Here is a 144,179-nt window from a genome sequence, read left to right on the forward strand (position 1 = left end):
ACTCGGATGAGATGAGCGAGGCTTAGGTGGGAACGGCTGCGGTCCCCCACTGGCGGCGAGGAATATCTGTTGCGATGGGTATTCTGGCAGGACTACACACTTTAGGGTGTAGTCAGATGTGTGGAGGTTTGACGGAGGTTGGGTAATGTGTGTGTTGTATATTGTATATTGTATTTGTGTAATCAGTAATTGGCCTCGTTTAAATGTTTTGAAAACTATGGTGATCCATACGGGGATGGTGAGCAGTTATTGAGCAGGTATGAGATGGACACGCATGGGATAGCTGGGTTGAGTCACCACGAGATGTCTAGAAGTCTTCCGTTGTGTCTTTAAACATTTATTTACTTCAGTTGGTGTCGCATTTTTGGAATAGTTGTATTTTGATTTGACAGTTTTGGTTTGGACATGTATTGCTTTAAATTTATTTAAAAAAGTACGTTTCTTTATTGTCTATTTCATATACATGTCCTCGGGTGACCGAGATAGCAGCATTCACATGCATTAGGTGGTCCTGGTAAGGCACTTGGTGTATGAGGGGTGTTACAGTACTCGACTAAGTGGGGCGTACTCGACCGAGTGGGGCGTACTCGACCGAGTAAATGAGGTACTCGACCGATTATACTTTATGTGCATTTTTTATCAGCTACTAGAGTTGGAGTACTCAGCCGAGTAGTCAGTATACTCGACCGAATGGCTTGTACTCGACCGAGTACCTCTTTGGTGGATGTGATATTTGTTTTGAGTCGTAGACTATGTGCTTACGTTTGTCTTAGGTCTAAAAGCATTATTTTACATATGTGTTGGTCTTGATACGTAAGTTACCGGATCCTATGACGTAGTGAGCACCAACTTATGATGGGTGTGAGTTTGGTGTATGTGGGAGGACATGTGGTTATACGTAGTTGTGGTGGATAGTGGAATGAGGAAGTGAAATTGATGAGCTTACTAAGGCAAGAGCACATTTTGCGAGGTATGGTGAGTGTTATAGTCGTGAGCTTGAGTAATGTCGTGATAAGTATATATAGTCAAGGGGTAATGTACTTCTGAGGAATGTGAGAATAAAATGTTTAAAATGAGGGAGATGAATTTTGGTAATTTGAGATATGTAGGGGTCTAATGGAGGGAGATGGGCATGACTATGTTAGTGGTGGATATGTGTACTGGGAAGTCGTGATAAAGGAATGAAATGGAATGGTTTTTAGTGAGCTTAGGTTGTTGGATGCCGCAAAGTGGATTTGTATGTAGTGGTGGTGTTTGGGAATTCGGATTACTAGGAAGTGAGCCTAGTGTATAATTCTTTAGGAAGTAACGGGATGAGGTGAATCTTGATTTGTAGAGATGTTAAAGGAAGATGTAGTCAATTAAAGAGAAACCATTTAGTGGGCCTGTTGGTGGTGAATATGAGTGAGTAGCATGACAAGAGAGATTGTTGATAAGAAATGAATGAGGAGTTATTTATATAGACTAATGGAATTAGACTTTTTTCTTGGGAATTAATGAGAAGGTAACGGAATGATTAAAGAGCTAGGTAGTAGGAGTAATGAGTTTAGTGGATTATGGGCATTGTTAAGTGCAATGGGACAAGAAGGATGGGAGTAAGTCGAGTGAAAGTTTGAAAAAGTTATGGGGCAGGGAAATAATGAATCATGGATATTTATGATGCTATCATGAGGGTGTGAGTTAAGGGTTATATAGGAATTTCAGGACGACATGTTAGTCATGAGTTTTGAAGAATTAAGGGAATAAGAAGTTGGTAGAGTATTTGCATGGTATGAGACTTTGGTGGTGAGCTAGGTGATGATACAATCGAGGACATAATTGGATTGAATGTTAAGGTAATTTTGTTGATGGATTTGATGTTTGTTATTTTGGATGGTAACTGAAGATAGGAAAGGAACTTTTATATTTGGAGGTGATTATGAGAGAGCAGTGATACGGAAGATGGTGGTGTCGTGGTGTTGTCACAAGTGGTTAAGGATGATGGTGGTTAAGGAAGATGGTGGTGTCGTGGTGTTGTCACTGGCCGTTTTAAAGAGGTTGATTTTATGTAGGCTGGATTAATATGTTTGGGTGCGAGGGAGTATAAGATGTGGATATAGGAGGCGTTTGCTAGTATGCCATGATATGCACACGTCCAGACGTGGCATATGCATTGAGTATGACGAGTCGGTACCAAAAGACTCCAGGTGAAACACACTGGATTTCTGTTAAAAACATCCTCAAGTACCTACGGAGGACTAAGGATTGGGTATTGACTTATGGAGGAGATACTAAGCTATGCGCAATCGGTTACGCAGAGGCTAGCTTCCAAACGGACCGAGATGATTAGAAATCTCATTCTAGATTCGTTCTTACTCTTAATAGTCTTTGCGGTCGGTGGAATAGTTCCAATCAGGAAGTTGTAGCAGATTCTACTACCGAGCCATAGAAATATGATAAGCAAGGAGGGCACGTTTTCTCCATGAGAATTAAACGTGTACCTGAGTTATAGTAGTTGATTATGAATTCGATACGTTATTTTTTTCATATACTATAATTTCATCGTTTTATATATAATATTTTTTTTTTCATGTGGATTGTACTGACAACATTGAACGCCACAAAGTGAACTGAATTACATTATATTTGTTTTGGTCCGTAATCGCCAATGTGAGCTGATAACTCCATCTATTATATTGTGCAGTCGATTGATGGTGGGTTCAACGAGCCATAAGTTAAACGGTTGACTAATCGATCACAGATACGAGATTATGACGATACCTCGTAGGACAACTTTTTGTGACAACGTAATGGAGTCCTAAATGTTTTATAAGATTCGGTGCCAGGTCGTGGATAGGACATCCATTGTGTTCCTAGAGTCGATTCTTTTGACTATCAACTGTCTCTTGAGATTAAGGCAGTTTTTGGGTGACTTTGGTTTCTTTCTCATGGTCTACCGTAACTGGGGCTAAGTAGATTTTTTCTGGGTCATTTCATATTGTGCTTACGTCTGCAGGATTCGAGTTGAGGAAAATATCCATCTCTTATCAGGTATAGTTATTTCTCAGGGCCACTCGAGGAGTTGTAACTGAAATGCATGGCCGTGCTCGAATGTTGATTCGTTTATCAGTTAAGTTACTCTCTAGTCGGGAAAACCACTCTTGATACTGATCGCTTATAAAATACGACCTTTGTGAATTCGGATTTGCAAATTGTTTTACATTGAGTCGGAGAAATTTTATAGGATATGAGAATCGGTTATCGCACATACACTTGTGAGGACAAGTGGGAGTTTGTTGGAGCTGGTGTCCTCGACAAATTAGTGTGATAACATTTGTAAATCTCTTAAAGGTTCACAAGGGTATACTTCGTATATTTAATCAGTTGATTAACGTTTACCTAATAACGGTTGGCTTGCTAGAAAGTTTGACGTTATTATCATACAGATGGCGGTGATCAACTGGTCCCTAAAGGTCACACCTATAGGACGTATTTGAGAAATGTGGTTATAGAAATATAATTACATTGATGCCCAAAATGACTAAAAAGTTAGTCAATGTGTTGATGAGATAATTATTTAATGAAAATTAAATAATATTAAGTTGAGACGAATTAACTGTCAATTCGTAAATTAAATATAATAAGTTATATTTAATTAAATATATATAAGGTTAGTTTGGACGAATTTATCTGTTAATTCGTAATTAAATATAATCAGTTGTATTTAATATTAACAAGTTGAATGTGTCATAGTGGTAATAGTGAGGGTACACAAGCTAAGAGGTCATGGGTTCGATCCTCACTAGATGACAATTTAACACACTTTATATATTTTTGGAAAGACCAAAAATAAGGAAATTTTATTCCTTATTTCGGTCAACATTGGCCGAAAATTAGGAGAGTAATATCTTTCCTAATTAATTTGGTTATTCGGTCTATATAAGAGAAAGGTAGAGAATTATTTCTAACCTAATGCTTTTTCTTGACCTTGCCTCCTCTTTCTCATCACAAGAACACAAAGACAATTAAATTTTACAGAAAATTTTAGATTGATTTCTAGCATAATCAAAGGGCATATCTCAGATCGTCTTGCGTGCAACTAATAGGCGAATATCAATTTTGATATTGTTCTTGGGCCATATTTGCTAGGACCAAAGGTTATTTCTGAATCCTTTACTCTTGTTTATGTATTTTATTTTATGATCATTGATCATCTTTATTAAATCGTTATAATCATTCTAGTTTAAGGGAAGTATAAAGATTTATTTCCCACATTATTTACATGTTAGAATTATTATTTTAGAATTATCGTGTTAAAAGAAATATGAACAATTGAAAACAAAGCGAAAAACAATAGGACGAAAAAAAGACGAAGGAAGAAGAAAGGAAGCAGGAACTGCGACAGCCTCACGAAGAGGCGCAGCAGTTGCTGCGTCCCTTCGAAGAGGCGCAGCAGTTGCTGCATACTTTCTCAACGGTTGTCTTCTGATAATCCGTAAAAAGGGTTTGAAATAAGGTTTTATAAATCAGTTTTAAGAATACTTTCGACATAAATCTTACAATAACGATACAAAAAAAAAGAACAACAAATAATAGAAGGATTTACACCCTCAGACTTACATGTTTGACGAGACGAGATGAACTAAGTTAACGTTTAGTGATGCTCGACTCGAATGTACGACGAAAGTGCCCTCTAGGAGGAAAACGAACAAGATTGATTAAGTTGATTGATTGTGGAGTTGGTCAAATTGGCCGGTCATGCAAAACGAGGCTGGTACTCAGAAGGATCCGAGCTTACGTGGTCGAAAGATCAAGCACGTAGACGCCAAAAAGTAAGAACGTGGTCTAGAATGGAAACGGAGAAGAGAAGGGCGGACACTCGTGTGAGAAATATGTCAGACCGAAGGTCTCTATTTATACTAATCACACGGAGGACGTAGGGTTTTTTCGGAGAAACTTTGGAAGTGAATCTCGAAAAGATATGAAAAGATACGAAAAATACGCAAAAAAGGACTGGGAAGAGGCGCAGCAGGCACTGCGTCTCTTGGAAGAGGCGCAGCACTTGCTGCGTCCTTTCCCAAGTGGTTTCCTCCTGCGGAAGAAAGATTTCCGTGTTTTGGTTATGGAATAACGGATTAATCTTGTTTTCCTAATATTTGTGTGAATATTACGGGAAATTCTTTACCAAAGATTAAAAGATTGCAAAATATGGAATAGAAATATCCGGAACATTCCAGACCATCCTGACTCGGTTTTAGAAAATGAAGACGGTTTTTTTGACCCGGACTCCAAATGTACTCTAATTACTGCCAAAACGACCGTACCGGCACGTATATGACAATTAAGAGGTAGACACAAGTGTTTGAGCGATCACTTGACGATAAACTTACGAACTATCACAAATCATTCGGCGTACCAAACATGCGGCCCAATCATCACTGGGTGGTTTGCGGGAGGTGCAGAAATGAGGTATCTACACTGTTGAGGCATCATCAACCTCCATATATGTGGAATCATGTCCACTCTCACTTTCACTTGCTTAGTTTTCCTCACTTTCCTCTTCCTCTTCTTGGACTTCTTCTTCTTGAACCTCTTCTTTTTCTCCTCCTTCTTGGTCACCACCCTCTTAAACAACCATCTCCTCTCCACCCGGTCTACCACCACTAGAAATGCTAGGAAAGAATACTTCCATATCCGCCCAACTAGGCAAAGGACAAGACGGATCAAGAAGTCCTTGCCTAGCTAGATGTAGAAGGGGCGGATATTGGGCCTTGTAAGCATCCACTTTATCATTGTAAGCTTGCTTATGCATTTTCCTCATGAGTAGAGTCAAGTAATAATTTCCCACTTCGACATCTTTGGGTTTGAACTCGTGGTATTCAAATGGGTAAGGAGGGGTGATAATAGAGGAGGAGGGCTCGGCAATTTCGCCCCTTTGTTGTTGAATGATATACTCGGTCTCTTCGGAGAGTGGGAGTAGGTAGTTCGGTCGGTGAACATTCAATCGACAAAATTTGGAAGGCAAGGTGAAGGATCTAGCTTCATTTGTTAACCACCCATATTTGTTGTCAAGAGTGTCGTCCTTGACCCACTTAAACTTGTGAATCATGGTGTCCATATCAACAAGATGGCCTCCTTTAACCGGCACATAAATGTTGTTGTTGTTGAAATTCCGGTTAAAATCCTTAGCCAAATGGGTAACTAGTCCTCCATTGACAATAAAGACGGTGCCTTCTTTGCCACAATAGACATTAAGCCATCGTTCAACAAAAAGTCTTAGAGCATTGTATGGCTTGGTAAATTCCCTCCCAATGTTCAAGGTCGACTCAAGAAGAATACAATCGAGCTTGGTAAGATGATTTGTTCCATTTCTAGCTATCAAAGTATTCCCAATGACCTTATGCCATACTCTAATGCCCGGATGGTGGACTAAGAGAGCACGACAATCATGAAAGCGTATGAATTTCTTTCCGGAAATTGCCATCCAAAGAGGAGCGGGGTCATACTTGATAGGAGTCTTTGTATATTTCGGGTTATCACTAAGGCCTAATATCTTACCCAATTCGCCATAAGTTATGTGTCTATCAACATTTTCAAGACGAAACTCGATGTTGGTTCGAGTCTCCACCCTTGTGACTTTCAAAGAACTTAAAAATTCAAAGTTGAGGGAGGGGTATGTCAATTCTTTCATTGTAAACAATTTACCCAATCCAATTGGTCGAGCCCTCTTTGAGGTTTAGTTTTCTGTACTTGTCGTTAGGAGCACCTAGACTAAAACAATATTTATAGCTTCACAAACAACTCTACTATTATTAAAGAGGCAAGTAAAGCTCGGATCCCAAGGGACGAGTATTGAAGTGAGATTTTCAATTGCAACTAGCGGTGTCTAGGGGTGTCACAATATGGGGTTTGAATAGAAGATCACTAAACTAAATAGCAATGAAAGTAAACAAGCAAGATGATTAAAAAGGGGTGTAAACAATTGATAAAAGGCACTAGGGTGTCATGGGGTCATAGGGGATTCACGGGAATTGATCATACAAACATATTCTCAAATTATAAGCAAGTAATTATTATTGTGATGGATTGAGTTGGATTATGTCTTACAATCCTAGGAAAGTTTGGGTCCCGGAGCCGAATCGATTAGATTGTACAACACCTACAAGTCGACTTAATCTTCCCTACTCAACTATATGCATGGTCTAACGAGACTCGAGTTGGTTTATGTCTTACAAGTGTCATTGAAAATATAGGTGATGGGTAAAAAATGCAAGGATTCATAGGCTCGCATTTCATCAAACATAACATGTGCATAAGTTGAGATCACAAGAAGCAAGCAAATAAACTATGAAAACATATTAATTTAAGCATGCATCATCCCCCATGTTGGTTTCCCTTAATTACCCATTAACCCTATCTAAGGAAACTACTCACTCATTATCATGTTGAACATGCTAGCAAGGTTGTCAATCATACCAACAAAGTAAAACATGATGAATAAATGAAGATAATTAACAATAATTAAAAAGGGATTCAGACAATTATACCTACTAATGATTCCTATAATAAAGCAAAGAATAATAGAAGTACTTGATGATTGATTAGAAGGTTGTCAATCTCCCAATAATAACCCAAATAATCATCAATTACCCAAAATGAAAGATGAACAAAAGAGAGATTAAGGAAATGAGATTTTTATTAAGACTGGATTAAAAGTTGATTACAAGATTAAAGAGAGATTAGATTGACATAAACTACACTAAAGATTGATAAGAAGAACATGATTATCTAATTAGACTAATGGGGTATTTATAGTGGGGATTAGGTACACAAATTAGGGTTTACTAAGGGCTTAAATGACGATTAAGTCCTTGAGGAATCGCTCCTCTCAAGAAAAATATGTGAGTCTCCTTTTTGCTAGTCTTTCCGAGGTATGCGCATCCTTCATAGAACAAGTAGAAGACGGATTAGCTGTCACACAATCCGAGCGTCCAGGGCACGGGACGGGCGGATTGTTGGTCTTTTAGACGAGCGGATTTGCTTGGTGGACGGGCGGATTGTGTTGGTTTTGGACGAGCGTCCCTCTGAGGAAGACGCTCGGATTTCTGGTCTTGGACGGGCGGATTGTGGGCAATCCGCTCGGATTGTTGATCAGCTTCTTCCCTTCTTTTTTTCTTCCTTCTTCTTCATAATATCCTTGAGGATTTCATTGGAGATGCAAGGATCTTTTCTCATCATTGCCTAACTACTACAATATGTACAAAGGCCTTCTAGTCTTGTCTTCTCTTTGATGCTTGGTCGTTGAATTCAATCAATTTAGCTCCATTTTGCCATGAAAATGCAAGGTTTGCACTCCTTTCCTACCAAGGGATCAAAACCTCAAAGAATATACAAAACAAAGGACTAAAGACAATAAATGACCCAAATATGCACTAAAAAACATGGGAACAAGGCTAATTCGGAGACTAAATATGCTCAAATAATGGTCACATCAAATATCCCCAAACCGAACCTTTGCTCGTCCCGAGTAAATAGGTGACAAAGACCAGGACCGTTATTTAAACTAACCTAATAGCATAGCCGATATGAGACAATTAGCGGGTCTCACTCCACCCATTCAACTCACAACAAGACAACCATGAGGTAGGATGCCTTCTTACAAGGCAAGGTGGGTCTTGCCTATATGGCGACACATCCAAGAATTAAAGCACACAAAATCATGTAATGGATGCATCTACAAAAGAATAGCCACTTTCCTCATCTAAGTGGCGGAAATTATCTACAAGGGAAGCAATTCAAGGGTACACAATCCTTCATAGATGCAATTTCTTCAAACTACTAAGCCTAGAAGGATACCAATAAATCACCTCCAAGTTGTGTCAAGCTAAGGTACCTTTGTCCTCAATCGTTAAATGCTTTCGTCAAGAGTAGACTCCCTATGGTGTTAGAAACACTGGAGGATCGCGGAATTTCCCCCTCTTGCCTAGACAAGAAGAAGGGTCGTCCCCTCTCTACCATGCACAAAAATGGATACGATGGATAAAGGGATCGATAGAATTTGAGTTTCATTTGGGAGTTTGCTTTTGTTTTTGTTTTTCCCCCCAATTTCTTGTGGCATATAACATTTGAGAACACTTTCTTTTGCCATTTCTTTTGATGTTTGGCATTTCAATACTTGACAACTTTCAACTTTTTGCATTTTTCTTTTGAACATTTTCAAAGTCACCTCATATGTAGTGAGGGTGCCTTATATTTGAAGCATAGGAGTCTATTTTTGCTCCTCTTTTCATTTGATGCAATTGCAAACTTTCTTTCACTTTTCATTTCATTTCTTGAACTCAAATCAAATTCTTTTTGTGCCCATTCCCTTTGATGACAAAAATGTGGTAGAACATGGATGAATGATGGTTGCATAGTTTCAAGGGTCACCTTGGAATAAAAGGTACCCAAGGAGTTATCACACCACAAGGTACTCTTGACTAGGCCTTAATCCATGGGTCAAAGGATACTAGCATGACACATCCTAGGGTGTTTTACAAGTATTCTAACAAGCAAAGTCTTAAGAAGAAAAAGCATCTACTAGGGCCTATATACACTTGTCAAGCTTCCCAAGTAGACGGTTTCGCAAAATTTTCTAACATGCAAACTACATGCCATGATGCACCTAACATATCTACATCCTAATGCATATGATTCTACCAACTAATATGCCAAATAATCTAAATGCAAGTTCTAAATTCACATTGTTTATACCGCATCAATCAAAATAAAGCCACATAGTCATTAACATAAAGAGGAAAAAGGAGATTGGAAATATCATACCATGCGGTCTTCAATATCCTCATGTATCGGATGTGGCGTATTCGATCAATGTGAACAAGGATAGACAAACATAATATATACAAGTCTACACTACAAAGGAAATGAACTTGTTTTTGGATTTTCAATTTTTTTGATTTTTTCGAAATTTTTTATTTTTTTTGGATTTTTGAATAAAAGTTAAGTTAGAATTTCCCATCCCCACACTAATATGGGCATTGTCCTCAATGGCCAATATGATAGGAAATTATGCAAGTATGATGCATGATTTCTATACTAAATGCAAGCTATAATAATCTACACTACATGATGCATGGGTTTTTGTTTATGACGGAGAGCGTAAATTAGATTACCTCCCGTTGCGTATGCACGTACTTCCCCAAACCGAGATAGACATTATTTCTAATGTCTTAAATTTTGGGGTAGTTCATGCACACAAGATACAATGCATGAAACTATATATTGTCATTTTGGATTTTTCAAATGGGAACAATAAAAAGAACATCTCAATGGGGCCGAGGTGTTAGTCCTCGTGTTGCTAGGACTCTCCAAACTAGTCAAAGTCAAATATTGTACAAGTTAACAAAACATTAAATTCTTTCATGAAAATTGAAAATAAAGAGAGGGGATAAGGAAACTTCACTTAAGCTTGAGATGGGTGCCTCACGCCCGCTCCATCTAGCTATGAAGAGATCTTCTAGAGATCGCCATCATCTCCCTCTAGGTCACTATCCCATATTTTCTTGGATGCATCACTTGTATTAGGGTCCATGAACTCATCTTCTTCGCTACCAAGCTCCACCGTATCCCCACCGCAAGATTTGTTGCTCCCTTCATCTTGTTGCCCATTTGCCCCTTCATTTGCTCTTTCCGAATTTGGGAAGAGTATATCCATTTGTGCCCAAGAGGGAAGTGCTCCCTCATCACTAATCTTCCCTCGTTGAATCATATCGTGGAATTGAGGGTAAAGTGCATAATAGTTATCCACGGTAGCTTCATATTGTCGGAAGTGCAAATCTTTGAGAATTCCAGTTACAAAGTCATCACGGGGGATGATAAAGGGGTTAGAGTGGTTGTATGGTTGATATGCAAAAGGGTAGGGAGGTATCTTGATTTTCTCATCTTGTGGTTGTTGCTTTTGTTGTTGTTGGGGATTTGGTGGTGGTGGTGCTTGCCTTGCTTGGGTTGGGTTGGCGGGGATGAGGTAGGATGGGATCGGTGATAGAGGTCCCCTTCTTGGTGAGATTCTTGGTAGACCGGTTATTGGTAAGTAGATTGGATCACTCCCCTTTGTTATCCACTTGATCCTTTTATCAACCCCCTCAAGGGTTATCCAATGATGATGCACAAGAAGGAGGTCTTCATTTATCCTTGTATTCCTAGAAAGAGGAGTGTACTCATTGTTCTCATTAAATTTTGGATTGAAATGCTTTGCAATCTTTGTAATGAGCCCTCTATTAACGATGTGTTTCATCCATCATCATCACCGATTCTAAACTTGGCCCACTTCTCAAGTAGCACAAGAGGTGCATTAAAGTGGTACCCACCCCTTCCTTGGATATCGAGGTAAGACTCCATGAACACAAGATCGAGTTCGTTCATAATTTCCGGGTCTCGGCGAGCAAGGAGGGTGCCGGAAAGGAACAGGTAAGTGAGTCTCAAAATAGGATTTTGACTATGGAAAGCTAGACACTCCTTGATGTACATGAAATCTCGGCCGGTCATGGCCCTCCATAGGGGTGCAACACTATATCTCTTCGGTTTTGATGTCCGGGTAGGCGAGACATCGAGACCAAGCACATTAGCAAATTCCACTAGAGTCATCATTCTTGAAACACTTTCCAACCTAAATTCTATGCATATTGTTCTATTCAAGGTTGTGATTTTCAAGAAGCTTAAAAATTCAAGAACAAGGGATCGGTAGGTTTGCTCGTGCATGTGAAATAGGGTAGAGAGAACAAACAACTCAAAAAGGGCTTCCATTTGATGGTAAATCCCAAGCTTCCTTAAAGTTCTATGACATAAAAACTTAGTAGGGAGAATGTTCTTACGAAGAAGTCGGTGAAAAACGAGCCTTTGCACATCATTTACGAATTCAACATTCGAGAAGTCATCAAGCTTGGTAAGATGCATAATTTCTTCATGCTCCCTCCTTAGAGTGTTGATGTGAGAGGTAGAAGAGCTTCCTCTTACTCTTGGTCTTCTTCTATCCCTAAATGAAGATCCCTTTGGTCCCATTCTTTGATTGTGGTGTTGGAATTTTTGATTTGTTGAAGTATGAAGATGCTCTTTGTGGATTGAATCTTGCTTTTGAAACCCTAAAAATTGGGGCTTTTTGATTTTGTGGAATAAAAGAGTGTTTCGGATATGCTTTGGAGTCATAAGAAGGTGGGTTTTTATAATTCAAGTAGAAGGAAGGGTGATATGTCGCAAATTGTGTGGTGGGGAGAATTAAAATTGGAAATATCGGGAGTGAATGCCGCAGGGAGACGAGCAGACTCGGGCTCGGGACGCTCGGATTCTCTCATTCTGGGACGAGCGGATTCCTGGGAAGACGCTCGGATTCTCTTACAGCGGATTTTTGGAACATTTGAAGCAGCCAAGACGAGTGGATCGAGCACAGGACGAGCGTCTTTTCTGAAGCCAGACGAGCATCTTTTCTCAAAGACGAGCAGATTCTGTTACAGGAACTTTTCTTAAAATGTTGCAGCAAAAAGACGAGCGGATTGATCATCAGACTCTCGGATTCCTGCTGGACGAGCGGATTCTCAAAAATACGCGTGTCTTTTTACAAACCTAGCGGATTTCCTTCTTAGACGCTCGGATTCCTTGCTGCGGATTCCCTTTGATTTCCTTGACTCCGATAAAAGCTTCCCCACACCTGAAAACTAGTTCCTTCCTTCATCAAAAATCATTAGTGACCCTCCCTCACTTACTCTCATGGACAGAATTTATGTTTATGATAAAAGGAATGCAATAAAGTTATAAATACAAGTTAGAGGGGTTAGTATATTTACAAGTGGTTGTTTAGGGAGGACACCACCAAACTCTCCCTTTGATGATTCCTTCAAGGATGAGGAGGCCCGAGGTAGGTGACCTCGACCTCTCCAATAAATGCTCCCTCATAATATGGCTTCAATCTTTGACCATTGACCTTGAATTTGCTTCCATCTTCCCCCTTGATTTCAAAATCCCCATATTTTCCAACCTCGGTGATCACATAGGGACCCATCCATCTAGAGTTCAACTTTCCCGGAAAGAGTCAATAGCTGGAATTGAATAGAAGAACTTTATCCCCTTTGTGCAAGGCTTTTTGCTTGATCCTCTTGTCATGGAGCAATTTCGTCCTTTCCTTGTAGATCTTGGCATTCTCATAATATTGTAGTCAGAATTCTTCCAACTCTTGAATTTGAATCATCCTCTTTTGACCACTTAGATTGAGATCAAGGTTAAGGGCTCGGATTGCCCAAAAAGCTTTGTACCCTAATTCGATTGGCAAGTGGCATGCTTTTCCATAAGCAAGCTTGTAAGGAGAGGCTCCTATGGGAGTCTTATAGGCCGTCTTATAAGCCCAAAGAGCATCATCAAGCTTTGTGCTCCAATCATTTCGGGTCTTGTTCACCACTTTCTCAAGAATTTGCTTGATCTCTCTATTCGAAACATCAACTTGACCACTTGTTTAAGGATGATATCCTAAGCCGGTTCTATGTTGAACACCATACTTGGTCAAAAGGGATGCGAGCTTTTTTTCATGAAAATGCGTTCCTCCATCACTTATGATTTCTCTAGGGACTCCGAATCTTGGGAAGATTATTTTCTTAAAGAGTTTGGTGACCGTCTTTGCATCATCGTTTGCGGTGGCAATTACCTCCACCCACTTTGAGATGTAGTCTACGGCCACAAGGATATACTTATTCCCATTGGATGTCACAAACGGCCCTTGGTAGTCGATCCCCCAAACATCGAAGATCTCCACCTCTAGTATGCCCCTTTGTGGCATTTCATTCTTCTAAGATATATTCCCCGTCCTTTGACAAGCATCACAATGAATGATAAATCCCCTTGTATCTTGGAACATCGTAGGCCAATAGAAGCCCGATTGAAGAATTTTTGCAATGGTTCTCCTTGCTTAATGGTGCCCACCGTAAGGTGATGAGTGGCATCCTTCCAAGATTCCTTGGACTTCCCATTGAGGGATGCACCTCCGGTAGAGCCCATCACTACACTCTTTGTAGAGATTTGGGTCATCCCAAAAGTACCTTTTTACTTCGAATAAGAACCTCTTCCTTTGGTTATAGTTCAAATTTGGAGGGAGTACTCTTCCAACGATATAGTTGGCATAATCGGCAAACCATGGGGTGATGTGCCTTTCAAGTTGTGCTTGAATGGCCATCAAGATATCGTCGGGAAATGAGTCATTGATTGGCGTTTCTCCTTGTTCATCATGAAACCGGATCCTTGACAAGTGATCCGCTACTACATTTTCGGCTCCTTTCTTGTCTCTTATTTCCAAGTTGAATTCTTGAAGAAGCAAAATCCATCTCAACAACCTTGGTTTTGCCTCCTTCTTTATCAAGAGGTGTCAGAGAGCATGGTGGTCCGAAAAGACAATCACCTTGGATCCAAGTAAGTAGGAACGGAATTTGTCCAAAGCATAGACAATGGCACGAAGCTCTTTCTCAGTGGTATCATAGTTCACTTGGGAGGGATCAAGAGTCTTGCTTATATAGTTGATGGCATGAATAGCTCTTCCTACCCGTTGGCCAAGAACCGCTCCAACGGCGTAGTTACTAGCATCACACATAATCTCGAACGGTAGTTCCCAATTTGGAGGTTGAATGATCGGTGCCGAGATTAGTGCTTCCTTGATTCTATTAAAGGCTTCAACACACTCATCAGTGAAATGGAATTGGGCATCTTTAACTAAGAGTTGAGTGAGGGGCTTCGCTATTTTTAAAAAAGCTTTTATGAAACGGCGATAGAAACCCGCGTGACCGAGAAAACTTCTCACCCCTCTAACATTCACGGGAGGTGGGAGTTTCTCTATCACCTCAACCTTAGCTTTATCGACCTCGATGCCCTTTTCCGAGATTAAATGACCCAAAACAATTCCTTCATTGACCATTAAGTGACACTTTTCCCAATTTAAAACAAGACTAACATCTTCACATTTTTGCAATACAAGAGAAAGATTATGCAAACATGAGTCAAAGTCTTTTCCATAAACGCTAAAATCATCCATAAAAACTTCCATTATGGTCTCTAGGTAATCGGAGAAGACACTCATCATGCATCTTTGGAAAGTGGCGGGGGCATTACATAAGCTAAAAGGCATCCTCCTATATGCAAAAGTACCATAAGGGCATGTGAAGGTGGTCTTATGTTGGTCATCCGGATGTATGGGGATTTGAAAGAATCCCGAATACCCGTCAAGGTAACAAAAGAATTTGTTGGAGGCTAACCTCTCAAGCATTTGGTCAATGAATGGTAGGGGGAAATGATCCTTTCTTATTTCGGAATTCAATTTTCGATAGTCAATGCACATACGCCAACCGGTGATCTTCCTTGTGGTTATTAGCCCATTCTTTTCGTTTCTCACCACCGTGGTATCTCCTTTCTTAGGTACCACTTGAACGGGGCTAACCCACAAAGAGTCCGATATGGGATATATGATTCCCGCATCAAGTAATTTCATAACCTCTCCCTTGACAATTTCTTGCATGTGGGGGTTTAATCTCCTTTGAGATTTGATGGTAGGTCTATGGTCCTCCTCTAGATGAATTATATGCATACAAAAGTTGGGACTTATCCCCTTAAGGTCATCTAGACTATACCTATAGCCTTTTCATGTTGCTTTAACACATCAAGCAATTTTCCCAATTGGCTTTCATCAAGTCTATCATTAATAATCACGGGTTTAGTCTTTGATTCATCAAGGTAAGAATATTTCAAATTTGGGGGAAGGGGTTTTAAAGTAGGGATTTGTACCTCACTTTCCTCCTTTGAAGGTTCATTGAGAATTTGCTCCATTTCCATTAGACACTCCATTCTCATAGCATGTTCAACTTGTTCTTCGGGTTCATCAATCTCGTCATACTCGAATTCCATGACGAATTCCTCTTGGTCTTGGGCTTGTAATATGTCTTCTAGGATTGATTGCTCATGCTCTATAGGTTGATATGCTTCCACAAGGATGTTATGCACTAATTCGGATTGCTTATGAGTTAGTTCTTTGTTAGCTAGAGCGGCATCAAAAAGATCTACCTCCAATTCCCAATACATATTTTTAGCCTCACTTGCTTCCAAGGCTTCCAATGCTTGCATGGGGTCTTTGAAGAAAGGTATACTTAAGTGGTCCTCTACAAAGCAATCTATAAGATCCATCTTGCAAAATATCAAACAACTTGAAAATAATTAGAACAAACCTTGAGGAGTTTTACTTCCCCAAGGCAAAGAAAGACACAACTAATAACAATCTAAGAAAATCTAAATCAAGTTAACACCGTCCCCGGCAACGGCGCCATTTTTGGTCGAGCCCTCTTTGAGGTTTAGTTTTCGGTACTTGTCGTTAGGAGCACCTAGACCAAAACAATATTTATAGCTTCACAAACAACTCTACTATTAGTAAAGAGGCAAGTAAAGGTCGGATCCCAAGGGACGGTTATTGAAGTGAGATTTTCAATTGTAACTAGCGGTGTCTAGGGGTGTCACAATTTGGGGTTTGAATAGAAGATCACTAAACTAAATAGCAATGAAAGTAAACAAGCAAGATGCTTAAAAAGGGGTGTAAACAATTGATAAAAGGCACTAGGATGTCATGGGGTCATAGGGGATTCATGGGAATTGATCATACAAACATATTCTCAAATTATAAGCAAGCAATTATTGTTGTGATGGATCGAGTTGGTTTATGTCTTACAATCCTACGAAAGTTTGGGTCCTGAAGCCGAATCGATTAGATTGTACACCACCTACAAGTCGACTTAATCTTACCTACTCAACTATATGCATGGTCTAACGAGACTCGAGTTGGTTTATGTCTTACAAGTCTCATTGAAAAGATAGGTGATGGGTAAAAAATGCAAGGATTCATAGGCTCGCATTTCATCAAACATAATATGTGCATAAGTTGAGATCACAACAAGCAAGCAAATAAACTATGAAAATATATTAATTTAAGCATGAATCATCCCCCATGTTGGTTTCCCTTAATTACCCATTAACCCTAGCTAAGGAAACTATTCACTCTTTATCATGTTGAACATGCTAGCAAGGTTGTCAATCATACCAACAAATTAAAACATGATGAATAAATGAAGATAATTAACAATAATTAAAAAGGATTAAGACAATTATACCTACTAATGATTCCAATAATAAAGCAAAGAATAATAGAGTACTTGATGATTGATTGGAAGGTTGTCAATCTCCCAATAATAACCCAAATAATCTTCAATTACCCAAAATGAAAGATGAACAAAAGAGAGATTAAGGAAATGAGATTTTTATTAAGACTTGATTAAAAGTTTATTACAAGATTAAAGAGACATTAGATTGATATAAACTACACTAAAGATTGATAAGAAGAACATGATTACCTAATTAGACTAATGGGTTATTTATAGTGGGGATTAGGTACACAAATTAGGGTTTACTAAGGGCTTAAATGACGATTAAGTCCTTGCGGAATCGCTCCTCTCCGAAAAATATGCGAGTCTCCTTTTTGCTAGTCTTTCCCGAGGTATGCGCATCCTTCATAGAACAAGTAGAAGACGGATTAGCTGTCACACAATCTGAGCGTCCAGGGCACGGGACGAGCGGATTGTGGGTCTTTTGGACGAGCGGATTTGCTTGGTGGACGGGCGGATTGTGGTTGTTTTGGACGAGCATCCCTCTGAGGAAGACGCTCGGATTCCTGGTCTTGGACGGGCGGATTGTGGGCAATCCGCTCGGATTGTTGATCAGCTTCTTCCTTTCTTCTTTTCTTACTTCTTCTTCATAAAATCCTTGAGGATTTCATTGGAGATGCAAGGATCTTTTCTCATCATTGCCCAACTACTACAATATGTACAAAGGCCTTCTATTCTTTTCTTCTCTTTGGTGCTTGGTCATTGAATTCAATCAATTTAGCTCCATTTTGCCATGAAAATGCAAGGTTTTCACTCCTTTCCTACCAAGGGATCAAAACCTCAAAGAATATACAAAACAAAGGTCTAAAGACAATAAATGACCCAAATATGCACTAAAAAGCATCGGAACAAGGCTAATTCGGGGACTAAATATGCTCAAATAATGGTCACATCACCCATAGACTCAAAGAAGGTTTTGGTTTGTTCAAGGACACCCAACTTTGACAATGCATCTTCACAAATAAACTTAGTAGGCATGATGGTTTTCTTAGCAAAGAGAATGAATTTCTCCCTATGAGAGTCGGAAGTGAAAATTACCTCCGGATAATTGGATAATTGTTCAATGACCGGAGTTGTTGATGTTGTAGCTTCCATAGGGGGGTCTCGTTGTTGAACCTCCAACCTTGCCTCATGGACTACCAATGCCTTTGACAATTTTTTTGCTTGAAGAGCTAGTTGCCTTTTGGAAAGTGTCTTCTTTGGGGGTGCCTTGTTACCTCCTTTAGTTCTTGCCATTCTCCTTTGCTTGATTACACCAATGAAAGATTGAAATCTTCAATTTTTAGTGATACCCAAATCGATTTAGGATGAATGAATGTTGCTTTGTATCCTAAAAGTCGACTCAAAGGTTGAAGATTTTGGTGTTTGAATCACTTGTTGTTGCAAAAGGAGTGATTAATTTTTTTGTTGTGAGGAAGTTTGGATTTGATTTGGTTGAGAAAATTTGATTTTGTTGATGGAGAGGATGAGGATTTTTGGGTAGTGGGTAGTGTTTGTATGAGAATGAATGGGAGAAAAAGGGTTTAAATCAACCGTTATATTTGAAAGTGCAGCGGAGGACGAGCGGACCAGGTGTCGGGATGCTCGGATTCTTTAATGTTTGGCTCAGGAAAAGACGCCACAGGACGAGCGTCTTGCTTCTAAGACGAGCGGATTCCTTGGGTAGGGACGAGCGTCTTTCTGGGTGGACGCTTGGATTCCTTTACAGAGAAAATCCCAGATTTTTGCTATTGAATAAACGAGCGTCTTTTGTAAAGGACGACCGTCCAGAATGAGAGGAGCGGATTCTCAGCTGAGGCGCTCGAATTCTTTTACAGACCAGTTTTTTGTATTCAGCAGCTCTACCAGATGAGCGTCTGGTGACTTTGGACGCTGGGGTTCTTCAGGACGAGCGGATTGTCAATTTGGATGCTCGGATTCCTCCTTGACCACACGGATTCAAGTCCTTCCGTGGGTACTTCGTAACCCGTGACATTTTCATTCTTCAATTCTCGTGTTCTTCATTGTAGGGGAACTACAAAGGCATGAATAGCTTAGGCAATTGCTATCCCCACCCTAAGGTAAAGCACTACACATTAATAAAATCATAAGTCCCTCCCTCACTTCTCACAAAATGATGAATATCTTGATCAAGGCACAAAAATATAAATCCAAAAATGACAAAAATGCAATGTAATAATTGAAATGCAAGTTAGACAGTTAGAATATTTACAAATGGTGGTTTAGGGAGGACTCCACCAAACTCTCATCTAATGTGAGATGTCAAGGGGGCATGTTCAAGGTGTTGTTGATGTTACTCAACACCTTGAAGAAGTAGTCGAAAGCTTGCTCATTATCATGATAAAGGTCCTCAATAGATTTTTGCACTTGTTGTTCTGCATGATGGTCTTGGTTCATAGTATTACCAATATAGGGATCGAATATCCCTTCGAACTCATCATCCCAAAGACCGCAAACTTCGTCTACTTGATCATTAAAAATTTCTTGAGTTGATAGAGACAACTCTCCTTCTTTCTTGTCTTGGCCAATGAGGCCATCTTCCTCACTTGTCATGGGTGAGCTTTTCAAGCTCTCATTGTTGCTATTTCCTTGTTCTTATGATGGAGCATCATCCACTTTCTTTTTCCATTTAAATTCCAGCTTCTTCCTATCATCCTTCCGGCTATAGTGATCAACCATAAAACATGGCTCATGCAATCGGGGAGTTCTCATGGTCTTGTCAAGATTGAAAGTGATGGTTTTATCTCCCACTTCAAGGGTGAGTTCTCCATGCTTCACATCGATCACCGCTCCCGCGGTGTGCAAGAAAGGTCTTCCTAAGATAATAGGAATGTTGGAGTCTTCTTCCATGTCAACAATAATGAAATCCACCGGGATGAAGAATTTTTCAATTCTCACGGGAACATCTTCCCATACCCCTAAAGGTGTCTTTGTTGATCTATCCGCCCTTTGAAGCGTGATGTTGGTACATTTGAGTTCTCCCTCTCCTAGCCTCTTGCTAACCGAATATGGCATGACACTAACACTTGCCCCAAGGTCACATAGAGATTTGTTGATTGTAGTGTCACCAATAGTGCATGGAATGGAGAAACTTCCCGGATCCTTGAGTTTTGGAGGTGAACTCCCTTGAAGGATGGCACTACTCACCTTAGTGAAGGCAATAGTCTCAAGCTTCCGGATTGATTTCTTCTTCGTAAGGATGTCCTTCATGTACTTTGCATAGGCCGGAACGTGATTGATCAATTCCGTGAAAGAAATCGAGACTTCTAAATTCTTCACAATTTCCATGAATTTTTCCAGTTGGTCATCAAACTTAGGCTTAGCTTGATGACTCGGGAATGGAAGTTTAATCACAATGGGCTCCTTTTCTTTGGCCTTTTCTTCACTTTTCTTAGAAACTTCTTGATTGGTGGGTTCTTCTTCCCTAGATTTTTGCACAACTCTTTCCTTGTCACTAGCTTCCACAACTTCATCCTCAACTTGCTTCTTTGGTCTTTCATATCTCGTACCACTCCTCAAGTGAATGGCACTAACCGTTTAATGTCTTGGGGTATTACTTTGAGGTGGTAATTTCCTCTTTTGTCTTTGAGAGCTTGAAGATGATAGTTGGGTCATTTGAGTTTCCAACATTTTTGTGTGGCCTAGGATGTTGTTGATGGTGATGTCTTTTGCTTGGCTATCTTTTTGCATTTGAAGGACCGCTTTTTGAACATCAAAACCTTGGTCATTTTGTTGATTGTATGGAGTTTGATTTTGATAACCTTAGTTTTGGTTTTAAAAGGGTCTTTGATTTTGGTTTCTCATGGGAGGTGGGGTGTATGTTGGTTGAGGGTTTTGAACATTTTGACTTTTGTATGAGAGATTTGGGTGGAATTTGGTGTTTTCATTGTAATAGTTGGAATAAGGGGTACCACTTTTGTATGCTTGAAAAGCATTCACTAGCTCATTTGTTCCTCTACATTCACTTTGGTCATGTCCCAAAGTTCCACAATTCTCACATATCCCACTTGGGATTGACGAAGATGACACCATGGCACTAACATGATGCTTCGGTGATTTTGAGGCTTCTTCAAGCTTAGCCATAGCCTTCTCAAACTTCAAGTTGATGGTATCAATATGAGCACTAAGTTGAGCACCCAATTGAGTAATAGAGTCCACTTCAAGTTTTCCTCCTCTAGTAGCCTTGCGAGGTCTACTAAATTGGGAATTATGGACCGCCATTTCCTCAATCTTGTTCCAAGTTTGATTATCGTTAACTTCGGTGAACATACCATTCGATCCCATGTTGAGAATGTTTCTTGAGTCTTCATAAAGACCATTCCAAAATTGTTGTACCAAGAACCACTCGCTAAGTCCATGATGAGGACATGAGCGACAAATTCCTTTGAATCGCTCCCAAGCTTCATACAAACATTCTTCGTCCCTTTGCTTAAAACCTGTAATTTGAGCTCTTAGCATGTTAGTCTTTTCCGGAGGGTAGAATTTTTTGTAGAAAGCTAGAGCCAACTTCTTCCAAGAGTCAATTCCAAGAGTAGCCTTACCAAGGCTTTTCAACCATTGTTTCGCGGTGACAATTAGAGAAAAAGGAAATAAGACCCATCGAATTTGGTCTTGAGTTACTCCGGTTTGTGAAATCGCATCACAATAGTCACAAAAAGTTTCCATGTGGGAATGAGGGTCTTCACTAGGCATCCCCCCAAATTGGCTTCTTTCGACTAATTGGATAAATGCGGATTTTGAATGAAATTTCCGGTTAAGTGTTGTGGTGTGGGAGTTCCATTGGGTAGTTTCTCCTCGGTTGGTACGGAATGTGATGAAAACTTAGGCATTGTGGGTTGATTGTGTGATTGATTTTGTGTTGGGTTCTCCTCACCTTCTCTTGCAAAAGGGTTGATGAACTCAATAGTGTTTGGTTGAATATCTACAACCTCGCCAATACCTCTCAAAGTATTTATACCAAGTCCTCTATTGGTTGTCAAAGTCTTTTCAATTTCGTGATCAATAGGTAACAAGTTACCTTGTGATCTTCTAGACATGCAAAATATAAAACAACTCGAAAACAATTAGAACAAACCTTGAGGAGCTTTAATTCCCCAAGGCAAAGAAAGACACAACTAATAACAATCAAAGAAAATCAAATCAAGTTAACACCATCCTCGGCAACGACACCATTTTTGGTCGGTCCGCTTTGAGCTTAGATTTCGGTTACTTGTCGTTAGGAGCACCTAGACCAAAACAATATTTATAACTTCACAAACAACTCTACTATTAGTAAAGAGGCAAGTAAAGGTCGGATCCCAAGGGACGGGTATTGATGTAGGATTTTCGATTGCAAGTAGTGGTGTCTAGGGGTGTCACAATTTGGGTTGAGATAAGAACATTACAAAACTAAATAGCAATAAAAGTAAACAAGCAAGATGACTAAAATGAGATGTAAACAATTGATTAAAAGCATTAAGGTGTCATGGGTTCATAGGGGATTCATGGGAATTGATCATACAAACATATTCTCAAATTATAAGCAAGCAATTATTGTTGTGATAGGATCAAGTTGGTTTATATCTTACAATCCTAGGAAGGTTTGGGTCCCAGAGCCGAATCGATTATATTGTACAACACCTACAAGTCGACTTAATCCTCCCTACTCAACTATATACATGGTCTAATGAGACTCGAGTTGGTTTATGTCTTACAAGTCTCATTGAAAAGCTAAGTGATGGGTAAAAAATACAAGGATTCATAGGCTCGCATTTCATCAAACATAACATGTGCATAAGTTGAGATCACAACAAGCAAGCAAATAAATTATGAAAACATATTAAATTAAGCATGAATCATCCCCCATGTTGGTTTCCCCCAATTACCCATTAACCGTAGTTAAGGAAACTACTCACTCATTATCAAGTTTAACATGTTAACAAGGTTGTCAATCATATTAACAAAGCAAAACATGATGAATAAATGAAGATGATTAACAATAATTAAAAATGGATTAAGAGAATTATACCTAATGATGATTCCAAAAAAATAATGCAAAGAATAATAGAAGTACTTGATGATTGATGGAATGTTGTCAATCTCCCAATAAACCCAAATAATCTTCAATTACCCAAAATAAAAGATGAACAAAAGAGAAATTATGGAAATGAGATTTGTATTAATATTTGATTAGAAGTTGATTAAAAGATTAAAGAGAGATTAGAATAATATAAACTACACTAAAGATTGATAAAAAGAACATGATAATCTAATTAGACTAATGGGGTATTTATAGTGGGGATTAGATGCACAAATTAGGGTTACTAAGGGCTTACATGACGATTAAGTCCTTGAGGAATCGCTCCTCTCAAGAAAAGATGCGGGTCTCCTTTTAGCTAGTCTTCCAAAAATATACGCATCTCGAATGAAGGAAGAAGAGGACGTGTCTCTCTAGAGTATAATCCGATCGTCCAAGGGTCGGGCCGGGCGGATTGGGGAGCTTCTGGACGAGCGGCCTGGTGGTTTGGACGAGCGTCCTGGGGAGCTGCTGGACAGGCGTCCCGATGGGTGGGACGAGCGGATCTTGGCTCAGCTTCCTTTTCTTCTTTTCTTCTTCCAACAATCCTCCGGGATTTTGTCGGGGATGTAAGGATCCTCTCCATCATTGCCCATCTACTACATTATGTATAAAGGCCTTCTACTCTTGTCTTCTCTTTAATGCTTGGTCATTATATTCGATCAATTTAGCTCTATTTTGCCATGAAAATGCAAGGTTTGCACTCCTCTCCTACCAAGGAAACAAAACCTCAAAGAATATGCAAAACAAAGGACTAAGGATAGTAAATGACCCAAATATGCACTAAAAGCCATAGGAACGAGGCTAATTCGGGGACTAAGTATGCTCAAATATTGATCACATCACAATTCAAGGTGGGAATTTCAAATTTGGTCATTATATTCGATCAATTTAGCTCTATCACAATTGGCTTTCATCAAGTCTATCATTAATAATCACGGGTTTAGTCTTTGATTCATCAAGGTAAGCATATTTCAAATTTGGGGGAAGGGGTTTTAAAGTAGGGATTTGTACCTCACTTTCCTCCTTTGAAGGTTCATTGAGAATTTGCTCCATTTCCATTAGACACTCCATTCTCATAGCATGTTCAACTTGTTCTTCGGGTTCATCAATCTCGTCATACTCGAATTCCATGACGAATTCCTCTTGGTCTTGGGCTTGTAAGATGTCTTCTAGGATTGATTGCTCATGCTCTATAGGTTGATATGCTTCCACAAGGATGTTATGCACTAATTCGGATTGCTTATGAGTTAGTTCTTTGTTAGCTAGAGCGGCATCAAAAAGATCTACCTCCAATTCCCAATACATATTTTTAGCCTCACTTGCTTCCAAGGCTTCCAATGCTTGCATGGGGTCTTTGAAGAAAGGTATACTTAAGTGGTCCTCTACAAAGCAATCTATAAGATCCATCTTGCAAAATATCAAACAACTTGAAAATAATTAGAACAAAGCTTGAGGAGTTTTACTTCCCCAAGGCAAAGAAAGACACAACTAATAACAATCTAAGAAAATCTAAATCAAGTTAACATCGTCCCCGGCAACGGCGCCATTTTTGGTCGAGCCCTCTTTGAGGTTTAGTTTTCGGTACTTGTCGTTAGGAGCACCTAGACCAAAACAATATTTATAGCTTCACAAACAACTCTACTATTAGTAAAGAGGCAAGTAAAGGTCGGATCCCAAGGGACGGTTATTGAAGTGAGATTTTCAATTGTAACTAGCGGTGTCTAGGGGTGTCACAATTTGGGGGTTGAATAGAAGATCACTAAACTAAATAGCAATGAAAGTAAACAAGCAAGATGATTAAAAAGGGGTGTAAACAATTGATAAAAGGCACTAGGGTGTCATGGGGTCATAAGGGATTCATGGGAATTGATCATACAAACATATTCTCAAATTATAAGCAAGCAATTATTGTTGTGATGGATCGAGTTGGTTTATGTCTTACAATCCTACGAAAGTTTGGGTCCTGAAGCCGAATCGATTAGATTGTACACCACATACAAGTCGACTTAATCTTACCTACTCAACTATATGCATGGTCTAACGAGACTCGAGTTTGTTTATGTCTTACAAGTCTCATTGAAAAGATAGGTGATGGGTAAAAAATGCAAGAATTCATAGGCTCGCATTTCATCAAACATAATATGTGCATAAGTTGAGATCACAACAAGCAAGCAAATAAACTATGAAAATATATTAATTTAAGCATGAATCATCCCCCATGTTGGTTTCCCTTAATTACCCATTAACCCTAGCTAAGGAAACTACTCACTCTTTATCATGTTGAACATGCTAGCAAGGTTGTCAATCATACCAACAAATTAAAACATGATGAATAAATGAAGATAATTAACAATAATTAAAAAGGATTAAGACAATTATACCTACTAATGATTCCAATAATAAAGCAAAGAATAATAGAGTACTTGATGATTGATTGGAAGGTTGTCAATCTCCCAATAATAACCCAAATAATCTTCAATTACCCAAAATGAAAGATGAACAAAAGAGAGATTAAGGAAATGAGATTTTTATTAAGACTTGATTAAAAGTTTATTACAAGATTAAAGAGACATTAGATTGATATAAACTACACTAAAGATTGATAAGAAGAACATGATTACCTAATTAGACTAATGGGGTATTTATAGTGGGGATTAGGTACACAAATTAGGGTTTACTAAGGGCTTAAATGACGATTAAGTCCTTGCGGAATCGCTCCTCTCCGAAAAATATGCGAGTCTCCTTTTTGCTAGTCTTTCCCGAGGTATGCGCATCCTTCATAGAACAAGTAGAAGACGGATTAGCTGTCACACAATCTGAGCGTCCAGGGCACGGGACGAGCGGATTGTGGGTCTTTTGGACGAGCGGATTTGCTTGGTGGACGGGCGGATTGTGGTTGTTTTGGACGAGCATCCCTCTGAGGAAGACGCTCGGATTCTTGGTCTTGGACGGGCGGATTGTGGGCAATCCGCTCGGATTGTTGATCAGCTTCTTCCCTTCTTCTTTTCTTACTTCTTCTTCATAAAATCCTTGAGGATTTCATTGGAGATGCAAGGATCTTTTCTCATCATTGCCCAACTACTACAATATGTACAAAGGCCTTCTAGTCTTTTCTTCTCTTTGGTGCTTGGTCATTGAATTCAATCAATTTAGCTCCATTTTGCCATGAAAATGCAAGGTTTTCACTCCTTTCCTACCAAGGGATCAAAACCTCAAAGAATATACAAAACAAAGGTCTAAAGACAATAAATGACCCAAATATGCACTAAAAAGCATCAGAACAAGGCTAATTCGGGGACTAAATATGATCAAATAATGGTCACATCACCCATAGACTCAAAGAAGGTTTTGGTTTGTTCAAGGACACCCAACTTTGACAATGCATCTTCACAAATAAACTTAGTAGGCATGATGGTTTTCTTAGCAAAGAGAATGAATTTCTCCCTATGAGAGTCGGAAGTGAAAATTACCGCCGGATAATTGGATAATTGTTCAATGACCGGAGTTGTTGATGTTGTAGCTTCTATAGGGGGATCTCGTTGTTGAGCCTCCAACCTTGCCTCATGGACTACCAAAGCCTTTGACAATTGTTTTGCTTGAAGAGTTAGTTGCCTTTTGGAAAGTGTCTTCTTTTGGGGTGCCTCGTTGCCTCCTTTGGTTCTTGCCATTCTCCTTTGCTTGATTACACCAATGAAAGATTGAAATCTTCAATTTTTAGTAATGCCCAAATCGATTTAGGATGAATGAATGTTGCTATGTATCCTAAAAATCGACTCAAAACTTGAAGATTTTGGTGTTTGAATCACTTGTTGTTGCAAAAGGAGTGATTAATTTTTGTTGTGAGGAAGTTTGGATTTGATATGGTTGAGTTTAGTTGAGGAAATTTGATTTTGTTGATGGAGAGGATGAGGGTTTTTGGGTTTTTGGGTAGTGTTTGTAGGTTGAAGAAATGAGAATGAAAGGGACAAGAGGATTTAAATACCCGTTATATTTGAAAATGCAGTGGAATACGAGCGGACTAGGTGTCGGGACGCTAGGATTCTTCAAAATTTTGGTCAGGTAAAGACGCCACAGGACGAGCGTCTTTCTGGAAACACGAGCGGATTCTTTGTGGAGGTACGAGCGTCTTTATAGGTGGACGCTCGGATTCCTTTACAGAGAAAATCCCAGGATTTTGCAGCAAAAAGACGAGCGTCTTTCTTGAAGGACGACCGTCCAGAATGAGACGAGCGGATTCTCAGCTGAGACGCTCGGATTCACAGCCAGACCAGTTTTTTAATTTCTGCAGCTCTACCAGATGAGCGTATGGTGACTTGGACGCTCGGGTTTCTTCAGGACGAGCGGATTGTCCATTTGGCCGCTCGGATTGTTCCTTGACCACATGGATTCAGGTCCATCCGTGGGTACTTCGTAATCCGTGTCATTTCCATTCTTCAATTCTCGTGTTCTTCATTATAGGGGCACTACAAAGGCATAAATAGCCTAGGCAATTGCTATCCCCACACTAAGCCAAATCACTACACATCAATAAAATCATAAGTCCCTCCCTCACTTCTTTCAAAATGATGAATATCTTGATCAAGGCACAAAAATATAAATCCAGAAATGACAAAGATGCAATGTGAAAATTGAAATGCAAGTTAGGGAGTTAGAATATTTACAAATGGTGGTTTAGGGAGGACTCCACCAAACTCTCATCCAATGTGAGATGTCAAGGGGGCATGTTCAAGGTGTTGTTGATGTTACTCAACACCTTGAAGAAGTAGTCGAAAGCTTGCTCATTATCATGATAAAGGTCCTCAATAGATTTTTGCACTTGTTGTTCTCCATGACGGTCTTGGTTCATAGCATTACCAATATAGGGATTGAATATCCTTTCAAACTCATCATCCCAAAGACCGCAAACTTCGTTTACTTGATCATTAAAAATTTCTTGAGTTGATAGAGACAACTCTCCTTCTTTCTTGTCTTAGCCAATGAGGCCATCTTCTTCACTTGTCATGGGTGAGCTTTTCAAGCTCTCATTGTTGTTATTTCCTTGTACTTTTGATGAAGCATCATCAACTTTCTTTTTCCATTGAAATTCCAACTTCTTCCTATCATCCTTCCGGCTATAGTGATCAACCATAAAACATGGCTCATGCAATCGGGGAGCTCTCATGGTCTTGTCAAGATTGAAAGTGATTGTTTCATCTCCCACTTCAAGGGTAAGCTCTCCATGTTTCACATCGATCACCGCTCCCGCGGTGTGCAAGAAAGGTCTTCCTAAGATAATAGGAATGTTGGTGTCTTCTTCCATGTCAACAATAACGAAATCCACCGGGATGAAGAATTTTCCAATTCTCACGGGAACATCTTCCCATACCCCTAAAGGTGTCTTTGTTGATCTATCCGCCATTTGTAGCGTGATGTTGGTACATTTGAGTTCTCCCATTCATAGCCTCTTGCTAACTGAATATGGCATGACACTAACACTTGCCCCAAGGTCACATAAAGCTTTGTTGATTGTAGTGTCACCAATAGTGCATGGAATGGAGAAACTTCCCGGATCCTTGAGTTTTGGAGGTGAACTCCCTTGAAGGATGGCACTACTCACCTTAGTGAAGGCAATAGTCTCAAGCTTCCGGATTGATTTCTTCTTCGTAATGAAGTCCTTCATGTACTTTGCATAGGCCGGAACGTGATTGATCAATTCCGTGAAAGGAATAGAGACTTCTAAATTCTTTACAATTTCCATGAATTTTCCAAGTTGGTCATCAAACTTAGGCTTAGCATGACGACTCGGGAATGGAAGTCTAATCACAATGGGCTCCTTCTTTTTGGCCTTTTCTTCACTTTTATTTGAAACTTCTTGATTGGTGGGTTCTTCTTCCTTAGAGTTTTTCACAACTCTTTCCTTGTCCCTAGCTTCGACAACATCATCCTCAACTTGCTTCTTTGGCCCTTCATATCTCATACCACTCCTCAAGTGAATGGCACTAAACGTTTTATGTCTTGGGGGATTACTTTGAGGTGGTAATTGCCCCTTTTGTCTTTGAGAACTTGAAGATGCTAGTTGGGTCATTTGAGTTTCCAACCTTTTTGTGTGGGCTAGGATGTTGTTGATGGTAATGTCTTTTGCTTGGCTATCTTTTTGCATTTGAGTGAAAAATTCTTGTTGATTCTTTTGCATTTGGAGGACCGCTTTTTGAACATCAAAACCTTGGTCATTTTGTTGATTTTATGTATGGAGTTTGATTTTGATAACCTTGGTTTTGGTTTTAAAAGGGTCTTTGATTTTGGTTTTTCATGGGAGGTGGGGTGTATGTTGGTTGAGGGTTTTGAACATTTTGGCTTTTGTATGAGAAATTTGGGTGGAATTTGGTGTTTTCATTATAATAGTTGGAATAAGGGGTACCACTTTTGTATGCTTGAAAAGCATTCACTTGCTCATTTGTCCCCCTACATTCACTTTGGTCATGTCCCAAAGTTCCACAATTCTCACATATCCCACTTGGGATTGATGAAGATGCTACCATGGAATTAACATGATGCTTTTGTGATTTTGAGGCTTCTTCAAGCTTAGCCATAGCCTTCTCAAACTTCAAGTTCATGGTATCAATATGAGCACTAAGTTGAGCACCCAATTGAGTAATAGAGTCCACTTCATACTTTCCTCCTCTAGTAGCCTTGCGAGGTCTACTATATTGTAAATTATGGACCGCCATTTCCTCAATCTTGTTCCAAGTTTGATTATCGTCAACTTCGGTGAACATACCATTTGATCCCATGTTGAGAATGTTTCTTGAGTCATCATAAAGACCATTCCAAAATTGTTGTACCAAGAACCACTCGCTAAGTCCGTGATGAGGACATGAGCGACAAGTTCTTTTGAATCGCTCCCAAACTTCATACAAAGATTATTCGTCCCTTTGCTTAAAATCTGTAATTTGAGCTCTTAGCATGTTAGTCTTTTCCGGAGGGTAGAATTATTTGTAGGAAGTTAGAGCAAACTTCTTCCAAGAGTCAATTCTAAGAGTAGCTTTATCAAGGCTCTTCAACCATTGTTTCGCGGTACCAATTAGAGAAAAAGGAAATAAGACCCATCAAATTTGGTCTTGAGTCACTCCGATTTGTGAAATCGCATCACAATAGTCACAAAAAGTATTCATGTGGGAATGAGGGTCTTCACTAGGCATCCCCCCAAATTGGCTTCTTTCGACTAATTGGATAAATGCGGATTTTGCAATGAAATTTCCGGTTAAGTGTTGTGGTGTGGGAGTACCATTGGGTAGGTTCTCCTCGGTTGGTATGGAATGTGGTGAAAACTTAGGCATTGTGGGGTGATTGTGTGGTTGATTTTGTGTTAGGTTCTCCTCACCTTCTCTTGCAAAAGGGTTGATGAACTCAATAATATTTGGTTGAATATCTACAACCTCACCAATACCTCTCAAAGTATTTCTAGCAAGTCTTCTATTGGTTGTCAAAATCCTTTCAATTTCGTGATCAATGGGTAACAAGTTACCTTGTGATCTTCTAGACATGCAAAATATCAAACAACTCAAAAACAATTAGAACAAACTTTGAGGAATCTTACTTCCCCAACGCAGAGAAAGACACAACTGATAACAATCAAAGAAAATCAAATCAAGTTAACACCGACCCCGGCAACGGCGCCATTTTTGGTCGGTCCGCTTTGAGCTTAGATTTAGATTACTTGTCGTTAGGAGCACCTAGACCAAAACAATATTTATAACTTCACAAACAACTCTACTACTAGTAAAGAGGCAAGTAAAGGTCGGATCCCAAGGGACGGGTATTGATGTAGGATTTTCGATTGCAAGTAGTGGTCTCTAGGGGTGTCACAATTTGGGTTGAGATAAGAAGATCACTAATCTAAATAACAATAAAAGTAAATAAGCAAGATGACTAAAATGAGATGTAAACAATTGATTAAAAGTACTAGGGTTTCATGGGTTCATAGGGGATTCATGGGAATTGATCATACAAACATGTTCTTAAATCATAAGCAAGCAATTATTGTTGTGATAGGATCGAGTTGGTTTATATCTTACAATCCTAGGAAGGTTTGGGTCCCGGAGCCGAATCGATTAGATTGTACAACACCTACAAGTCGACTTAATCCTCCCTACTCAACTATATGCATGATCTAATGAGACTCGAGTTGGTTTATGTCTTACAAGTCTCATTGAAAAGGTAAGTGATGGGTAAAAAATGCAAGGATTCATAGGCTCGCGTTTCATCAAACATAACATGTGCATAAGTTGAGATCACAACAAGCAAGCAAATAAATTATGTGAACATATTTAATTAAGCATGAATCATCCCCCATGTTGGTTTCCCCTAATTCCCCATTAACCCTAGTTAACGAAACTACTCACTCATTATCAAGTTTAACATGTTAACAAGGTTGTCAATGATATTAACAAAGCAAAACATGAAGAATAAATGAAGATGATTAACAATAATTAAAAAGGGATTAAGAGAATTATACCTAATGATGATTCCAAAATAATAATGCAAAGAATAATAGAAGTACTTGATGATTGATGGAAGGTTGTCAATCTCCCAATAAACCCAAATAATATTCAATTACCCAAAATAAAAGATGAACAATAGAGAAATTAAGGAAATGAGATTTGTATTAATAGTTGATTAGAAGTTGATTACAAGATTAAAGAGAGATTAGAATAATATAAACTACACTAAAGATTGATAAGAAGAACATGATAATCTAATTAGACTAATGGGGTATTTATAGTGGGGATTAGGTGCACAAATTAGGGTTACTAAGGGCTCAAATGACGATCAAGTCCCTGAGGAATCTCTCCTCTCAAGAAAAGATGCGGGTCTCCTTTTAGCTAGTCTTTCAAAAATATGCGCATCTCGAATGAAGAAAGAAGGGGACATGTTGCTCTAGAGGACAATTCGAGCATCCAAAAGGTCGGGACGAGCGGATTGTGTAGCTTCTGTACGAGCGGCCTAGCAACATGGACGAGCGGCCTGGGGAGCTTCTGGACGAGCGTCCCGATAGGTAAGACGCTCGGATCCCAGTCCAGCTTCTTTTCTTCTTTTCTTCTTCCAACAATCCTCCGGGATTTTGTCGGGGATGCAAGGATCTTCTTCATCATTGCCCATCTACTACATTATGTACAAAGGCCTTCTAGTCTTGTATTCTCTTTGATGCTTGGTCATTAGATTCGATCAACTTATCTCTATTTTGCCATGAAAATGCAAGGTTTGCACTCCTCTCCTACCAAGGAAACAAAACCTCAAAGAATATGCAAAACAAAGGACTAAAGATAGTAAATGACCCAAATATGCACTAAAAAGCATAGGAACGAGGCTAATTCGGGGACTAAATATGCTCAAATATTGATCAAATCACTTCCGTCACTTTCTTTATCACATTTCACCTTTTCTAAAACCTTTTAAAGAGAAAATGAGTTACGTCGCTTTCATTCATCGCGTTGCTATCAAATCCCAAAGGCTAAGGTTGTCGGATCGTCGTGTTCGCCGTTGAGTTCGTCATGTCGAGGGTAAGACCCTTGTATAGTTTTTATATTGTTTTGTTGATTTTGTTTAAAACCCCAATTGGGTAGATTGGGGGTTTTGGGAGTATAATGTTTTGTTAGATGGTAATTGTATGTTATGTGATTATAGGAGGAGGTTTCGTAGAGGAGCATTATTGATTAGCTGCTTGTGACGGTCTCGTGATTACTTATTCCAGGTAGGGTTTTCCTACTCGGTTATTGGATACATAATTGTGATGGTGATTGTGTTTATTGTTGATCTATATCATGTTCGTTTGATGTTGAAGTTGTTGTTGCATAATTGATTGTATAACTGTATGTGGTTCTCGAGGTGCGTACTCGGCTGAGTGGAGTCACTTGCGGGAGTGGTTTCACGCCCTTGTTTTTCCCTCTGTGGAACCTGCCACAGAGGGGTTGTGCACATTAAGGAATATGGGTTATCACTCGGATGAGATGAGCGAGGCTTAGGTGGGAACGGCTGCGGTCCCCCACTGGCGGCGAGGAATATCTGTTGCGATGGGTATTCTGGCAGGACTACACACTTTAGGGTGTAGTCAGATGTGTGGAGGTTTGACGGAGGTTGGGTAATGTGTGTGTTGTATATTGTATATTGTATATTGTATTTGTGTAATCAGTAACTGGCCTCGTTTAAATGTTTTGAAAACTGTGGTGATCCATTCGGGGATGGTGAGCAGTTATTGAGCAGGTATGAGATGGACACGCATGGGATAGCTGGGTTGAGTCACCACGAGATGTCTAGAAGTCTTCCGCTGTGTCTTTAAACATTTATTTACTTCAGTTGGTGTCGCATTTTTGGAATAGTTGTATTTTGATTTGACAGTTTTGGTTTGGACATGTATTGCTTTAAATTTATTTAAAAAAGTACGTTTCTTTATTGTCTATTTCATATACATGTCCTCGGGTGACCGAGATAGCAGCATTCACATGCATTAGGTGGTCCTGGTAAGGCACTTGGTGTATGAGGGGTGTTACAGTACTCGACTAAGCGGGGCGTACTCGACCTAGTGGGGCGTACTCGACCGAGTAAATGAGGTACTCGACCGATTATACTTTATGTGCATTTTTTATCAGCTACTAGAGTTGGAGTACTCGGCCGAGTAGTCAGTATACTCGACCGAATGGCTTGTACTCGACCGAGTACTTCCAGGTACTCGACCGAGTACCTCTTTGCTGGATGTGATATTTGTTTTAAGTCGTAGACTATGTGCTTACGTTTGTCTTAGGTCTAAAAGCATTATTTTACATATGTGTTGGTCTTGATACGTAAGTTACCGGACCCTATGACGTAGTGAGCACCACCTTATGATGGGTGTGAGTTTGGTGTATGGGGGAGGACATGTGGTTATACGTAGTTGTGGTGGATAGTGGAAGGAGGAAGTGAAATTGATGAGCTTACTAAGGCAAGAGCACATTTTGCGAGGTATGGTGAGTATTATAGTCGTGAGCTTGAGTAATGTCGTGATAAGTATATATAGTCAAGGGGTAATGTACTTCTGAGGAATGTGAGAATAAAATGTTTGAAATGAGGGAGATTAATTTTGGTAATTTGAGATATGTAGGGGTGTAATGGAGGGAGATGGGCATGACTATGTTGGTGGTGGATATGTGTACTGGGAAGTCGTGATAGAGGAATGTAATGGAATGGTTTTTAGTGAGCTTAGGTCGTTGGATGCCGCAAAGTGGATTTGTATATAGTGGTGGTGTTTGGGAATTCGGATTACTAGGAAGTGAGCCTAGTGTATAATTCTTTAGGAAGTAACGGGATGAGGTGAATCTTGATTTCTAAAGATGTTAAAGGAAGATGTAGTCAATTAAAGAGAAACCATTGAGTGGGCCTGTTGGTGGTGAATATGAGTGAGTAGCATGACAAGAGAGATTGTTGATAAGAAATGAATGAGGAGTTATTGATATAGACTAATGGAATTAGACTTTTTTTTTTGGGAATTAATGAGAAGGTAACGGAATGATTAAAGAGCTAGGTAGTAGGAGTAATGAGTTTAGTGGATTATGGGCATTGTTAAGTGCAATGGGACAAGAAGGATGAGAGTAAGTCGAGTGAAAGTTTGTAAAAGTTATGGGGCACGGAAATAATGAATCATGGACATTTATGATGCTATCATGAGGGTGTGAGTTAAGGGTTATATAGGAATTTCAGGACGACATGTTAGTCATGAGTTTTGAAGAATTAAGGGAGTAAGAAGTTGGTAGAGTATTTGCATGGTATGAGACTTTGGTGGTGAGCTAGGTGATGATACAATCGAGGACAGAATTGGAATGAATGTTGAGGTAATTTTGTTGATGGATTTGATGTTCGTTATTTTGGATGGTAACTGAAGATAGGAAAGGAACTTTTATATTTGGAGGTGATTATGAGAGAGCAGTGATACGGAAGATGGTGGTGTCGTGGTGTTGTCACTAGTGGTTAAGGATGATGGTGGTTAAGGAAGATGGTGGTGTCGTGGTGTTGTCACTGGCCGTTTTAAAGAGGTTGATTTTATGTAGGCTGGATTAATATGTTTGGGTGCGAGGGAGTATAAGATGTGGATATAGGAGGCGTTTGCTAGTAGTTGAGTATTAATGATATGGTTACACGGTCAGGAAGTGGTGATTATTTAGATGGGAGAAGGTGTTATGAAGGGCTTATGAGTTTAACCTGGTATTAGCGATATACCTTACCAAATGGTAAGTTACGTGATCAGGATTGGCTAGTTAGATTTAATTATGGGTCTATGGTGTGTGTAAGTAATTGTGTGAGGTTCTGACCTCAAGAGTAGTGGTATGGTACAATATTCATAAAGTTGTTATCTGATTATTCCGTGTAACATGTTGCGTGGTTGGATGAGTCGCGAGATGTTTATTACTAATGTGGTTATTGTGTTACGAGTTGCGATTCGGGGACGGTACTCCGTGTTGCAAAGTGGATATTTTCGCGCTGCAGTGCGGCTGTTGGTGGCGGTGTTTCGATGCCGTCATCGGTTGTGGTGAAGTAAGCGGAATACTTATGAGACGAACTTCTGAAAGTATATGTCAGCCTAGTATGAGCATATTGATTGTTATTCTGTTTACTGCTGTTTCCTATGATTTTCGGTTTGTGGGTGAGAGTTGCGTATAATATGGAAGAGAATTGCGCATGTAGTGATTGTTGTCATAGAACAATGATATTTTGTTGATGGGACATAGTTGTGGGATGTTGTGGGAATACCTTCGATTTTGTTTTAGATGAAGCATTGTTTACATAGTTGTGGCAAGTAATTAGGGGAGCATTTGTATACTGACCTGGAAGGTGCAGGTGGTTCATAATCTTATTGGGGCAGTAAGAATGGAGTGTTGGGATTTAGTATCATGTTAAATTATGGACGAGTTTTGCGGCATAAATAGGGAAATTTGAGGACCTAGTGAGTGTGTAACAATTTATGGCTCATGGGTGATGTTGTGGGAATAGGGACGCGAATAGGGAAGAATGTGGTTGTGCGCTAATGTGGAAGAGTTGAAGTAGTAGTTATGCTGAGGATTTTGTGTTATATGTTTGGTGGTGTGCGGAGTGATTAGAAGTATGGAACTATTAGAGAAAGAGAGCCTTTGATACGGGAATTAACACCCCTAGTCGGTGATCGGTGACATGAGATGGTGATAATAGAAAGATATAGCTAAGGATATAGTACTAGTTGGTGTAGATACCCGTATCCGTCGATATTGAAATTTACAGAAATCCTGACAAAACACTCGATGATGATAGGACACATGTTTTCTTTCACCGCTTGTTAGCGGATTTCGTTTTGTGATGCGGGACAAGCGTTATTTGACGATCTTATAATTTAAATGAAATTTAAATTATTTTGAAATAAATGAAATTTATTTCATTGGTTTTCGTGTTTTCGAGTTTATTTAAAATTTAAAGCTTTTATAATTTATTTGAAAAATAAATTATCGTTCAAAGTTTTTATTTTGAATTTATTTGAAAAAAGATATGTGACGGTTTCATCGCTTTATTTTTAATTGAAAAATTAATTTTATAGCGATTTTAAACGAGTTTTTTAAACGATTTTAAGCTCGTTTTTAAGACGATTTTAAACTCTATTTTTGGACGGATTTCGACGCGATTTCGAGGTAGCTTTGACACAACCCATTCCCCTCGTAGGTCACGGGTTCGAACCCTACTACACTCACCTTTTCCCTTCCCTTTTTCCTCCTCAAACCCGCGATATACCCATCCCCTTCCTTGTTTTTCCCGAGCCCAAACACCACCCAAACATCAACCTAGCCCAGCCGACACCACACTCCCACCTTACCCATCAACCCAACACCCAACCTAGCCCAAACCCGCACCAAAACCCACCCAAAAATCCCATACCCGTACCCTATTTTCCGCGGTAAAATAGGGACTCCCCGAGTCCATTTCGAAGCTCTATCCAACCCCTACTCCCTTCCCTATCTTTACTTGCTTATTCCCTAAGCAAAGGAAGATATTTCCTCACCAAAACCAGCTCACACAATCTCCAGAAAACCGAAACATAATCCTTTCCCTTATCTTCTTTCCATAACCAAATTTCCCCTTCCACATTCCATATATATCTCGTCCCAACTCTCTTTCCCCTTCCACAAGCAAACCCTACACCAGCTAAATGACCTAACCCTTTCACCCTTACCCCGTTTCCTATATAAACCAACACCCACACACCATAAAACATGACGAAAAAAGAGACAAAAAATATAACATTAAACACGGCTCAAAACCCTAGGAAACTACAATCAACCCCATGTAAGAAAGCTGCCCTAAACTCCTCTCATACCCAGAAATAAAGTACAAGGTTCATAGAAAGGATTAGACAAGTATTAGAGCATCGATTTGCTCTCTTGTTTGTGTTTTCCCGCGTTTTGGACAGCCACTGTTCACGTCCAATTCTCTTTGTTTTTAAATTATTTTTACTTATGTTTTTTTCCTAATGTTTGAATATTTGGAGTCTAAGGATTTCAGAACATCTTTTGAATTTAGATTTGAGTAAGAAACGAAATCACAATCATTGTTTGAAAATCGTTGTACGAAGTACAACAAAATCGCGTTTTTGAACTCGTGTGAACCACACCTGTTCTCTCCCGTTTTTAATCATTTCAAAGTACTTTTTGGTTCTTTTCTTTTCCTAAATTTCGAATCTTTGGAGTCTAAGGATTGCAGAACATCTTTCGGATTCATATTTGAGTAAGAAACAAAGTCACAATCTTATTTTTTAAATCGTTGCACGAAGTGCCTTTTACGCGAGAAAAATTGTTTTGTTTTTTGAAGTTGATTTTGTTAAATTGTTTCGAAATTTGTTTTACGATCATCGAAGACACGCCTTCTAAGCAAAGCTTGTATACGGGATCCCATGTGGTGTCCAAGTTTACATGTAAGTTGAGGGTGCACAAAATCATGTCTCTTTCCTTCCTCTTCTGTCTCGTGTATGTCACGGCCTAAGGCCTTTTTTATCGCTTTTTATAGTCTTTTAATTATCGTCTCGTGTTTGTTAATGTCTCTTAATTATTAATTGATGATGGTTTAATTGTTGTTTAGAATAGATAGCATGTTAATCATATGCTTCTTTTATTTTATTACGATAATATGCTTAGTTAGAATAATTAACATGCTCAGATGAAACAATTTGTTAATTGCACGACGATAACAAGTTTTAAATTAATTAAAATAAAATTTTAGTTAGTTTAATCCTGTAACACCCCGGTTTATAAAAGAAGCCTTCGTCAAGACATTCCCTAATAAACCGGACTGTTACCATCTCGGTTTCCCGAGGTAGTGAATAACAAATTAAACTCCAAGGCAATTTATATAATTATTTTTAACTTAATTATTACAAAACCTCTTTACGTCAAATTACAAGAACTAACATAAATAAGAGTGAAAGTCTTCTAGATGATGATCTAGCTACTAAGTCGTCTGATCCAGTGTCTCACGCCCATCCAGCTCCCGTTCTATCTCTTAACTTTTGTCAAGTCCGCTCGCAATATTTGGGTCATCACGGTGATCACGAATACACAGTGGTCAACCACGAGGTTGAGTAGGGAAAACAATAAAACAACAAAATATGATATGCATGCTCCTCCGTCACCTCCATCTCCATCTCAACTCATATCTCATATCTCATACCCCGGACAACCCAGCCATACCGATCCCCGGTGGACTAAATATATCGACCGTAGCCGATCCGCACTCATTTTGAGGACACCAGGGCAAGTCCCGAGAACCCGCCCGGGCCTTATCACAACTCACATCGTATCCCAACATCGTCACTCCTACACCATCCTCCAACTCCAATGCATATGAGATGCTCAACATAAATTAATGCAACACAATATATATATATATATATATATATATATATATATATATATATATATATATATATATATATATATATATATATATATATATATATATATAAATCACTGAACTGATAAATCATAAAATCATGCCGGTTACCCGATGTTGCGATATCATATTCAATACGATCAATTCAGTCAATCACCTTCCCATATATGAATCATAACGTAAATCAACAACCACGAATCAAGTCACACAATTAAACAACAACGATAATAAGTCAAGTGTATTTCCCTACCTCAAAGTGCCAGCAAATCCAATTAAGCGATTCAAGCGATCGAACATAAAGCAACGAATTTGATTATCGATCCTTCACGAATCCGTCACCTAAAACAATTATAATATTTATAATTACTAACTACTAAATATAGAAATCTCCCAAAATAACAGCTTTCCCGAAATACAATCCCGACACCAAACTTATGCCCAACCGATAACTAAATAACCCGATTAGTATTTGACCCAACTTCCCAACATAGGAAGTTACTAAAGTAGAATTTCTTAAAATGGAAACTTTCCCGATATAGTAACTTTTTCATTTTAACAAACCCGGCTCAAAACCCGACTTGAATTACTTAACTGACTCGGGAATTAAATTGAATAACTAATATGATAAATAAAAGATTAAACAATTAAACGATTCAAGAAGACCTGAATCAACATAGAACAATTCGAGTAGCCCGACTCAAAACCCGTCTTTAATTACTTTAATGCACTCGGGAATTAATTAATTAATTAAGAATACGATAACTTAACGAATTCTAATGATTAAACAATTACAAAAACCCGTTTCAACACTAAAGCAACCCGTCATCTACACCGCCCCCTTCCCACGCGCTCACACGCACCCACGCGCCACCACGAGGTCGTGTCAGCCACCAGCCCAATCCCCCACACTGACCCAGCCACCAAAGACCACCCCCACTGGGGCCGACTCCCGCCGGTGAGTCAAACCAACGCCGCCATTTGGCCTGGTTCACCACCACGCCTCACCAAACACCTCTAATACTCATCCTACAACCACCGCAACCATTTCCTAACCCCTGCCAAACCACCACCGTCAGGCTCGCCGCCAAACCACGCACCCCAGACACAGTGGCACCACCGTTTCGACCTCCCCCCAAGTCCACGGTGGCGCCACCCCAAACATACCCATCTAAACCCGTCTGAAAATCCCCTGCTTAAACCCGTTTGCTACCCCCTGTCAATGCCGCCTTTCACAACCACTATCCCCACCTAAAACCACCCTAACCACCACCCCTACACTCGTCACTTATCATCCATTTCCCTTACCCCGTCAACAACCACCAGCCTTACCTCTATAAGACACGAAACAACCCCCAACAATTCGACAGAAAAAAAGAAAACAGAAGGGACGGTTGCACCACACCTTTCCTGCCGCCATAACAGCCACCAGGGTTGCCCATGGCCGTCGACAATAGCCCCTAGATCTTCTCTGCTGCGCCGTCAACCACCCACAGCCACTCTCTCTCTCTCTCTATACGTGAAAGTTGATATGGAGGCTGATGAAAGAGGGAGGCGTGTTGAGGGAGGCGGGTTGAGGGATTAGGGTACTATTAGGTTTAGGGTTAGGGTTAGGGTTAAATGGGCTGAACATGTTATTGGGCCAACTCAAATGGGTCGAGGGTAAATGGGTTGGCTCACATTTCGAATTCCGTATAAACCCGTCTCAATTAACTTAGATCGATACGACTCGAGTCAAGTAAAATAACCTAACGTAATTATCGACTAAACAATTAACCCAATATAATTAGTAAAATAAAATGTATAATAACTAATATATAATAATATTCGTTTAATCGATTATATAAAATACGGGGTATTACAAATCCGTTCTCACATGATTCACATGTTTTATGTTTGTTTTAATTTTAATTATGAAATAATTAGATTAATTCACATGTTAGATTGGTTTTATTTGATTATCGATGCATTTATGTTATTTGTATCGTTTATCATTGTTAAATTGCAACTTGGCCTAATTAATATGTAGAAAGCATGTTAAATGAATTAGACATTCGTAGGTCATACAAAACCCAACATAGGATTTTAAATGAATTTCTTTAAAGAATTTAATGAATTCATCTTTTCTTATGACGATTTCTCGCTAGTTGAATTGTGCATGCTTAGCATGCGATTCATTGCACTCGATGACTAGAATAGTCAACGTTGACCACCCCCCGTTTAGGCCGTGTGTTATCTCGGTTTTCGTGCCATGTTGGATCGGTTTTGCCTTGATTTATTTAATTATTGCGGTTTTATTTCAATCGTTATTGTAATTTAATCGTTGTAATTATTGTAATTAATTATAGCAATGTAATTTGTACTTTAAATAAGAGTCAAGTTAGTCCTTTATTTTGAGTCAAAATGGTTTTACAAAACCTTTGCTTTAATTGGTTAAATTGAAGTATTTAATCAATTAAATCGAATTGAGTGTGCAATACGATGATGAAGCTAAGGACGAAGTCCATGTGAGCCGTCGCCTCATCATTGGCACGTTTTTCGAGGCAACTAGATAGGTGTGTCAAACGTGAGTCAAGTGTCGTGTTTTAGTAATTGTTTTTAGATCGAGTTGTATCTTTATTTCAATTGTTTTCAAATCGAGTCGACGAGAATCGTCTGGGTTTTAATAGCTAGTTCCCCAACGGCTCCCCCATTCCCATCTAAGCCATGTTTGTGAACGCTTATTAGTATAGTTCAAATCAACCTCACATGCTAAATCACTTGGACGAAGTAGATTAGATGCATTAAACGATTAGAAACCAACCTCACATGTTAGGATCAAAATGGTGTTTTGCATTCTCTTACAACGAATCGTAGTCTTGTCCAATTAGCCATCGTAGTCCTTAGTAGAGGCCGTTATTGCAACGGGCGGGGGTAGGTGTTTTATTAACGAAATTCCCATCACGTACTTTCAACAACGAACTCAAATCTCGTTTTCCAAAATGGTTCCAAAATTTCCTTAAATTTGGTGGTGACTCCAAACGATTTTCAAAGCCGTGGATTGCGATCAAATCCCCACATCTACAGTTGGGTGACATAACGTTTATCTTAAGAGTGGTAGGATGCGATAGGAAAAGTTTGATGGTTATGCATTTTGCAGTATATTTAGAGGTTTTGAGTCTTGGTGTAGAATAAGGATGAAGTTGTGGTTGATATTATTAAAGGTAAAGGATATGCTTGTAGTAGTATGTATTTTATATATATGGTTATGGACTAAGGTTGCAGGTAAGTATGGTTGCGATAGTGTTGAGGGTTTTGGTGGTGACGTTTATGAGTGTGTGTAAACTTCGAGGACGAAGTTCATTTTAAGGATGGTAGAATGTAATATCTCGCTTGGTGGATTGTGTTGATATTGGATTTCCTAGTAAGCGATATGAAAGTAAGACAAAGTTGACGGCACTAGTTTTGTTGGTATTCGATAGTATTATGGAGTTAGGTGGGCTATTCTATCGTTGATGCTATGTTGCGAGTTGCGTTATTGAGGCAGGTAACGTTGGGTGAATTAGTGTCAAGGTTGGAGGATGAGAGTTGAGTGGTGTTGGTTGGTAGAGGGGTATTAGTGCATGCTATATAGGTATGGATGTGAACTTTGAGGACGAAGTTCGTTTCAACAAGGGAAGACTGTAATGCTATGGTTATCTGGTTTTAGCTTACTCGGTCGAGTAGGCCATACTCGGTCGAGTAAGTTGTCGATTGCTTTTAAACAGGCTTCTGTGTTGGGTGCACTCGGCCGAGTGTGGAAATGGGCCACCTACAAGCCTATCCATGGACATGCAGCGGTCGAAAAGCCACGCTCGGTGGCGTAATAGGTGCTTTCGCGACCGGATCGATTTAGATCGGTCGGTTTCATCTCAGTAAGGGTCTTGAAACGATGCAGAGATGTTCATAGTCGCCACCAAGCAATTATGGGATGCCTGGAAACCGTTCGATTCCACATAATACCTAGGTAAATCAAGGCGAAAAGCGGTGCTTGACATAGGTACTAAAGATGAGGAATCGTCCCTCTTTAGCATCCTATCGCTAGAATAACTCTCGTTCGCCCTGGATAAGGTCGTACACTATCCAATGTTTCTAAGTAAGAGGTGAGGCTACGTATTAGGAAGCCCTTTAATCAGTCACCCAATCCTGCCGATCGACCTTGGTTGGTTAAATGCAAAAGTGTATAAAACGGGTAAATGCATGAATGCGCATCCACAAGTTTAAACCTAACATATGAAATTTGCTAAGTCGGTTGTTTATCCAAATATCAAGTAATTGATGTCGAGTTGGATTTAATTTTTATTTGCATGCAAGGCGGAAATTAAAGATCCATTTACCGAGTTAGGTTTATGGTGCAAAACGTGATCCATTTGTCTTAGAAAAGTGTTTTGTAAAATGAGAACTCATCGATCTGATCCGTCCTGTATTCGGGTTAACTGGTCGGACTCCCTTGGGAGGTTTAGTTTTCGGTACTTGTCGTTAGGAGCACCTAGACCAAAACACAATTTATAACTCCACAAACAACTCTACAATTAGTAAAGAGGCAAGTAAAGGTCGGATCCCAAGGGACGGGAATTGAGATGAGATTTTCAATTGCAACTAGCGGTTTCTAGGGGTGTAACAATTTGGGGTTTGAATAGAATATCACTAAACTAAATAGCAATAAAAGTAAACAAGCAAGATGATTAAAAAGGGATGTAAACAATTGATAAAAGGCACTAGGGTTGTCATGGGGTCATAGGGGATTCATAGGAATTGATCATACAAACATATTCTCAAATTACAATCAAGCAATTATTGTTGTGATGGATCGAGTTGGTTTATATCTTACAATCCTAGGAAAGTTTGGGTCCCGGAGCCGAATCGATTAGATTGTACAACACCTACAAGTCGACTTAATCCTCCCTACTCAACTATATGCATGATCTAATGAGACTCGAGTTGGATTACCCATAACCCTAGATAAGGAAACTACTCACTCATTATCATGTTGAACATGCTAGCAAGGTTGTCAATCATACCAACAAAGTAAAACATGATGAATAAATTAAGAAGATTAACAATAATTAAAAAGGGATTACGAGGATTATACCTACTAATGATTCCAATAATAAAGCAAAGAATAATAGAAGTACTTGATGATTGATGAAAGGTTGTCAATCTCCCAATAATAACCCAAATAATCTTCAATTACCCAAAATGAAAGATGAACAAAAGAGAGATTAAGGAAATGAGATTTGTATTAAAACTTGATTAAAAGTTGATTACAAGATTAAAGAGAGATTTGATTGATATAAACTACACTAGAGATTGCTAAGAAGAACATGATAACCTAATTAGACTAATGGGGTATTTATAGTGGGGATTAGGTACATAAATTAGGGTTTACTAAGGGCTTAAATGACGATTAAGTCCTTGAGGAATCGCCGGTCTCAAGAGAGACTCCGGTCTCCTTTTCGCCGGTCTTTGAAAAATATGTGCATCCTTCATTGAACAAGTAGAAGAGAGATTAGCTGTCACACAATATGAGCGTCCAGGGCACGGGACGGGCGGATTGTGGGTCTTTTGGACGAGCGGATTCTTGGGATGGACGGGCGGATTGTGGTGGTTCTGGACGAGCGTCCAGCTGAGGAAGACGCTCGGAGTGCTTGTCTTGGATGGGCGGATTGTGGGCAATCCGCTCGGATTCTCTGTCAGCTTCTTCCTTTCTTATTTTCTTCCTTTCTCTTCATAAGATCCTTGAGGATTTCCTCGGGGATGCAAGGATCATTTCTCATCATTGCCCATCTACTATAGTATGTACAAAGGCCTTCTAGTCTTGTCTTCTCTTTGATTCTTGGTCATTGAATTCAATCAATTTAGCTCCATTTTGCCATGAAAATGCAAGGTTTGGACTCCTTTCCTACCAAGGGATCAAAACCTCAAAGAATATGCAAAACAAAGGACTAAAGACAATAAATTACCCAAATATGCACTAAAAAGCATGGGAACAAGGCTAATTCGGGGGCTAAATATGCTTAAATTATGGTCACATCAAATATCCCCAATCCGAACCTTTGCTCGTCCCGAGTAAAGAGGTGACAAAGACTAGGACCGTTATTCAAACTAACCTAATAGCATAGCCGATATGAGACAATTAGCGAGTCTCACTCCGCTCCTTCAACTCACAACAAGACAACCATGAGGTAGGATGCCTTCTTGCAAGGCAAGGTGGGTCTTGCCAAAATGGCGACACATCCAAACATTAAAGCTCATAAAATCAAGTAATGGATGCATCTACAAAAGAATAGCAACTTTCCTCATCTAAGTGGCGGAAATTATCTACAAGGGAAGCAATTCAAGGGTACACACCCCTTCATAGATGCAATTTCTTCAAACTACTAAGCCTAGAAGGATACCAATAAATCACCTCCAAGTTGGGTCAAGCTATGGTACCTTTTTCCTCAATCGTTAAATGTTTTTGTCAAGAATAGACTCCCTATGGTGTTAGAGACACTGGAGGATCGCGGAATTCCCCTTCTCGCCTAGACAAGAAGAAGGGTCGTCCCCTCTCTACCATGCACAAAAATGGATACAATGGATAAAGGGATCGATAGTATTTGAGTTTCATTTTGGGAGTTTGCTTTTGTTGTTTTTCCCCCCCCCCCCCCCCCCAATTTCTTGTGGCATATAACATTTGAGAACACTTTCTTTTGCCATTTCTTTTGATGTTTGGCAATTCAACACTTGACAACTTTCAACTTTTTGCATTTCTTTTTGAACATTTTCAAAGTCACCCCAATTAGTAACGAGGGTGGCTTATATTTGAAGCATTAGGAGTCTATTTTTGCACCTTATTTCATTTGATGCAATTTGCAAACTTTTTCTTTTGTTTTCATTTCTTGAACTCAAATTTTTGAACAATTTCTTTTTGTGCCCATTCCCTTTTGATGACAAAATGTATGGTAGAACATGGATGATGGATGCATGGTTTCAAGGGTCACCTTGGAATAAACGGTAGCCAAGGATTTATCACACCACAAGGTACTCTTGGCTAGGCCTAATCCATGGGTCAAAGGATACTAGCATGACACATCCTAGGGTGTTTTACAAGTATTCTAACAAGCAAAGTCTTAAGAAGAAAAAGCATCTACTAGAGCCTATATACACTTGTCAAGCTTCCCAAGTAGACGGTTTCGCAAAATTTTCTAACATGCAACTACATGCCATGATGCAACTAACATATATACATCCTAATGCAAATGATTCTACCAACTAATATGCCAAATAATCTAAATGCAAGTCCTAAATTCACATTGTTTATACCGTATCAATCAAAATAAAGCCACATAGTCATTAACATAAAGAGGAAAAAGGAGATTGGAAAGATCATACCATGCGGTCTTCAATATCCTCATGTCTCGGATGTGGCGTGGTCGATCAATATGAACAAGGATAGACAAACATAATATATACAACAATTTATACAAGTCTACACTACAAAGGAAATGGACTTGTTTTTGGATTTTCAAATTTTTCAAATTTTTTTGATATTTTCGAAATTTTTGATTTTTTTTTTTGGATTTTTGAATAAAAGTTAAGTTAGAATTTCTCATCCCCACACTAATATGGGCATTGTCTTCAATGGCCAATATGATTGGAAATTATGCAAGTATGATGCATGATTTCTATACTAAATGCAAGCTATACTAAGCTACACTACATGATGCATGGGTTTTTGTTTATGACGGAGAGCGTAATTTAGATTACCTCCCGTTGCGTATGCATGTACTTCCTCAAACCGAGATAGAAATTATTTCTAATGTCTTAAATTTTGGGGTAGTTCATGCACACAAGATGCAATGCATGAAACTAAATGTTGTCATTTTGGATTTTTGAAACGGGAACAATAAAAAAGAACACCTCAATGGAGCCAAGGTGTTAGTCCTCATGTTGCTAGGACTCTCCAAACTATGACCAAGATAAAAATAAATAAAGCAAAGAAAGAAGTAGACAACCCTCAAGAGGGTAGGAGCCTCCAAAGCTTGCTTGTCCTCCACCATATCATCATTGTCATCAGTTTCCTCCATAGAAGCGGACTCATCTCCACTTCCCTCTTCACTTCCTTGCTCACTTCCTTCATCATCTTCATTAGCCTCTTCTTCCTCATCATCTACCTCTTCATCAACACCCTCATCATCATCAACCTCATCATCGACATTCTCATCTTCACCCGATCTTTCACCCCTAGATGTGCTTGGAAAGAAGACTTCCCTATCCGCCCAACTAGGCAAAGGACATGAAGGATCAAGTAGTCCTTGCCTAGCTAAATGAAGGAGGAGTGGTTATTAGGCCAAGTATGCATCTACTCGATCATTATAAGCTTGTTTGTGCATCTCTCTCATGAGGAGAGTCATGTAGTCATTGCCCACTTCAACATCTTCGGGTTTGAACTCTTGATATTTTAATGGATAGGGTGGTGTGACAATGGAGGAGGAGGGCTCTTTAATCTCGCCCCTTTATTGACGGATGATGTACTCGGCGTCCTTGGAGAGTGGAAGTAGGTAGTTTGTTCGATGAGCACTCAAGCGGCATATCTTGGAAGGCAAAGTGAAAGATCTAGCATCATTGGTTAGCCACCCATAGTTGGTGTCAAGAGAGTTATGCTTGACCCACTTGTACTTTTGAATCATGGCATCCATGTCAATGAGATGACCCCCTTTGATAGCCACATAGGTGTTATCCTTGTTGAAATTTGCGTCAAAGTGCTTGGCTAAGAGAGTAACTAGACCTCCATTTATGATAAAAGCGGTGCCTTCCTTACCATAATCAACATTGAGCCATCTTTCCACCAAAAGCCTTAGAGCATTGTAAGGCTTAGTCAATTCCCTTCCAACATTTAAGGCCTACTCAAGTAGAACACAATCGAGTTTGGTAAAATGATTAGTGTCTTTTCTTGCAATTATAGTATTCCCGATGACCTTGTGCCACACTCTAATGCCCGGATGGTGGACTAATAGAGCGCGACAAGTATGAAAGCTCACAAATTTCTTCCCGGAAATTGCCTCCCAAAATAGGAGCGGGGTCATACTTTTCGGGCATCTTATGATAATATGGTGTATCACTAAGGCCTAATGCTTTACTCAAAACATCAAAGGTGATGCGCCTATTCACATTGGCAAGGCGAAACTCGATGTATGTTCTAGTCTATACCTTATTTACTTTCAATGAACTTAAGAATTCCAAGGTAAGGGAGGGGTATGTAAATTCTCTTGTAGTAAACAATTTTCCCAACCCCATGGCTTCGAAGAAGGCTTTTGTTTGTTCAAGGACACCCAATTTTTTCAAAGCATCTTCACATATGAATTTGGTGGGTAGAATGGCTTTCTTAGCATACTTGGCAAATGTATCCCTATGGGAGTTAGAAATGAAAATTACTTCCGGATAGTTTGATAATTGAGCGATTTTCGGAGTTGTTGATGTTGTTGCTTCCAAGGGAGGATCTTGTTGTTGTTGAACTTCCAAGTTTGCACTAGCAACCACCATAGCCATTGAAGCTTTCTTTGCTTGAAGGCATTGTTGCCTTTTTTAAAGTGCTTTTGCCTTGAGTGCCTTTGTTGCTCCTTTTGTTCTTGCCATTGATGATTATACCAAGAAAAGGTTAAAAATCTTCAATTTCCAATTATACCCAAATCGATTTTAAGATGAAAGAATTTGCCTTTGTATTTCAAAAATCGACTCAAAGGTTGAAGATTTTGGTGCTTGGATTGATTATTATTGTAAAAGGAGTGATTAATTGTTGTTGTAAGGAAGTTTGAATTTGATTTTGTTGAATTTGGTTGAGGAAATCTTGTTTTTGGTGATAGAGAGGATGAGGGTTTTGGGGTTTATGGGTATTTAAAACACCCGAAATTTTCAAAACTGCAGGGGGAAGACGAGCGGATTCCTATCGGGACGCTCGGATTCTGCTCAATTTGGCTTCAGGAAATCTTGCCTAAAGACGAGCGTCTTTCAGTGAAGACGAGCGAATTCTGCAATTCAGGACGAGTGGATTCCCTTAAAGACGCGCGGATTTTGTTACAGCGAATTTTCTTAATCTGCACTGGCAAAAAGACGAGCGTCTTTCTGCAAAGACGAGCGGATTCTTTCAGACGAGTGTCTTCTCAGCTGGGATGCTCGGACTCCCTAACAGGCCAAAATTTTTGATTTTGCAGCTCATTTGGACGGACGGATTCTTCCAGAGATGCTCGGATTCCTCTAAGACGAGCGGATTACCGTTAAGGATGCTCGGATTCCTCCTGGTCTACCCGGATTCAGGTCCATCCGTGCACTTGCATATCCCGTGTCATTTTCATTCTTCAAATCCCGTGTTCTTCATTGTAGGGGCACTACGAAGGCATGAATATCCTAGGCAATTGCTATCCCCACACTAAGTTAAAGCACTACACATCAATAAAATCATTAGTCCCTCCCTCACTTCTCTCAAAAAATGATAAATATCTTGATCAAGGCATAAAAATCCAAAGATGACAAAAATGCAATGTAAGAATTAAAATGCAAGTTAGGGAGTTAGAAATATTTACAAATGGTGGTTTGGAGAGGACTCCACCAAACTCTCATCCTTAGAGAGATGTCATGGGGGCATGTCCAAGGTGTTGTTGATGTTACTCAACACCTTGAAGAAGTAGTCAAAAGCTTGTTCATTATCATGATAAAGATCCTCAATAGATCTTTGCACTTGTTGTCCTTCATGTTGGTCTTGATCGATAGCATTACCAATATAGGGATTGAAAATCCCTTCAAACTCATCGTCCCAAAGACCACAACCTTCGTCTACTTGATCATTAAAAATCTCTTGAGTTGATAAAGACAACTCTCCCACTTTCTTGTTTTGGCCAATGAGGCCCTCGTCTTCATTGCTTGATTTTGGTGAGCTTTTCAAGCTCTCTTTGTTACAATTTCCTTGCTCTTTTGATGGAGCATCATCAACTTTCTTCTTCCATTGGAATTCCGACTTCTTCCTCTCATCCTTCCGGCTATAATGATCAACCATAAAACATGGTTCATGCAAACGGGGAGCTCTCATGGTCTTGTCAAGATTGAAAGTTATGCTCTCATCCCCCACTTCTAGAGTGAGCTCCCCATGCTTCACATCTATCACCGCACCCGCGGTGTGCAAGAAAGGTCTACCTAGAATGATTGGAATATTGGAGTCTTCTTCCATGTCAACAATGACAAAGTCCACCGGGATGAAAAATTTCCCAACTCTTACGGGAACATCTTCCCATATCCCTAATAGTGTCTTCGTCGATCTATCGGCCATTTAGAGTGTGATATTGGTGCATTTAAGCTCTCCCATCCCTAACCTTTTACTCACCGAGTACGGCATAACACTCACACTAGCCCCTAGATCACATAAGGTTTTGTTGATCGTGGTGTCGCCACTGGTACACGGTATTGAGAAGCTTCCCGGATCTTTAAGTTTTGGAGGTGAACTCTCTTGAAGTATTGCACTACTCACCTTAGTGAAGGCGATAGTCTCAAGCTTCCGGATCGACTTCTTTTTTGTAAGGATGTCTTTCATGTACTTTGCATAGGCCGGCACGTGATTGATTAATTCCGTGAAAGGAATCGAGACTTCCAAATTCTTCACAATCTCCATAAATTTTCCAAGTTGATCATCAAATTTGGGCTGGGCTTGACGACTTGGAAAACGAAGTCTAATCACAATGGGTTCCTTCTCCTTGGCCTTGTCTTCATTTTTCTTTGAAACTTCTTCTTTTGATGGTTCTCCATCCTTGGAGTTTTGCACAACTTCTTTTTTGTCACTAGCGTCCACAACTTCATCCTCAACTTGCTTCTTCGGTGCTTCATACCTCGTACCACTTCTCAAGTGAATGGCACTAACCGTTTCATGTCTCCGGGGATTACTTTGAGGTGGGACTTGCCCCTTTTGTCTTTGTGAGCTTGAAGATGCTAGTTGAGTCAATTGGGTTTCCAACATTTTGGTGTGGGCTAGGATGTTGTTGATGGTGATTTTCTTTGCTTGACTATCCTTTTTCATTTGAGTGAAAAACTCTTGTTCATTATTTTACATTTGGAGGACCGCTTTTTGAACATCAAAACCTTGGTCATTTTGTTGATTGTATGGAGTTTGATTTTGGTAACCTTGGTTTTGGTTGTAAAAGGGTCTTTGATTTTGGTTTCTCATGGGAGGTGGGGTGTATGTTGGTTGAGGGTTTTGAACATTTTGGCTTTTGTATGAGATATTTGGGTGGAATTTGATGTTTTCATTGTAATAATTTGAATAAGGGGTACCACTCTTGTATGCTTGAAAAGCATTCACTTGTTCATTTGTTCCCCTACATTCACTTTGGTCATGTCCCAAAGTTCCACAATTTTCACATATCCCACTTGGGATTGGTGAAGATGTCGTCATGGCATTGACATGTTGCTTTGGTGATTTTGAGGCTTCTTCAAGTCTAGCTATAGCTTTTTCGAACATCAAATTGATGGTATCAATGTGAGCACTAAGTTGAGCACCCAATTGAGTAATAGAGTCCACTTCATGTTTTCCTCCTCAAGTAGCCTTGCGAATTCTACTATATTGTAAATTATGGACCGCCATTTCCTCAATCTTGTTCCAAGTTTTATTGTCGTCAGCTTCGGTGAACATTCTATTTGATCCCATGTTGAGAATGTTTCTTGAGTCTTCATAAAGACCATTCCAAAATTGTTGTACCAAGAACCACTCGCTAAGTCCATGATGAGGACATGAGCGACAAATTCCCTTGAATCGCTCCCAAGCTTCATACAAGGATTCTTCATCTCTTTGCTTAAAGCCCGTAATTTGAGCTCTTAGCATGTTAGTCTTTTCCGGTGGATAGAACTTTTTGTAGAAAGCTAGAGCCAGTTTCTTCCAAGAGTCAATTCCGAGAGTAGCCTTATCAAAGCCTTTCAACCATTGTTTTTCGGTACCAATTAGAGAAAAAGGAAATAAGACCCATCGAATTTGGTCTTGAGTTACACCGGTTTGAGAAATCGCATCACAACAGTCACGAAAAGTCTCCATGTGAGAGTGAGGGTCTTCACTAGGCATCCCCCCAAATTGGCTTCTTTCGACTAATTGGATAAATGCGGATTTGGCAATGAAATTTCCGGTTAAGTGTTGTGGTGTGGGAGTACCATTGGGTAGGTTCTCCTCGGTTGGTACGGAATGTGATGAAAATTAAGGCATTGTGGGTTGATTTTGTGTTGGATTTTGTGTTGGGTTCTCCTCACCTTCTCTTGCAAAAGGGTTAACGAACTCAATAGCGTTTGGTTGAATATCTACAACCTCACCAATACCTCTCAAAGTTCTCCTAGCAAGTCTTCTATTGTTTGTCAAAGTCCTTTTAATTTCGTGATCAAAGGGTAACAAGTTACCTTGTGATATTCTAGACATGCAAAATATCAAAAAATTCGAAAATAATTAGGACAAACCTTGAGGGGCTTTACTTCCCCAAGGCAAAGAAAGACACAACTAATAACAATTTAAGAAAATCTAAATCAAGTTAACACCGTCCCCGGCAACGGCGCCATTTTTGGTTGGACTCCCTTGAGAGGTTTAGTTTTCGGTACTTGTCGTTAGGAGCACCTAGACCAAAACACAATTTATAACTCCACAAATAACTCTACAATTAGTAAAGAGGCAAGTAAAGGTCGGATCCCAAGGGACGGTAATTGAGATGAGATTTTCAATTGCAACTAGTGGTGTCTAGGGGTGTCACAATTTGGGGTTTGAATAGAAGATCACTAAACTAAATAGCAATTAAAGTAAACAAGCAAGATGATTAAAAAGGGATGTAAACAATTGATAAAAGGCACTAGGGTGTCATGGGGTCATAGGGGATTCATGGGAATTGATCATACAAACATATTCTCAAATTATAAGCAAGCAATTATTGTTGTGATGGATCGAGTTGGTTTATATCTTACAATCCTAGGAAAGTTTGGGTCCCGGAGCCGAATCGATTAGATTGTACAACACCTACAAGTCGACTTAATCTTCCCTACTCAACTATATGCATGGTCTAATGAGACTCGAGTTGGATTACCCATAACCCTAGATAAGGAAACTACTCACTCATTATCATGTTGAACATGCTAGCAAGGTTGTCAATCATACCAACAAAGTAAAACATGATGAATAAATGAAGAAGATTAACAATAATTAAAAAGGGATTAAGAGGATTATACCTACTAATGATTCCAATAATAAAGCGAAGAATAATAGAAGTACTTGATGATTGATGAAAGGTTGTCAATCTCCCAATAATAACCCAAATAATCTTCAATTACCCAAAATGAAAGATGAACAAAAGAGAGATTAAGGAAATGAGATTTGTATTAAGACTTGATTAAAAGTTGATTACAAGATTAAAGAGAGATTTGATTGATATAAACTACACTAGATATTGCTAAGAAGAACATGACAACCTAATTAGACTAATGGGGTATTTATAGTGGGGATTAGGTACATAAATTAGGGTTTACTAAGGGCTTAAATGACGATTAAGTCCTTGAGGAATCGCCGGTCTCAAGAGAGACTCCGGTCTCCTTTTCGCCAGTCTTTGAAAAATATGCGCATCTTTCATTGAACAAGTAGAAGATGGATTAGCTGTCACACAATCCGAGCGTCCAGGGCACGGGACGGGCGGATTGTGGGTCTTTTGGACGAGCAGATTCTTGAGGTGGACGGGCGGATTGTGGTGGTTCTTGACGAGCGTCCAGCTGAGGAAGACGCTCGGATTGCTTGTCTTGGACGGGCGGATTGTGGGCAATCCGCTCAGATTCTCTGTCAGCTTCTTCCTTTCTTCTTTTCTTCCTTTCTATTCATAAAATTCTTGAGGATTTCCTCGGGGATGCGATCCTTTCTCATCATTGCCCATATACTATAGTATGTACAAAGGCCTTCTAGTCTTGTCTTCTCTTTGATGCTTGGTCATTGAATTCAATCAATTTAGCTCCATTTTGCCATGAAAATGCAAGGTTTGCACTCCTTTCCTACCAAGGGATCAAAACCTCAAAGAATATGCAATACAAAGGACTAAAGACAATAATTGACCCAAATATGCACTAAAAAGCATGGGAACAAGGCTAATTCGGGGGCTAAATATGCTCAAATTATGGTCACGTCATTAACCGAAGTCGGGATCGTCCTAGACGAGTGCTGAAAAGGAAACAGGAGCAGCACCAGGCAACCTATTGAGGCGCGAGCCATAAGGCGATGCAAGGGAGTCTGTCCAGGTTTGAAAAGTGGAAATCAGAGGGCCTGTTTAGGCGCGGGTCAGGCGACGAACTAGAGGATGTCTCTTGATTGTCTAAAAATGTTTATGAAATTGTTTGTGAAAATTGTTTACAAAAGGGTGTCAAAACCCCGTTTTGTTGGAAAGGACATTAAGATCTCTTTTGTGCTAATATGAAGAACGGGACTCTGAATAATTATCATTATGTTGATAATATACGATGTCGAGTTCGGCTTTGCAAGCTTGACATGGATAGTTTTGTAAGAAAAGATGCAAAAAAAGTTTGTTATGAACTAATTATGTTAAGTTCATTGCTTTATAAATAAAGTGTGAAAAGATGTTTGATATGAACTAGTTATATTAAGTTCATTGCTGTGTAATTAGTCAAATTTTATCATCGTACCCGGATTAAACCGACATGGTATGTGTAACCAAGGATGATTATGCATGCATGACTAATATGGTTTTTGCAAATGTAAACAAATGAAGAGAGGGATTTTAAATACCCTTTAAAATGTAATTAACCAAATATTATCACCGAGTCACAGATTAAACCGTCATGGCATGAAGGGCCAAGGGCAAGTATAATTTATGTTTAAAAAATATTCATTATAAAAATTATTTGAAACAGCAAAAATCGATTGTAAATAAGAAACGAAAATAGAGGAAAGAATGAACTCGCACACATTTGCGTTCTGACATGGGATGCCATAAAAGGCGCTAGCCACCTAGTCTTGACTAGGGGCTTCTGCTTCAGGTCAAAACTCAATTTTGGCTCAAATAATCCATATTTTGGACCATGTTATACATGTTTTAGCATGTTAAGGTCATAAAAATAGATAAAAGAACATGAAAGAAGAGGATTAATTACACCCTCATACTTACATATTAGGTTGCTTGACGAGAAATCGATAAAGTGTAAAAACTTGTTGAGTCGGAAAACTCGATTTAAAACCGTTTTTGTAAAGGAAGGAGTGTTGCTTTGTTTAGTGATGGTGTTGTTGGTCGAAGTGGTAAGTCAAGTGATTTAAAGCACGATGACGGTACCAAACAATGTGTATGGCTCGTATTTTCAATCGGTAGGTCGAAAATACGTGTCGTTTGTTGACTTGGGAAGTCGAGGTATAGAATTTTAAGGGAAAAAAGAGGGGGTGGACGCTCGTGTGCCTTCAAATGGTGGCATTTGAGGGGTATTTATAGAGGATTTTGTGGTTGTGTGCGTTTTGAGCGACGTGACCACCTGGGCTGCTTGAAGAGGCGCGAGCATGTCCGCGGGTCTTCAAGTTGTCTTGTCACTATCAAGCATTTGGATTTGTGGTTTGTTCTATCCTAGGTTTTGTATGTTATGATTATTGTACTTGACCATCAAGTATACTGTGTATACTTTGCATGGAAGGTTTGTGATGTTTGTTTTTTCTGTTTGACTCGGTGTGACCCGTTGTTGGAGTCGGGATTTGAATTTTGAGTCGGTTTTTAGTCCGGTGTCAGTTTTGACTCTAGTTAGTGTCATTTTGACCCCGTCGTCGTGCATAAAACACTCCATGTACTTTTAAATTTTTTTTAAAATGTTTTGTTTTTGAAATCGTTTTTGAGTTTTCCGACGCGTAACTTATATAAACTATCGATCAAACGTAGTGATTCCTAAGCATGTTGTAGTTCGATAATCATCGGGTGTTTGTTGGGGATTCAACAGATACTGGTTATCCATAGAGCCTCTGCTTTGACTGAGGCTTGGGCAGAGTGAAAGTCAAAGTACAGCCCCAGGTCAATTTAAGATTATAATCCGGAGACCGGAACAACGTCGAGGTGGCTCAAAAGGATTTGGGCCAAGGACCTGCTGTCGGGAAGGGCGACGTCGAGGCAACTTGGGGATTCGAGTCAAGGACCTACCGTCTGGAACAGTTTAGAGTCTGTCGATTGCCAGCGCGGGTTGTTTAAAGTCCGTTTAGAATACGTATAAAGGCTCGCCAACCATAGGAAGGAGTCATACCTGAGGCATCTTCGGGAGATGTCCTTGAATTGTTTTTTGTTCGCGCGTAAAGGCTCGCCAGCTGTCGAGGGTCGAGTAATCGACTGCGGCAAATAGCCTGATTTATCGGGCTTATTTCAAGAGGTTGGTGTGTAGAGACTTGTTCTTCGTTGAAGGGTGCGTAGAGGCTCGCCAGCCATTGAGGATCGAGTAATCGACTGCGGGAAATTGCCGGATTTGTCGGGCTTATTTTAAGTGGTTGGTGTGTAGAGACTTGTTCGTCGTTGAAGGGTGAGTAGAGGCTCGCCAGTCGTTGAGGGTCGAGCAATCCACTGCGGGAATTAGCCGGATTTGTCGGGCTTATTTCACGAGGTTGTTGTGTAGAGACTTGCTCGTCGTTTAAGGGTGCGTAGGGGATCGCAATAGTAGAATTTGTCGGGCTTATTTCAAGAGGTTGTTGTGTAGAGACTTGCTCGTCGTGAAGGGTGCGTAAGGGCTTGCCAGCCGTTGAGGGTCGAGTAATCGACTGCGGGAAATACCCGGATTTGTCTGGCTTATTTCAAGAGGTTGCTTGTTGTTATTGGACTCCGTGGGGAGGGCTCCGATATCCTGCTGGGAAATTTTGGTGTTTATTCCCCAAGTTTAATATAAAAGAAGGAATCAAAAATTTTATCAAGATTTTAAGGCGGAATTCCCAACTTAAGACAATACATAGCCTTAATAATAGAAATTGAAGTATTATTATACAATTAATTCAAGAAGACTTGAAAAAAAAAAATTCAAATTTTGGGACCATGCCTAACAACATTAAACAACGTTTAAATATTTATGACATAAATAGACAAAGAAAATGGAGTACAAAAATCGGATTTGTCGGTATAAGTAACATACAAGGCAAAACTTGAAACATTTTGTAAGCCACAACTGCAAATTTAATTCAACACAATGAAACATCAACAAGCACTAAATACCAAGAAACACTGGATCAAGTCTTGAGTGCAAAGATCAAAATCATTCGATTTAAAAATGAAATTTCAAAAGATTTGGACAACATTTTAAGCTGAAATTTTGATTCAAAGTGATATATGCCGTCACCAACAAAGATATTGTCTCATCACTCAATTAAACTAAGTTTTTAAACATTAATATAAATCGAACTTCAAACATGAACAACAAAGCTTCCAAAAAGTTTTAAAGCGAAATTTTCAAGTCAAAACTTCAAATGCGTGACAAGAGTTAACAATAACAACCAAACTTTAATCCTTATTAAACAATTCTCCAAGCAATAATGATGGAAGGTGTCGTCGTGTCTCCCAATCAAATACATTTATAACACTCAACAAACAACTAGTTAGTGGTTATGTCAAGGTCGATCCACGGGACGGTGTGCTTTGGGTTCTAAGTCTATCTATCTCAGTTTATACTAGTGTCACAATTGATTTGGGTTTATAGTTGTGTTCTAAACTAATGCAAGCAACAAAGTAAAACAAACAAGTAAAGGTGTAGACAAATAATAAAGGATACTAGGATGTCATTGGGTCATATGTGATTCATGGGAGTTGATCATACAAACATGTTCTCAATTAAATAGCAATCACTTATTATTGTGATGAGATTGAGTTGGTGTATATCTTACAATCCCTAAAAAGGTTTGGGTCCCGGAGCCAAATCGATTAGATTGTACAATACCTACAAGTCGACTTAGTCCTTCCTATTCAACTATATGCATGGTCTAATGAGACTCGAGTTGGTTTATGTCTTACAAGTCTCATTGAAAAGATAAGTGATGGGTAAGAAATGCAAGGATTCATAGGCTCAATTTCATCAAACATAACATGTGCATAAGTTGAAATCACAACAAGCATGCAAATTAATTATGAAAACATATTAGATTAAGCATGAATCATTCCCCATGTTTGTTTCCCTTAATTTCCCATTAATCCTAGCTAAAGAACTACTCACTCATGATCAAGTTTAACATGTTAATAAGGTTGTCAATCATACTAACAAAGCAAAACATGATGAATAAATGATGTGATTAACAATAATTAAACAAGGGTAAAAGAGAATTATATACCTATGAAGATGATTCCAAATAATAAAGCAAAGAATAAAAGAAGAGAGCTTGATTGATTGATGAAGAGTTGTCAATTCTCCAATAATAACCCAATAATCTTCAATTACCAAATAATAATAAACTTGAACAATGATTAAGGAAACATTAATGTGTAATTTTGTGAAATGATTGAGATTAATCTATTCTAATCTACTCCTAATCTAATCTAAGGAAGGTTTTTCTCCTCTAAGAGGGCTTGCCTCCATAAGAGGGCTTGGTCTTGTCTAAGGAAACTTGGTCCTTTTGATTATTACAATTGGAGTATATATAGTAGTACATCATTAGGTTAAGCAAGGGCAAATTAGTAAATAGCATTGCTAAGTGTTGAGTAGGGAAATGCAAGTCTCGAAGGGAGATGCGTATATCACGTTGTTAGTCCCGCCACAATATGCTCGTCTCGCGCATCTTGCGTCTTGGCACGGAGGTCCTGTCTCATGATCCTACCGGATCGTGGAGGAGACACTCAGATCTTCTTGCTTCAGGACGAGCATCTTTCAGCAGGAAACGAGAGTCTTCTTGCAGGAGACGAGCGTCTTCTTACGGGGACGCTCGGATTGGGGGCCAGTTTGTCTATTTGAGCTCGGATTGTAAAACGGACGTCATTTCCTCATCTGGACTCCTATTGGAGTGATTCAAAAGCCTAGACCACTTGATTTTACGACGCTGTTTCATCTAGGATACTTTCAGAGCTAAAGGAGCAACTCATGGTTTGGTTCCGAGCAATTTCATCTTATAATGGCTTCCTTCTCGTCATCCTTGCTTTTAAGCCTATGATCCTTCTATATACTCTTTATTCCTACATCCTTGGTCATCATTCTTGGCTCCTCTTCATACTAGACCATCCAAGATCATCAACAAGCGTTTTAATATGCACAAGAGACGGGATTTCCGCCTCATTATCTTCTTTCCTACAAGACATATACAATGCAATAGGAAAGCAAAATAGGAAGAAATTGACGGATAAAATGGCCATAAAATGCTATATTAGTATGCAAAATGGGTTCAATTAGGGGACTAAATGTGCACAAATATGAGTCACATCAAACATCCCCAAACCGAACCTTTACTCATCCCGAGTAAAGAGGTGACTAGAACTAGACCTTTATTTAAACTATTCTAATAATATAACCGATGTGAGACAATTATCGGGTCTCACTCCGCCCCTTCAACTCACAACAAGACAACCATGAGGTAGTATGCCTTCTTGCAAGGCAAGCTGAGGCTTGCCAAAATGGCGATATATCCAAGCACTAAGCACACAAAATAAGTAATGGATGCATCTACAAAAGAATAGCCACTTTCCTGATCTAAGTGGCGAAAATTATCTACAAGGGAAGCAATTTAAGGGTACACACTCCATAATAGATATTATTTCTCCAAGCTACTAAGTCTAAAAGGATACCAACAAATCACCTCCAAGTTGTGTCAAACTAGGGTACTTTTCTCCTCAATCGCTAAATGCTTTTGTCAAGAGTAGGCTCCCTATGGTGTTAGAAAACACTGTAGGATCGCGTAATTCCCCCTCTTGCCTAGACAAGAATAAGGGTCGTTCCCTCTCCACCATGAAACAAAGATCAATGGATAAAAGGCATCAATATGTTTTGAGTTTCACAATTGTAGTTTGCTTTGTGATTTGTTTTTCCCCCCCAACTGTTGTGGCATTTTGACATTTGAGAACATTTCTTTGCCATTTCTTTGATGTTTGGCATTTTTTATACTTGGCAATTCTTTTCAACATTGCATTTTTGAACATTTTTCAAAGTCACCCTAATTTGTAACGAGAGTGCTTATATTAAAGCATAGGAGTCTATTTTTGTTCCTCTTTTCATTTGATGCATTTTGCAAACTTTTTGACTTTCATTTTCGTACTTGAACACAATTTGGAGATTTTTGTGCCCATTCCCTTTTTGTTGACAAAATATGATGATAGAAGTGTAAGAACGATTGCATGGTTTCAAAGGTCACCTTGGAATAAACAGTAGCCAAGGAGTTATCACACCACAAGGTACTCTTGACTAGGCCTTAGTCCATGAGTCAAAACATACTAAGGTGACACATCCTAGGGTGTCTTGAGGGTATTCTAGCAAACAAAGTCTCAAGGAGAAAAAGTATCTATAAGGGCCTTATATACACTTGTCAAGCTTCCCAAATAGACATTTTCACAAAATTTTCTAACCATGCAAACTACATGCCATGATGCAACTAACATATATAAAACTCTAATGCATATGCTTCTATCAACTATTATGCCATATAAACTAAATGCAACTCCTAACAACACATTGGCTCATACCGCAGCAATGAAAAATAGCCACATTGTCATTAACATATAAAAAGGAGGAAGGAGATTTTGGAAAGATCATACCATGCGGTCTTCTATTTCCTTCATACCTCGAACGTGGTGTAGTCGACCCAATGGGATAAGAGTTACAAACAAGCAAACAAATATATAGAATATATACAATTCTACGCTACAAAGGAAAGAACATGTTTTTGGAATTTTTAAATTTTCAAATTTTTATGAGTTTTGTTTTTATCAACATAAAGAACATATTTTTGGGATTTTTCGAAATTTTTCAATTTTTTTGTATTTTGGAATATAAATTCCCATCCCCCACTTTATTTTGGACATTGTCCTCAATGTACATGTAGGAGTAGGAATGAAAAAGCAATACATGTTTTTGGATTTTTGATTTTATGGAAATTGAAGTACAAATGCAATGATATGATATGAATGAATGCATGCTCTAACCAAATGCAATTCTATATGACATATATAACAAATGAATGCAATCTAAACTATACTATATGATGCATGTTTTCTATTAAACTGTGGTCACCTATGATCAAACCTCCCCAAACCGATTTAAGCACTATTTCTAGTGTAGAAAAGAATGGGATTGGTCAATAGTGACTATGCATGAATTCTAGTCTATATGCAACTATCTACATGAATCATGTGAGATATATTACAATGCAAACTCATTCCTTGTTGCCATGGTTATTGATGTTGTCCATGTTGCTGAATGCTCTCAATAACCGGTCAAAAGCTTGAGCACAATCTTCAAATAAGCAAAGATAGAACCATGGCCACTTCAAAATGGAATAGAGCCAATCCTCCACAAGGGGCTTTTCATTAAAATTTCTACCCTTCACCTTGGCCTTTTCATTATAGCCCTTTTGGCTCTCCAAATTAGCAAGCTTCAAAATTCTTGTCATCGGGGGGGGGGGGTTCCATTCTCTCCCGTCTCCCTCAAATATGGTGATGATGATAGCATTTGAATTCATCAATCCTTAAAGAATACAAGGAGAATTCTCATAGCATTGATGATGGGATAGCTTAGGAATTGAGATTGTGGGTGCCAAATCTCCACAAGTAAGCTCATTTGTGACTTTGTTTTTGAGCTTTTCCACCAACTACCTTTTATATGATGATTTGTCTTTTTGGATAAGGTCTTCGATATCATCTCCAACAATCATAGGTTCCATGGTGGGTGCAAAAAGGACTTCATGGTCAATAGGAGAGAGGAATTCATCTTCTTCATGGAAGCATACCTTAAACTTCTCAAGTATGGGCTCCTTAAGTGAAACAATCTCACAACTCCCTTCATCTTCTTCATTCCATAAGTCCTTGAAAGACACATATTCCGCATAAGATTCTTCCATAGGCTTATCATCATCACTATCTTCATATGAATCATAAATAAGGGCTTCACTCCTCCTCATCAACTCTCTCTCCAACACCTCAATGTTCACATTAAAGGACACACCCTCATACTCACAAAGGTTAAGAGTATTTGTCTTACTCAACCTCATATCTTCCTCATCAAATACCACACTTTCATACTCACAAGAGCTAAAGGAGATTGGCTCCTCCCACTTCACATCTTCTTCACCAAAGGTCATTACCTCAAATTCACATTCATGGTCAATGCTCAAGGATTGGTGGGGAGTGGTTGGTTGGGTGGTTTCTTGGGTTGTATTTATTTGGGCAATTTGAATTGCCAACTCCTCACCATGGGTAGCAATGCTTTGAAGAACATTGTCCCTATTTTGGCTCTCCTCTAGCATTTGTGTGAAGAAATTTTGTTGGTCTCCCGTCATTTGGAGAACCATATCTTGAATGTCAAAGTTGGTCTCATCTTTTTGTTGTGAGTGGGTGTGAAAGTGCTCATATTGTGGCATTTGGAATTGGTTGTAAAGTGTGTTTTAGGTGGATGGTTGTTGTTGATATTGGATGTGGTGATTTTGGTGGGAAAAATTGGGGTAGTAGTTAGGATTTTCATTGTATGAGTTGTGAGGTAGGTTTGTGGTGACTTGCTCCTCAAACTCCCCATACCCATAGTCATACTCAAAAGATCCACCACATACTCCATATGTTAAGTCTTGGGTCTTCATTATAGCCAAGATAAAGATACAACTATAAACATGGAAACTACAATAAAACGGTAAAAACGAACCTTTAGAAACAAGTTCCTCAAGGTTAAAGCACAATTAAAATAGACAAACAAGTAAGAACTTAATCACATAACACCGTCCCTGGCAACGATACCATTTTGATGAAAGAGATGTCGTCGTGTCTCCCAATCAAACACATTTATAATTCTCAACAAACAACTAGTTAGTGGTTAAGTCGAGGTCGATCCACGGGATGGTGTGCTTTGGGTTCTAAGTCTATCTATCTCAATTTATGCTAGTGTCACAATTGATTTGGGTTTGTAGTTGTGTTATAAACTAATGCAAGCAACAAAGTAAAATAAGCAAGTAAAGGTGTAGACAAATAATAAAGGATACTAGGATGTCATGGGGTCATATGGGATTTATGGGAGTTGATCATACAAACATGTTCTCAATTAAATAGCAAGCACTTATTATTGTGATGAGATCGAGTTGGTGTATATCTTACAATTCCTAAGAAGGTTTGGGTCCCGGAGCCGAATCGATTAGATTGTACAACACCTACAAGTCGACTTAGTCCTTCCTATTCAACTATATGCATGGTCTAATGAGGCTCGCATTTCATCAAACATAACATGTGCATAAGTTGAAATCACAAAAATCAAGCAAATTATTTATGAAAACATATTAGATTAAGCATGAATCATTCCCCATGTTTGTTTCCCTTAATTTCCCATTAATCCTAGCTAAAGAACTACTCACTCATGATTAAGTTTAACATGTTAATAAGGTTGTCAATCATACTAACAAAGTAAAACATGATGAATAAATGATGTGATTAACAATAATTAAACAAGGGTAAAAGAGAATTATACCTATGAAGATGATTCCAAATAATAAAGCAAAGAATAAAAGAAGAGAACTTGATTGATTGATGAAGAGTTGTCAATTCTCCAATAATAACCCAATAATCTTCAATTACCCAATAATAATAAACTTGAACAATGATTAAGGAAAGATTAATGTATAATTTTGTGGAATGATTGAGATTAATCTATTCTAATCTATTCCTAATCTAATCTAAGGAAGGTTTTTCTCCTCTAAGAGGGCTTGCCTCCATAAGAGGGCTTGGCCTTGTCTAAGGAAACTTGGTCCTTTTGATTATTACAATTGGAGTATATATAGTAGTATATCATTAGGTTAAGTAAGGGTAGATTAGTATATAGCATTGCTAAGTGTTGAGTAGGGAAATGCAAGTCTCGAAGGGAGATGCGCATATCACGTTGCTAGTCTCGCCACAATATGCTCGTCCCGTGCGTCTGGAGTCTTGGCACGGAGGTCCTGTCTCATGATCCGAGCGGATCGTGGAGGAGACGCTCAGATCTTCTTGCTTCAAGATGAGCGTCTTCCAGCAGAGACGAGCGTCTTCTTACGGGGACGCTCGGATTGGCGGCCAATTTGTCTATTTGAGCTCGGATTGTAAAACGGACGTCATTTCCTCATCCGGACTTCTATTGGAGTGATTCAAAAGCCTAGACCACTAGATTTTTTGACACTGTTTCATATAGCATACTTTGAGAGCCAAAGGAGCAAATTTGGGTTTGGTTCCGAGCAATTTCTTCTTGTAATGGCTTCCTTCTCGTCATCCTTGCTTTTAAGCCTATGATCCTTCTATATACTCTTTATTCCTATATCCTTCATCATCATTCTTACCTCCTCTTCATATTAGTCCATCCAAGATCGTCAACAAGCTTCTGAATATGCACAAGAGACGGGAATTTCGCCACATTATCTTCTTTCCTACAAGACATATACAATGCAATAGGAAAGCAAAATAGGAAGGAATTGACGGATAAAATGGCCATGAATTGCTATATTAGTATGCAAAATGGGTTCAATTACAGGACTAAATGTGTGCAAATAAGAGCCACATCAAACAAATACGAAAACCAATTTATTGACTTAAGAACATATATTTTCGAGTTCATAAAAAAACATTTGCGCAAAAATTCGACATGAAACTTTTATACTTGACATCATAAATGATGTAAATGAAAGCATTATTGTGGATGTCCATAAGTCACACTATTATAAATGTACATAATTTTAGTATGAATGCCCTTAATGGTAGGATGGTTCTAGACTCATCACTTTGTATTCCTATTGCATAACTCCCCTTTGTATTGTGTATATATATCCTATTGTGCTAATAAGAAGGATACACATCTTTACCATCATTTACTCTCCTTCTCTAATCTCTATAGTTTATAATACGTTATCAGCACGACGCTCTAATCAAATTAAAACGCACTATTATCTTTTACTCGATTTAGGTATGTTTCCTATAATTGTTATAATATAGTTTTAACGAATTTTTATTTTTATATAATGTTTTACCATGAATATTGATAAACAACTCTAATCGGCTGAGCATACATTAGATTCAGTTGAACCATGTACATTGTCATGTCTACCATTGTTAGTTGTTTTATGAACATGTGAGTTACTGACATAGAAGTCTGACTAAAACTTCAACATATAATAATTACCTTTAATAATATCTTCTTCTTTAAATGTTTTATTGCGGATTTGCGGTAGATTATAGAATTTGAAAACTTTTTAGTTGTTTAAAACTTATAACCATGTGTGCTAATCGTATCCTATTACCAAAATTCTCATTGTTATCGCCATGTTTAAGTTACCTTGAATAACAATTGCTATAATCCGTGTAAGTCTGATATCGTTTACGTTTTTGAATGGATTAATTACCTATAGATCATATGTTCTCGTGTTTGTTAATCATCCCATAGCATATAAAGTAATAACTGTGGAAATGGTAGACTATGAGATTGGTGTGTTTTTAAATTATTATTATATGGCATTCATATTTGACGGTATTTAAATTTCTAGCTTTTAATTCCACGGTTTTTCTATTTTTATTGAATGGTTTAGCTATTTTATTTTATTTATTTATTTCCATTTGATCGTGAATTTTTCATCTAATAAAAAATTATTTTCTCGTATAGTCATTATGTCGAACCTTGAAACTAGAAATTAAGGCTCTTGACATTACCGGGAAAAATTATTTATCTTAGATGGTTGATGCTGAATTATACCTTGATGCAAAAGCTCTTGGTGAGACTATTAAAGAAAATAACACAACATCGAGTCAGGATAAGGCTAGGGCCATGATATTCCATCGCCATCACCTTCACGAGGGACTCAAAGTTGAATATTTAACTGTTAAAGACCCGCAAGTGCTTTGAAAAAATCTAAAGGAACGATACGACCACCCGAAAACGGTAATATTACCGAACGCTCGATATGACTGGATGCATTTGAGTTTACAAGATTTTAAATCCGTAAGTGAATATAACTCAGCCATGTTTAAAATTACTTCACAACTAAAATTATGTGGAGAGAAAATTACTAATGAAGAAATGTTAGAAAAGACTTATTCTACTTTTCACGCAAATAATGTTGTCCTGCAGACACAATATCGTGAAAAAGGTTTTAAAAAGTATTCTGAATTAATTTCTTGTCTTCTTGTGGCTGAGCAAAATAACGAATTGTTGATGAAAAACCATGAATCACGTCCAACTGGTTCAACTCCATTCCCTGAAGCGAATTTGACAGCACACAAAGATCATGCTAGAAGCAGTGGTCAAGGGCGCGGTTTTCGTGGTCGTGGACGTGGTGGCTATGGTTTTGGACGAGGTCATGGTGACTATGGTTTTGGTCGAGGTCGTGGTAGTTGTGGTCTTGGTCGAGGTCGTGGTGGTACTTTTAAGAACTCAAATTCCCACCAAAAGAGAGATAATAATGATGATGACAAATTTGAGAAAAATAGAAATGAAAATGTGACTAATATATGTTATTGATGTGGAGTAAAGGGTCATTGGTCTCATGTTTGTCACACTCCAAAGCACTTGGTTGATCTCTACCAACAATCAATAAAGCAGAAAGAGAAGAAAGTGGAGACTAATCTAGTATTTGAAGATAGAGATGGCGATTTTGATATGGGAAATGCAACCCATTTAGAAGTTGCTGATTTCTTCACCGCCCCCGAAGGGAATAATTAATATTCGAGCCAAGTTAGAATCACCAAGGAATAATGATTTATTTTCTCGTACTATTTTACTTACAAACTTTATCGGTTTTTTTGTTTCCAGACTTTTTATCAGTTTGTTTGTTTGTTTTAAGATATTTCATCCGTTTGTTTGTTTGGGACATTTTATTAGTTTGAGTTTTTTTCAAAGGAGATGCTATATTTTTATATTTGATATATTTGTGACACTTGTTTTCTTTATTTGAAGCAAATGAATATCTCTCGAGGTCAATTAAATGGTGAAGAATTATGTCTTGCGGATAGTGCAACTACTCATAGCATATTCAAATGTAAGAGATATTTTTCACACTTGATAATGAAAAAGGTCAGTGTTAGAACTATTTCAGGTAGTGCAAATATTAGAGAAGGCTCCGGAAGAGCAAATATATTGTTACCTTGGGGGACAAAAATTGAAATAATTGATGCATTATACTCTCCTAAGTCTCAAAGAAATTTATTAAGTTTTAAAGATATCCGAAATAATGGATACCATATTGAGACAACATGTGAAAGAAATGTTGAATTCCTTTTAATCACGAGTATAACCCAAGGCATTAAGCAAATTAAGCAAAAATTACCATCATTCTGTAGTGGATTGTACTACACAAATATTGCTTTGATTGAAACAAATGTTATGGTAAACCAGAAGTTTACTAATAACTTTACTATTTTGGACGACCGATTAGGCCATCCCGGTTTTACGATGATGCGAAGGATAATTGAAAATTCATGTGGTCATTCACTAAAAAGCCAGCAGATTTTTCATAATAAATTTTCATGTTCTGCATGCTCGCAAGGAAATTTGATTATACGACCATCACTAGCTTAAATTAATCATGAATCGATATCATTTCTTGAACGAATACAAGGGGATATTTGTGGACCAATTCATCCTTCAAGTGGACCATTTAGATATTTTATGGTTTTTATCGATGCATCGACTAGATGGTTACATGTGTGCTTGTTATCAACTCGAAACCTGGCGTTTGCAAGACTACTTGCTCAATTAATAAAGTTACGAGTGCATTTTCCAGATACACCTATCAAGAATATTCGTATTGATAATGCTGGTGAATTTACTTCTCAGACTTTTAATGACTATTGCATGTCGATTGGGATAAATGTTGAACATCCCGTAGCTCATGTTCTTACACAAAAACGGTCTAGCTGAATCTTTAATCAAAGGACTTCAACTAACTGCTAGACCATTACTTATGAGGTGTAAACTCCCAATTTATGTTTGAGGACATGCTATATTAAATGCAGAATCACTTATTCGCATCAGGCCAACGAGTTATCATAAATTCTCCCCATCTCAATTGGTTCATGGTCAGGAACCAAATATTTCCCATCTTAGAGTTTTTAGTTGTGCGATTTATGTCCCAATAGCTCAACCGCAATGCACAAAGATGGGCCCCCAAAGAAGGTTGGGAATATATGTTGATTTAAATCTCCTTCAATAATCAAATATCTTGAACCAACAACAGGGGATTTATTTAGGGCTCGTTTCGCAGATTGTCATTTTAACGAATCGGTTTTTTCCATGTTTAGGGGGAGACAACAAACAGTTGGAAAAGTAAATTAAATAGAATGACTTATCATTATCTCATCTTGATCCTCGTACCAAATAATGTGAACTTGAAGTTCAAAATATAATTCATTTAAAAAGCTTAGCTAATCAATTGCCAGATGCTTTTACTGACCCAAAGAGAGTGACTAAGTCACATATTCCAGCTGTAAATGCTCCATTCATAATTAAGATCCCAGAAGGACAAACTAGAATTGGTAATGAGTCTCATGCACGCCAGAAGCGTGACAGACCAATTGGTTCCAAGGATAAAAATCCTCGAAAAAGAAAAGGGGCAAAGAATGAAGATGGTCCAATGGAAGATGAAGTAAATTTACAAAAATCTCTGGAAGAGAATTTGGACATGATTGAAAATTTAGTTCCAGAAGAAACTCAGGTACCTGAAAGTGAAGAGGTCTCAATAAATTATATCATGTCTGGTATCACTTGGAATCGAAATCAAGTCGGCGTCGATGATATTTTTGCGTGAAATGTTGCGTTAAATGTTATGAAAAATGAAGAGGATCAGGAACCTAAGTCAATGAAACAATGTAGACAAAGAGATGATTGGCAAAAATGGAAGGAAGCAATTGAATCAGAACTAAAATCTCTTGAAAAGAGAGAAGTATTTGGACCGGTAGTTCGTACACCTCAAGGTGTAAAGCCAGTAGGATACAAATGAGTTTTTGTACGAAAAAGAAATGAATCTGGTGAAATTGTGAGATATAAAGCTCGATTAGTTGCACAAGGATTCTCACAAAGACCTGGTATTGATTATGAAGAGGCTTATTCTCCCATGGTGGATGCAACTACATTTAGATATTTAATTAGTCTGGCAATAAGAGAGGGACTTGACTTATGTCTCATGGATGTAGTTACAGCTTATTTGTATGGCCCACTTGAAAATGATATTTACATGAAACTCCCAGAAGGATTTAAGCTCCCAGAAGCAGAAAATTCGGGCTCCCGAGAACATTATTCCATCAAGTTGAATCGATCCTTATATGGGCTAAAGCAATCTGGACGCATGTGGTATAATCGTCTAAGTGAATACCTATTAAGTAAAGGCTATAAAAATGATCCTATTAGCCCATGTATTTTTATACAAAAATCAAGATCAGGGTTCGTCATAATCGCATTATATGTTGACGATTAAATATTATTGGGACTCCAGAAGGGATCTCTCTAACAGTAGAATGTTTAAAGAAAGAATTCGAAATGAAAGATCTTGGTAAAACAAAATTTTGTTTGGGATTAAAAATTGATTATTTGAATGATGGAATTCTTGTGCATCAAACAACATACAGCGAGAAAGTGTTAAACAAGTTTTACATGGATAAGGCACACCGTTTGAGCAGCCCAATGATAGTGAGATCACTTGATGCAGATAAGGACCCCTTTCGTCCTCGGGATAATAATGAGGAAATTTTTGGTCCTGAAGTACCATATCTAAGTGCAATAGGAGCATTGATGTATCTTGCTAGTCATACACGACCCGACATAGCATTTTCCGTGAACCTCCTAGCAAGGTTTAGTTCATGCCCTACCTGAAGGCACTGGAATGGTGCTAAACATATACTTCGTTACCTCCAAGGCACAAAACATATGGGCTTGTTTTTCTCAAATTTATCAAAGGCAGATTTAGTTGGTTTTGCAGATGCAGGATACTTATCTGATCCGCATAACGCTCGGTCACAGACTGGATATGTGTTTACATGTGGAGGCACTGCTATCTCTTGGCGTTCTATGAAGCAAACTCTTGTAGCTACTTCCTCGAACCATGCAGAGATTTTAACAATACATGAGGCTAGTTATGAATGCATATGGTTAAGATCATTAATTCAACATATACAAGAAGATTATGGTTTACCATCCAGAAAAGAAGCTCCAACAGTCTTATAAGAGGATAATGCAGCTTGCATTGCACAACTCAAAGAATGATATATCAAAGGTGATAGAACAAAACATAGTTCTCCAAAATTCTCTTACACTCATGAATTTCAGAAGAATAGTGATACTATTGTGTCACAAGTTCGCTCAAGCGAAAATTTGGTAGATCTTTTTACCAAGGCACTTCCAACTGCAACCTTCAAGAAGTTATTCATAACATTGGTCTACGTCGCCTCACAGATTTTAAGTGCTGTTAACAAGAGGGGGAGTAAATACGTGTTGCATTCTTTTTCCTTTAACCATGGTTTTTCCCACTGGGTTTTCCTGATAAGGTTTTTAATGAGGCATCTTCAGCAATGTATTTACGGAAATGGACATCCAAGAGGGAGCATTATGAAAGCATTATTGTGGATGTCCATAACTCACACTATTATGAATGTACATAATTGTAGTATGAATGCCCTTAATGGTAGGATGGTTCTAGACTCATCAGTTTGTATTCCTATTGCATAACTCCCCTTTGTATTGTGTATATATATCATATTGTGCAAATAATAACGATAAACATCATTACCATCATTCACTCTCCTTCTCTAATCTCTATAGTTTATAATAGATTAATATCATGAATCAAATAAAACATGCCATTAATTGACAAAATTGGAGGAATTAGCGTAGATTTGTACAAAATCAAATTGGAACAAATTAAGAGCAATGAGAAAACCACTCACATTGTTTAATTAGCTTAAGTCCAAGCAACCAACATCACCAATGGAGTTTTGGGAAAAATCTTAAAGAGATTTCGATATTTTTGTTATATGAAATGATGACGAAATGCAAGATAGCGTAATAATACAAATCTCAAGGATTTCACAACCTAGAAAATGGCACTCGGTCGAGTGCCCGTCCACTCGGCCGAGTGCCCACTCCACTCGGTCGAGTGATTCACTTCCATAAATTTTTAAGTTTCTGGAAATTGGTCCACTCGATCGAGTGGTAGGGTTCACTCGGTCGAGTGACGGGTACTCGGTCGAGTACTAGCTCGCACTCGATTGGGTGTCTCTCTATGGTTTGCAATTTTCGACTAAGGAATACTTTTCTTATACTAGCAACTACTTTACTAAAAACTATTACAAATCACACTCTATTATGGCACTAGTGAAATCCAAATATATATGCGGTATTGAAATGTTAAAGAACGAGGCTAACGCCCCTCACACACCAACACGTAATGACCACTTTCAAAACACATTATACACATTATTCCTTTTTTATTCAAATTTCACATATCAACATGTACCAAATGTATAACTACATCATGTAAGAATTCTATTAACTTGTATAGAATACATGTAAGCACACCACATTTCACATAATTTTCACACATCGACTCATAATAACCGCTCCAAAACATGTTACGCTCATTGATTATTTCATCCAACTTCCATACACGGTCACATTTCTTTTGAGTGAGTAAATCATACAAGATGTTCAACAAAACCATAACACAAGTATAATCATGCAACATTTCACTTCACGTTTCCCGAATCATAACCACCCACGTAGTGACCAACCAAAACAATAGGATCTAGTTTTGAAATGAGGGATCCTACTCACCCAAAACCGACCTCCTATTGTACTCATGTCGGGTTCATTTTATTACACACTCCTAGATTCATTTTGGTTCATTGGTTTAGGTTCCAAATTCATCGCTCTTATACCACTTGTAACACCCTCTTCTTACCCGGCCAAGGTAATTAGGAGATGTTACCATCTCGGTTTTCCGAGGTAGTGAAATCGGAGTTACAATTAAGAAACTTTATTAAATAAATAAGAAGTTTAGTGATTACATAAGTGTAAACAAATGAATAAATGTGAACTATACAAATTACAAGTCGACTACCATCTATGTCATCTATGCTATGCTACTCGACTCCAAGTCCAAGGCGCGGCCCAAATCCCGATCATGTCAACAAGCAAAACCTGTACTCAACTTGCTCCCCATATGATCGGAAATATCATATGGATCGACACATGCCACCCCGAAAATAGGTGTTAATTACACAGATTGATGGAGAGACTTTGTGTTTTTTTTATGCTCTCAATCAAACAATATTTATACTCTCAACATACCACTCTTAGCAAAGCGGTAAGTAAAGGTCGGATCTCAAGGGACGGGTATTGTATTGACTTATCGGTTGTAAAAAGCTATGTCTTAGTGTCACAAATTGGGTTGAGGTTGAGATTTGCAATCTAAACTACATAACAAATGCAAAGTAAATAAATGAAAGTAAAGCAAGGTAAGCAAATAGAGTTTGTCGCACTAGGGTGTCATGAGTTCACATGGGAATCGTTATGAGATCACATAAATAAGTACATAGATGCAAGCAATTTATTGTTGTAATGGAATCGAGTTAGTTTATATCTTACAATTCCTAGGGAGTTTTGGGTCTCAGAGCCAAGTCGGTCACAACTTTACAACCCCTACAACGACTTAATTCTCCCTATTTAACTATATGCATGGTCTAATAAGCCTTGAGTTAGTTTATGTCTTACAAGTCTTGTTGAAAGGATAAAAGAATCATACTAGGTTGTTAATCAAGCATAATCACCAAGCATAACATGTGCATAAGTTGAAACTACAACAAGCAAGCATTCATAAGAACTTATTAAGTATATATCTACCCCATGATTAACTCCCATAATCCCCCACTAACCCTAGGTAGGGAACTACTCACTAATTATCATGGTGAACATGTTAACAATGGTGTCAATCATCTTAACAAGTCTAAACATGATGGAAGAGTAAAACAAGGATTAAGTAAAGACTAAAGAAATTGTACCAATCTTAAGATAAACAAATGGAAAGCAAAGAATATTAGAAGTAAACTTGATTGATGATGAAGAGTTGTCAATTCTCCAATAAACCCAAATAATCTTCAATTACCCAACTAGATCTAAGAACACTTGAACAATAATTAAAGAAAGATTAAGATGTAATTAAACGAATTTGATGTGTATTAAATTGTATTGATCTACTAAATAACTTATTTTAATCTAAAATAACTTGATAATCACTTCATATTACAAGGGAGTATTTATAATAAGTACAAGTATTAGGTGCTCATCGTGCTCTGTGAGACGCCCGTCCTGCTTTGGGGACGCCCGTCCTTCTCTTTGGGACGCCCGAACTGCCTCTGGGACGCCCGTCCTGAAGGGAAATTTTACGTCTTCTTCATTTGGATGCCTCCTAATCCGTGGGGATCCTTGGGGACTCGTGGGGGTCCTTCATCAATGCCCATTTAATTGCTTTTATTGACATAGGCCTTTAGTATTGGTCTCCTCTTTGTTGCTTGGTCGTTAGATGCGATCAATTTAGTTCCGTTTTTCTTCATATAAGCAAGGCTAGCACTCCTCTCCTACCAAGGACACAAAACCTCGTAGAATATGCAAAATAGGAAGCTAAAGATAAGAAACAACCCTAATGCATGCTAGAAAGCAAAGGAACGGGGCTAGTTAGGGGACTAAATGTGCGTAAATACGAGTCACATCAAATATTCCCAAATCGAACCTTTGCTCGTCCTGAGTAAAGAGATGACTAAAACTATGGCCTTTATTTGTAACATAGCCGATGTGAGACAATTAGCGGATCTCACTTTTCCTTTTTAACTCACAACAATACATCTATGAGGTAAGATGCCTTCTTGCAAGGCAAGGTGGGGCTTTCTAAAATGGCGATGCATCTAAACATTGAACACACAAAACACGTCAAAGGATGCATTTACAAAAGAATAGCCACTTTCCTCATCTAAGTGGCAGAAATCATCTACAAGGGAAGCAGTTTAAGGGTACACATTCTACCATAGATATTGTTTCTCTAAGTTACTAAGTCCAAGAGGATACAAACAAGTCACGTCCAAGTTGTGTTAAACTAGGCTACTTTTGTCCATAATTGCTAAATGCTTTTGTCAAGGGCGATCGGATGGGGGTGGAAGGATGAATCTTATGATGTTAGTGGCATATGACATGATAAATCTCGGATTCTCTACAAGTGTAAAGGCCAAGGATCGTCCCAAGCTCAACAAGGTGACATAACAAAAAGGATTTTTGGAAATGAAGTGCTCAAGTCAATTAAAACAAAAGTAATGGTCTTGACTAACATTCAAATTTTGGCCTCATTTCAACTTTCGCATTTCACAATTCAAAACATTGAGATGGGGTTTGTCCCTCATTTGCTAGTGTTCTTTGCTTTCGCCAATCGCTTATTAAGCAAGCGGTTAACATCTAGACAATAGCTCTTGGGGTGATAGTCACTTTGTCTTTGGGCGGTTGAATTCAAGACCGTGTGGGGCCCTATTCAATGGATCCCTCACCAAAGCACATTGAAGTGGTAGGGCTCCATTAAATTTCTCGGCAATTCAACAATTCAAAACATTTGAGGTTTCCTTGGCAATTAAAACAATTCCACATCACAAAACTTTTGAAATGAGCCCTTCAAACTTATTAATGAAAAGTATTTTTGGGTTACCAAACCACCAAGTCAATCAAGGTCCCCTAGATAAGTTGATCAAGTCCATATCACATCATAAGGTTGGATAGATGACACACATACAAACCCTTGACTAGGACTTAGACCATGGGACAAAAGATACTAGTATGACACATCCTATGGTGTCTTGAGGGTATTCTAGCAAACCAAGTCTCAAGTTGAAAACTTATCTACAAGGGCCTTATATACACTTGTCAAACTTCCCAAATAGGCATTTTTAAAAAAAATTTCTACCATGCAACTGTTGGGTTCATATACCTCTATTAGACTCATCTAATCATTATATAAATTACCCATAATTTATATACTAGTGGATCTAGTAGCATGCAAGGTGTTATTAATCAAATTAAGGAGATAAACGATTTTCTTACATTTGATATGGACCGAAATTTAGGGCACTAGATTTGTACTCCTTCCAAATCTAGATCTTGAGCTTACTACATTGGAATGATCCTCCATAAACTCAAACTTTCAAACTAGAAAGTCTCCTCTTGATTGCACCCAAAACAATCCTTTAATACTAATATTATTACTAACTATATAACAATATTAGTTACCTTAAAATAAATCTAATATTGATACTATTACTACCTTAGTAATCTTACTACCTTAGTAATCTTATTTGTGATATTAGATTTTAGAACAGTTTTATGTACCTCAACTATTTTAGAGAGTTAGAGAGATATGCATGAAGAATGATAAGAATTATCTATTAGGAAAAATAAGAACAACATCTTATGTTCCATAAAGGGGAGGTGTCGATTGGGTCTACTCATGGGAAAGGGAAATGTTTCTTCTCAAGACTCCTTTTTATCTTACCCATAAGTTATAGTAGGTCCTAGGGTTTTAAGGCATGCTTATGGTGTAATGATGATGTCCTAAGCATTCAATAAACTAATGACACAATCATCACCCACTAACCCCTTACTCCAACCGGTTTTCATACATAAAATAGACCTCTATTTTATATTTGTAATTTGTCATTTGTAATTTGGTAGGTCATGTTACATATAACATGTTATTTGATATTATAATGCATATTTAACAAATTAAATATCATTTTATATCAAATAAATTACATTTATCAAATTGACTAGTAATTCATAATTACATGTATATAAAATGGGTCATTTTAAGTCTAGTCAATATAATCTACAATATTTTACAATTATGATTAACGAATTACTCTTATCTTAAATGTTTCATAAACATTAATCAATTTTAGTAATATATCATATTCATTACTAAGTTGAATATCATTTAATCAAATTACAATAAGATATATATTCTCATTCACTATCATAAATTATTCAATTTTAAGGAATTAATTAATCTGTATCATTATACAATTAATTAATTAATCTATTAAAGGAATTGTCCTATAGGTGTGACCTTAAGGGATCAACTGATCACCACCGTCAAACGACAGTAATGTCAAACTCTATTTAGCCAATCATTACCGATTAATGTTGATCAGTTGAGTATATAATTGAATCATCCCTTACGTATTCTTATTATGAGATTTAATAATGTGATCGCACCATTGTTGAGGACACTTACTCCAACAATCTCCCACTTGTCTGAGACAAGTGTGCGTCTCCAATTCTCTTGTCCTATTACATCATCTGCCACTCAATGCAAGGTGTCTTGCAGGTCGTACATGCATTTGATCATATCTTGAGTGGTTTCCTCGATCTGGAGAGTAACTGTCTGATCGGAATTATCTACCGTAGATACCTTCCGAGCGTGGCCACACATTTTCAGTTCACTACTCCTCAAGTGGCCTTTGAGATTTTAAATAACCCTAACAAGGGGTGGACAATTCATATCGCATTGTTCCCTTCCAATAGCCACAGCTCATCATGACCCAAAAGACGCCCATTTGACCTCAGTTACGAAAGTCGTAGAGCATAAATCAAAGTCACTCAGAAACTGTGCAACCTTGGGCGAACAGTCTCTAGTCAAAGAATCGACTCAAAAGAATACTATAGTAGCTCTCGCCACGACCAGGCTATATTAAAATTGCCAGAACTTTATAAGCGGTCATTGCCCGACAGAGTGTCTCATACAGTCTGCCTATGTGATCGACTAGTCATCTCTTATGACTCTATGGCACTTGAAGTTGCCATCAATCGCATCACACTCTAGTTACTTGGAGATGTCACCTCATATAAGCAACTAGGGGCCAATACTATGTTAATCCAGTTCACTTTAATAGGGTTCAACGTTGTCCTTACAACCTATTTAGATATAACAAAGTAACAAAAGAGTTTAATATAAAACTCAAACGATGAATGCATTATCACATATGTAAAATTGATACGATATCAATTACTACATAATCTATAATCCATATTTAATTTGTATATAATTGCACATCGCAACTCAATTGAAATGACATGACTTATCATGTTAAGCTTATGAGAAGGCCTTTTTGGTTAGTAAGTCTCAGCAACATTTTGCACTTAACCTAACCTTACTATATACTATTTCCCATTCTTGTGTATAATCTTGTATTATAAAACTTTTGAGTACGTGTCTAGATCCAATCTAGATATAGGCTCTCTTTGCTTTAGAATAGCTCCCACTGTCCTCACAGTGAGTAGGGATAGGACCTTCGGTTATTGGAACGAACTACCATAGTTCCTCCAAATCACAAAACCGAATCCTAATATCATCCCTTCCTTCTTGCATATCTCATTATTGCAAGTGTACTCAATTTCTGTTGTGTATATCTTATTGTTCAACTGCCTAGGACGTTTCTAGCAGATATCCTCCTTAAATAATATAGCCAAGATGGTTCTCTAACCATCCTTATGAGTTTAGAATATGGTTTTTGTGTAACTTATTGCCCATAAATCCATCTCATTTCTAAATGCTTAGCTTCATATCTTTAGTACTAACTAATGAACTATGCGGCTATATTGAGACTTCTCTCAAAGATTCGATTTGTGACATCTTGTCATACTCCAAGTATACAAGGTTTAAGAATGGTAATACATCTTAGCGTAATGAATTGATCCCGCAATGGAAGCATGTGGATTCAATTTCTACATGTTCAACACCTTTGAACTTGTCTAGACTCTTATCAATATAAGAATATCCACTTTATGCTAATATCCGTCAAACTGGATATCTTAGAGATGTATTATTCTTCTCCTAATTCTTTCATCATTCACAATGATCAATATGTCATTTACATATAAGACTATTAAAACCACCTTACTCCCACTAAACTTCATGTATAAACATAACTACTCGACAATTCGAGAAAAGTTTATCACATGATTAAAACATACATTTCAACTCGTTAACTTCTACTTAAGACTTCTTCTTAAGTTTTCATCCTACCTTAGGATAGTTGCGATTTTCAAAACTCATGCAAGATGATTTTAAAATCCAACTATTAGAAAATCATATCCGAATACAATGAAGCGTTGTTGTTGCGTGCAAAGCCCTTTGCCACCAACCAACCAGGCTAAATAAACATTTTCATGTTTATGCTCATTTCGGACTTTTGCGGAGTTGAAACTAGATAAAGCATCTTAATAAGTTACAGGTTTGTTACTTTCAAAATATAACATGACGCCTATTAACTTAAGTTTTAAATAAATTTCTACTGACTTAGACCAAGAAGGAACATCTTTCTACGTCTTATTTCCAGTTTGTGGCTCAGGAACATCTTCTCCCACTCTGTCTTTAAGAAATAATCCTTGTTTCTTTAATAAACAGCATTACGAGCCACAAACCCTTTGTCCTCGTGATCATGTAGGAAGAGAGAGCACATGTTTACTATGGAATAAGCTACAATTTAGGTACTATCCCTAACCATATCTCATATGAAAAGTAGATGATTGCTTTAACCATGTTTTATATTTAGTGGAAAATATAAATCCCGGACAAATTTTATAACAGAAAGTACCTCCAACTACAATGTAAAGATTCAATCACATTGTAATGAAAGTGAACTTGTGATACCATATCACACTCTTTTTGGTACAGATAAAAGTCATCACTTTATTGTTCCCCTTTTTAACAAAGTACTAATACTTTGTTTTTATAATCTGTATGTTTTGATACTTTTAAACATTCATTGAACTTATTAAAATAATTTCTCTTCTTACCTCATTAGGTAGATACTAAGTATCAACCTAGTGCGTAGATAAAAGAGACGAAGAAGTAATAACCTTCTCTGATAGAAATTGTATTCGACCATACACTTCAAAGTGTAAATAAGGTGAATATCATGTTCTATTCATAATCCTTTTCCAGAAAAAGTCATGAATTAACTTGCTTTGAATACAAGATTTGCACACACCAAAAGATTCCCAATCAAATGTTTTGGAAGACTAGTCAAAACTAGTTTCTAAATGTGATTTTGAATCGAGAAATGATAAATGATTGGGATCACCAACTTGAGTCCTGTATATATGACATCTTATTTCTTGTTTGAATATAATTATCTTGATTTGTATGGTCTCACCATAAACTTAATCGTGGTATGTTAGGGCACAACGCTTGTTTTAATTGCATAATAGAGAAACCCTTTGCGTTTTATAACAAAAACTTGAATTATATTCTTACTTAGACATATTGTACATCATAACAATTATTGAGGTACATTTCTAAACTAAAATTAGTACACTACAATATTCTTGCTAGTCGTCACACGATAATGCCAAATATTATGATGAAATCCACAAATTTGTATCAAATACTCATGATGTTGTATTTGACAAGAATGCAATGTTAATGTCATAGATTTTCAAGAAGGAATATGTTGGAGTCACACGACCAACTTCCTAGATCTTTACTTATTTGGGGTTTGTCTCTATTTTAATGTCTAACATTTTCTCTTTCGAGCCTAGTTCTATCCTTAACAATTAAGATAGGTACTTACTTCTTATTGCTCCTACTGACTTCAAGAATTTCTACTTGATGAAGACTCATCTTCATTTAAATTTCTAGTTAATCCTTCACAAGGGTTAACTCCATTGTGGTATTTGGTTAATCAAAATTTCTAACAAATTAATTTACCAATTTAACATTGTCATGTTCTTAACAACTTAAGTGCTTGATGACAAATGTTTAGTTTGAGCAATAAGACCTTTGAACCGTGGAGGCATAGAAGATATTATCAAAACATATTTTGACTAATCATTACTTCTATTCACACTTCTTCACAAGAAATCTTACATAGGCATGTTAGGAATTTAAGATGTTAATATTATATGACATATGAGAACTCCTATGGAGTTCTATGGAATAGAACGATTCCTATGGAACTAGTCCATGCCCTATTTTAAACAGTTCATTTGAGGATTTAGAAAGAGATTCTATTTGTCATTAGTAATAGTGGTTTAATTGATATCATATATTAATAGGAGAAATGACAAAGAACAACATAAAACAACGAAATAGTGGGAAAAGAAACATTCATCATTATATTTAAAATGTTTTAGAATGTTTTAGCATTTATATAATGACCTCCACCCAATTATATAAATGATTACGAGATCCAAATCCATACTAATTCGATTGTGAGCCAACGGGCCCTCTACAACCTAACTAATATGACTTGGTGGGTTAACTCTTTAACCGATTCTACACTTAGAACTCTCGGTCTATGAAATACTTTTATTGTCATCTTTAGCCCGGAACTTTGATTCGACGGGCATTAGCCACAGGCCTGAATCTTTCCGTTGAGTTCAACCAAATTTCGAAGTGTAATCTTATTACCCCACTAACCTCAACGTCAATAGAAAGCACCCCGAAAAATCGTATTGTACCCTTATGAAATTGAGATTCATGGGTTCCTACTATTTGGTAAGGCTAAGTCTCAATTTTTAATAACCTGAGAGGTCTAGTCAATTTATTATCTATCAAAATTAAGTGAACTAAATTTTTGAACTAAAGATAATTATAATTGACACGGTTGAATACTCGATATGATATGCATGTTTTCTTTATGGCGATTTGGCAATGCTTGCAAACATATAAAGAATAAATGCAAAGCAATAAATAAATTTTCTAGTATGGCCTTCCTAAAATAGAAAATCTAATATTCTATTTACAAATTCGGAAACCAACTTCATTGGTCCCTTGAACTTCAAGTGGCACGCTTACCAAGGTAACACCGTCTTGATCGGAACACCTTTCCGAATGGCACCGTCTTGAGGGAACTCCGGAATTACAAATAATACTAAAATTACATAGCATTTCTACTATACATTTTTAAAAATAAATCTAGTAAAAATAAAAGTGATACGTGATCACATTAAATTACAACCGAATCAATATCCCCTTACATTACGGAAAATATCGATTAACACTAAGGCCATACTAAGATAAAATTACATAATTCAAAATTACATAATTAGAATATGACATTCATAAATAAATTTTGCAGCATAAATATATGTCTCTAACATGCCAAATTATTGTGCCAAATCGCCCTACTTATACCTTATATCTTATATGATTCGGTTTTATGGAAATGCGTGATAATAACTTATTAAAATCACAAATCAATACTTAAATCAAATTTAAGCTCAAGTTAATTATCCTAACCTTCTTAGGACTCAAAAATTAGTCTTTACTAAACATTTGACAATAATTCAACTTGGTTTTGTATTATTGCTTATTTAAACTTCTTATAATCATAATAATTATGAAATAATTCCCAATAAATCATAATAATTTGAAAAATTTCGAAATAAAATTTTTTCATATACTCAATTATTACCAAGATTCCAAAAAAACTCAATAAAATTTGCCCATAAAATATTTATAATTTACTTCATTAATAAATCGTATAAATCCTAACTTTTAATATTTAATTCCAAATTAAACATAAAAAATTATGAAAAAATAAAAATCAAAATTTTGGACATTCTTAAATAATTTTCAGAACCTGAAAATGGCAAAATTTCAATCAAAAATTTCGCATTAATTTTATGACTAATAAAGTTGCCCTTTTATCGATTTTATCACATAAAAATGAATAACGATACCAAATCAATCAAAATTAAACATGTAAATTTATATCTGATGTCCATATAATATATACAACATTAGGGAAAAATTTCATGTCATAAAATTCATTTTAGCTATTTTTGCTAAAAATAGTCACTATTTATATCATTTTAATCATTAAAATTATAAATCATGCATAATAAATCACATTTATCTCCAAATTTACATACAATCGGTAAAATATGTATGTGACATAATATTAAAATGTCATCTCTAGTTTCAAAGTTTAACTATTTTTAGTCATTTAACCTCCATTTATAGCATTTTTATCACATAAAAATCATAAATCATGCAATATTAATCACATTAATACGAAATTTTACATACAATAAGTAAAATATGCATGTGAGGTCATACTAAGAATTCATGGTCAGTTTCAAAGTTTAACTATTTTTAGTAAATAAAAGTTCATTTTACTCATTAAAATGTAATTATTTCACTAAAAATCATTAAAATAAGCAATAATCATCCATAAATCATCAATATGACCTAAAAATATATTAGAACCAGAATATATTACATGCAAAATATTTCGTGGCTTTATCCTTATAAATCACGAATTTTAGTTTTAAATTTGTTATCAAATAACTCATAAAAAACAATAAAATGATATGCATGCAACACCAAAGCTCTGATAGCAATTGTTGGGTTCATATACCCCTATTAAACTCATCTAATCATTATATAAATTACACATAATTTATATAATAGTGGATCTAGTTGCATGCAAGGTGTTATTAATCAAAATAAGGAGAAAAACGATTTTCTTACATTTTATATGGACTGAAATTTAGGGCACTAGATTTGGACTCCTTCTAAATCTAGATCTTGAGCTTACTACATTGGAATGATCCTCCAAAAACTCAAACTTTCAAATTAGAAAGTCTCCTTTTGATTGCACCCAAAACAATCCCTTAATACTAATATTATTACTAACTAGATAACAATATTAGTTACCTTAAAATAAATCTAATATTGAAACTATTACTACCTTAGTAATCTTATTTGTGATATTAGATTTTAAAACAATTTTATGTACTTAAACTATTTTAGAGAGTTAGAGAGATATCCATGAAGAATGATAAGAATTATCTATTAGGAAAAATAAGAAAACTTCTTATGTTCCATAAAGGGGAGGGGGGGTGCCGGTTGGGTCTACTCATGGGAAAGGGAAATTTTGTTGGAATATGTGTCCTCCGACAATAATGCGATCACAACTGTTGATCATGATGATCACATGTTTAAGTCTCATTCTAAAGAATACAATTGGGAAGTAATATTTTACTGTCAACTGGTCCACACATATCGGTAATGATTGGGTGACTAGAGTTTGACAATACTGTCGTACGACGGTGGTGATCAGTTGATCCCCTTAGGTCATACCTAAAGGATAACACTCTTAATTGATTATTTAATTGATCGTATGACGATACGGGTTGATTAAATTACTTAAAATTGACGGACGATTTTGGAAGTAATATTTACGTATCTCATTATAATTTGATTAAATAAGATACGGTCTAAGTGATCGAATTGTTTTATTACTAAGATGAAATTATTGTTTAAGAAAACAATTGCATTTGATGAATAATTTATTATAAATACAAGATGTTGTGATTTATAATTGGTAAAATATTTTGGTACAAGTAATTATGAATTACTAAGTCAATTTTGTATATGACGTATTTTTATTAATGCGTTGATTTTTAATTTGTTAAAAATACATAACAATTTTACATGACATGTGACATGTGACAAATTGACAAAGATAAAATGGAATCCATTTTATCTTAATATGGACCGAAATTAATGGGAGTATTAGGAAAATATTATGTTAATTAACTTAGTGGTAAACATAATCATTTTTGCCTAAACCTAACCATGCAAACCTAGTGCCTCTTGTGAAGAGCATCTTGCTCATGCATTGGCCCAAAAAACCCCTCCCTCTACCCGATTTTGTGAAGAGAAAAACCATGGGTTTTTCCTCTAATTTTTACCTAATATACACTACTTGAATACTAATGTATTATTCATTCATTCAACAATCAAAAATAGAGTTTTTAGAGAAATAAAAATTCTTCTTCCTTCTTCTTCTCTTAGCCGAAATTAAGAGAACCAGATAAATATTTTTGGGTCATTTTTATTTAAATTAATATTGTTCTAGTAATAATAATATTAATTTTATTAAGAGATTACCTTGGTTATTAATCCTTGGGAGGGATTCTACACTTGAATCCTTGTTCATCTAATATTTGGAACGCTCAAGAACAAGTGAGTAGGAGAACTCACTTGTGCCCAAAAATCCGAAATATCAATGTAAGGGTTGATGATTACTTCCTTATTTTTATTATTGTTTGCATGCATAAGATCAATGTTAATTTTATGACTAAATTAAATCATCACATATATGAATATGTTAAGTAATGAGATATAGATTTCTAACAAGCGGTATCAAGAGCCTTTGGTTGTTTGCATGCAAATCGGTTATAGTTTTTCCGAGTTATACGATTAACATATAAAACTTATAAATTTTTGTTTATTATGATATATCACGAAATCAATTATGCATGTTTAAGTTTCTGATCCTAAAATGTATTTAGGATATTTTGGTTAATTTATGGATTTTTATTGTTCATCTTATATAATAATGACATTAAAAATGTGATTTTATGATAAAAATGTCATTTTCGGACTAAAATTATCTAAACTTCGAATTTTCAAGTGGTTTTTGGATATGTTTTCACATATTTTATTTTTAGATGACCTGTAAATTTTCAGAATGTTTGGAGTTTTTATGCTCGAAATATGGATTTTTCATGATAAAAATCAAATTTAAATGAAAAATAGGTTAATATGAGAAATATTTCGAATCTGGTCATAGAAATTTAGTATGCTGTCACATGCAATTTTACAAGATGTGTGTAAAATAATAGGCTATAATGAAGACTTTATGCATGATTTATGAATTTTTGATGAAAAATAGCATAAATAGTGACTTTAATTAGTGAATAATTGCTTAAACATACTTCATGACTAAGGAAAAACGTCACATGTTGCATTTTATTATCTTTTTCAGATCTAAAATTGAAAAGTTGATAAATATAATTTTTCCTCATGTTTTATGATTATATTTAATAAATCCGATAAACCGCAACATAGTTTTTCCGATAAATTTTCGAAATTTTAACCTAAGTTTTTGAACATTATGAGTGTCATGGTATTTTTACAGAATGTTCATGAGTTTAAATTTCAAATTTCAGATTTATTGAATTTTTATTATTTATTTGGAGTTTATGGCATTTTATTGTAATTTTGAGTCCATTAATGAACAATTTTAAGAAATATAAGTTAATTATTGTCATAAGTTAGTGGAGACTAATTTTGAGTCCTAAGTTGGTTATGGTAATTAACTTGTGCATAAATATGATTTTATGTATTTTATTGTGATTTTAAAATGTTGAATCACGTAAATCCGTAAAAACCGATTAATATATGATATTGGCTCCTAAAAGGCGATTTAGCATAAAATTGGGCATGTTCATACATATTATAATGCTGCATTTTATTTATGATTGTCATATTTTTATTTTATGTAATTTTTGAATTATGTAATTTTTACTTAGTATGGCCTTAGTTTTTTTAATTGGTATTACCCGAAATGTATGGGAATATCGATTCGGTTGTAATTTATTATGATCTCGTATCACCGTTGTGTAATTTAATAGATTTATTTTATTTTAATTACAAATGTATAATAGGAAATTATGTAATTTGTTATGTAATTTATTTATTCCGGAGTTCCTTGAAGACGGTGTCACTCAAGAAGGCGATACATAAAGACGGTGTTACCTCGAGATGCGTGCCAAAACCGAAGTTCAAGGGACCAATGGAGTTGGTTTCCGAATATGTAATAGTTAATTAGATTTTCTATTTTAGGAAGGCCATACTAGGATTTATTTTATGATTTGCATTTTATTTATATGTTGCATGCATCGCTAAATCGCCATAACTAAAACATGCATCATCATTTTAATCGAGTTTATCGACCGTGTCAATTATAATTATCGTAGTTCACCGCTTTAGTTCACTTAAAACGTGATAGATAATAAATTGACATGACCTCTCGCTAAAATAATCAATTGAGACATAGCCTTACCAAAAAGTAGAAACCATGAAAACCTATTTCGTGAGGGAGTGCACTCGGCTTTACCGGGGTACAAACCTTGTTACGTAGGGGAAGTGGGCGATAAATGTCTACCCACCGAGTTTATAAAGATGAGGGTTGTTTTCGGCTTTACCGATGCCCAAGTTGATGTAAATTTGGATCATGGACACATTTATTCGAAATTTGGGTTGAACTCAACGAAAGTATTCTCGACGATTGCCGGATGTGTTTCGGGCAAAAGATAAATTTTAATGTAAATTTATCGACCAAGAGTTCTAAAAGTATAATCGATTAAAAGGTTAATCCACCGAGTTATATTGATAAGGGTTGCTTTTCGGCTTTACCGATGCCTAAATTAATATGAACTTGGGTCTTGGAATCATTTATCAAGTTGGGTAGAGGTCACTAGATAAATGCAATAAAACTTGTTTAAATTAAATTTTTACGAGTATTATTATTATGAAAACGACATATGTTTTATTCCTTCTATTTTGTTTTGTAGACCGCTTTTATTTCTCATAACAAATGGCCACTCCAAACACCAACGCCACGCCTCTCACTAATACTTCATGGCTCCGATCCTTTATGGATCGTTGTAAACTTGAAAAGAATGGGTCAAATTTCTCCGATTTGGATGCCCAACTCAAATTAGCCGCCCAAGGTGACGACAAGCTTCGTTACCTCACCGAGGCCTCTCCACCCGAACCTAATGCTAGGTCGAGTGCCGCTACTAGGGAAGCATATGAGGCTTACCACAAGGAGTCCGCCGCAATGAAAAATGTGTTGATCTTTGCGATAGAGGCGGATCTCCAAAGGAGAGCCTTTAAGATGAGCACCGCTAATGAAATCTATTCCAAGCTTGTGACAATGTTTTTACAAACTCCGCGAATCGTGCAATATGAGGCGGCCGCAGCATTCTTTGATCTCGACTTCAAAGAGGGCCAAATAGTTAGCCCTCGCGTGCTCAAGTTAATGGAGCTCGTCGAGACCTTGAAGATTCAAAAGGTTGAAATCCCCAAAGAACTCATTGTAGATAGGATTCTACACTCCTCATCCAAACTCAAAGCGTATGTTCAATTCCGGGTGAATTTTAACATGCAAGACAAGGACGTGTCTCTTGAAGAGTTGCACAACTTACTTGTGCAAGCCGAAAGAGACATGGGGTTAAATGTTAACCCGCCTAAGGATGTGCTTAACATAAGCACCAAAAGCAAGGGGAAGTTCAAGAAGAATGGGAAGAAGGGTAAGAAGCAAGCTCCCACTTTCACCAAAGCTAAGACTTATGAAGCTAGCACTTCCAAAATCAAGAAGGGTCCTCTTGATAAATGCCATTATTGTAATGGTGTTGGACATTGGAAAAGAAATTGTTCCAAATATCTTGGTGACATTAAAGCTGGAAAGATCACTCCAGTAGGTAAATGACTATCCTTTCTTTTATGTTTCTAATTCAACTATGGTATTGTGATACAAAGTTGTGATAATGTATCCCATTTTATTGTAAATAGGGCCTCCACCAAGCAAGGACAAGGGAAAAGAAAAGCAAGCTTGAGAAACCATCAAGAAGCTAGGAGTAGCTTCCATGAAGCTTGGCTTTTTATTGTCTTATTTTAATTTATATTTCGGATTTTAGAACCTTTTGATTTCCGTGTTCGACATGGAAATGTATTTTGGATAATGGTTGTATTTTGTATAATGGTGGCTTGGTTTGCAACCCAAGTCACCCGTTTTATCGTATTTTATCCTTGTTCTATAATTCGTCTTTATCCGCTTGCTCATAGAAACATATGATCATTCACTTAAAGTGATCTAATAGACAACTATAATGATGAGATTCATTATATGTCCACAAGCTTACGGCTTGTGTATGATCAACTATAAAGTGATATTGAGTTGATGAACTCTCCTAAAGGAATGTCAATCACCAAGTACACTTATCAAATTTAAAACAATTAGTCAACCTATGAGATAGTCCTCCTTATACTTCAAAATCATTATTTGTGTCTCATAAACTATCTTTAAATCTCTAGTGTATTTATTATAAAGATAGAGTAGGAGAAAAATGAAGACACAAAGAACACCAAGAAAAATTTGTGTACTTGTGTAAATGAGATCTACGCAAGGGAGATTGATTTGAATAAAGGTATACCTATTTATATAGTATACACGAATAGATGAGATCTATGGTCTCGAATAGATCTACATGACAAAAGAGACCAAGTGAAGTAATCAAAAGAATATGTTCTCAAGATAACTACACGAGGAGACCAAAAGAAAGTTTTGGAAGAAGAATGACTAATGTAAAGTCTAAATTGACTAGTTTATGATATTTTTGACCAATAATTTCAATATTGATATTTACTTAATAGCCTAAATGAATCAAAGTTGCATCCTAGAAAATAAATGAGATTTATGACTAAAAGTTGCAAATATTGATATGCCGATATCCACAAGAGCTGAGTTAAGTATTAACCACGCTAATGTCATTACTTAACCTCATTATGAAAATGAAATGGTTAAACCTCCTTCCGAAAAGGGTATTTTGAGAAGGACGTGTATTAGATATAATTCACATTTAAATAATGACATTGCTACGCATCATTATAAAATGAATCAGTTAGAAAAATAAAATCTCTTTCCATAAGGTTAAGATGAAACCTCTTCAAAATAGGTATTTTGAAAGGATATGATGGGAACATATATGGTTTTATCTTAATAACTTGGCAAAGCAAAATATATTTCAATTCTTGAAATGTTTTGATTGAGTAGTCAATTGTGAAACCTGTGGAATTAAGTGGGAGTTGGAAATTATCATGTGAAGACATGGAATTTAGTGGGAGCAATCATCTTGGAAAAGTTTATAACTCATTACTCATTGAGAATGACGAGCTAATACTATTCTTTCACAAAGAAATATTTGAGTTTTCAATTCTGGATGAAAATAGACTATGATGAATCCAATCACATCATGAGATGTTGGATTAGTATTGAGATATACACATCGAATCAACGAGAAACGTAGGTTATTCATTTTAATGAAAATGGAATTGCCATTAGCAGTCATGGTCATTCATTGAACCTAAGAATGGTTGATGTCATGATTAAAAAGTTACTAATGTTTCCGCCATTAGAATAATCATGCACATGTCCAATAATGAATCATATGCATAAGAGCATGATGATTCATTGGCGAGCCATAGAAGAATCGTCATGAATTCTCGATGAGAACTGATGAGCGATTTCAGTGTTGGACAGAACACTCTGTTATGTGTCAAGAGGTTGCACATATTAAAGTTCGAACACGCGTAAGGATTTATGAAAATCCTAAGCTTTTCAAACTAAAAGGAGAAATAAGAAGTTTGGAAAGATACTTAGTTGAAGTAAGAGGTTACTCAAAACTAATATCTCTTAATATGCTAGGACTTGTGAGAAGTGCTAAGCTAATCATCTTGACAATTGTTGCAAGACTCTACGAAACATATACCTAGTGCATTGTGAGTGGGTGGAGTACTTGACCAGTGCAAGTCAAATCATCCACCACAAAAATTCATTGGTTGTGTGATAAACAACCAGGAAGTTCTTTTAAGATAAAGAACCCAAACCGAGGTTGGGAACCTATATGTGTACTTGGTAAGGTTCATGCTATGAGAGATAACATGAATGTAAAGGAAAATGCGATTAAAGAAGTTTGAACACGTGGACACATGATATGTTAAACTTCCATTGCAATCGCTGGTGTTTACACACTTACGATATGCATCACAACGTTGTAATACGGTATTGACTACCCAAATGTGATGTCGACATTTGTCGTTTGAGTTATTATTAACTCACCTTATACTTTGTTACATCCAAACGGGTTGTAGAGACAATTGAACCCTGTTAAAGTGAACACGGATTGGCATTGTATTCGCCCGTAGTTACTTACATGAGGTGACGTCTCGAAGTGACTAGAATGTGATGCGATTGATGGCAAGTTCAAGTGCCATGGAGTTATATGAGAATGACTAGTCGATCACATAGGCAGACTGTTAGGAACACTTTGTCGGGCCTTATGACCGCTTATAGAGTTCTGGCAAATTTATATAGCCTGGTCGTGGCGAGAGCTACTATAGTATTCTAATGAGTCGATTCTTTTTAATAAAGACTATTCGCCTAAGATGGCACAGTTTCAGATTAACTTTGATTTGTGTTACTACGACCTTCGTAAATGGGGTCAAATGGGCATATTTTGGGTTATGATGGCTGTGGCTAGTCGAAGGGAATGAGTGCGATAGGAATTGTCCACCCCTAGTCAAGGTTATAACAATATCTCAGGGCCACTCGAGGAGTAATGAACTGGAAATGCGTGGCCACGCTTGAAAGGTATCTACGGTGGATAATTCCGGTCAGACAGTTACTCTCCAGATCGAGGAAACCACTCTTGATATGATCACTTGCAAGGACGACCTGAAAGACACCTTGCATTGAGTGGGAGATAGTAATAGGACAAGAGAATTGGTGACGCACACTTGTCGATGAGAAGTGGGAGATTGTTGGAATAAGTGTCCTCCGACAATAATGCAATCACAACTGTTGATCATGATGATCACATGTTTATGTCTCATTCTAAAGAATACAATTGGGAAGTAATATTTTACTGTCAACTGGTCCACACATATCGGTAATGATTGGCTGACTAGAGTTTGACATTACTGTCGTACGAGGGTGGTGATCAGTTGATCCCCTTAGGTCATACCTAAAGGGTAACACTCTTAATTGATTATTTAATTGATCGTATGATGATACGAGTTGATTAAATTACTTAAAATTGACGGACGATTTTGGAAGTAATATTTACGTATCTCATTATAATTTGATTAAATAAGATACAGTCTAAGTGATCGAATTGTTTTATTACTTAGATGAAATTATTGTTTAAGGAAACAATTGGATTTGAATAAATAATTTATTATAAATACAAGATGTTGTGATTTATAATTGGTAAAATATTTTGGTACAAGTAATTATGAATTACTAAGTCAATTTTGTATATGACGTATTTTTATTAATGCGTTGATTTTTAATATGTTAAAAATACATAACAATTTTACATGACATGTGACATGTGACTCATTGACAAATTGACAAAGATAAAATAGAATCCATTTTATCTTAATATGGACCGAAATTAGTGGGAGTATTAGGAAAATATTATGTTAATTAACTTAGTGGTAAACAAAATCATTTTTGCCTAAACCTAGCCATGCAAACCTAGTGCCTCTTGTGAAGAGCACCTTGTTCATGCATTGGCCCTAAAAACCCCTCCCTCTACCCGGTTTTGTGAAGAGAAAAACCATGGGTTTTTCCTCTAATTTTTACCTAATATACACTACTTGAATACTAATGTATTATTCATTCATTCAACAATCAAAAATAGAGTTTTTAGAGAGATAAAAATTCTTCTTCCTTCTTCTTCTGTTAGCCGAAATTAAGAGAACCAAATAAATATTTTTGGGTCATTTTTATTTAAATTAATATTGTTCTAGTAATAATAATATTAATTTTATTAAGAGATTACCTTGGGTATTAATCCTTGGGAGGGATTCTACACTTGAATCCTTGTTCATCCAATATTTGGAGAGCTCAGGAACAAGTGAGTAGGAGAACTCACTTGTGCCCAAAAATCCGAAATATCAATGTAAGGGTTGATGATTTCTTCTATATTTTTATTATTGTTTGCATGCATAATATCAATGTTAATTTTATGACTAAATTAAATCATCACATATATGAATATGTTAAGTAATGAGATATAGATTTCTAACAAATTTTTCTTCTCAAGACTCCTTTTTATCTTACCCATAAGTTAGAGTAGGTCCTAGGGTTTTAAGGCATGCTTATGGTGTAAAGATGATGTCCTAAGCATGCAATAAACTAATGACAAAATCATCACCCACTAACCCCTTATTCCAACCGAGTTTCATACATAAAATGGACCTCCATTTTATTTTTTGTAATTTGTCATTTGTAAATTGGTAGGTCATGTTACATATAACATGTTATTTGATATTATAATGCATATTTAACAAATTAAATATCATTTTATATCAAATAAATTACATTTATCAAATTGACTAGTAATTCATAATTACATGTATATAAAATGGGTCATTTTAAGTTTAGTCAATATAATCTACAACATTTTGCAATTATGATTAACTAATTACTCTTATCTTAAATGTTTCATAAACATTAATCAATTTTAGTAATATAACATATTAATTACTAAGTTTAATCTCATTTAATCAAATTACAATAAGATATATATATATATATATATATATATGTATATATATATATATATATGTATATATATATATATATATATATATATATATATATATATATATATATATATATATATATATATATGTATATATATATATATATGTATATATATATATATATATATATATATATATATATATTCTCACTCACTATCATAAATTGTTAATTTTAAGGAATTAATTAATCTATATCGTTATACAATTAATTAATTAATCTATTAAGGAAATTGTCCTATAGGTGTCACCTTAAGGGATCAACTGATCACCACCGTCAAACGACAGTAATGTCAAACTCTAGTTAGCCAATCTTTACCGATTAATGTTGATCAGTTGACTATATAATTGAATCATCCTTTACGTATTCTTATTATGAGATTTAATAATGAGATCGCACTATTTTTGAGGACACCTACTCCAACAGCAACTACATGCCATGATGCAACTAACATATATATATATATACAACTCTAATGCATATGCTTCTATCAACTAATATGCCATATAAACTAAATGCAAACTCTTAACAACACATAGGTTCATACCGCATCAACAAAAAGTAGCCACATTGTCATTAACATATAAGAAAAGGAGAAGGAGATTGGGAAAGATCATACCTTGCGGTCTTCTATATCCCTTATGCTTCGAATGTAACACCCCGTATTTTATAATAATATATTATTACAAAAGTATTTTATTAAATTAATTATTTCGAAGTGGATGAATGTATTTTGGAAATATTTATATTTATCGTCTTCGTTTTCTATTTTATTATTTCTCGTTTTAATCAACTTTTGATTGGGTTAAAATGTCCGTGGATGATTTTACTATTTTAATTTAATAACTACTTTTCTATTGTAAGGCCTCCTTGCGTTTCTATATGGCTCAACCCAATTTGTAATCAGATAATCCATTGTATGAGCTAATGGACCCAAAGCCCACTTGTTAACCCTCTTATAATCCTATATAAATACAAAATCTAAACCTAGCAAGCAAGCTGCTCACTTTGTTTTCACGTAAGGCTTGCGGCGCCTCTTTCATTGTTTTCTCTCTTTTGTTCTCTTTTCTCCCTTTGACTCCATTGTTGAATATCTTTCCTTCTTCTAAACTAATACACAATTTATATTTTCACAATACTTGCTCTTATCTCTACAACATATTTATTCTCCAAATATTTTTATGAGAATTATTTATATGGACCTTTAGACCTACCTTTAAGGTCTCTTATTTTAATGGGTAAAGAAGAAGGATAGCTTTTCATGGCGTTTTCAAGGGTTTCGATTTCTGCCTTTCTTGAAAGTCGATTTTTGGGACGTGGACACGTGTTGGAGACAAGGTTTTCTTGGCCGTGTCTTCCTTGGAGTTTTCATTCTTATTTAGCATCATTAATTACTAAAAAGGTAACTAGGTGTTTTCTTTTAATTGTGTTTATGTCAATTGATGTAATTAATATGATTTAATGATTGTTCTGTATGATTGGTACGTGTTAGATTGTTTATTATCATGTTAATTATGTTTGCACATGTTTGTATATGTTTTGATGTATTAATTATATATCGTATGTTGGTTATGTGTTTATTATGGGTGTCATGAGCGTAATTAGGGTTTACGAATAAACCCTAGTGGCGGCATGATAGGCGGCCAAGAATGCTCTCCAAAGTTATAGCTAAAGCTAGTATAACCTTGATGATGATTCATGAGTTATAGCTAAAGTTAATACAACTTTGGGTGGTTACTCTAGTTATGGCTGGAGCTACTATAACGTTAAAATACGAGATAAGGTTATAGCTGGAACTAACGTACCCTGAGATTATGGCTCAAGGTTATGGTTGGAACTAGTATAACTTTGAGTTTCGTGTCAAGGTTATAGTTGAGGTAAGTGTAACCTCAAGTCGTATATGTTGAAGTTATAGTCGAGGTTACTATAACCTCGCACCTAGGGTCTATGTTATGGTTAGGGTTGCTATAACATTGAGTGCTTAATGTTAAAGTTATAACTGAAGTTACTATAACATTGGTTGCTTATACTTGTTCGCATGTTGTGTTGTGTTCAGTTATTATTTGGCATTATGTTGCATATATCTTTGGTTACTCTTGTTCATATGATAAGTAGGATGGTCAGTTATACTATTCTACGAGTTGAGTTGTGATGTTGTTCACGCATGTTAGTACAGTCAGTTATACTGTACATTTGTGGTTTGCTAGTTTGAATAGATGACGGTAGTATCAGTTATATACTATCAGAACGAACTAACTTCACCCGTCGATGCGGGATTTTTTTGGTCTATGTTCGGGGGGGTAGCAGACGCAGTGGTTATATGCTCTGTTCCCCGAGTGTCGTTCGGTTTAAAGAGAGTCTGGCCAGGTCTTAGACATATAGGCAGTGGTTATACGCTATACATAGTACCGTGGAGGCAGTGGTTATACGCTCTACACCGATGGAGGCAGTGGTTATACGTTCCGTCAGCTAGAGGCAGTGGTTATACACTCTGGCAAGTTAGAGGTAGTGGTTATACGCTCTAACGAGCGTTCGCTCTATTCGCTATGCTTTGTTGCTAGCTATGTGCCTTCTGTTGCTGTGGATTATGTGTTACTATATTTGCTATGCTTCAATGCTAGCTTTGTGCCTTAGGTTGTTGTGGGTCGTTTGTCTTTACTAGTCTTGTAAGTGTTCATGGTCTAGTGGTTGCATATGGTCTAGGTTTTAATGTTTGCATCCGTTTAAGATTGATAAGTTATGGTAACCTTTGTTGGATCTTTCATGAGTATAGATGATCTAGCATGTTTACTGGTTTTACATTTCATTTGTTAATGATTGTTGATTATATTCAATTGTTGTAAACATGACTGGGAGACCATCTAGTTACTCCCGACTGATTGTCGACCCCCTTCTCAGGTTGTTCAGATTGTTGCTGACTGGTTGATGCTTGCTTGGGGAATGTGCGAAGCGAGCTTAAAAATAAAATAGGAGTTTGCTTTATGTTTTAAGAACCTTTGAATAATGTAATAGTTTGGCTTTTGATTTAGTAGTGAAACGGATTGGTCAGGTGTTTCCGCCACCTTGACCCTTTTATCATTGTTATACTATGATAATTCATTTAATATACGTTTTCTCTTTATTTTATAATCCGGGTTGTTACAGTTGGTATCAGAGCTAACACGCTCCCAACTCTCGCGTAGTTAATGACTTAGTAAATGAGTGAGAAAAAATGGGGTAGAAACAATTAAGGACTTGTTTGTTTATGCCTTAATGTTTCGCATCGTTATTAATTATCTTACATGTTGTTCATGTACTTGCTTGTTTGTGCTTTAATATTTCGTATTTTTATTAATTGTATTAAATATTTTGTTAATGTATTTGTTTGTTTATGTCTTAATGTTTATCGTTATTAATTATATAAGATGTATAGTTTATGTATTGTGTTATTTATGACTTGATGTTTTGTTTTGTCATTAGCTGTATAAAATGTGTTGTTCACGTATGACTTTGTCGAGCATGCTTTGTTGATTTTAAAGACGGTCATTTTGAAGATGTCCTTTGCGTGTTATGTGTTGTGCATTTTGGTTATATGTCGGTCAAAACTTTTAACCCTTGGTAACCCGAGCTTTACTCTTATCGTACTTTCATCCTTTTTGGATTATTTGGTGGTGTCGTCCTTGTTTGAGGTGATTTTGAGGTTGATCCCCTTGTGGTTTCTTGAGGCGTCAAGTTAGGATTGTTTGGTAGGTTGGGATGTTGAAATATGAAAGAAAAGAGCGTTTGTTATTATGAGTTTGGTAACGAATAAGTTTACTTTGGGATTAGAGGTTGTTGAGATGAAGGTTACTTTGGGAATAGAAGTTGTTATGATGATGTTTCCTTTGGGATTATAGGCATTATATTCTCTTATGTGCTTGAGGAAATTTTTTTTGATGATAGAGGATGATGATATGTGGCATGAGATATATGATTATAGTTTCATAGTTCATAAGAAGTGAGAGGCAAATTGAGTGGATTTATCTTGTGGTAATATTTGGGAATATTGAGGCTTATGCTCTTAATAGTTAAAATTATTGGGTTTTTGTCTTGTGCTAAGGGAACAGTTATGCGAGTTATTCATGGATCGAGAGTATTAAGGAGAACGAATTGAATGTTACTGTGGATTTTAGGCTGAGCGCGTTGGGAATTTTGGGAGTCTATGCTTGTCTTTAATTGGAATATCATAATTGAGGAGTAAGAAATTAAGAATTATTAATGACAGTTAGTGAATTATGAAAGATTTTATGATTTATCCGTTAAGGAGTTATTGAATGATCATACATTTTTAAGGTTGTGTTGAAAGAGACGAACTGTAATTTATGGATTTGGGAGATGTTAATGTTATGGTGTTCTCGCGTTGACTTAGTGAATGGCCTTGTTAACGATGATTATAATGTATTATGATGTTCATCTTTTGAAGGTATAGATATTGCTTTGGACTGATTCTTTAAGTGTGATTATAAGGAGTTGTGAGAGTGTATGATATTGAGAGGATAATTTGAGGAATGTAGTGATTGTAAAGGGGCAATTATATAGAGATTTGTTGGTCCAAAGGTATTATGGAGATACGACGGAAGTATGTTACGAGACATTGTTACCTTGAGTGATGATTGTACGATATTTGTAAGACCTTGGTTATCGTGCTTTATTTATCTTATGTTAAGGTGTCATCTTCGGGTAAATAGGATTGTTGTTGAGTCGTCTATCCTTGTCCTCCTTGCTCGTGTCGACAATACCTCTCATATTTGAGCCTTCAGACTAAAAGTTTCTTTTATCTTTGTCCTCTCTCTGTTTTATCTATCGTTACTCTCTATTTGTTCTTTATTTCAGCTCCAGTTCCTTCTTCTTTAAACTTCGGTAATTATCCTTTTCAGATTGATTTCTCTCTATGCTTTCACTTCCCAAAAGAATGTGTTCTTTTGCCTTGTGTTATTACACGAAAATATATTGTTGGGTTTGCAAGTTATTTATTCTTTCATAGTAACTTGAAAATGTTTGAAATCTCTTTAGAGCTACTTGTGATCATCTCGTAGTGAAAGCTTGGATCCTTGGCGAGCGATGTTAGATGCTTCGAGTTTGATTTTTTTGGTTATTTGAGGTTTTGAACATGGTTAGAGAGTTGAATGAGAATATGAATTGGGGCAACATATAGAGTTTTGGAGAAAGAGTATTAAAGGTGTTATAGTGAGCTCTGAAAGTTTGAGGATGTTTTTAGATTGAGGATTCATAGATGTTTGTTTGTTACATCTGGGGTTAAAGATGTTTCATCTAAAGTGTATGAGTGATTAATTGAAGGACCTAGATTTATACAGTCTTGTTGTGGTTTGTGATGTCAAGATAATATTTATGGATAGTAAACTGTGATTGGAAATTAAGGTTATAAGCTTGTCGCTATGTGAGCACAGGTGATGAGAGTTGTATGGTGTTGTTATTACGTTTGATGGAATTGCATTATCAATGGCAAGTGTGTTGTGGTACAATAGATAATAGCTTAACCTAAAGGTGTATGGTTCCTTTGGTGCTTAGGAAAGTTGTGATCATGAGTGTTTAAAGGAAATAATTAAGTCTTGCGAGTGCGACTGATGATGTTGCCATGAGTTTGAGGTTGAATAGGATTTTGATAGTTTAGTCAGAGTTTGAGGTTTGAGATTGATGATTTTAGAAAGTAGATATATATAATCGAGACTTGTTGAATCCTTTTGATCTTAAGGGTTATGAGTGGTAGTAAGCACTACTTGCTTTGAGGATTTTATGGGAGTAATGTTTTTAATGGCACTCGTGAATGGAAGAGTTTTCTCATTTGAAAGATGTTCTTTGTTTAGAGACTTATCTGTTAGAGGTTTTAGTTATGCCAGATCTTGTGGTGAATGATGAACTGAAATTGAAGTGGTTGTTGAAAGTTATCGGGACTTGGAGTAATAGTAATAAGTTTATATAGATTATGAGAAATCGTATTTGTTTGGAATAAGGGTAAATGGTAGTCGGATGAGTGTTTGAAATAAGAGGTTTAGATGTTGGCTTAATGATCTTTTTGGCCTTTGATGATATGAGTTTGACGTGGCTTTTGAGATTATAGAGTGTGTAAAGATGATAATAACATTGAGGATTTGGGATATCTTTTTCTTTGGTTTGAGTTTGGATATGGATCAGAGTGCGCAGCGGTTAGGATTCCGAGATGACCTTTGTTGATGATCACTTGTAATTCTTACCTTCTTTGGATCTTATATTTGGAATTCAAGTTTCGAGGACGAAACTTCTTTTTAGGGGGTTGGATTGTAACACCACGTATTTTATAATAATATATTATTACAAAAGTATTTTATTAAATTAATTATTTCGAAGTGGATGAATGTATTTTGGAAATATTTATATTTATATTTATCGTCTTCGTTTTCTATTTTATTATTTCTCGTTTTAATCAACTTTTGATTGGGTTAAAATGTCCGTGGATGATTTTACTATTTTAATTTAATAACTACTTTTCTATTGTAAAGCCTCCTTGCGTTTCTATATGGCTCAACCCAATTTGTAATCAGATAATCCATTGTATGAGCTAATGGACCCAAAGCCCACTTGTTAACCCTCCTATAATCCTATATAAATACAAAATCTAAACCTAGCAAGCAAGCTGCTCACTTTGTTTTCACGTAAGGCTTGCGGCGCCTCTTTCATTATTTTCTCTCTTTTGTTCTCTTTTCTCCCTTTGACTCCATTGTTGAATATCTTTCCTTCTTCTAAACTCATACACAATTTATATTTTCACAATACTTGCTCTTATCTCTACAACATATTTATTCTCCAAATATTTTTATGAGAATTATTTATATGGACCTTTAGACCTACCATTAAGGTCTCTTATTTTAATGGGTAAAGAAGAAGGTTAGCTTTTCATGACGTTTTCAAGGGTTTCGATTTCTACCTTTCTTTAAAGTCGATTTTTGGGACGTGGACACATGTTGGAGACAAGGTTTTCTTGGTCGTGTCTTTCTTGGAGTTTTCATTCTTATTTCGCATCATTAATTGCAAAAAAGGTAACTAGTGTTTTCTTTTAATTGTGTTTATGCCAATTGATGTAATTAATATGATTTAATGATTGTTCTGTATGATTGGTACGTGTTAGATTGTTTATTATCATGTTAATTATGTTTGCACATGTTTGTATATGTTTTGATGTATTAATTATATATCGAATGTTGGTTATGTGTTTATTATGGGTGTCATGAGCGTAATTAGGGTTTACGAATAAACCCTAGTGGCGGCATGATAGGCGGCCAAGAATGCTCTCCAAAGTTATAGCTAAAGTTAGTATAACCTTGATGATGATTCATGAGTTATAGCTAAAGTTAATACAACTTTGGGTGGTTACTCTAGTTATGGCTGGAGCTACTATAACGTTGAAATACGAGATAAGGTTATAGCTGGAACTAACGTACCCTGAGATTATGGCTCAAGGTTATGGTTGGAACTAGTATAACTTTGAGTTTCGTGTCAAGGTTATAATTGAGGTAAGTGTAACCTCAAGTCGTATATGTTGAACTTATAGTAGAGGTTACTATAACCTCGCACCTAGGGTCTATGTTATGGTTAGGGTTGCTATAACATTGAGTGCTTAATGTTAAAGTTATATCTGAAGTTACTATAACATTGGTTGCTTATACTTGTTCGCATGTTGTGTTGTGTTCAGTTATTATTTGGCATTATGTTGCATATATCTTTGGTTACGCTTGTTCATATGATAAGTAGGATGGTCGGTTATACTATTCTACGAGTTGAGTCGTGATATTGTTCACGCATGTTAGTACAGTCAGTTATACTGTGCATTTGTGGTTTGCTAGTTTGAATAGATGACGGTAGTATCAGTTATATACTATCGGAACGAACTAACGTCACCCGTCGATGCAGGATTTGTTTGGTCTATGTTCGGGGGGGGGGGGGGGGGGTAGTAGAGGCAGTGGTTATACGCTATGTTCCCCGAGTGTCGTTCAGTTTACCGAGAGTCTGGCCATGTCTTAGACATATAGGCAGTGGTTATACTCTATATATAGTACCGTGGAGGCAGTGGTTATACGCTCCACACCGATGGAGGCAGTGGTTATACGCTCCGTCAGCTAGAGGCAGTGGTTATACGCTCTGGCAAGTTAGAGGCAGTGGTTATACGCTCTAACGGGCGTTCGCTTTATTCGCTATGCTTTGTTGCTAGCTATGTGCCTTCTGTTGCTGTGGATTGTGTGTTACCATGTTTGCTATACTTCAATGCTAGCTTTGTGCCTTAGGTTGTTGTGGGTCGTTTGTCTTTACTAGTCCTGTAAGTGTTCATGGTCTAGTGGTTGCATATGGTCTAGGTTTGCATGTTTGCATCCGTTTAAGATTGATAAGTCATGGTAAGCTTTGTTGGGTCTTTCATGAGTATAGATGATCTCGCATGTTTACTGGTTTTACATTTCATTTGTTAATGATTGTTGATTATATTCAATTGTTGTAAACATGACTGGGAGAGCATCTAGTTTCTCCCGACTGATTGTCGACCCCCTTCTCAGGTTGTTCAGATTGTTGCTGACTGGTTGATGCTTGCTTGGGGAATGTGCGAAGCGAGCTTAAAAATAAAATAGGAGTTTGCTTTATGTTTTAAGAACCTTTGAATAATGTAATAGTTTGGCTTTTGATTTAGTAGCGAACCGGATTGGTCAGGTGTTTCCGCCACCTTGACCCTTTTATCATTGTTATACTCTAATAATTCATTTAATATACGTTTTCTCTTTGTTTTATAATCCGGGTTGTTACATCGAATGTGGGGATCATATCATGCAGCTCCTTTTTTCTTTCCTCTAATCCCCACGAGCTTAGATCAACTCGTGGGGATCCCTTTCCCGCTTCTTTGATTCTTCATTTCCTATTTTTCCGTCATGGGGTTGCACTACAAAGGCTTGGGTAGCCTAGGCAATTGCTTCCTCAAACTTGATCATCATACACTACATATTGCAAACACATTTGAGAACCCTCCCTCACTTGCTCTCATGTCACAAAATTTCTATAACAAAGCATATAAGATGCAATGCAAAAATAATGGAATGCACAAATTAAATGAAATGCAAGTTAAGAGGTTAGCATATTTACAAATGGTGGTTTATGGAGGACTCCACCAAAATCTCATTCATTTGAGAGATGTCAAGCGAGCAAAGCAAGGGCGTTGTTGATGTTGCTCAACGCTTTGTAGAAGTAATCAAAGGCTTCCTCATTTTCATGGTACAGGTCTTGTGTAGACCTCGGCACATAGTTTTCTTCATTAATTTAGCAACCCGAGTCAATGTTGTGGTGACTAAGATCTACAAAGCCTTGATCTACGATCATAGCATTTCCAATGTAAGGATTAATCAATCCCTCAAACATAACATCCCATAGACCATAGACCATATACTTCATTTTCTTCTTCCCCTATGTTGAGAGGATTATGAGTTGGCAAGAGCAACTCTTCTTTGTCATGGCCAATGAGGCCCTCATTAGTTCTTGTCATGATGGGTGAGCTTTTCAAGCTCTCATTCTTTTTCTGAAAATTTCCATGCTCTCCGAATAGACCCACTTCGATATCATCCACATCTTTCTTCCAATTGGGCAGTGTTTCTTTGCCCTCCTTCCTAGGATTTTCATCTTTGACTTGACCTTTGAATGGGGTTTCCACTTTCTACTTCTCACCTTCCCGGCTATAATGATCAACCATAAAGCATGGTTCGAGCAAGTTGGGACATAGCTCTCATAGTCTTATCAAGATTAAAGGTGATTGTTTCATCACCAACTTCAAGTGTGAGCATCCCGTGCTTTACATCGATCACTGCTCCGGCGGTGTATAGAAATGGTCTTCCTAGAGTGATCGGTATATTGGAATCTTCCTCCATGTCAACAATAACAAAGTCGACCGGTATGAAAAACTTTCCAATTCTCACGGGCACATCTTCCCATACCCTAAGTGGTTTCTTTGTTGTTCGATCCGCTATTTGTAGAGTCATATTAGTGCACTTGAGCTCTCCCACCCCTAGCCTTTCACATACCGAGTATGTCATGACACTTACACTTGCACCTAGATCACATAGTGCTTTGTTGATGGTGGTGTCACTGATGGTACATGGAATGGAGAAACTTCCCGGATCTTTGAGCTTAGGTGGGGAATTTCCTTGAAGTATTGCACTACTTAACTTTGTGAATGCGATAGTTTCCAACTTTCTATTGGAATTCTTCTTGGTAAGGATATCTTTCATATATTTCACATAGGCCGGCACATGATTGATCCACTCCATGAATGGGATGCAAACCTCTAGGTTCTTCACAATCTCCATGAACTTTCCAAGTTGCTCATCAAGCTTGGGCTTGGCTTGGCGACTTGGAAATGGAAGTCAAATCACAATAGGTTCTGTTTCAACCTCTTTTGCCTTCTCTTCATTTCTCTTCTTCAATGATTCATTGGTATTTGGTTCCACTACCCTAGGATTTATCCTCAATGGTTCTATGACATCTCTTGTCTTGACACTTTCCTCAATAACATCCTCTTCAATTGGCTCCTTAGGTCCCTCATATCGTGTACCACTCCTCAAGTGAATGACATTGATGGTTTCATGTCTTGTAGGAGGATTACCTTGGGGAGATAATTGCCCTTTTTGCCTTTGGGAACTTGAATAGGCCAATTGGGTCATTTGTGTTTCCAACATCTTGGTATGAACAAGGATATTGTTGATGGTAGTGTCTTTGGCTTGGCTATCCTTTTGCATTTGAGTGAAGAATTCTTGTTGGTTCTTTTGCATTTGAAGGACCGCTTTTTGAACATCAAAAGCTTGGTCATTGGATTGATTGTAAATTGGTTGGTTTTGGAATCCTTGTGATCGAAGCCATTTGGTGTTCACAATTAAGCATATGTGGTCGTTGGTCAATGGTCGATACAAAACACAATTTATACTTCACAAACAACTCTACAATTAGTAAAGAGGCAAGTAAAGGTCGGATCCCAAGGGACGGGTATTGAAATGAAGATTCTATTGTAACTAGCGGTGTCTAGGGGTGTCACAAATTGGGTTGATGTAGAAGGTTACTAAACTAAAATAGCAATGAAAATAAACTATCAAGGTAAATGAAATAAGGGTGTAAACAATTGATTAAAAGCACTAGGGTGTCATGGGTTCATAGGGGAATCATGGGATATGATCATACAAACATGTTCTCAAATTATAAGCAAGCAATTATTGTGGTGATGGATTGAGTTGGGTTATATCTTACAATCCTAGGAAAGTTTGGGTCCGGGAGCCGAATCGATTAGTTGTACAACACCTACAAGTCGACTTAATCTTCCCTACTTAACACATGCATGGTCTAACAAGACTCGAGTTGGGTTATGTCTTACAAGTCAAGTTGAAAGGATAGAAGATGATAATAAATGCAAGGATTCATAGGCTTAGCATTTCATCAAATATAACATGTGCATGCATTAAGATCAAAACAAGCAAGCAAATAAGATATGAAAGCATATTAATTTAAGCATGAATCATTCCCCATGTTGGTTTCCCCTAATCACCCATTAAACCCTAGCTAAGAGACTACTCACTCATTATCATATTGATCATGCTAGAAAGGTTGTCAATCATACTAACATAATGAAACATGATGAATAAATGAAAGTAATTAGCAATAATTAAAAAGGGATTAAGAGATTATACCTACTAATGATTCCAATAATAAAGCAAGAATAATAGAAGTACTTGAATCCTAGATTGAGAGGTTGTCAATCTCCCAATAATAACCCAAATAATCTTCAATTACCCAAAATAAAGTAAGAACAAGAGAGAGATTAAGGAACTAAAACTTGGATTAAAACTTGATTAATATTTGATTACAATATTGAAGAGAGATTTGATATTAACTACACTAATTATTGATAAGAAGAACATGCTCCTCTAATTAGACTAATGGGGTATTTATAGTGAGAATTAGGGAGGATGCATTAGGGTTAACTAAGGGCTAAACTAGTAATTACACTTTTAAGTTGAGCAAGGAGCCTCCGGGATTGTCCGAGAGAAGGGCTTCTCCATTTCGTAGCTTGAAGAACGAAATCATGTTTGTCTTTTGTGATCCGTGCGGCCGGGAGTCGGGACGGCCGGATCTGGGATGGACAATCCGAGCGGATCAAGGAACAAGACGCACGGACTGGGCATGGGCAATCCGAGCGGATTCCTGGTGAGGACGCTCGGATCGGGCGAGGACGGACGGATTCTCTACAATCCGTTCGGATTGTAGCTCACAGACTTTCCTTCTTCTTTTTCTTCCCTTTTCTTCATGAATTCCTTGGGGATTTCCTTGGGGACTCAAGGATCCTTTTCTCAACAATGCTCTTCTACTATGCTATGTACAAAGGCCTTCTAGTCTTGTCTCTCCTTGATGCTTGGTCATTGAATATGATCAATTTAGCCTTGTTTTGCCATGAAAATGCAAGATTCTTACTCCTTTCCTACCAAGGGATCAAAATCTCAAAGAATATGCAAAACAAAGATCTAAAGATAAGAAATGACCCAAATAGGCACTAAAAAGCATAGAAACAATGGTAATTCGGGGGCTAAATATGCGCCAATTATGGTCGCATCAAATATCCCCAAACCGAACCTTTGCTCGTCCCGAGTAAAGAGGTGACAAAGACTAGGACCAATACTAACCTAACCTAATAATAATAGCCGATATGAGACAATTAGCGGGTCTCACTCCGCCCCTTCAACTCACAACAAGACAACCATGAGGTAGGATGCCTTCTTGCAAGGCAAGGTGGGTCTTGCCAAAATGGCGACACATCCAAACATTAAGCACACAAAATCACATAATGGATGCATCTACAAAAATAATAGCCACTTTCCTCATCTAAGTGGCGGAAATTATCTACAAGGGAAGCAATTCAAGGGTACACAATCCTTCATAGATGCAATTTGTTCAAACTACTAAGCCTAGAAGGATACCAATAAATCACCTCCAAGTTGTGTCAAGCTAGGGTACCTTTGTCCTCAATCGTTAAATGCTTTTGTCAAGAATAGACTCCCTATGGTGTTAGAAACACTGAAGGATCGCGGAATTCCCCCTCTTGCCTAGACAAGAAGAAGGGTCGTCCCCTCTCTACCATGCACAAAAATGGATACGATGGATAAAGGGATCGATAGATATTTGAGTTTCACTTTTGGGAGTTTGCTTTTGTTTTTGTTTTCCCCCCCAAATTTCTTTGGCATTTGACTTTTTGAGAACACTTTCTTGCCATTTCTTTTTGATTTTTGGCATTTCAATACTTGACAACTTTTTGAATTTCTTTTTGAACATTTTCAAAGTCACCCCAATTAGTAACGAGGGTGCCTTATTTTTGAAGCTTTAGGAGTTCTATTTTTTTTTCTCCTCTTTTCTTTTGATGCACTTTTGCAAACTTTCTTTCACTTTTCATTTCTTTGAACTCAAATCAATTTCTTTTTTTGTGCCCATTCCCTTTGATGACAAAAATGTATGGTAGAATATGGATGAATGATAGAAGTATGCATGGTTTCAAGGGTCACCTTGGAATAAACGGTAGCCAAGGAGTTATCACACCACAAGGTACTCTTGACTAGGCCTTAAACCATGGGTCAAAGGATACTAGCATGACACATCCTAGGGTGTTTTACAAGTATTCTAACAAGCAAAGTCTTAAGAATAAAAAGCATCTACTAGGGCCTATATACACTTGTCAAGCTTCCCAAGTAGACGGTTTCGCAAAATTTTTCTAACATGCAAACTACATGCCATGATGTAACTAACATATAAACATCCTAATGCAAATGATTCTACCAACTAATATGACATATAAACTAAATGCAAGTCCTAAGTTCACATTGTTTTACCGCATCAATCAAAATAAAGCCACATAGTCATTAACATAAAGAGGAAAAAGGAGATTGAAAAGATCATACCATGCGGTCTTCAATATCCTCATGTCTCGGATGTGGCGTAGCCAATCAATGTGAATAAGGGTAGAACAAACACAATATATACAAGACAATATATACAAAGGAAATGAACTTGTTTTTGGTTTTTTTCAATTTTTCAAATTTTTATGATTTTTGAAATTTTTCAATTTTTATGGTTTTTGAATAAAAGTTAAGAGTTAGAATTCCCATCCCCACACTAATATGGGCATTGTCCTCAATGGCCAAAATGATGGAAATTATGCAAAGAATGATGCATGATTTCTATACTAAATGCAATTCTACACTAAGCTATACTACATGATGCATGGTTTTTGTTATGACGGAGAGGATAATTTAAATTACCTCCCGTTGCGTATGCATTAACTTCCCCAAACCAAGCAAGACACTATTGCTAATGTCAAAGCATGGGGGAGTTCATGCACATGCAATGCTATGCATGAGACTAGATTGTCATTTTGGATTTTACAAAAGTGGGAACAATAAAGAACACCTCAAAGGAACCGAGGTGTGAGTCCTTTGATGTTGCTAGGACTAAACCAACAATGATCAAAATGAAAATAAAATACAAACAAACAAGATGCAAAGTTCTTTTCATGAAAAATAAAGATAAAGAGGAGAGATGAGAAAACTTCACTTGAACTAAAGTGGGTGCCTCTTGCCCGCTCCACCTAGTGATGAAGTAATCTCCTAGATATCGGCATCATCTCCTTCAATATCGGTATCCCAAATATCCCTAGAAGCATCACTCAAGCTTGGATCCATGAATTCATCTTCTTCGCTCTCAATCTTCACCGTATCACCTCCACAAGAGTCCCCACTCTCCTCCCTTTGCTTACCATTTGCCCCTTCATTGGCCTTGTTCGAGTTAGGAAAGAGCAACTCCATTTGAGCCCATGAAGGAAAAGTTCCTTCTTCACTTATCCGTCCCTTTTGAACCATGTCGTGGTATTGGGGGTAGAGAGCATAATAGTTGTCCACCTTGGTTTCATATTGACGGTAGTGCAAGTCTTGCAAGATTCCCGTGACAAAGTCGTCACGGGGGAGGATGAAGGGATTCGGATGGTTGTAAGGTTGGTAGGGAAAGGGGTAGGGAGGCACCTTTATCTTTTCACTTTGAGTTTGTTGATCTTGTTGTTGAGGTGGAGGAGCTTGTGGGGGTGGAGCTTGCTTTTCTTGACTTTGAATGAGGTAAGAGGGTATTGGGGACAAGCTTCCTCTCCTTGGAGAGACTCGAGGTAGGTCGGCCATCGGAAGATAGATAGGATCACTTCCTTTTGTCAACCATTTGATCCTTTTATCAACCCCCTCAAGGGTTATCCAATGGTGTTGGACGACAAGGAGGTCTTCATTAATTCTCATTCCTCCCGAGAGTGGAGTGTACACATTGTTCTCATTGAACCTAGGATTAAAGTGCTTTGCAAGTCTTGTTATGAGTCCACCATTCACTATATGCTTTTTCCCATCATCATCACCATTTCGGAATTTCGCCCACTTTTCTAGCAAGACTAGAGGTGCATTGAGATGATACCCGTCTCTTCCTTGAATGTTTAGATAGGATTCCATGAACATGAGGTCCATTTGATTCACAATAGCCGGGTCTCGTCGGGCGAAGAGGGTACCCGAGAGAAATCGGTATGTGAGCCTCAAGATTGGGTTTTGAATGTGAAAAGCAAGACACTCTTTGGTAAGAATGAAGTCCCGGCCCGTCATGGCCCTCCACAAGGGTGCGACACTATACTTCTTGGGTCTTGTTGTTCGGGTAGGCGAGACATCAAGACCGAACACTCTCGCAAATTCCACAAGGGTCATTGTTCTAGAGACATTTTCCAACCTAAACTCTATGCTAATCTCTTTGTTTGAAGTGATAATCTTTAAGCAACTCAAGAATTCGAGCACAAGAGACCGATAGGTGGGTTCAAACATGCGAAAGAGTGTTGAAAGACCAAAAACCTCAAATAAAGCCTCCACTTGGTGAAAGATTCCAAGTTTTCTCAAAGTATCATGACAAAGGAATTTAGTAGGAAGAATATTCTTACTTAAGAGTCGATGGAAGACCAATCGCTGCACATCATCAAGGAATTCCACATTCGAGAAGTCGTCGAGCCTTGTGAGGTCTACAATTTCCACATGCTCCCTTCTAATGGTGTTGAGATGTGAGGTAGAGGAACTTCCCACCATCCTAGGTCTTCTTGCATTTCTAAAGGAGGATCTTCTAGGTGCCATCCTTGAGTTCTTTTGATTTGGGTTATTTTGTTTGAAGATTTGCTAAGGTTGTTCTTTGTTGATTGAGAATTGGAAACCCTAGAAAATTTGGGGGTTTTTGATTTTGAGGGTGAAGAGAGTGATTTGGAATATGTATGGGGGTTACAAGGGGGTGAGTTTTATAGGGTGAGTGGAAGGAGTAGTGATGTGTCATTATATGGGTGGTGGGGTGTAATTTAATTGGGAAAAGTCGGGTCGAGGAACGGCGGGGAGACGAGCGGATTCGGCTGAGACGCTCGGATTCTCCTCTCACGGGACGGGCGGATTCTGGGCAAGACGCCCGGATTCTGCCACAGAGTAAAATCCCAGAATTTTCCTCGCCTTAAGACGAGCGTCCCGAGCATAAGACGCTCGGATTTATCAGGGTCAGGACGGGCGTCTTCTTGAGAAGACGGGCGGATTCTTCGACAGAGATTTTTCTTTGAAATGCTTAGGGGAAAAGACGGGCGTCTTTCCACTAATCCGGCCGGATTCTCTCAGACGGGCGTCTTCTTCCTTAGGACGCTCGGATTCTTCTTCAGTCCAGAAACCGTCAATCTCTCAACACAGCTGGACGCGCGGTTTTTCCCTTGGACGTCCGTATTCTGCCAGGACGTCCGGATCTTCAGAGAGACGCACGGATTCTCGCTGCGAGTGTTGACTTTTTCTCCTTTCTTTCAATGCATCCCCACACTTAGGAATTTTCTCCTTCCTTCATTCAAAAACTCATTAGTAACCCTCCCTCACTTGCGCTCATGAAAAGAATTTATGCTTATTAAACAAATGCAATTAAATGATAAATACAAGTTAGAGGGTTAGTATATTTACAAATGGCGGTTTAGGGAGGACTCCACCAAACTCTCATTCTTGATGAGATGTCAAGGAGAAAGAGGACCGAGGTAGGTAGCCTCGACCTCTCCAACAAATGCTCCTTCATAGTATGGCTTCAATCTTTGACCATTTACCTTGAACTTGCTTCCATCTTCCGCCTTGAGTTCGAAATCTCCATACTTCCCAACTTCGGTTATCACATAGGGACCCATCCATCTAGAGTTCAATTTTCCCGGAAAGAGTCGGTAGCGGGAATTGAATAGAAGGACTTTGTCTCCCTTGTGCAAGGCCTTTTGTCGAATTCTCTTATCATGAAGCAATTTTGTTCTTTCTTTGTAAATCTTTGCATTCTCATAAGATTGTAGTCGGAATTCCTCCAATTCTTGGATTTGGATCATCCTCTTTTGACCGCTCAATTTGAGATCAAGATTGAGTGCTCGGATTGCCCAATAAGCTTTGTATTCCAATTCGATTGGCAAATGACATGCTTTTCCATATACAAGCTTGTAGGGGAGGCACCTATGGGAGTTTTATAGGTCGTCCTATAAGCCCAAAGAGCATCATCAAGCTTTGTGCTCCAATCTTTCCGAGTCTTGTTCACAACTTTTTCAAGAATTTGCTTGATCTCTCTATTTGAAATTTCCACTTGACCGCTTGTTTGAGGATGATATCCCAAGCCGGTTCGATGTTGAACACCATATTTGGTCAAAAGGGATGCAAGCTTCTTTTCATGGAAATGTGTTCCTCCATCACTAATGATAGCTCTAGGAACTCCAAATCGTGGAAAAATTATCTTCTTAAAAAGCTTGGTGACTGTTTTTGCATCATCATTTGGGGTGGCAATTGCCTCCACCCACTTTGAAACATAATCTACGGCCACAAGGATGTACTTGTTCCCGTTAGATGTCACAAAGGGGCCTTGGTAGTCAATTCCCCAAACATCGAAAATCTCCACCTCTAGAATGCCCCTTTGCGGCATTTCGTTTCTCCAAGATATATTCCCCGTTCTTTGACAAGCATCACAATGAATGATGAATTCTCTTGTATCTTGAAACATTGTGGGCCAATAGAAACCCGATTGGAGGATTTTCGCAACGGTTCTTCTTGCTCCATGGTGCCCACCGTAGGGTGATGAATGACATCCTTCCAAGATTCCTTGGATTTCCCATTGAGGGATGCATCTCCGGTAAAGCCCATCACTACACTCCTTGTAGAGGTTTGGATCATCCCAAAAGTACCTCTTCACTTCGAACAGGAATCTCTTCCTTTGGTTGTGGTTCAAGTTAGGAGGGAGCACTTTTCCAACAATATAGTTAGCATAATCGGCAAACCATGGGGTGATGTGCCTTTCAAGTTGAGTTTGAATAGCCATCAAGATATCGTCGGGGAATGAGTCATTGATCGGTGTTTCTCCATTCTCATCATGAAACCGGATCCTTGACAAATGATCCGCTACTACATTCTCGGCTCCTTTCTTGTCTCTTATTTCTAAGTCAAATTCTTGAAGTAGCAAAATCCATCTTAACAACCTTGGTTTTGCCTCCTTCTTTATCAAGAGATGTCGAAGAGCACGGTGATCCGAAAATACAATCACCTTGGATCCAAGTAAGTAGGACCGAAATTTATCCAAAGCATATACAATGGCAAGAAGTTCCTTTTCGGTCGTGTCATAATTCACTTGAGAAGGGTCGAGGGTTTTGCTTATGTAATAGATGGCATGAAGAGCTCTTCCTACCCGTTGGCCAAGTACCGCTCCAACGGCGTAGTTGCTAGCGTCGCACATAATCTCAAAAGGTAACTCCCAATTTGGGGGTTGGATGATTGGTGCCGAGATCAATGCTTCTTTGATTCTATTAAAAGCTTCAACACACTCGTCAGTAAATTGGAATTGGGCATCCTTAAGCAAAAGTTGAGTGAGGGGTTTTGCTATTTTAGAAAAATCTTTTATGAAACGACGGTAAAAACCCGCGTGACCGAGAAAGCTTCTCACCCCTCTAACATTCACGGGAGGTGGGAGTTTCTCTATCACCTCAACTTTAGCTTTATCTACCTCGATGCCCTTTTCCGAAATCAAATGACCCAAAACAATTCCTTCATTAACCATGAAATGACACTTTTCCCAATTTAAAACAAGACTAACATCTTCACATTTTTGCAACACAAGGGAAAGATTATGCAAGCATGAGTCAAAGTCCTTTCCATAAACACTAAAATCATCCATAAAAACTTCCATTATGGTCTCTAGATAATCGGAGAAGACACTCATCATGCATCTTTGGAAAGTAGCGGGGGCATTACATAATCCAAAAGGCATTCTTCTATATGCAAAAGTGCCATAAGGGCACGTGAAGGTGGTCTTATGTTGGTCATCTGGTGTATAGGGATTTGGAAGAATCCCGAATACCCGTCAAGGTAACAAAAGAATTTGTTAGAGGCTAACCTCTCAAGCATTTGGTCAATGAATGGTAAGGGGAAGTGATCTTTCCTTGTTGCGGAGTTCAATTTACGGTAGTCAATGCACATACGCCAACCGGTGATCATTCTTGTGGGTATTAATTCATTCTTTTCATTTGTCACTACCGTAGTACCTCCTTTCTTAGGTACCACTTGGACGGGGCTAACCCACAAAGAATCCGATATGGGATATATGATTCCGCATCAAGTAATTTCATGACTTCTCCTTTGACAACTTCTTGCATGTGGGGGTTCAATCTTCTTTGGGGTTGAATGGTAGGTCTATGGTCGTCCTCTAGATGAATCCTATGCATGCAAAAGTTGGGACTAATTCCCTTTAGGTCATCTAGACTATAACCTATAGCCTTCTCATGTTGTTTCAACACATTAAGCAATTTACCCAATTGGTCATCATCAAGTCTATCATTAACAATCACGGGTTTGGTCTTTGACTCATCAAGGTAAGCATATTTCAAATTTGGGGGAAGGGGTTTCAAAGTAGGAGTTTGTACCTCACTTTCCTCCTTTGGAGTGTCATTGAGAATTTGCTCCATCTCCATTAGACATTCCATTCTCATGACATATTCTTCTTCACTTTCATTAACCTCATCATATTCAAATTCCATGATGGGTTCCTCTTGCTCTTGAGTTTGTAGAATATCTTCTAGGATAGATTGCTCATCCTCTATGGGTTGACATGCTTCCACTAGAATATTATGCACCAACTCGGATTGTGCATGAGTGAGTTCTTTGTTAGCTAGAGCGGCCTCAAAGAGATCCACCTCCAATTCCCAATACATGCTCTTAGCCTTACTTGCTTCTAAGGCCTCTAATGCTTGCATGGGATCCTTGAAGTAAGGGATACTCAAATGGTCCTCTACAAAACAATCTATGAAATCCATTCTCGCAAAATATCAAACAACTAGAAAACAATTAGAACAAACCTTGAGGAGTTTTACTTCCCAAGGTGAAAAAGACACAACTAAAAACAATAAAAGAAATCTTAAATCAATTAAACACCGTCCCTAAGCAACGGCGCCATTTTTGATCGAAGCCATTTGGTGTTCACAATTAAGCATATGTGGTCGTTGGTCAATGGTCGATACAAAACACAATTTATACTTCACAAACAACTCTACAATTAGTAAAGAGGCAAGTAAAGGTCGGATCCCAAGGGACGGGTATTGAAATGAAGATTCTATTGTAACTAGCGGTGTCTAGGGGTGTCACAAATTGGGTTGATGTAGAAGGTTACTAAACTAAAATAGCAATGAAAATAAACTATCAAGGTAAATGAAATAAGGGTGTAAACAATTGATTAAAAGCACTAGGGTGTCATGGGTTCATAGGGGAATCATGGGATATGATCATACAAACATGTTCTCAAATTATAAGCAAGCAATTATTGTGGTGATGGATTGAGTTGGGTTATATCTTACAATCCTAGGAAAGTTTGGGTCCGAGCCGAATCTCTTGGATTGTACAACACCTACAAGTCGACTTAATCTTCCCTACTTAACACATGCATGGTCTAACAAGACTCGAGTTGGGTTATGTCTTACAAGTCAAGTTGAAAGGATAGAAGATGATAATAAATGCAAGGATTCATAGGCTTAGCATTTCATCAAATATAACATGTGCATGCATTAAGATCAAAACAAGCAAGCAAATAAGATATGAAAGCATATTAATTTAAGCATGAATCATTCCCCATGTTGGTTTCCCCTAATCACCCATTAAACCCTAGCTAAGAGACTACTCACTCATTATCATATTGATCATGCTAGAAAGGTTGTCAATCATACTAACATAATGAAACATGATGAATAAATGAAAGTAATTAGCAATAATTAAAAAGGGATTAAGAGATTATACCTACTAATGATTCCAATAATAAAGCAAGAATAATAGAAGTACTTGAATCCTAGATTGAGAGGTTGTCAATCTCCCAATAATAACCCAAATAATCTTCAATTACCCAAAATAAAGTAAGAACAAGAGAGAGATTAAGGAACTAAAACTTGGATTAAAACTTGATTAATATTTGATTACAATATTGAAGAGAGATTTGATATTAACTACACTAATTATTGATAAGAAGAACATGCTCCTCTAATTAGACTAATGGGGTATTTATAGTGAGAATTAGGGAGGATGCATTAGGGTTAACTAAGGGCTAAACTAGTAATTACACTTTTTAAGTTGAGCAAGGAGCCTCCGGGATTGTCCGAGAGAAGGGCTTCTTCATTTCGTAGCTTGAAGAACGAAATGTTGTCTTTGTGATCCGTGCGGCCGGGAGTCGGGACGGCCGGATGGGATGGACAATCCGAGCGGATCAAGGAACAAGACGCACGGACTGGGCATGGGCAATCCGAGCGGATTCCTGGTGAGGACGCTCGGGATCGGGCGAGGACGGACGGATTCTCTACAATCCGTTCGGATTGTAGCTCAGCAGCTTTCCTTCTTCTTTTTCTTCCCTTTTCTTCATGAATTCCTTGGGGATTTCCTTGGGGACTCAAGGATCCTTTTCTCAACAATGCTCTTCTACTATGCTATGTACAAAGGCCTTCTAGTCTTGTCTCTCCTTGATGCTTGGTCATTGAATATGATCAATTTAGCCTTGTTTTGCCATGAAAATGCAAGATTCTTACTCCTTTCCTACCAAGGGATCAAAATCTCAAAGAATATGCAAAACAAAGATCTAAAGATAAGAAATGACCCAAATAGGCACTAAAAAGCATAGAAACAATGGTAATTCGGGGGCTAAATATGCGCCAATTATGGTCGCATCACCTTGGTTTTGGTTGAAAAAGGGTCTTTGAGTAGGATTTCGCATTGCAGGTGGGGTGTATGTTGGTTGAGGATTTTGAACATTTTGGTTTCTATATGAGAAATTTGGGTGAAATTTGGTGTTTTCATTGTAAAAGTTGGATTAAGGGGTGCCATTCTTGTATGCTTGGAAAGCATTCACTTGATCATTTGTGCCCCTACACTCTTGTTGATCATGTCCCAAAGTTCCACAATTATCACATACTCCATTTGGAATAGAAGATGTTGACACCATGGCATGAACTTGTTGGTATTGCTTGGGTGATTGAGAGGCTTCATTCATTTTGGCTATGGCCTTCTCAAATTTTAAGTTCATTGTGTCAATATCGGAGCATAGTTGGGCACCCAAATCGGCACTCAATTATGTGACGGAGTCAACTTCATATCTCCCTCCCCTAGTAGCTTTTCTTGGCCTAATATATTGAGAGTTGTGAACCACCATCTCCTCTATCTTTGCCCAAGTTTGTTTATCATCTACCTCGCTGAATCTTCCATTAGAACCCATGTTGAGCACATTCCTTGAGTCTTCATACAACCCATTCCAAAATTGTTGGACTAGAAACCATTCGGTTAACCCATGATGAAGACAAGAACGACTTGTATCTTTGAATCTTTCTAAAACGAAAAAGTTCAGGGGTACACGAGAGAATATCCCTAAAATTATTATTCTAATACATTATTGTGACCAATTTCTCATCATAGTTTCCATACATTTTGAAAATCGATTATCAAGAGAGCATATTAACAAGATGAAGGTAATATACTACAATGCAATGAGTAGTGTAGGACAGTGTTAATCCAACGAGTAAAGTATATGTGTATAGGAAGTGGTAATAATCATTTACTCACCTCGAAAATATGATACGTATGCGACACGAAATTAACGAGTTAAAGTTAACAACGGTATAATTAATTTAAGTGATTGACTTAACAACGACGCGTCACGATATTTATCGGTTCGGGTTCGGATTGAAATCTTTCAACACGCACTCGACACATGTAACTCATTGATCATATAAGTGGATTATAATTTTGTTGTTTGGGTCAATAACTACTTATCCTGTGTAAAAATAAAACACAAATTTCATCATTTTGAGTTAATTGATCAAACAGGGTTAATGGATTAAAACAAGTCTGGTTGAGTTATACAAATGTTAATTGGGTTGGGTTAGATTAGAGATTTTCTACATATTCATGTAATTGAGTCGGGTTTAGGTTGGAAGGATGATAAATCCATGGAGGTGTAACAGAAGAGAGAGAGAAAATATTGAAGGGAGAGAAAGTTAATTATTTTAAACTAAGAAAATGAAATGTGTTTGTTACTATCATGGGCGGAGCGAGGGGATGGCTACTAGGGGCACTAGGGCTAATAGCCCTAGATGGTTTAAGAATAAATAATTTTACTATTCAATGTGGACGTTGTAGCAAGCTAGCAAAGTTTGTTGATGTTAGATTGTTTAAAGGTAGCATGAGTTGGAGGTTGAGGGTTCAAGCCTTTTTACTCATCATTTTCTTTTGTATATCATGAAATTCATTAAGTTTAGCACTTTTGAATATCTTTTATTCGTTCTTCAACCATCATTTTTTAACATGAAACTCATTAAGTTTTAAATTCATGAATATATTTTTATTAAATCTTTTATTTTCAGGCAAGTAAGTCTACGTTTAATACTTGTGTCAACTACAAATTTGACAACATAAATACATAGTGAGAATGATTTGAAGTAGAAAATTGTTAAGGCTGTTAGGTTCATATACCTATTTTTAGACTCCTCTAATAGTGAACTAATTAACTTGTTAATTATATGTTCTTTAGATCTAGTGCATGCAAAACACAATGAAAGATTTATAAGAAGAACAATGTTCCTTACATTGTTATGTGTTTCGAAATATAGGGCACAAGTAAGGTCACTTTCCTTCACTTGTTCTTGAGCTTAATATGATGGATGATCCTCCTAAGACTCCAAGTATAGAAGCCACTCCAATAAATTGCACCCAAGATTAATCCCAAAAATTCCTACTAATATTAACTAGATATGTAGTAAAATGTGCCCTTAATATTATTAATATTTTTAGTATTACTACCTCTAGTAATAGTTTGATGTGTATTAGTATTTGTGAGAGATTTTAGCAATTGCATGTGAGGAAGAACTTGAGAGAAAAACAAGCAAAAACTTCAACCAACAAAATGAGCAACCAAATGCCCATTTAAAAGGCACAAAACCGGTGGCCTTACAAAGGGTAGGAATCTTTTGCTTTTGTTTTTTTTACTCTTTTGTTTAGTATAGGTAGAGTATAGGGAGCATGTGTGTAAGATATAGCATGAAAAGGCTTGTGTGATATGTCACAATCACACAATAACCAACACAAACAAAAGACAAAAGAGCATCTCTTGTGCTCTTAATATGACCGAAATATTGGACCTATTTTGGTCCATTTTTGCCTTTTGTCATTTGTCCCACAAATGCTTATAAGTCATATGTTTAACTATATTACATATTTAATTATTAATGTAATCATTTAACACTTAAATATTACAATTAATAATATAATATACACTCCACGTTTTGAGTAGTATACTACCATTATATCAACATATAATAGGTCCCATAATTACTAGTTGGTTAGAATTACAACTTCTTGTAACTTTAAATAACTAATTACCTCTACCTCAAAACTTATATAATACCTCAACTAATTTAGTAATTCAACACTTAATTACTAAATTAAATCTTATTTAATCACATTACAATAAGACGTAAAATTGCACTCCCATAATTAAGGAATTAATTAATCTGTATCGCATACAATTAATTAAATATCTATTTGGGCCTCATCCTATAGGTGTGATCTAAAGGGATCAAGTGACCACCACCGTCACACGATAGTAATGTCAAACTCTAGTTAGCCAATCATTACCGATTAATGACGGTCAGTCGACTATATAAAGAATCATCCCTCACGTATTCTTAGTATGGGATTTAATAATGATATTTAAATCATGTGATCGCACTATTGTTGAGGACACATTTCCCAACAATCTCCCACTTGTCCTCGACAAGTGTGCGTCACCATTTCTCTTGTCCTATTACAATCTCCCACTCAATGCAAGGTGTCTTGCAGGTCGTACTTACATTTGATCGTACTTGAGTGGTTTTCTCGATATGGAGATTAACTGTCTGACCGGAATTATCTATCATAGATACCTTCCGAGCGTGGCCACGCATTTCCAGTTAACTACTCCTCGAGTGGCATTGAGATTTCAAACAACCCTGACAAGGGGTGGACAATTCCTATCGCCCTATTCCCTTCGTTCAGCCACAGTCCATCATAACCCAAAATATACCCAGTTTGACCTCATGTACGAAATCGTAGAGTATAAATCAAAGTTAATCAGAAGTTGTGCCAACTTGGGCGAATAGTCTCTAGTCAAAAGAATTGACTCATAAGAATACTATAGTAGCTCTTGCCATGACCAGGCTTTATGAATTACCAGAACTCTATAAGCGGTCACTGCCCGACAGATTGTCTCATACAGTCTGCCTATGTGATCGACTAGTCATCCCATATGACTCTATGGCACTTGAACTTGCCATCAATCGCATCACACTCTAGTCACTTCGAGACGTCACCTCATATAAGTAACTAGGGGCAAACAGCATGTCAATCCAGTTCACTTTAATGGGGTTCAATTTGTCTCTACAACCCATTCGGATACGAGAAGGTAGCGGGTGAGTTTAATAAAACTCAAACGATAAATGTGATTATCACATATGAATAGTCAATACACTATTACTACTTCATATTCTATAATCTTTAGTGTATTATCAACACTAGTTAAAATGCAATATAAGCTTGGCAAGTAGATATACCCGATATCCATATATTCCAACTTTATTAATTGTTATTGCCTTCCATTCAATGTCATCTCTAATGACATGAATTTATCCAGGTATATGTCTAGACTTCTTACTAGACTTGGGCTCTTTAACTTAAAAGATGCTCCCACTGTTATCGCATAACTTGTGATAAAGTCATTTATAGAGAGATTCACCCTTAATCCATACGTTGACTATTTTATCACAATTTTAATTAGATTCCTTTTGTAGAATTTGCAATGCGCGAAACTAAAACACCTTTCTTAGTCTCTTACTCCTTTGTTAATAAGACATCCTAGGATTTCAACAAATCCCTTTAAGTTTGGAAACTAAAGTTTGTGCAACACTTCAACACCTAACTTAGTTTGTCATCCAAACATGTGAACGAATCCTTAATTCTTCTCAAGAATCTCAAGGATTTTCTTTAATGCTTTCACAAGCCATATTGTGGGAATTATCCCTTTAATTGACTTATTGTGCTCTCAGCATATGTCATAACATGGCACGTGCGTCTGTTGTCATACATGATCATTCTAATGGCGGAAACATTAGAATTTGATTTCATGTGATCAATAACTTAATAGGTTCATAGAATGATTATGACTCCATCATAGTAATTCTACTTCCATCAACATGAATAGCCTATTTGACTTTGTTGTTGTACAACAGATGTGAAATAACTTATCCTCATAAGACTCTCAACTCTATGCCAATATTCTCTTACATAGATTCAAAATCTAGAATACTTTGCATCCCTTTCCAAGTCTCCCAATCACTCTTGCCAGAAGAGAGCATTGGTACATTATACTCAATAAGTAATACGTTATCAACATATAAGACATGGAGAAACAATTTTAGCTCCCACTTAACTTCATGTATATCATGATTCTTCAATCATGTGAATGAAACAATTCACTATTATCACATGAACGAAAAGTATAATCCTTTAATGCTTGCTTAAGACCACTCTGGGATCACTTAAGAAAACTACGCATAACATGTTAGGATACTTAAATTTTCATCTAAGATTTTGTGTTTCAAACACTTCCTTCTCTAAATTCCCATTTTAGAAAAGCGAATTCTATTTGCCATTCTTCATTAAAATGAGATGCGGCAATTCCTAAAACAATTTATCTTGATCAACATCTTCATGTAAATCTTATGCATTTGTGTACTCTAAAGCTCTATTTACCTTTAAAGAGACCCTCACTTTAAAGTAAATCTACTTATTAGCAACAATTTTCGGATTGTTATGCTTCGGCTCGTATGTAACAAGGTCATGATACTATCACTTTCACAATGTAATATTTTAACAATAAGACATGTGCGATAAACTCCCACTGAACTATGCTCTCATTCTATCTTCATAGACAATAGTTTAATACCAACTCCCACTCTATAATTCTATTACTTTCACAAAGTAACATTTCAACTATAAGAGATGTTTGTGACTATTCAATCTACTCCCACTCTATCTCTCAGAAATACATCTATCTTCATGAGAGATAGCTTTGTGAGTCACAAACATATATATTTAACGGAGTATTAGGAGTTCTCCAAGACTATGTATTAGTCTTCAAAAGGCCATCCTAACATGGCAGCTTGATAATATGCGAGTCTTATCCATGTCATCTGTTTAATAGACTCTCTATTCTGGGTATCTCATGGTTGACCATTCGTTTAGAATAATGTGTCCATATGGTATCGTGAATTCCCTACTTGATGAGTTCAAAAACTCATTACAACTTTAATTGATCTTACATAAGTAAGTTGTTACTTTTAGTAATGATGACATAAGGAGAATCAAATTTATAGCTTATGGACATATAATGATCCCATCATCATAATCGTCTATTTGATCAATTTGAGTTGTTTATCTAATGTTTCTCTACACAAGTAATTTATGATGATGATTTTAGAACAAATAACATAATAAAACAAGTGATTTGGGTTGAAAACCAAATCACCAATAGCCAAAATACAACCCGTGTTTAAATGATACAAGCCAATTTCCAAGTCACAAGGAAATCAAAATAGTTCTAAAAACTTCAAATACATCATAAAATTAAAAACAAAGCAAATAAAAGCCAAGCTTCCATTGATCCATCACCACGATCGGCTACTCTAGCTTCCCATATGATCCTCTAGGCTTGCTTCTCTTTACCTTTGTCCTTGGTAGGAGGCCCTATTTACAATAAAAGGGTAATCATCACAACTTGTATCACATACTAATTGAGATTGAAACATAAATGATAAGGATAGTTATATACTTACTGGAATAACTTTTCCAGCTTTGATGTCGCCAAGGTATTTGGAACAGTTTCTCTTCCAATGCCCAACACCACAACAATAGTGGCACTTGTCCCCGGTGGGGGCACTGTACTTGGGCTTGGAGGTACTAGCTTCATAAGTCTTAGCTATGTTCCTGTTGGGAGTTCGCTTCTTTCCCTTTTTTCCGCTCTTCTTGAAGGTTCCCTTGCTCTTATGATTGACATTGAGCACATCTTTGGTGATGCTAACACTTAGCCCCATGTCCCTTTCGGCTTGCACAAGCATTTTGTGCAACTCATCAAGGGAAACTTTCTTATCTTGCATATTAAAATTCACCCGGAATTGAACATATGCTTTGATTTTGTTGAGGGAGTGAAGAATTCGATCAATTACGAGTTCATGAGGAATTTCCACCTTATGCATTTTCAAGGTCTCAACATGCTCCATAAACTTGAGCACATGAGGGCTCACCTTTTGGCCCTCCTTGATGTTAAGATCAAAGAATGCGGAAGCCGCCTCATATTGAATGACCCTAGGAGCTCCTGAAAACATATTCACAAGCTTCATGTAGATCTCATGAGCGGTGCTAATCTTTATAGCACTTCGTTAGAGTTCGGCCTCCATGGCAAAGATCAACACATTTTTGATCGCGGCCGACTCCTTTTGGTAAACCTCATAGGTTTGCCTAGCGGTGGGGGTGGACCTGGTATTAGGTTCGGTGGGAGATGCCTCGGTAAGGTAACGAAGCTTGTCGTCACCTTGTGCGGCCAAGCGAAGATGCGAACTTACATCGATCCATGAAGGATCGGAGCCATGACACATTGGTAAGCGTGGTGGAACTAGTGGATGCGGACGTGATTGGAGTTGCCATTGCGGTTGATAAAACAAATTTTACTACAAAATAGTAAATGAAGGAATTAATTATCATCTATCGTTTTAATAATACTCGTAAATTTAACTACTAGTATTGCATTTATATAGTAACCTCCACCCAACTATATAAATGATTCCGAGATCCAAATTCATATCAACTAGGGCACGGTGAGCCGATTCATCCCTTATTAATATAACTCGGTGGATTAATACTTTAATCGATTCTACTTTTAGAACTCTCGGTCGATAAAAATTACTCTAATTTTCATCTTTAGCCCGGAACACATGCGACTACGGTCAACAATACTTCCGTTGAGCTCAATCCAAATTTCGATGTAATAACTTTTTACTACCCCACTTCGCCAACGTAACAAGGTTTGTATTACGGTGAAGCCGGATTAACTCCCTTATGAAATTGGTACTTCATGGGTTCTACTATTTGGTAAGGCTAATTCTCAATTATTATATGTGAGAGGTCTTGTCAATTTATTATCTATCACGTTTAAAGTGAACTAAAGCGGTGAACTACGATAATTATAATTGACACGGTCGATGACTCGATATGACATGCATGTGTTGTTATGGCGATTTGGCAATGCATGCAACATATTAAAAGAAATGCAAAGCAATAAATAAAATTCCTAGTATGGCCTTCCTAAAATAGAAAATCAAATAATCTATTACATATTCGGAAACCAACTCCTTTGGTCCCTTGAATCTTCAATTGGCACGCCTCCCAAGACACCGTCTTCGTCGGATCACCTTTCCGAATGGCACCGTCTTTGAAGATGCTCCATAATTACATATAATAATAAAAATACAAAACTATTCCTATTATACATTTGTAAAATGGAAAATCTAATAAAAATAAAATAAAAGTGATACGAGATCACATTAAATTACAACCGAATCAATATTCCCTTTCATTACGGGTAATATTGATTAAACTAAGGCCATACTAAGATAAAATTACATAATTCAAAATTATATAAATAAAAGACATTCAACAATTGAAATATGCAGCATTATAATATGTATCTATCATGTCAAATGATGTGCCAAATCGCCCTATTTAACTTATGTCGTACATATAACCCGATTTTATGGAAATGCGTGATAATAACCTTTTAAAATCACTAATTAATACTTAAATCACATCTAAGCTCAAGTTAATTATCCTAACACTTTTTAGGACTCAAAAATTAGTCATCACTAAATTTTTGACAATAATTCAACTTGATTTAATTTTATGCTCATTTTTTACCTTAAAATCATATTATATATGAAATAAATCCAAATTAAATTGTAAAAATTTCAAAATTTGAATTTTAAATTTTTGAACATTCTGGAATAATTCCATGACACTCATAATGTCAACAATCATGGTTAAAAGTTTTGAATTAATTTTGAGAAAATATTGTTGCATTTTATCGGTTTTATCTCATAAAATACATAAAGTATCCGAAAATTAATCCAATAATTTTTACAACTTTAGATCTGATTAGTGGGATATTAATGCAACTTAAAATAATTTTCTCAAGCCATTCAATACGTTTTAGCTAATTTTTCTAAAATAGTCACTATTTATGCCATTTTTATCCTAAAAATCCATAAATCATGCTAAAAGATATCTTTTAATCTAGACATTTACATACTCTCTTTAAATTATGCATGTGACATCATATTAAAATATCATGGTTTAATTCGAGATTTAACTAATTTTAACCAATTTACCTCTTTTAATCCATTTTTATCTCATAAAAATCATAAATCATGCAAAATGAATCAAATTAACTCGACTTTTTACCCACAACTTGTAAAATATTCATGTGATGTCATATAAAATTTCCAAGGTCAGAAACTTAGTTTAACTATTTTTAGCATTTTAATTCCCATTTTAGTCATAAAAATGTAATAAAATGACCAAAAATCATTAAAATGAGCAATAAATTTCCATAAATCATAAAAATGACCTAAAAACATTTTAAACCAGAATATGTAATATGTAATGATATTTCGTGGCTTATACTTATAAATCTCAAATTTTTAGTTTTATATGTTAACCTTTTAACTCAGAAAAACAATAACCGATTATGCATGCAACATCCTTATGCTCTGATACCACTTATTAGGTTTATATACCTATTATTAGACTCCTCTAATAGTGAACTAATTAACTTGTTAATTATATGTTCTTTAGATCTAGTGCATGCATAACAAAATGAAAGATTTATAAGAAGAACAATGTTCCTTACATTGTTATGTGTTTCGAAATATAGGGCACAAGTAAGGTCACCTTCCTTCACTTGTTCTTGAGCTTAATATAATGGATGATCCTCCTAAGACTCCAAGTATAGAAGTCACTCCAATAAATTGCACCCAAGATTAATCCCAAAATTCCTACTAATATTAACTAGATATGTAGTAGAAATGTGCCCTTAATATTACTAATATTTCTAGTATTACTACCTCTAGTAATAGTTTGATGTGTATTAGTATTTGTGAGAGATTTTAGCAATTGCACGTGAGGAAGAACTTGAGAGAAAAACAAGCAAAAACTTCAACCAACAAAATGAGCAACCAAATGCCCATTTAAAAGGCACAAAACCGGTGGCCTTACAAAGGGTAGGAATCTTTTGCTTTTGTTTTTTTTTTACTCTTTTGTTAAGTATTGGTAGAGTATAGGGAGTATGTGTGTAACATGTAGCATGAAAAGGCTTGTGTGATATGTCACAATCACACAATAACCAACACAAACAAAAGACAAAAGAGCATCTCTTGTGCTCTTAATATGACCGAAATATTGGACCTATTTTGGTCCATTTTTGCCTTTTGTCATTTGTCCCACAAATTCTTATAAGTCATATGTTTAACTATCTTACATATTTAATTATTAATGTAATCATTTAACACTTAAATATTACAATTAATAATATATTATACACTCTACTTTTTGAGTAGTATACTACCATTATATCAACATATAATGGGTCCCATAATTACTAGTTGGTTAACATTACAACTTCTTGTAACTTTAAATAACTAATTACCTCTACCTCAAAACTTATATAATACCTCAACTAATTTAGTAATTCAACACTTAATTACTAAATTAAATCTTATTTAATCACATTACAATAAGACGTAAAATTGCACTCCCATAATTAAGGAATTAATTAATCTGTATCGCATACAATTAATTAAATATCTATTTGGGTCTCATCATATAGGTGTGACCTAAAGGGATCAACTGACCACCACCGTCACACGACAGTAATGTCAAACTCTAGTTAGCCAATCATTACCGATTAATGACGGTCAGTCGACTATATAAAGAATCATCCCTCTCGTATTCTTAGTATAAGATTTAATATTGATATTTAAATCATGTGATCGCACTATTGTTGAGGACACATTTTCCAACAGAGGCACCCGAAATTTTTAGAAAAATACTCCCTCATATTCTAAATAACCTTGCCTATTTCTTTTTTCGTCTATTCACAATTTCTTCCCTATTTCTTTTTTGGTAAAGTTTTATGCTTATTTTAATCACTTCACCCCATAACAATACCCCGCGATACTCATACTTTGTGCTTATTTTAATCAACTCATCCCACAATAATACCCCACAATACCTTCCCTCTCTCCAATTACCTCACCCCACAATAATACTTTATGCTTATTTCAATCAAACCCTTAAATTTTGTGCTAATGTTGAATATGGAAGGTTATCCGGAATAGGAGGGAGTATATATTTAGACTCTCTGTTAAACTCAATATATGGTTTTATTTTCGCCTTAAATTACAAATACTGCCTATATGACTTTTAAACTTTCAAAAATAAAAAATTAACCATATTTCATAATTTTTAAAATATTGCCCTATATGTATTTAAATCCTGGCTCCGCACTTGGTTACAATGTTGAAGGTAGGTAATCTATTTATATGAGCTAACTAGCTCTAGTTAATTAACTTTACTAACACCCTAAATATATATCTTATATACTTCTACCCCGACCCCAAACAAAGTAGGACTTGGAGGTTCTGAGACAAGGCCTAACTTGGCAACTAAAAAATAATGTTGTTCTTCACTAAGAGGCTTCGTCATTACATCTTTCAACTGTGCCTAACTTAGAACATATCTTGTACAAATCAAGTGATTTTCTATACGTTCCCTGACGTAATGGCAATAAAGTTTCAAGTGTTTGTGTAATACCACAGAATTTTGGTCACAGTACACTCAGTCGAGTAGGCTGTACTAGGCCGAGTGAGTCGTCGAGTGCTTTTAGACAAGCTACTATTTTCGATGCACTCAGCCGAGTTATGAGGCACTCGGCTGAGTTACGAGGCACTCGGTCGAGTAGGGTATACTCAGCCGAATATCCGGTCTGACGGATTAATTTGAGCGGTTTGATTAGGATGATATGGGAGTTATATATATTTTCTAAACACGTTTTTAATCATTTATAAAACCTAAAACATTTATAATCTACTCCCTAATCATCCTAATAATATCCTAGCATCTTGTGGGTGGAATCTTAACCATTTGGTGTCCGTAGTTTCGTGTTTTACCGCATTTATAAGTACTTGTTGTTTCTAATCAGTTTAATATATTTTGTTTAAGATTAAGGAAACCCTAATCTTAGAAATTAAAGGGGAAGGTTTAACTAGGGATTTATCTTGATGCTAGAATTATTGTGTATGAATGTTAGGTGGAGATTTCGTAGAGGAGCAGTTTTAGCTGCATGATTGTTGTTGTGATTGATTACCGATTCGCGAATAAGGTAGGGTTTCCCAACTCGGTCCCTGTATGGTTGATTTCAAGTAATGTGTTATTGTGTGATTCTTGTTGTGATATTACTGTGGAGATTGGTTGTTATTGGTATGGTGGTATTGATTGTGAAGCCACTGTCGGGAGATGGTCTTCACCCCCATGTTCGCCCTTTGTGACTCCCGTCACAAGAGGGATGTGCACATTAATGATGTGGGATCGCTCGTTCTGATGAGCAGGGCTTAGGTGGCAACTGGTAAGGCTGCGGTCTCCCACTGGCGGTGTTGTTAACTTGTTGCGATGGGTTACCTCACAGATCTGGGCTACGGCTCAGATAAGGATATTGGAGATTGTATTGTTACAGGATTGAGATTGGATGAATGATTGTTGTTGTAGCTATAATATGCTTTATTGTGCAGTTGACTGACCCCTTTTCTGTTATTGTAAAACCTGCAGTGAACCGTTGGGGGATGGTGAACATGTAACTCCCGCTTTTTAGTAAAATCGTTTTAAAATGTTTTATCGCTTTAGTTAAATAATTTTATTTTTGAAATCTAATTTTTCATAAAAATATATAGTTTTTGTTATATAATAATATTAATAATAATTTCTGACTCAATTTATAGTAGACTTGAGGCGTGTTTTCTAACAAAAATCGACTCAATTTAGGTGTTTTGGGCCTAAATTGACTAATGGACCTCCCTCTTATCGCTATATTTCCATCAATCATTTGAGATGCACCCTAACCTCTCATTTTTACTCAAAATTTCAGCAAACTCATACATGGCACCACCTCCATTTAAACAACTTTCTTCCCTTCACTAAAACCTTCATAACTTGCTCATTTCTTAACCAAATCGACTCATTTTTGCGTCAAATTCTTTCTTATTCCGTCCTCCACATTTCTATGTAAGACAAACTCCATATTTACATGAGCTACCTGCTGGACGTCCCATTTTCTACTCGAAAATGGCTACTAATTGTTGTTTTTCGGTGTCTAGGTACAAGCTTGGACAACCCGGAAGAAGATAGGTTTGTTGTGGAGGACTCTCTTGAATATTGATGAATTAAGAAGGTAACGGTGATAGTTTACTCGACATTAATCTAGATTTATGTGTGTTTATATCGTAGCTTACTCTTTTATTGATTAAAGTTTACATTTTTACATGTTTTGAGTCATTGTTGATTGAGACGGTTTTTATACAAGATTTACATAGTTAGTTTGAGTAAAGTTTGTGTCTTTAGATTCCTTATGAAATGGGTGAATGAATGTGATAATTTAAATGGATGAATATCATCTTTTACATGTTTAAATTTCCGTCTTAAGACGGTTTCACAAATAGTTTGAAAACCGTGTATATGGGGTTGTATAGCCGTGTTGTCGATTTGAGTGAAATTGTTAACTTTCGTCTTGTATACGTATACATGAATGAATTGGGTCATTTGTTTGGGTGAATTCCGGCTTATATTATGCTTAAATTTTCGTCTTAAGACGGTACAAAAATATGTCAAAAACCGTATATCCTTGCTGTGACCAGCCGTGTTTGAGCTCGAGTTTCGCGTTGATTTTATTATCGATTTGAGCCAATTTGTTAACTCATAGCTTGTATATATATACATGAATGAATTGGGTCATTTGTTTGGGTGAATTCCAGCATGTATCATGCTTAAAGTTTCTTCTTAACACGGGACAAAAATCTGTTGAAACCGTTTATCGGGGCTGTATAGCCGTGTGTTTGGCTATTGTTTTGAGTGGTTTTTCTTGTCGATTTGAGTGGAATTGTTAACTTTCGACTTGAGTACATATCCATGAATGATTTGAGTTGCTTGTATGGGAAAAATACCGTCTTAATCATGCTTTAAAATCCGTCTTAAAGTCGCCTTACCATAGCTTGTAACCGGGCTGTTTTGGACAGTTTTAGGGCTGCTTTTAACCTCTGTTTTTGGCACAATTTGCAGGTCCAGAACTCGGGTTTTGGCACGAGTTTCTAGAGTGGTTAATGGGTTGTGTATGTCATGGTTGTTGGTGGTCAAATGTTTTGTGTTTGGCCCATTTTTGGGCGGTTATTTGAGCAATGCTTGGCACGTTTTGGACGGATAAAAGGAGTATGTTTGTTGGTCTTTGGAATGTCGTGTTGGTCGTGTTTGGATATTGGAATGCATTAATTTTATTGTTGTTAAATCCCGTATCGTGTTTTATATAACGTAATTCATTAATTTTGTCCGTGATTAATTTAATTAAATCCCGTCTCGTGATTTATATAACGTAATTCTTTAATTATCGCTCATTTAAATTTTTCTCACATGAATCGTAAATGTGGAATCTATCTTTTAATTATGCCATAATTATATGAAAGGTCATATTTTAATTAATATGTGAGCTTTAATTCATTCTTTTTCACATACTTATCGTATTTCAAATACGAGTGATTTATTCTACATGATTATTTGAAATGAGTCGTATACATGTGAAAATGCCATAATGCTATGCCTTCTAGCGTAACTTATCTTTACGCCTAGTTGTGCCGTTGTGCCTAGTATTCGTTTATCTCATTCCATTTCCGCCTCTTTCGTGCCGTTCTGCCGAATTCGGGGTACTCGACTTCCATTCCGTCGATCGAGTCTTGGATGCAAAATGTTTATCGCATGTCGAATCGGGTAAAGTTACATCCCGAGAGTCTGGCCAGGTTTAGACTAGGACAGTATCATATTATCGTCGTCCTATCGGGAGGAATTGGGTCTAAGAGTAGTAAAGATCTTGCATAATTTGGATAGTTGCATTCATTTTTCATTGGAATTCGTACTCGTGATTATTTAACCGTATCCATGATCCTCGCCTACTTTACTTGTTGAATATGGCTTTTACATGCTTGTTTATTACTCCACCTTATTTTCTCTTATCTTATTAACATGAATGATCCCGTGTTTTTCTTATAACCCAAGTTGCATGCGTATTGCTTAATATGCTTGCCTGTTTGAGTTCTTTGTTACGTTTAATTTGATATAATGTGGCTGGGAGAACCTTGAGTTACTCCCCACTGACTGTGGCATTCATGTTTTATGAATGACAGGTATTAGTTGGTGCTTATATGGGGTGAAGACATGTGTGAGCTAGCGAGTACCTTGACCATTGGACTTTATTTATCATTTTGCTAAACTCACCTATTTTTGTCTTATCATTCGTGGGATATATTTTCCCCATTTTTGACCATCATGTTTGTATGAATCTTTATTTTATTTCCGCATTGATGTGTCCATTTTATATAAGATTTTACCCCCTATTTTAGATCTATTTTACATGCCATTTGCACTAATGTTAATGATATGTGAGCTAATTCCGTGTTCTAGTTGTGTTTGCTTGTTTTCATTGTGTTTTGTAGGAAATTAAGCTTTTAGTAGCTTTCACTACAAGGAAAACGCGGGAAGCTAACGGAAATCCTGACGAAAAATAACACCCGTCAGAGCTGTCAGGAAACTGGTGGTCACCTGACGGAAATTCCGTCAGGAATGCTTTACTGACGGAAATTCCGTCAGGACAATCAGAGGTAGGAGGCGCCAAAAATAATGGACTTGGCGCCATTATAATAGAGACTATCTAACGGAATTGCGATCAGTAAGGACTACCACTGACAGATTATCTGTCAGTAATATCGATATTACTAACGTAATTTCCGTCAGGACTGTCATGTGTCTGATGCCAATCAATTGCCAACTCGCAGTCACTTATTAACCATACTGACGGAAATTTCGTCAGTAATATCAATATTACTGACAGAATTTCCGTCAGGACTGTCCTGTGTCTGATGCCAATTAATTACCAACTGAGAGTGACTTATTAACCATCCTGACGGAAATTCTGTCAGTATTTGCATATTCCTGACGGCATTTCCGTCAAGTTCCCGCTTTTTTTTTTTAGAATCCTCACGGAAATTCCGTCAGGACTTTCTTAACTCAAAATCACACTCGTCTCCTACCCCGTCTCAATTACATTTTCCCACAAATCACATTAACCCTAAAAAATCCGACACTCTACACCACCGGCCACCACACTCCCCCACTTTTGCTACCACTGACACGCCGCCGCTGCCGCCAACATCTTCAGGTTTGTTTATTGTTTCCTTCCTCTCTTTTTCTCTCTTCTTTTTTCTTTTCCTTTGCTTTTATTTAAATTTTTCTCCTTTCCTCTTTGTTTAGGCCACCACCGCCGCTGCCGCCGTCTGCCACTGCCGCCTCTCCCTCCTTGCTTCACCTCCTTCTTTCTCCTTCTTCCTTTTTTTATTTAATTCTAATTAGGTAAACCTCCTCTTACTAGTTATCTTTTTAAATTACTAATTTTTGTTTAAGTTATGCTAATGACCCTAGGATAGTATCAATTTATAATATGTTTTTGGTACATATAGGGAATTTGAGACACATATCAAACTCACATATCCTAATGTAACATCTTCTGATGATGTTTGGACCAAACATATTGACAAAAGTTTTTCAAAATGGCTCCAAAATGAAGTAAGTGATACATTTTTGGTGATAATGAACAACATATTTGAATTTCTTACTAAACATTGAGAAGAATACAATAACTTCTTATTAATTAACGTATTCTTTTATTGCTAGGTTTATAGACTGAAGGATCCTTTAATTATAGCTCTAGCGTTATGCCCTAGTAACATGGTGAACACCTAGAGACGATATTCCACCAATAGCTATAAATTTCGAGCTTCTAAAGAGAGAGTTGATGTTCTGAAACCCACCTTAAGCAATGGGGTTTATGTGAATTCAACTGAGGGGTTGGACAACTATGGAATCCTAAATGAAGTAATCGAGCTTTCTTATTATGCCGAACAAAGGGTTTACAAGGTCATATTGTTTAAATGTGATTGGTTTGACAATTCCCCTCAAGGACTTAGTATCCATAAAGTATACGGACTTGTAGATGTAAATGAAAAAAAAAAAAAAACTTCGTGGACATAACCCATTCTTAGCAGCTGTTCAAGTAGATAAAGTGATGTGAACATTATTTGCACACATTTAGTCCCATAATTGAGCCTATTTTGCATACTATTATAACATTTTATGGCCATTTTATCCGTCAAAACCTTCCTGTTTGCTTTTCTATCGCATTTCATATGTTTTGTAGAAAAGGAGATAATAAGGCGGAAATTCCCGTCTTTCGTGCATATTTGGAAGCTTTTTGATGATATTGTATGGACTAGTATGAAGAGGAGACAAGAATGATGACCAAGGATGTAGGAATAAAGTGTATATAGAAGGATCAAAGAGTTAAGAGTAAGGATGACGAGAGGGAAGCCATTACATGAAGAAATTGCTCGGAACCCAAACCAAGAGTTGCTCCTTTGGCTCTAAAAGTATGCTAGATGGAACGGCGTCGAAAAAACAAGTGATATAGGCTTTTGAATCACTCCAATAGGAGTCCGGATGAGAAAATGACGTCCGTTTTACAATCTGAGCTCAAACAAAGAAGCTGTCCGCCAATCCGCTCGTCCCGAGACTCAAGACGCTCGTCCCATGAGACAATCCGCTCGTCATGCTCCAAATCCGCTCGTCTTCCCCTACTACAATCCGAGCGTCTTGCTCCAAATCCGCTCGTCTTCCCCTGCTACAACCCGATCGTCCCGAGACCAATCCGCTCCAAATTGCTCGGATCATCAACCCATTATAATTGTGACAACCCCAAGCACAACCATAATTAGATTGAATAATTAGAGTAACCACCGTCCCATGGATCGACCTCGACTTACCACTAACTAGTTGTATGTTGAGTATTATAAATGTGTTTGATTGGATGTGACCCGACGACATCACCCACATCATAAAGTTTGTTATGCTCCTTATCCAACCACTAAGAAAGACAATCAATGGTCCGCGGTTTTTAAAATCAAGGCTAGATCACATGTTGATGCTCCTATTGATGAAATTGTCTTTCAAGAAGATGTGGTTGTCAATGATCACCCGATTTCACCCAATTTTGTGGAAGAGACAGATATTGAAGATGAATATGAAATGGTTGTGGAAAGTGGTCAAGAGGAATATGATGGGGACGTCGGAGAAGAAGAGGATGAAGATGGACTTCAAGAATTTGCTAGAGCTGAAAATGAGGAAGAAGTCGGGGTGCTTTTTTCAGAAGATGAACCTCTTTTGATTTGCAGTGATAGTGATAGTGATAGTGATAATGAGGGAGACTAGTTGTATAATCCATTTGTAAAAAAGTATGAACTTTAAACATTCAATAAAATTTGAACCACTTTTAAGAAGTTTGTTTGATTTCATTGTTTTATAGAGCTAGATATTTGAATTTATCTCCTTCATGGAGGTTTTCTCGAATCAAGTAGCCTAGATATAATATACAATCGAGTTCTGATCTAATCTTTCAAATTTGCAACTTGAAACTATTATCACCATTGATAAAATTATGAAAACATCCAAAATAATGAAAACAATGTTTAACCTTTTTTGAGGTGTTAGTACTTGACTTTATTTATTATCTTATAAGAGTTATATAATTTAATTTATGTTTACTTACTTATTTTGTTCAAATAAGAAATGTTTGCACTAATAGTATCTCATTGGACTAATTATTTGTTTTTTTTTTTTTTAAATAGTGATCATGTCCAGGTTTATCCGACGTCTAGTAGGGGGTAGTAGTGGTGGTGGATCTGGTCGTGAGAACGAGAACGCGGAGACTCAGAATAACGTACCAGTTACTACTCCGACATCGGCGAAGGAGGGTGGGCACGTGACTCTCATCGCGCCGTGCTCAGCCGGATTATTTTTGGTAAAAAAAAATTTCAATCATATTTTTTTATTATCTTCATAAAAGATATATCATTTAAATACTTATATTTGTATTTCTAATATTTATGTGTTTTTCAGGTGGGATGACAAGGTTATCAGGCAATACGTGACTTGGTCGTTTACCCGTAGCCTCGGAGATGAGTTTTTTACAAGATAGAGTGACGTGAGCCATGCACAGCGTTTGAAGATGTGGCAGTACTTTAGGGTATTTTTAAAGTTCCATATTATTTTATTCAATAATAATTTATTGTTGTAGTTAAATGACGGATCAACTTTTCTATTACTAATAATTTGTTTCTGAAATAGACGCATGTAAACTCCATCGATCCTAGCTATGACCCAATTCCCGAGTGGCGGACGAGGGTAACGAGACGGATTACCTCTATTCTTAATGGACTCAAGTATAACAAGAAGCCAGATTGGGTGCCTGATACTTGGTGGGAGAACCTTAAGATTAAGGAAAGAGAAAATCTCGACTTTGCCAAATATTCAAAAATAAATCAAACAAATAGAAGGTTGGGTAGTAAACACCACTACAAAACTCGTTATCTACATCGGACTTTTTGGGCAATGGACATCAGATTCACAACCGATGTTAAGTTGAGTGATGTCCATTATAAGAGCAATAGACATCGGACTTAAGTCTGATGTCTACTGTTCAATAGACATCAGACTTTTAGAAAATTTGATGTCTATATGGTCATATAGACATCAGATTTATAGAAAGTCTGATGTCGATTACTTATCAGAGACATCAGATATCTTACAAATATGATATCCATTTTTAAAGATAGACATCGAGTTTTTACAAAAATCTGATGTCCATAATTATTATTTTTAATAAAAAAATATTTACTACGATATTGTTGCCCAAAACATTACTCATACACATGATCTCAATACAAGATAATTCGATAATTAACTCCAAACATCTTTATACAATTAACCGATTATCCAAAGTCAATTACAAAAAAATCTATACAAAATGCGTAACCTAAGAGCACCCATGTTTTAAGACAAATATCCCACCTCCGAATGTCCTATTTATCAGCATCTCAGCTTCTACCTTTACCTCTTTCACTTCATTTTGCCATATTCGAACTCCGTTCAATGGCACTTATTGACCTGAAAGTTGACACCCACCATAAACTTCGAAATAAGAAAACGACTGCAATATTTTGAAGCATCATTCCAGATAGCATTCTTAAATTACTACTGGAAATAAAAGGATGCAACCATCCTATTCAAGAGAGAAAAGTATACCTATAACAATACTAACAATTATGGCAGCAAACACAATCATTCGCTCATTACACCACCCTTGTATTATGCCCTGTGATAGATAGAAGTAAAATTTTGTGTTAAATAACATGGATAACAATGTAACGTACCATTACTCAAGGTACGACGACAAAAAAAAAAGATTTAGGAAAGTAAAAAATATGATCCATGAAAAATAAAAAAATTGATTTTTCTCCAGTAGTATTCTATAAGTTATCAATTTCCAAACTGATAATACAAGAGTTTAAAGCTTTATTTTGATGCCTGATCATATATGAAGAGATGTCACTCCAGTTTGAGGTAACAATAATAGAAGCGGTTCAAAGACTAATTGAAGCTAAAATATGACATCGACCAAAAGACAATTATTTTACATAAGCAAACTTGTATCTCTATAAAGCTGAAAATGAATCTTACTAGGCAATAACTTCATCGGTTAGGTTCTTTTATACTCGCATGTGATGCTTTCCTCCTGCAATTACAGAGGCCACAAGAGTTAAGTATCATAGTCCTTGCATTGTCTAGACTTAAGCTAACAAACATAAAATAATATTACCAATAGTTACAAAAGATTATAGTCCATAGCTAAGATATAATGAATAAAACATATTATCTAATTAAGTTGGATTATGAATGAACTCCCTGAGTGAACTCAAGTAGCTGATTATAGATTTTCACAAAGAGAAGGGGAGACATATCGACTGAGATAAAATTTTAACTTTACTTATGAAATGCTAAGGACCTAATAAGTCCAACCTATAATATTCACCTAAACCCCAAATTTACAAGAAATATTTATACAAACAAAGGAAAAAACGAGAAGAATTAATTACCTAGGCTATAGGCAGCACCAGCAAAAAGCAAGCAGGCAGCGACAACAGCTAACAACAACAGGCAGCAGCAGCTATCAGCATCAGGCAATAAAAACTAGCAACGACTATCGACATAACACCAGCCGGAAGCGCACAACAACAACAACAACAACAACAACAACAACAACAACAACAACAACTAACAATCAGCAAGCACAACACAACACAACACAACACAACACAACACACACCAGCACAAAACATTTAGGAACCTGCATCAACGACAAAAAATCTGAAAGATGCAAGATCTTAATCTAAAATCTTACTCAAAACAAACCACTAAATAGCTACAATAGCAAATAGAATTTCAATTTTTTTTTGGAAAAATACTGAAATGTAAGATATATTATAAATCAATAATCAAAAGCTGTACAAATTAGCCAAATAAAATGAGGAACTTACATAATCAAAGTAGAAGCGACATTAAGCTGATGCTTTCGCCTATGTGACCTCCTGGATAACCCATACCGTTTAGCAGCCAGGACTCAAAAACTCCTGAAATAAAACTGTTAAACTAGAAATAGAATCAAGATCAGGAACAGGAGGCTGATAATCATTCAGCAGTCATATACAAAACGACTTTTCAGCACTTAAGCCAACCAGCCAGTAATTTTCATCTGCCTTCTTAACTTTGCTAGCACTGCAAAATCAAAATTCATCACCATCATATCTCATTGTACAGAAAGATAGAATAAGCATTCATCACTAATGTGTGGTCTAAAAGGCAGTGCAAAGTATCCAACTCATATCCCAGTGTCAAGCCTTTATACTAGTATCATAGTACCCATCATATATTTGTATGAGAAGACAACCAGATACCAAAAATAAAAATATTAATTGCCAAACATCTAAGACCACAATAAATTCTCAAATAAAAGAGATAGTAACGATGGATTCTTTATCAGTTCAAATGCCAAATAGCAAAAAGAGTCCATACTTCCACAAAGCTGAAAAGCAAATTAGAAAAGCAAACGAAATTGATCATTACAAAAAAAAACAAATTAGTAATTAAGCAAACAATATAACCTAAATAGGCAAATGGCGTAATGCAGTGAAGTGTAAACTGAATTTATAACAACCCGACCCACCACGGTCGTAACACAACTCCAATAAGATGGGAGATGTACTTTTGGGCCCATTACTTGTCCTCACTTAAGTCCAAAAGCACAAGGCCTTGTTACTAAGTGGTGGATGGAAGCCCTTATAAGCATATCACAAGCTCCATATTTTCCCGATGTGGGACAAATTACTTTCAATCATCTTTTGGGGTGTTACAAATTCCTCCACTTAAATAACACAACGTCCTCGTTGTGCCCGGAGGCTGACCGCAGCCAAGCCCAGAATCCTCCCCCACTAGATGTGTGACCCGGGTACTCCCGACCACAGGCTCACCACATGGTCGCAAGGTTGCTCTGATACCATTTATAACAACCTGACCCACCACGGTCGTAAAACAACCCCAATAAGATGGGATATGTACTTTTGGGCCTATAACTTGTCCTCACTTAAGCCCAAAAGCACAAGGCCTTGTTACTAAGTGGTGGGTGAAAGCCCTTATAAGTATATCACAAGCTCCATATATTCCCGATGTGGGACTAAAAGATCATAGATCCATATTAGACTCTCTAATAAAAATTAAATTATCTCATAATTTATCATTTAGGTGATCTATGTAACATGCATGCAAATATAAAAGCATAATAAAAGGAAAGTTTAAGGAAAAACAATTTCCTTACATTGATTTTATGGTAAAAAGGACACAAACTAGTTCACCTTACTAGTTTGTTCTTGAGCTCATAATAAATGGATGATCCTCCTCACAAATCTTCAAAGAGAAGATCTCATTCAAGATGCACCCAAGAACTTAACCCAAAACTAACAAGTATTTTACTATAAACTTGTTAAAATTATACCCTTGATATTATTTGTAATATTACTAACATTTCTTAGTAATAAAAATTGATTACTAACTTCTTAGTAAAGATGAATAATAATTTTAGAGAGATGATAGATTTTTGTTCACATGCAAAACATACAAAATGATGTAGTGTAGAAATGAACATAAGATGGAGTATATAGGAGGGGAAAGTGGCGGGTGGTAGGAGGTAGTGTGTAGGAGTGAATTTCTTATTTTTTATCAATCTTATATCACATGCAAAATCATTATAAGATAACTTATGGAAGAATATAAAGTAAGGTGAAATGATTATGTTCCTAATCATCCACAACTCTATTTTACACGGTCCACTTGCCCGTTTACGGGTCCATGTTGGTTCTTATATTTGTCGCACAAATACGTGTAATTTTATTTTAAACATCGTTTCTTGTTTAAATACTTCCATAATAAATTCGTCCAAATCACTCCGTAAATATACGTGTACCACTACACATTTGGTCGTGATCCCTTATGAGGGGTTTAGTTTTCAGTACTTGTCGTTAGGAGCACCTAGACCAAAACACAATTTATAACTTCACAAACAACTCTACAATTAGTAAAGAGGCAAGTAAAGGTCGGATCCCAAAGGACGGGAATTGAGATGAGATTTTCTATTGCAACTAGTGGTGTCTAAGGGTGTCACAATTTGGGGTTTGAAGTAGAAGATCACTAAACTAAATAGCAATGAAAGTAAACAAGCAAGATGAATTAAAAGAGATGTAAACAATTGATAAAAAGCACTAGGGTATCATGGGGTCATAGGGGATTCATGGGAATTGATCGTACAAACATATTCTCAAATTATAAGCAAGCAATTATTGTTGTGATGGATCGAGTTGGTTTATGTCTTAAAATCCTAGGAAAGTTTGGGTCCCGGAGCCGAATCGATTAGATTGTACAACACCTACAAGTCGACTTAATCTCCCCTACTCAACAATATGCATGGTCTAATGAGATTCGGGTTCGTTTATGTCTTACAAGTCTCATTGAAAAGATAGGTGATGGGTAAAAAATGCAAGGATTCATAGGCTCACATTTCATCAAACATAACATGTGCATAAGTTGAGATCACAACAAGCAAGCAAGTAAATTATGAAAACATATTAAATTAAGCATGAATCATTCCCCATGTTGGTTTCCCCTAATTTCCCATTAACCCTAGCTAAAGAAACTACTCACTCATTATCATGTTGAACATGCTAGCAAGGTTGTCAATCATACTAACAAAGTGAAACATGACGAATAAATGAAAGTGATTAACAATAATTAAAAAGGGATTAAGAGAATTATACCTACTAATGATTCCAATAATAAAGCAAAGAATAAAAGAAGTACTTGATGCTTGATTGGAAGGTTGTCAATCTCCCAATAATAACCCAAATAATCTTCAATTACCCAAAATAAAGGATGAACAAGAGAGAGATTAAGGAAATAAAACTTGTATTAAAACTTGATTACAAGATTAAAGAGAGATTTGATTGATATTAACTACACTAAAGATTGCTAAGAAGAACATGCTTTTCTAATTAGACTAATGGGGTATTTATAGTGGGGATTAGGTACATAAATTACGGTTTACTAAGGGCTTAAATGACGATTAAGTCCTTGAGGAATCGCCGGTCTCTAGGGAGACTTCGGTCTCTTTTTCGCCGGTCTTAGAAAAAGATGCGCATCCTTCCTTGAAGCTTGTAGAAGACGAAATAACTGTCTGGGAATCCGGGCGTCTTAGGCACGGGACGGGCGGATTTGGGCGTTCCTGGACGGGTGTCCAGAGGGTGAAGACGGGCGGATTTGGGAGGTTTTGGACGGGCGTCTTGTGGAGGAAGACGCTCGGATTGTGGGCCTTGGACGGGCGTCTTCAGGGCAATCCGCACGGATTGTCAAAAAGTTTCATTCCTTCTTCTTTTCTTCATTTTTTTTCATAGAATCCTTGAGGATTTCCTCGGGGATGCAAGGATCTTTTCTCATCATTGCCCATCTACTATAGTATGTACAAAGGCCTTCTAATCTTGTCTCTTCTTGATGCTTGGTCATTGAATTCAATCAATTTAGCCTCATTTTGCCATGAAAATGCAAGGTTTGCACTCCTTTCCTACCAAGGACACAAAACCTCAAAGAATATGCAAAACACAGAACTAAAGACAATAAATGACCCAAATATGCACTAAAAAGCATGGGAACAAGGCTAATTCGGGGACTAAATATGCTCTAATTATGGTCACATCAAATATCCCCAAACCGAACCTTTGCTCGTTCCGAGTAAAGAGGTGACAAAGACTAGGACCATTATTTAAACTAACCTAATAACATAGACGATATGAGACAATTAGCGGGTCTCACTCCGCCCCTTCAACTCACAACAAGACAACCATGAGGTAGGATGCCTTCTTGCAAGGCAAGGTGGGGCTTGCCAAAATGGCGACACATCCAAACATTAAAGCACATAAAATCAAGTAATGAATGCATCTACAAAAGTATAGCCACTTTCCTCATGCGGAAATTATCTACAAGGGAAGCAATTCAAGGGTAAACACTCCTTCATAGATGCAATTTCTTCAAACTACTAAGCCTAGAAGGATACCAATAAATCACCTCCAAGTTGTGTCAAGCTAGGGTACCTTTTTTCTCAATCGTTAAATGCTTTTGTCAAGAATAAACTCCCTATGGTGTTAGAAACACTGGAGGATCGCGGAATTCCCCCTCTTGCCTAGACAAGAAGAAGGGTCGTCCCCTCTCTACCATGCACAAAAATGGATACGATGGATAAAGGGATCGATAGAATTTGAGTTTCATTTGGAAGTTTGCTTTGTTTTTCCCCCCAATTTCTTGTGCCATATAACATTTGAGAACACTTTCTTGCCATTTCTTTTGATTTTTTGGCTTTTCAACACTTGACAACTTTTCAACTTTTTGCATTTTCTTTTTGAACATTTTCAAAGTCACCCCATATGTAGTGAGGGTGCCTTATATTTGAAGCTTTAGAAGTCTATTTTTGCTCCTCTTTTCTTTTGATGCATTTTTGCGAACTTTCTTTCACTTTTCATTTCATTTCTTGAACTCAAATTTGAACAATTTTTGTGCCCATCCCTTTTTGATGACAAAATGTGGTAGAACATGGATGATGGATGCATGGTTTCAAGGGTCACCTTGCAATAAACGGTAGCCAAGGAGTTATCACACCACAAGGTACTCTTGACTAGGCCTTAATCCATGGGTCAAAGGATACTAGCATGACACATCCTAGGGTGTTTTACAAGTATTCTAACAAGCAAAGTCTTAAGAAGAAAAAGCATCTACTAGGGCCTATATACACTTGTCAAGTTTCTCAAGTAGACGGTTTCACAAAAATTTTCTAACATGCAAACTACATGCCATGATGCAACTAGCATATAAACATCCTAATGCATATGATTCTACCAACTAATATGCCATATAATCTAAATGCAAGTCCTAAGTTCACATTGTTATACCGCATCAATCAAAATAAAGCCACATAGTCATTAACATAAAGAGGAAAAAGGAGATTGGAAAGATCATACCATGCGGTCTTCATTGTCCTCATGTCTCGGATGTGGCGTAGTCAATCAATGTGGTAATATTGCATCTACTTCTGCTGATATCGCTGAGTCTATTGATGTTTAGCATGGTAGATTAGGTCATGTGAATGTTGACTATATTAAAAAACTTAGAACTATGAGCTTAATTCCAAGTTTATCGAGTCAAGGATTCTCTAAATGTGCTAGCTGTGTTGAGGCTAAATTCACAAAGAAACCTAGTAAACCTGTTACAACTAGGAATACGAGTCTTCTTAAGCTTATTCACACCGACCTAGCCGACTTCAAAAATGTTGCAAGTAGAGGTGGTAAAAATTATTATGTTCCTTATATAGACGACTGTTCAAGGTACACCCGTGTTTATTTGCTTAAGACTAAAGATGAAGCAGAACAATCGTTTATAAACTTTAAAAATGATGTCGAAAATCAACTCGACAGAAAAATCAAAAGGGTAAGGTCTGATAGAGGTGGCGAGTATAAGTCTAGTTATCTAGCCGACTTTTGTGCTTTTAACGGTTTAATACATGAGACTAGTCCACCTTACTTACCTCAGTCTAACGGTGTAGCTGAACGAAAAAATAGAACCTTAAAAGATATGATGAATGCTATGCTTTTAAGTTCTGGCCTATCTGACGATATGTGGGGGGAAGCAATTCTTTCTGCTTGTCACTTTCTTAATTGTGTACCTCATAAGAAAATTGACAAGACACCCTACGAGATTTGGAAGGGCTATCCTCCTAACCTGAGTTACCTTAGGGTATGGGGGTGTTTGGCTAAAGTGGGTTTACCTCACTTTAGGAGACCTACCGTTGGACCAAAGACCTATGATTGTGTTTTTATAGGTTATGCTCAAAATAGCTCTGCTTATAGATTCATGTCTTTGAGTGATCATTCTATATCTGAGGCTAGGGATGCTATGTTTTTTTAGCATGTTTTTCCATTACAGAAGAATGTTGATTCACCTCCTAGTTTACCTGTTACATCTAATGATATCTCTTCACATGCTAGTAGTAGCTCTTCTATTGATTATATTGCTGAACCTAGAAGGACTAAGAGACCTAGATGTCCAAAGAACTTTGGAGCTGATTTTGTTTCAACTTTGCTGTCTGAACATGGATACACTGTTTGTGCTAGTGATGAATTTGTTTCAGCGTTTTTAATAGAAGATGACCCAAAAACGTATAGTGAGGCAATGAAATCCATTGATGCTAACTTTTGGAAAGATGCTATTAAAAGTGAACTTGATTCTATTGTGTCTAATCAGACTTGGGAGTTGACTGATTTACCTAAAGGTAGTAAACCCATTACGAGTGAATGGATCCTAAAAAAGAAACTGAGACATGACGGTATAATAGAAAGGTTGAAATCTAGACTTGTGGTTAGAGAGTTTACACAAAAGAAAGATATTGATTTTTTGCCACTTATTCACCTGTGACCAAAATTTCGACTATTAGAACGCTTGTCGCCTTAGCTGCTATTCATAACCTTTTTATACATCAGATGGATGTCAAAAGTGCCTTTTTGAATGGTGAGCTAAGGGAAGAGATTTATATGTCGCAACCTGAAGTGTTTGTGGTAAAGGGTCAAGAGAATAAGGTTTGTAAACTGAATAAATCACTATATGGTCTAAAACAAGCACCGAAACAGTGGTATGAGAAATTTAACAACACTTTGGTAAGTAATGGCTATATGGTTAACAATTCTGATTCATGTGTTTATTCAAAGGTAATAGAATCTGATTGTGTGCTTATATGCACTACTACAGATATATGGTATAACAACGGTTAAAGATCGTTGTTATATAAAAAAGCGGACGTTGTTAAAGCATCCGTTGTTAAAGGTTTTAACAACGGTTGGTTTTTTTTAAGAAACCCGTTGTGAAAACTTTTAACAACGGTTAAAAAACGTTGTCGTTACGAGTTATTCGTTGTGGAAAGTGTGACTAATTTTTGGTGGAAAAGTTATAACAACGGTTACAATAGAAAAAATTGTTGTTATAACTAAAGACAACGAGTTTTTTTTAAATAACCGTTGTGGAAAGTGTGACTAATTTTTGGTGGAAAAGTTATAACAACGGTTACAATAGAAAAAACCGTTGTTATAACTAAAGACAACGGGGTTTTTTTAAATAACCGTTGTTATTGTTTTTAAAAAAAATAAAAAAAATAAAAATACAAAGCATTACTGCCAAAATCCCTCCTGCATCAATTAATTATATATTACTAGATGCATTATTACTGTCAAAATCCCTGCATGAAAGGACACAATATATGGAATGCGAAGGGTTATAAGATTTGAAGCAGGGATATGGCACAACTTTCTAAACAAAAATATACTTCGTATTAATTTAATAAGCATCAAACCCTAAACATATTAATTAAAAAACAACTCAAACGACACATATACTAATTATAAATTCATTCCACTATCTCAATAACCAATCCATTATATCACTATCTCCACCCTAAACTCCGAACCCTAAATCTTTAAAACCTAATAAACTCCAAACTTCCTTCAATAATGAATGATACTGTAGATACCCAGTATCTACTGAGACTCCAACAAACACCCGATGATTATCGGACTACAACATGTTTTGGGATCGCAGCGTTTGATTGACAGTTTGTGTACAACTTTACGTCGGAAAACTTAAAACGATTTCGAAAACAAAACATTTTAAAACATTTCAAAAATACCTGGAGTGTTTAATGCACGACGACGGGGTCGCGATGACACTAACTAGAGTCAAAACCGACACCGGACCAAAAACCGACTCGAAAATTCAAATCTCGACTCCAACAACGAGTCAAACCGAGTCAACCACAAAAACAAAATATCTCAAGCCTTCTATACTAAGTTTTCCCGGATTCATGAATGGTCAAGTACCAAACATGTGACTACAAAACCTAGGATAGAACAAATCATGATTGCGTTTGTTGTGATAGTGACTACACAACTCGAAGTGTCGCGACGTGGCTCGCGCCTCTTTGAGCAGCCCAAGTGGCCAC

The 144,179-nt window shown here is 37.0% G+C and overlaps 1 long non-coding RNA gene and 3 other non-coding genes across 5 annotated transcripts; all 4 read left to right on the forward strand.

The window, feature by feature from the left end:
- The first annotated feature begins 21,558 nt into the window (after nt 1-21,558).
- Nucleotides 21,559-21,665, forward strand: LOC141625913 (small nucleolar RNA R71). Its single transcript, XR_012535656.1, has one exon. It is a non-coding gene; the product is annotated as a small nucleolar RNA R71 (small nucleolar RNA).
- Nucleotides 21,666-30,102: 8,437 nt separating this feature from the next.
- Nucleotides 30,103-30,209, forward strand: LOC141625208 (small nucleolar RNA R71). The gene has a single exon (XR_012535001.1). It is a non-coding gene; the product is annotated as a small nucleolar RNA R71 (small nucleolar RNA).
- Nucleotides 30,210-51,929: 21,720 nt separating this feature from the next.
- Nucleotides 51,930-52,036, forward strand: LOC141624653 (small nucleolar RNA R71). Its single transcript, XR_012534459.1, has one exon. It is a non-coding gene; the product is annotated as a small nucleolar RNA R71 (small nucleolar RNA).
- A 75,429-nt stretch (nt 52,037-127,465) lies between these two features.
- Nucleotides 127,466-133,814, forward strand: LOC141623503 (uncharacterized). 2 transcript variants are annotated; one of them, XR_012533422.1, is made up of 7 exons: nt 127,466-127,624; nt 127,717-127,790; nt 128,675-128,821; nt 129,787-130,817; nt 130,910-131,008; nt 133,336-133,508; nt 133,607-133,814. It is a non-coding gene; the product is annotated as an uncharacterized LOC141623503 (long non-coding RNA). The 2 variants fall into 2 exon arrangements; XR_012533423.1 differs by lacking the exons at nt 133,336-133,508; nt 133,607-133,814 and adding an exon at nt 131,853-133,082.
- Nucleotides 133,815-144,179: the final 10,365 nt, after the last annotated feature.

This window comes from Silene latifolia, chromosome X, assembly GCF_048544455.1.
Source record: "Silene latifolia isolate original U9 population chromosome X, ASM4854445v1, whole genome shotgun sequence".
NCBI lineage: Eukaryota > Viridiplantae > Streptophyta > Magnoliopsida > Caryophyllales > Caryophyllaceae > Silene > Silene latifolia.